Source organism: Perognathus longimembris, chromosome 12 (assembly GCF_023159225.1).
Source record: "Perognathus longimembris pacificus isolate PPM17 chromosome 12, ASM2315922v1, whole genome shotgun sequence".
Lineage (NCBI taxonomy): Eukaryota > Metazoa > Chordata > Mammalia > Rodentia > Heteromyidae > Perognathus > Perognathus longimembris.
Genome location: NC_063172.1, coordinates 39,398,727 through 39,542,905, shown reverse-complemented (window position 1 = coordinate 39,542,905; position 144,179 = coordinate 39,398,727). Strand labels below are relative to the sequence as shown.

Here is a 144,179-nt window from a genome sequence, read left to right as displayed (position 1 = left end):
GATCAAATTAATTCTCTTAAAGAGCTGAATGACTACACTCATGTCCTTGCCATACCAAATATCCTTCTAACAGGCTACAAAAGATCTGTTGGTGTGTGGCATTTTTCTCTATGCTTTTTTCTCTTTGATAACCTCATTTTGGTAGCCACTTCAGCTTTAATTTCCTCTTCAAGAGAAATTTATAGTATGACAGGATCTTTTCCAGATGATCTTTCCAGATTTTGGTAAGACACTTACTTGAAAGAGACCCCTGAGTAGCTCTGGATGTGCTAAGCATAGAGTGCAGCTTTCCCTGTGACATCCTGGATCTTTCTCAACCCACATAACTGCAAAAGGAGAAGAGTTTCAAAACAGAAATTGAACAGGTTTCTTTTCCTTCTGTCACACTTACATTCCTATCTTGAATCCAGCTGGACTCAGTGTTTTCTGTTCAGTAAATCATACAGTGCCATCTCCCTAAGATTTGACCTTACTCTTAGTCCAAGCATCTTGGAAGTATGTAGCCTACTTCTTGTCTAACAGCACTACAGCCACAGAAAAATATACTATATAATTTTATCTAGAAACAAGGAGATTTCCTTCTTACTAGAGAATGAGATGACTCCCAAGAAGGAACTGCAATGTAGTTAGGACATCTGTAAAGAGTGGAAAGATTTAGACAGAATTAAGTGAAGGAAATCGGGCCCAGGGACACAAATGATGCACATTTTCCATTGTATGTGGAAGCTAGGTTTAGCTTATTAACTTATAAGCAAACATGTTGGGTAGTATGCCAGTGTACACAGTGTATACAAGTATAACTGAAATAGGGTTGATTCATGGGAGATCGCAAGTAATGTAATTCCTTAGAAAGGCAAAGTTTAGCAAAATGAAACACCAAAAAGTGGGTGCTTAAGTAGCATGCCATGGAGTCAACGGGAAAGGTGTGGATAAATGAAGAGAAGGGTGGGAGAATGAAGCCAAGAGTGCAGTGTATATCATGCAAAATTAAGGAAAAGAGAGATGAGATGGGTAGGAGAGGGATGGGTGACAGCGTTGAAGGGAGTGACATTGATAAAGATATATTATATTCATAACTGCTTTATGAAATGGCATCTCCTTTGTATAACTACTTTGAGAAAATTTTTAAAAACTAAAAAGAAAATTGTCCTGTGTGGATAAGGGACATATTTAACAGGTTCAAGCTGCAACTTTTTACTTATTGAATAAAAATTTAAAAACAATCAAAAAAGAAATGGAAGATGCTAAAAGGAAATTAGCTATTAAGCATTTGCTGCCATTACTAATGAGCAGCCTCAACATTTTTATACCATGATATTCCTTTCACCAAGTATTAGATACCTCAATATTATTACCATTTTCCAAAGAAATTGGTTTTCATGACTCACAACTTTCTCAACACATTTAAATTAGACAGACATCAGTATTCCATCTCATAATATACTGATGTGAAACTAGAATTGCGTAATCACATGAGGTAACTACAGGATATCTCAAGGTAAAAGAATAGAAATAGCTAGCATTTGGCTTTGAACAAAGATTTCCTTAATACAAGTTGAAATATAATGAAAATATAGGTAAAGAATTGGGGATAACGCTCAGTGGTAGAGTACCTGTGTGGCATGTGGGAGGCCTTGGATTGAATCTCTAGCACATGTAAATCAGGCATAAGTGCTAGCTATTTGAAAACTGAAAATTTCTCCCCACTTCCTTTTTTTTAATAGCCTCATCTACCTTCCTACCATTAAAGTATTTGGTAACTCTGAATTATACTGAATTCCAAATCCAGAATAGCAGATTTAAAAACTTAGCAAAATGAAAGGAGAGATATTGCCAGTTATTTCTTAATTTCTGTTCCTAGCTCTCACAGTGTCTCTGGGATGTGAGAGCCCAATCAATTAGCAGAAGATTTGACAAATGTAACTCTCCATCCTACAAAATGACTTTGGTCTACCTCACAAAGATAAAATTTGAGAATTTGCTTTCAATTTTTCAATCACTTTATACCATTTCTAAAATACTTGGTGCAACTTCAAATATTTTCCTCATGAAGCAAAGCAATTTTCTCACTTGCCAACTAATGTGTTAACATATTTGAGTGATAATAATAAGATTTAAGTTGAAATTGCCTCCAACTATTGTCTTACTGAGTCCTAAATGTCCTTCTCTTCTTTCTGGCGTCTCTCTCCTATCAATACCACCTCAGTATCTGCCAGTCATTTCTTCAGGCTCTAACAGTTGGGCTTCTCCATGTGCCCCCCCCCCCAGTCACCAGGTGCCCATTCACCCACATTATCTCCCAGGGGACACACCTGTGGTTCGATTTAAATAATATGTTTCTATTTTTAATTGACACACAATAATTACACAAACATATGGGCTACTGTGTGTGTATGTGTATATATATGTTATACATAATCAGATCAGCTTAATTGGCATGTGTATCACTTCAAATGTTTGGCATTTCTTAGAATTTGGAGTATTCTAGATCCTCTCTACATTTTTAAGTAAAAATTTATTGTAAAGGTGATGTACAAAGGGGATATAGTTATGTAAGTCAAGTAATGAGTACATTTTCCTTTTAAATTATATTGTCAAGGTGATGTACAGAGTGGTTACAGTTATATACATAAGGTAGTGAGTACATTTCTTGTCAAACTTCCCTCATTTTTCCCACCTTCCCTCTCCCCCAAAACCCTCCCCGCCCCACGTTGTACAGTAGATTTCCACCATATTGTCTTGTGAGTACATTTCTTTTTGAACAGTGTCACCTCCTCCCTTGTTCTCTCCCAGTCTTTCCCCTTCTCGATTCCCCACCCCACAAGTTGTATAATTCATTTCCAACATAGTGTCTAGTGAGTATAGTGGCTGAATTGGTTCACCCTTGGTCCCACCATTTCTGTGCTTCCTCTTCCTTTCCCCAAATCAGATAAACGTATATACAAGACAAAGGGTACAGAAATTTAAAAAGCAGTGACAAAAGGGAATAAACTATTTCCATTTTTTAGCATTCATTTTGATAAGCATCATTGTATATGGTCATATGCACATAGCAATTGAGCATTTGTGATCCTCTCCTAAGCCTCTCTACTTTTATTTTGGAATATGCTCTTAATTGCTGTTGACCATGGTCATCTTGTTTCTATGCTGTAGAACATTAGTTGCTATTCTTCTTATCCAACCATTCACCTTGGAGATCTTAAGTAAAGCAAAGCTGAACAGGAGAACTAGAGTCTTGGGCCATCATGGCTGCCACATGAAAATATTCCCAATGACCCTGGGTCATGTGATGAAGGAGGGGGGGTATCTCTCACCTCTATCATTTGGGTTCATTGATGGTCATCTCAAGACACCAAATCTGCAATCCAGTCCCAGGTTATTATTACTATTATTATTATTGTTATTATTATTACTTCACACTCATAGATCCAACACAGTAATCAAAGCTGGCCAATGGTGTGATCAGAAAGATTCCCAGATGTGGCTATAGGCTTTGCATACAATTCAAGTCTTTCAGGACCAGGACTGCTCAATCCTACTTCACTGGTGCCTTGTGAACAACCGTGCCTTCTTAATCATCCTCTAAAGAGACTTTCATTTTTTTTGTTTGTTTGGTTTTTTGGGTTTTTTTGGCCAGTCCTGGGGCCTGGACTCAGGGCCTGAGCACTGTCCCTGGCTTCTTTTTTGCTCAAGGCTAGCACTCTGCCACTTGAGCCACAGCGCCACTTCTGGCCATTTTCTGTATATGTGGTGCTGGGGAATCGAACCCAGGGTCTCATGTATATGAGGCAGGCACTCTTGCCACTAGGCCATATCCCTAGCCCCCGAGACTTTCATTTTTTAAAATTTATTTTTATTGTCAAGGTGATGTACGGAGGGGTCACAGTTGCATACATAAGGTAGTGAGTACATTTCTTGTCAAACATGTTACCCCCTCCCTCATTTTTCTCCTACCTTTCCTCTGCCCATACTCCCTTGAGTTGTATAGTTAATTTCCAACATATTGTCTTGAGAGTATTGCTGTTGCATTGGTTCACTCTTTATAAATAGGCCTTCATTATTTAAGAGAGTTGTTTTAAAAGACACTAAAATACCTGAACAATGCCTTCTTCAGACTTCTCCTTGGAGAATAAAAATTGCCTTGACTATATCAACCACAGACTTCCCTTGGAGACTTCTGTGATTATGTGACCACCAATATGTGCCTCATCATGAGAACCCACTGTGAATAGATAAAGAATAGAGAGATGTAGAATACATATAGAATAGTAATAAATCTCCTGATGTTATCATTATATACCAAGAAAAATATCCTTTGTGATTCACACAAACAGCACACTCAAGTTAGAGATGATAGCAATTTTCCCTGTGACAAAATATTCATCCAAAATCAGAACTGGAAGGTACAAATAGATGAGGTAACTTCAGAATATCTCCAGAGCTTGGGACAGAAATGTAACATATGCATTTTAATAAGGTGTTTCTCAACCTAAAATATATCACAGGTGTGATATCACTTGCTGTTGACAACTTTTTGAATGCTCTACTCACTGATATTTTCTCAAAATTCCAATGCTTACATCATCACCATAGTACCAATTTAATCTCTTGAAATTACACATTTCATCAGATTCTAAATATGGCTTGACTGGGGAGGAAAAAATGGAGAAAAGAGTCTTCTACTTTTCTGCACATTAGCATTGCTAATATGTACCATATAAATTAATAGTTTATAGGTCTTACTTGGCTTTTTTTTCACAATTTTGAAATCCAGCACCCCACCTCCACCCCCCACCTGCCACCATAATTCTAGAATTGAGATCAGGTAGCCCTTCTAACCAGAACAGGTACAAAGCCTGAGGGGTAGCAATACATTTATGGACAGTGAGGGAAACTGAGATAGAAACAGTTTGGTTCCCACTTAAAGGCTCACCATATTTAACCTCATTTGAACTGCAATTTCTCTGTTGCAATAATGTGTTTCTTTTTTTATTATTGTGTATGTTAGGTTTAAAACACACATATTGATACATATTGATCAGTCAATTATCCACAATAAGGAATTTTCATTTCCACTGAACTAATTTTGTCTATTCCCCTAAATACACCAAATGACTATTGCTTAACATATTTAAGTTAACTGCTTACTATGTTTTGAAAATAATCATAAATCTGTGTATTTCACTTATTGATATGTAGATCCGTCTGATTTCTCTAGAGAAACAAAATATATGGGTGTAAAAGGACCACATCAGATTCTGGCCATTCAACCAACAAAACCTACTAGACTTCAATGAAAAGATGTATTAGAATGGGCTTGGAATATGGCCTAGTGGCAAGAGTGCTTGCCTCCTACACATGAAGCTCTCGGTTCGATTCCCCAGCACCACATATATGGAAAATGGCCAGAGGGGGCGCTGTGGCTCAGGTGGCAGAGTGCTAGCCTTGAGCGGGAAGAAGCCAGGGACAGTGCTCAGGCCCTGAGTCCAAGGCCCAGGAATGGCCAAAAAAAAAAAAAAGAAAGAAAGATGTCTTAGAATGATATAGTGGAAGAAATGGCACTGTGGCGCTACTGGTAGAGTGCTAGCCTTGAGCTAAAGAGCTCAGAGACAGGGCCCAGCCCAGAGTTCAAGCCCCATGACCAACAGCAACAACAACAAAAAATTAAGAGTGATATTAGTGGAGTAAAAATCTTGGGAAAAGGAAGAATAGGTCAGGGGCAAAACAGCATTACACACACACACACACACACACACACACACACACACACACACAGTATAAACCAGAGTTACTGTCCTGAGGCAGAATTCCCTCTTGTCCCTCAAATCTACATTTTCTGTTGTGGTCTTCAGCTGATTGGCAGAATCAACAACCACATTAGTGAGAGGAATTAATTACCTTTGGTTAAAGTCCATGCATTGCAAATGTTAACCACACCTACAAATTACCTTTGCAGAAGTACTTAAATATGTCTAATCAAAATTGAAGCACCATAGTCTAGCTTTGACAGTGAGGTTATGTAACAAATTTCTGTGTTTCTTGACCCATACTTCTTAGCAAGGCAGGGTTTTCTTCTGAAGGATATTCTCACAAGGCCTTTTTAATCCAAGTGATAACATTTAATGTAACTAATTCAGAAAGGAGGAGTAATTGTGTCCTCAATGTTGTTCCTCCTGGAAGACTATCTCATTATCATACCTCTTTCTTCCTGAAGCTTTACTCCCACTTTCCTAAAAAATGGCTAGGGATCCTATGATAAATAAAAAAGTTCTCCTATTGCACAGCTCTTCTAGAGTAGTGTGTGTGTGTGTGTGTGTGTGTGTGTGTGTTTATACATTTATTTATTTTTATTTGTTTTATTTATATTTATAACTAAGTCAAGGAAATCTGTCCACAGCAAAGCTAATCTGTCCCAAAGTGATACTGACTCCTGCACTAGGCCAAGCAGTCACAGGGAGCATCTATTTGGCATCTTTCTCAGAAAATAATATTAAAAATGTGTTCTGCTCCTGAGCATTCCAGTCCTAGTGTGATTTTCAGAACTCTCTGTATTACTGTGCATATTAAACTGAGTTGGGTTAATTCCCTGTCTTGTCTTTATCTAGAATGGGAATCTATGTGTATTTTTTCTTTCCAATCTCCTTTCCTTTCCTTGTATCTTCACAGATCCTTGAATCAAGTATGGTGCCCTGTCTATCTTAGCTAAGTTTTTCATTGGCAATGCATGTGCTGGATACTTAAATGCTGAGAACGGGGATGGTGCCACAGTAGGGTGCAGAATTACTATCATTAACCAAAAGCAATGATCTCATGGATGTTCATCTTTTCAAATAAAGAACACAAACTAATATCTGCTCAAGATCATACCTCTTTTTGCATTTACTTCTGATAAATAAACTAAATTAAAGTCAGATAAAAATAAGACCAAGTTTTAAAAAAATACTGCCAGTAAATGATGGCATCTAAACTTCTGGTAGATGAGGAAACTCAGAGAAAGCTAACAACCCTGTCTATAACCTCAGGTCTCTGCCTCACAACAGAACCAAGCAATACAGAGCTAAGCACATATTTCTATTTTCTTTTCAAGATTTATCAGAGCCATCAAAAATTCCACTATAAATATTTAACATCATAGTAAAATTATTATGAGTATATTCTTTTCAGTGACCAGAAATATGCTTCAATTAATTCAACTTCCATTTTCTAATAATTTATAAAAGTTATTATTACCAGACATTATTAAAAAAGAAAACATGGCATAAAAAAGAAAACAGGGCAATTAACAAGAAGAAAATTACTACATTTTTGCTTCCAAGAATTTATCTTGACAATAAATGCTAGCCACTGGAAAATTATGTGTTGGACAATATAATTTAGTAGCACACAAAAAGTAGAAAATTAAATCATCTACACCAAATAAGCTTTACAATTTTAAGACAAGACCTACTTCATAAGCTCTTCATTTGAAATTGTATCTCTGATTAGTGTGAGTGGTTGATTACATTGCCAATTTGGCACTAGAAAAAGGAGATTTGCTTCTGTGACGTGTGATTAAAAACTTTATACAGTCCAAACTGCACATCAGAACTCCAGCATAACTAAATGACATAACTTTTGTGGCTGAAAAACATATTTGTAGAGCTGAATGTGTACTCATTTTGTTCTTATTGATTCTCTCTTGATCCTACTCTGTGAAGAAATAGATGCTAACCTCACGATGTCATTAACTAACTGCTATTCATTGAACATTTATTGTATATGCATACTCACCATCCTTGAGTGTTTCTTACTATGCGTGTTTTAATTAGCAGTGTTCTATAATGTGTGAAGCTTTTGTTTTTCTGTTTTTGTTTATTAAAGTATAAAGTCATCATGATATCATGAACAAAGTTCATTTTTTTATGAAGACGTTTAACAAAACTATAATAAATAACTTCAGTAACAGCTAAAAGCCTGTGGTGACTTATGTCAGGCATTGTCTAAATTCTGTACATTCCACTGACTTAATTTTTTACAAGAACCAACTGTGTGCATGATGATTATCCCCAGTTTGACAGATGTCAAATAGCTGTTAAGTAGCTAAGCTGGGATGTGGAGACAAATATTCTGACTCAACGCTTATAATCTGACCCACGGTCTGTCAAGCCTTTGGAAAACAAATTTGGAAAAAGATGAGATAGGTCAGAAGAGGATTTTCTGTCCAGCTCAGAAAAGAATGATTCCCTAATGGGAATTAAGTCTTCTAGCTTCCCTACGTACAACGCTGGCAGGAATTTGGGAGGCAGGGGCAACAAAGCAGAGAAGATAATGATTGTGGTTCTTTTCTTCCTAAAAGCCAAATGTTGCCTGAGGAATGTAGACTGTCCAGCTACCACTGAGAGTTGTTACACATTCTGCAGAAACTTGAGAAGAGGAGCCCAAATCTCCAAAGTTCACATGCCAGATAGGAAAATAACACTAGATGTCTTCCAAGAATTGGTTCGTATTTGGACCTTTGAGTAGTAAAAAATCTAAGAGCTGCAGTCTTTATATGGCATAGGGCCTGTTACATAGAAAGCATTATGATATAACAAATAATATAGTAAGCAATATTTGCTTACTGTATTCAGTGGACTGGATCGATGTCTCCAGTTCTTCATACTTTCTCCATCCTATACTCATTTTCTTATATAACTTCATATTTCTCACATTGCATCACTGAAGCAGCTACTTCTGTCTGATTCTTAACTCCATGAGCTAGCTTGGGATGGAGCGGGGAAGGGGAAGTAAGGGAACCCTACATTACAGAGAGAGAAAATGCATTTCTATAATCAATAACAGTTCAAAAAGCAAATCCTAACTATAAGTAAATGTCACAAATAATAGCCACTCTTGGAGGAAATTGAGGGCTTTGTTGGGCAAAGCTCTGATGAATTGATAAAGGAAGGAAGAAAGGATTGAATGAGGCCTGTTAAGGATATTAGGGAGACATCTTGGAGACCATAAACTCTGCCTGAGAAGACTTAGAAGCTGAAGACACACAAAGAGTTAAAAAAATCTGTGTCCTCAAGTTTTTCTGCTTCATAAAATTGCTGTCTGTTGCACTGGTGGCTTAGAATAATGTGTCAATGACTTAAGTCTTTTTACTTCCTATTGGCTGACATTTCTCATGGACTTAAACTGAGCCCTTCAATCTCTCACTAAAGTTAATTTCACTCTCCTATCAGAAACACTATCTCAATTTCTTAGTCTCCATTTTGAATTTTTTAATATGAATAGTTCTCCTTTTAGCCTCTAATTTCTTTGTAGAATTTCTGTTCTGTATTTGAGATTATTTTACAGACAAGGAATTTATTTACTACTTAAGGGTATTTTGTTTGTTTTACAGTTTCTCTTTCAGAAGGAATAAAAACTGCCATTCTTTATTCTGAAAACATAGGTTTTCTTTTCTGCAGATTTCATGGTGGGCATCTAATCTTCCCTTGGTTTTCTGCAGATGCAGTAAAAGAAATACCTTAAATTCTCTGAGCTGCTACCATTTAAGCAAAGCTATCACAGACACTATTATGTCCCACCAAAGGCTTTAAACATTCTCTGAATTGCTTTTGCAATTTATACAAAGGACAGTAGAGCATGGAAATGCTCACACCTTCCACCATAAATAATAAACTACCTTGGAGAGTTTTCTGTATGCTTCATTCCAGATCCTAAGTCATTCAACATAAATGCCACTCCCGAAATGGACTGGCACTGGCTCATTTGGTTTCTCTTGTTCCTTCCTGGTGCTTTAAATTGTTCTGTTTTCTTACTACAATTGTCTGTTTACACTTCAGAATTTTAACACTTTAAAAATTCATATGTTCTTCATAAAAACTAGCAACTGCTCTTCCCCTCTTTCCACATCAGCAATCTTTACGGCTTGGTGTTAGGTTTCAATCCATCAGATGAAGAGTTAAGGGGCCCTGTGTAATTCTTTGTCTTGGCCAGGTGGCTCCACACCGGACTTGGAAATTGAAGAAGGGCAGAGGATCCTCCTTGTTCTCAGTCCTTCTTTGTGCTTCTCCATTCTTACCTTCAAATAATGAAGAATTGCTTACCATGCCAACTTTAGCTTTGTGTTATGACAACTCTTGGTGTTGTTTTGAATGTTTCTCTCCTTAAAAAAAACTAAATTTAAACATTGTATTTACATTATCTCTTTCCTCTTAGGAAGTTCTGATAGGACTATTTCTATAGTCTGAGGAAACATGGGCTCTTCAATCAGTTCCTCTCCAGGCTGAAGGTGAGTTGCTGACTGTAGTCCTCACCAAACCTGACTTTCCATTCCCAAAATTAAATATTGTACTCAAGAAAAACAAATCAAAGTAGTAATACTATGTTGGCTTCACTAGGTTAACAGGAAAGTATATTCCTTACTCTTTGTGTTAAATGGACACCTGCATGACTGAGATGCAACTTCTACCTTCCACACAAACCCGTGCCCTAAGAGATGGAGAATATGGTGGAAATCGCCTGCATGAAAACCTCGAAGAGGGTGCCATGACTTCAGAGAGATGGTTGTAGGAGAGCCTAGGAAGCTTCATTCTGTCACCAGCCACTGTGTATTGGATGCTTGGAACCTTTTCATTTCATTGTTTAGTCTTTTTCTATTACTTAGATTTTTTTCCCATTTCTTCCCATTTTTTTCCAACAAGGGATAGTAAATGCCCTATGAATGTGGGGCCTTAGAGAGCATCTATACAATCACTCCACATACAATCTATTTAATCAGTGTTTAATGAACTCCTGCTTGGTACAGCACTACTATACACTGACATTATGTAGGAAGTGATAACAGTCTTGCTGAGAACTCAAAAGGATGCTGTGGTGAATATGGTCCAAACTCTAAATAAGAAAGAATATGCCAGACAAGAAACAGGTAGGAAAGTTCTTGTTGAGCATAATAGTACACACCAATAATCCTAGAACTCAAAAGGCTGAAACAGGTGGGCATTGTGTTCAAGGTCAGCCTAAGCTGCAAAGGGAGACCTGGTTAAATGGTAGGAAGGGAGGAAGAAAAAGGGAGGGAGAGAGGAGGGAGGGGGAAAAATGGAAGGGAGGGGGGAGGAAGAACAGTACAGCCAGAAACATGACATCTCTGCCATCATCCCCACCACCTTTCCATCTATCTTTTATATTCTTAAACTAATAGTCAAATATAATTCATGATTGTTGTCATCAGCTAATTTCGGGAGAATTTTGAACCCTTCGAAGCTCTTTTGAGGTAAAGTTCTAACATAGAGCCAGCCTGCTTTTAGGAACCACTGTGATACAAGTTAAAATTGATTTCTTTGTTCCAGGAATTAAGTAATAATGAATTTTAAATTTGTTCTATTTCTAAATGATGTAATTCCTGAATTTTAAATAACAATATCTGCTAAAAATGATCTGGAATTATGTGTATTGTCATACTTTCTCCATTAAAATATAAGTTTGCTCAAAGCAGGAACTTTTTGCTCTTCACTGCTGTGTTCCAAGTGTCTAGAAAACTGTTGTACATATAATTGAAACTCAGGATATATGTGTTGAGTGAATGAATGAATAAACAAATGAACAATGAACAAGTGAATTAGTATTTTAGAACAAAGGCATCAGTGTCCCAAGTTCTTTCTTCCCTTCAGAAAATGCTTTACATTGACACAAAAGACTTTGGAGTCTGATACATTCTTTGATATCACCCTAGGGGAAAATGAAGGCAGGCAAGTTTTTTGTAGGTCTTTCCTTCAGTGTTCCTCTCTTGCCAGTCTCCCAGGGCTGTGCCTCTGCTGTCAAGAGAAAACTGCCTCACAAAGGAATATGGTATTAGCTATCAACATCAAACAAGCATCAAGTACCTGCAATGTGTTCCAGACACTATCCTAGGTTTTTAAAGTCACAATGACATTAACAACATAGAGACTAGGCTCCTCATCTAGTGTTAAGTGCTGGGAAGTACAGAAAAAAGAACAATGACAAATCAGAACAGCCATCACATCATGGGAACACCAAAGCCTTATACCTTACACAGCTCATGGGACAAAAACACAGAGGCCATCTGCCAACAGCCATGTGGTAGACACATCAAGGAAGTAGACCCTTCATCTTCCCTCAAACTAAAAGCCCACCAATTTCTTCACTGCAACCTCAGGAGACACCCTTACTGAGAATCATTCAACTTAGCTCTTCCCCAAATATGACCCACAGACACTCTGAGGAATATATTTGTGGCATTAAGCCACTGAATTGGGGGGTCATTCGAAATAGGTAGCTAATACTTCAGTGAAAACTAATTTTCAAGTTATACTAAACATTTCTGATGGTAGAAAAGATTTTCATCCAAGATGGACTTTTGTTGAAAGATGCCTGAGGATGTGCAGAATAGCTTATTTCCCCAAGGACAATTTGTCATGTCTTGAGAAAGTGAGCTCCAAGTTCCTCCTTGGTAACTGATCAAAACTCCAGCCTAACATACTGAACTTCACAAAAGTCAAGCAATCTAATGAAATATGAAATTAAGAATGAACTAATTTGCTTAGTAACAAACATTCAGGAGAAATTGGACTGACTTTGTGAAAGACCATGTAAAAATGTGTACATCCCAAGAGCAGATTAAATCCCAGATAACTATGGTTTATTGTAAAACTAAAAACAAATAAGTTTCCCTAACCCTTTCGATTGTAATGCAAAATAAATAAAATAGAATGCAAAAAAATCCAAGAAATAAAGTATCAAGACTTACAACTATTTCGACTAAGAAAATCAACCCTTTGACCATGTCTATTGCTTTGTAGTACCTTTAAGGTTTTCCTTCCTTTCTCCTATTTCTATTAGAAATAATGCCACTAAGACTTTAAAAATGAAGCATTAATACTTTCATCAGGATGTATTCTCAACTATGTCTCATGATTATCTTCTAAAAAACATGCCAAGGTCCTACATTTCTTGCTTTCCCCTTGATGGGGTTTATTTCAATTCTAAAATCAGTCTGACTCTTTAAGATTTTCTTTATGAATTCTGTATATACCACATCTAAGTTTATATACTGGCCTTTTGCTTCCTGATATCTAGTCTGAGATCCTGGCATACGGTTAATGCTAAATAAATGTTAGTTGCTCTGTGATTTCCATCATTTCTATCACCATTGCCATCATTACCATCACCATCATCATTATCACTATCATTACCATCTCCATTGCTAACACTAATGATAATCAGCAGCATTGCTATCACTGTCACCATCATTATCACCATCCTTGCCATCATTCATGACCATCAGCATCACTACCAGCACCATCACTGTCAATACCATCACTATTACCAGTCCCTATCACTACCACCACCAGCAGTAGCAGCATCTGTGAATGTCCTGATTCCTTGCTTGGTTTCTGACCCTTTGTTCTCTTGCTGTGTAGGTTTGGCGAAGCAGTTTTGTCTGATTAGTGGTAAGGACTCTTCATATTGCTCAGAAATAATCTACTTGAAATTTTTCAATCTAAGCTGACTTCCCTGGCCTTCATGTCCATGCTTTCCTGAATGTCCCCCATATCTTTATTTCCTTGTTCCATGGACTTAAAGCTTGCTAGAGCCCTTAAAGATCATCTTGAGATATATGTGTGTGTGTGTGTGTGTATACACACACATATATACACATAGATGTATATATAAATACATATATATGTATTTTATCAAGAAAGTGTAGCAGACAATTTCATTAACTATGCTTTGATGTTTGTACTTGTTGGACTCAATGATAAGCATTCATGTGTTCTGTCCAATCAAAGCCTTATGCTCTGATAATGATTGCAAGTATACTTTTATCATTTTCCTCTTATATGTCCTCTCTACACACAGCCACCTAAATTTGAAAAGGCATAATAGTGTTCAAGTGAAATCACATTGCCTCAGTGAAATGAGGTTGATGATTTGACTTCAGTCTTTAAAAATCACTGGAGTTTTCTGAGCCCTGCAATGCTCAGGAAGAATGTGGCTTTCGTGTAATAGCACAATAATTACCATAAATAATAATCTAAGAAATTACAGCTCCAGTATTGCTTCCTCTTTACCTGGCATTCTTTCTCATTTAGTAACACTATCATTTTATTGCTAATTTGTTTACCTGATTGATTCTTCTAGAAGCTTATGTTCTAAGAAACATGACTCATTTTTCTTCCTATCCCTGGGGTGTAGGCTAGTACCACCTGGCACAAATGAGCAAGGTGCTTATTAAATGTTGGTAACATTATCTAATGAATAGGTAAATATTGATTTATTTAATGAATGAAATAACAAGCTATGACCACTGGTTTCCTCACTAGTTATCTGCCTTACATAAGTCTCCATGACACCAGAAAGTTTTCTCCAGGAGACAAAACTGAACTGCTACTGAACTGTGAGAAAAACAAAGCAAAGTATCAGATTTCTAAGGCTGTATGCACGATACAGTAGTTAACTTGAGTATTAGGTTACTAAGATGTATACACTTGCCACCTCAAAATCACAACAGAAACTCAAAGGGTTGCTCTTGTTCAAGAATAATGAGTTGTGTCTTCTGCCTCCCAAAGGTTAAATACTTGTACAATGGTGGCAAAGATCTGGATGGAAACTACCCTCCCTCCATGCCACAGCATCCTGTCACAACCAAGGCCAATGAGGAGAGTGCTCAGAAGACACAAGCCTAAAATAATCATCCAGTCGGGGCCACCAAGAAGGATTTGACACTAGGCTGAGTGAAGCAAATTAAACTTGGAACCATGAACTTGGGCACAGGAGCATAACAACTGGACCCTTCTTTACCTCACTGTGAACAGGGAGAGGGAACATTTTACAACATGGAGGATAAGAAGCCATGCTAAGCTATAGCTAGATCACCCCCAGCAACCTAATTCCTCCAACCAGGCCTCACATTTTACAACATTACCACCTCTCGATAATATGAAAGAAAATTAATCCATGAATGGATTAAACCATTTATTGTGTCAGAGCTCTCTGATCTAATTATCTTAACATATGCCCTCACAAATACATCAACAGGTGTACTTTACTTTCCTAATCTCCTAGATATTTCTTTTCTGGTTAAGTTGATGAGCAAGATTACCATCACCAATAGAGAAGAGAAGAAACTGTGAGATAGTCTCACAGATGAGCTTTTCCACCTGAATAGAAGCTGAGATTCTCCTTAAGGGTAAGGGGAAGAAAGGAAAGAGTTTAGATAATCAATAGGAAGACTATACAGGGCTGTTGTTGGAGAAGGGATGGATCCATCTCAGGGACAGAGAATAAGCTTTCCTTAATCTTTACCTAGTCACACTCCAGTCTGTATCAGAAGCAGGGGAATTTTATGAGGGTAATGTATTATATTGGGAGGGTAATGAGTCATAAGATGACTAGTACATTGACAAGGAGTTTTGCCAGGGTTCTTCCTACATCTGGTTTTGAACCCATAGCAGGAAGTTTGGATGTCTATGTGGCTAGTCAAGCAAATATTTTTATCTGAAATGGAATGCAAGTTAACAGAAAAGATTGCTTTTCTCAGAGTTTGAAAGTACATTTGACATGAAATTTGGGTAAGACTTAGAAATGTCATCAGACCCTAACTTAACTATGACAAGGCCAGACATAAATTCTTTAAATTATCATTTGTCTTAAGAATAATTGGATGAATTATTTGGTCAATCATAACAAAATATTTGTTAATGAAATTTTGGAGCTACTCTTCCCATCTCCCTATTGTCCCACCCTCAGCCTGAGTTCTTCTTACCAACCCCTCCTCAGAATAGGCTGGTATCAGAACATCTCCCAGTCGACTGTCCAATCAAATCATTCCTTTTCATCACACTTCCCATACCTGGTTCTCTCTTCCTTGTTTATTCCTTCTGCAAACAACAACAAAAAAACACTTTGATCTTGCAGATCTCATATTCAGAGAGCATTCTCCCTATCCCAGTGGTTTCTTCTTCTCTGTCCCCTTCCAACTAGTGCCTACTCTATAATAATCACTTTGAATAAATTCTACCCTTAATAAGTCTGACCTTGTGTTTAGTTTGACAACAGATCGAACATGATGAAGACTGGAGACCACATGGGTTCATTGCTAGTATCTAGTCTAGAGTTGATAAGTGTTTGAACTGACACCCAAAAGTAATATGGAGCAGCATGAAATGTTTATGAAGTAAATATGGTGGGGAGGGCTGATGCTAGTGCATCAGGATCTGAACCTTACAGGCTTTTTGATTGTGTGTTTGAGCTCTCCATAGAAACCCTAGCCTGATGAACTGATTATAACAGTAAATTCACAACCTACATCAATTTCATCTGCCAAGTATTCTTGATTTTACTTGGTGCTCAAGGCCACTAGCAGTGACAAGGTCTTAATTACATTAAATTGCACATCACACATTACACTTCACCCACTAATATTTTCATCACAAAGGAAAGGTTAAGTTGGCTAGGAGCAAAGGAAAATGCCATAAAATGGTCTTATTGAAGGTAGAGAGCTGACACAGAGGCAAAGAGAAATCACATCAGGAAGCTAGATAAGATATTAAAGTCATAATCCAGTCACAAAGCTATGGAGGCACTAGAGGCAGCTCAGCCTAAAAAGCTACATTTAAATGTAGAATGAAGTAACTCAGAGCAGGTCACAGCCTGATCTCCACAAGTTTTTAGCTATGTTTGCTTAACTGTCTGCTCTGTTGGAACTTCTTAACCACAAGGATCGTGATTACTCACCTCTACACTCTTGTAACAGGTGCTGAATAGCTGGGTTTTTTTTTTTCTGAAAAGTACTGACTGTATGGGCTCCCCCAAATTAACTAAAAGCAGAAGAAAAGCTTGGCATCCTAGCCTCCAATTTGTATGTGTCCTAGTGCTTGGTAATTCTCTCTGCTGTCACTTTTCAATCACTTTGTCTTCTCCTAAAGATGGGACTTATAGGCCATACTTCCATGATAAAGAACAGAAATGACCTCTAAGGAAGGTGAAAGCCTCCTGAGGACAGACCACATGATAGGCTATGATGACAGGTTTATTCTGACCAGTAATGACAACAATAACTTCTCTGGAACCTTTTCCAAAACAAAGGCTGAAATAATGATCATCTAGACCATACTTTGACCAAGACTGTTTAATAATTATACATGCCTGCCCCACCTCCTTGCTTCAACTTCTTCATCTATTTAAACTAATAGCTCATGTCTGTACCCCAAAGACAGCTAACGGCAAACTAAAATTCTGTCTTCCCATAACTGCCTGTGCCAGCTAATGAGTCTTTTTCTGTCCTTCATGATTACCATCTCTCTATTTGCCATATAGGGACAAGTGGGAGGACCTGTGAAGTGCCAGACTTTGAAGTCAGGCCCCATTTTACCACACGAACCCCACTTTACCACGTGAACCTGAGATAAGCAGGCCCTATGAGCAGACCCAGGACAAGCTTATTAGGGCCCAGTGGTCAAGAACTCTAACCGCTGGGAATGCTTAACTCTAACCACCCCTAGAATGCCTCGAGCCCTTTGCCTTGAGCCCTGAGCCAATCAGATTTGTACTTGTGTCCAGGTCTTGCTTGCTTGAACACCTGATCGCTGTAACTTTGTTTTTTTTTTTGTCTTGCTTGAACACCTGATGGCTGTAACTTTGTTTTTTGCCTTTATAAGCCCTGTGTAATCGCAGCTCGAGGCTTCCTCCTAACCTCCGCTGTGTCGGTGGGGAGAAGGAGGCCCGAGTCGCAGCTCGCTTGAATAAAGTCTTGCCTTGCTTTTGCATTTCGGAACGTCTGAGTCTCGGTAGCCTTCTTTGGCGACTTGGCACAACACGTGACATTGGGTAGTTTGGGCCTAAAGCCTGTAACTCTGGTTTTCATTCCCACCACCAAGTAGAGTACACAGGATCCTAGAAACAATCACTCCATTTTCATAGAATTAAATTCGATATTAACTCATGAAACTGATTTGTGATTTATTAAATATCCTTATGTGTAAGAGTTCCCAGCCAATAGTTTTGTTAAAAAAAAAACACACACACACATTTAAAACACAAGCCTGAATTTGCATAAATAACTGTAAGATACTATCTACTATTAGACTTCCTAGGTGCCTAAGCACCTTGAATACCTCTCCTCTAGTGATACAGTGGTGGAATAAGACATATTTATTTTGAATGTAGTCCCTTTCCTAACAGAAGTTTCCTAAAGTTCTTGAAATCACTGAATTGGTAAGCACCGTTATGTGTGCAGATGTGATGACTGGGGGCTGAGGGTACATGGGGGGAGGGGTTGCCTGAGGAACAGCCCTGTGATTAGAATGCAATCTTCATTCCCACAGAAAATAGACAGAGGTTGAATGTTCAGTTGATCACCAAGAGCCAATGATTTAATCCTTTTATATTAATTTTTTTTAAGGAGAGAATTAAAAGGAAAACCAGGTTGTAGGAGGGTAACACACCTCGAGAAGTCATGGCAGTTCTGTGGCCCTCCCGATACCTTGTGCTGTGTATCTTCCATTTGACTGTTCCTGATGTCTATCTTTTACAGGTAAAAGAACAGTATTTCTCTGACTTCTATGGGCCACTCTCTCAAATAATTGAACCCTGGAAGAAGCTTATGAAAACCTGTTTGTAACTAAGTATATCAGAAGTTGTAGGCAACCTAAGGACCCACTACATACAATTTAAGTAGGGACATTCATGTGAGACAGAACCCTAAACCTGTGGCATTTGCGCTAACTCCTGTGAGAATTAGAGTCCCTGGAGAATTGGAAAAATGGCCTTCTGGGAGAAAAATCCTCTCCTGCTCTGGTGGCTCGTGTTATGAAAGAGAAGAGGAGAAAGCTCTCCACCCACCCCACCTCCCACATACCCTCTCTCTAGTCTTCACTAAAACCCTAGGAAACAGATGCCATTCCTGCACTCCTTATTTTACTATTAGGTGAGCTACGATTAAGATGAGATGCACTATTTTCAACAAGGAAGCAGAATTATGATTCAGACCTCTGTCAGATTCTAGGTCTCTTTCGTGAATTCCTGCAGGCTGCCATCTTCTCATCCTGTCAGAAATGGCTATGAGCAGCTCATCATGGGAGGAGTAGCTTATTTTCTAGATAAAAGAAAGGCTGAATAATTATATGTCAAAGAAAGATGGATGATTAAAATGAGCAATGGAACTTTTTTCAATCAACTGCCAGAAAGACAAAAAACAACAGCTCAGGAATTTGAATGCAGCATTTAAAATTCAATAGAAATGCTGACTGCTTACCATGAGATCATGAGTGCTAACAAATCATTCAGTGTAATAATCACCTTCCAAAAATCTGCAGCAGCAAACAACACACAGAAAATCAAAAAGCCTTGCATTGGTGCTTGCTTTTCAGAAACACACTGTAATACTTCTTCAGAAGAGATTTGTGTTTATATAACTAGAAATACAGGTGTCCACAGCAGTGGGCAATGTCGATTGGGACCTGATCATCTGCAAATGCGAGACATGGCCACAGGAATAGCCACACAGCACTCTGAGACCACTCTGCAATGAAAATGAGCTATAATCACACCAGAGACATGCTTTATTATTCTGGCTAAGACACATGCCTCCAGTACGCAAGAAAGCATGATCAACAAGCTATAGGGCTACTCAGCTTCCAGAAGAGAATAGAAACACTGAAAACCCATCATAAGATCACTCCAGACTGAATGGCTGCCTTATGAAAGAACTCACATAAGTGTCCTTCTCTCAGAGTGTGTTGTCTAGTCACATACCCATAGAGAAAGGTCTGTTCTTGGAACAAAGATGGAAGGCAGAAAGGGTGATTTCTCCTCAAATATAACTTTTTGACAACCTTGCCTTTCATAGCATGTTTGGTCATGAACTAGCACTTGGTGGCAATATATAAACAGTTAATAAACATAAAATAAAATAGCGTCAAGAGTTGAACTGAGTTCCCCAGAAGGTAACTCTGAATGTGACTTAATTTGCAGTACAGCCATTGGTGATGGCACCAGTCTCCTAAATTGTTTTGTTCAAGGCTAGCACAATAACACTTGAATCAAAACTCCACTTCTGGTTTCTTGGTAATTAAACAGAGATGAGTCTCATGGACTTTCCTACCTGGGCTGGCTTTGAACTGTAATCCTTAATCTCAGCCCCCTGAGGAGCTACGATTACAGACATGAGCCACTAGCCCCATGCGCCTTTTGTTTTATTGTTTTGTCTTAGACAGGATCTTGACATATTTTATAGTCTATCCTCAAATATAGGGTCTGCTTGTCCCAACTTCCCAAATGCTGGGATTACAGGTCTACATTACCACATCTGACTATTAGCTATATTTTATTCCTAATAAAAATCATGGCATGGACACCAAATGCAACTCATTTGATGTCATATAGCTAGTAAATTTGGGGCGAGGCGGGGGGATGGTATTGTGAGGATAGTATAATGCTTCTCATCCTTAAGGACTTTAAAATCAAGGAATAGCTAAAATATAATCACAGGACCATAGTCACCCATCTGTTTGGGTTTTAGTATTGATTTCACCATCAATTAGTTAACAGGGGACTGAGAGTGTGAGAGACACAGAGAGAGAGCGAGAATGTGTGAGAGACAAGATGATTCAATCTTCAGCAGACCCAGGAAATGAATGTACAAACCTCCCAAGTTCCTTATATAATCATTATCTGTGAGAATTCATTTTCATAATCGCTACATTACAAAATCACTGCATGGTTCTGACTTAAGGTGATTTTCTGAGTTAATATCATTCTTCTTTTGAAATTTTTCAATCTTCTACCTACATTTTCTGCTTACCAGGAAGGGGTTGTTTTGTGAGTTGTTGGTCAGACAAATTGAGAAGTATAATTTCCCCTTCATGATAAAATGTAGACTTTCCCTTCATAACTTTCATTAAAATAATGGCATGGGGCTGGGGATATAGCCTAGTGGCAAGAGTGCCTGCCTCGGATACACGAGGCCCTAGGTTCGATTCCCCAGCACCACATATACAGAAAACGGCCAGAAGCGGCGCTGTGGCTCAAGTGGCAGAGTGCTAGCCTTGAGCGGGAAGAAGCCAGGGACAGTGCTCAGGCCCGGAGTCCAAGGCCCAGGACTGGCCAAAAAAAAAAATAATAATAATAATGGCATGGCTTGTGTGATTTGTTTTATTTTTTCTTCAAGAAAAATTGAGTATATGTGGGGGATTTTTTCCTAGAAGTTATCATTTGACTGACTAGACTAAGCCAGACACATCAGCCATTGCTTCCACTCTACTCAACCTTTAGAAACAGGACAGGAAGAGCAATCTGTTCTTACAATCTCCTTTACTATATGCTATCACCTCCCTTTCCCATGCCTTTTATGCCTAACTACAGCTTTTCTTTGAAATGTCTAAACCACATAGTATAAGAACTTATGCATGATTCTCCATTACTTTCTTGTATGTTTCCTTATTGCGTCTTTTTTTTTCATGATGACAAAAGTAATGCCTACATCACACTATCTCTAATTCTCTTGCTTCATGACAACCAAAAATCTGATTTCCAAATCACTTTACTTTTTTTAAAGTAAGGAAAAAGAACTTGTACTCAGATTCTTTTAATGAGTTCAAGATTCCTGGTAGAGTGGTTGTTGCTCATAAGCCATTAGCATTTTTGTATAGATCATAAGATGGAATATTTAATACAGCCCCAGAAAAACAAGACTAATTTTGGATACCAGTGAATTCCCAGCAAGGTGGCTTTCAGGTTGAACAATGACTGATTGAGACATCAATTATGATGACTGATTCTGATGTATATGTGTACTGGGCACATGGTAGTTCCATACTCTGAGGGCATTCAACTACTAATTTTATAACTCTTATCTCAAACTTTTCACAACTCAATGAAGTAAGTAATGTTATTTTCCTACCCATTTCACAGATAAGTAATCCAAACCTTAAAAGCATTAAGTAGTTTACTTAAAGTATCACTATGGGGGCTGGATTGTGGCTTAGTAATAGAATGCTTACCTAGCATACATGAGGCCCTGGGTTCAATTCTGTAGTACCACACAAACAAAACAAAACAAAAAGTATCACTAATACTCAAACCTCCACAGTTTGAAGCTATATGTTTTGCTTTTAGCTACATTGTGCTTCTACTTGTCTGTTATAATTTGGATATAACATGCTCCCCAAAATAAAGATTCATGTACTGAAAACTTGTTCCCTAGTACAAATGGTGTTCAGAGATAGAGCTTTAAGAAGTGATTGAATCATGAGGGCTCTACCTATGGATAATTTATATTTTGATGGAATTAATGGAATTTGATGGAAATAGGAGACAGGATCTGGTAAGAGAAGTGTGTCACTGGGGTGGGAGGGAGGGTCACTGAAGGATGTACTTTATCACTGCCCCTTCATCTTTGTTTCTCCTCTCTCTTCTTCCTGTCTGCTATGAAATTAACAGCTCCCCCCACACCCACACCCACAAGATAGTCTCCCCAAGTACATGGGATAATGAAAGTAATTAATATATATATTTTGTTTGACACATACACATGGTTACTTTAAAAAAGACTGAATTTCCAAAGACACTGGAAATTAATTTTTTTCAAGGTATTGGAAAAAGTACTGGGAATTGAACTCAGAATCTCATACTTGCCAAACAAGCACACTAAACAAATGAATCAAGCTCTCAGGCCTTTTGCTTTTTTTTTTTTGGCCAGTCCTGGGCCTTGGACTCCGGGCCTGAGCACCGTCCCTGGCTTCTTCCCGCTCAAGGCTAGCACTCCGCCACTTGAGCCACAGCGCCGCTTCTGGCCGTTTTCTGTAAATGTGGTGCTGGGGAATCGAACCTAGGGCCTCGTGTATCCGAGGCAGGCACTCTTGCTACTAGGCTATATCCCCAGCGCAGGCCTTTTGCTTTTGATTGTTTATTTTTTTTAACAACAATCTCATGCTTTTGTCTGGGCCAACCTTAGACCACAATCTTCCCATCTTGTCTTCCCAAATAGCTAGAATCATACACACGTACCATTTTATCAGTTTGCCACTGGGATAAGATCTCACTAATTTTGTTTTTCCTAGCTGTCTTCTAACCATGATTTTCCTATTTCTGCCTCTCAAGTAGATGGGATCACAGTATGTGTCACCATGCACAGTCTCTTAACCATATATTGAAAGAAAAATGTTCACTACATTTAATTACTCTTTGATTATCATTCAAGGTAAGTGGCCATGCTGGGTAGGAAAGGAAAAGAAAATGGGAAAAGGCCAGATATGCTGCTCATGTCCCAGTACAATCAAGTCAGTAAGAATGTTAGCTGCTGAATAACAAAGAGCAAAAGTAGAGAAAGAAGTCCTAAGCAGAGGAAAAAGTGAACAGAGGAAACAGCAAAGGGAGAACGTGAGAGAGAGGGAGAATGGCCCCTCATAGACCCTTCAACACTCCTAGAATCCTAACATGTATGCTAGATGTACTTGCCTTCTCTCTTCCCTAGCTTCACTGCGTAGTGAGTTTGAACTGATGTTCAGCTCTGATCTGTTTTCTTCTCATTTGTACATCCTGGAGGTGTTGTTTCTAACAGTCCTTCTCCCACCCCAACCTATGTATTGCAGCTAAGATGAGATAAACCATATCCCTGAGCACTGTTTACTTCCCTGGAATAAAGGGGAAGTCAGACCCTCAGGACTGATCATGGGCAAGAGGCACACCCAAGCTGCTCTTTGATTATGGAGGGCCTTGTGATCTCCTGCAAGGAAATTTAGCCTGGAGCCCATTGCAATGGGCAGCCATTTGGGCAGAGGCAGGTTTTGACCAAATCTGTGCTTTAGAAAACTACTTCAAACCAGATTTGAAAAATGGTCTTGGTAGAGGCAAGGCAGAAGCCTACCAGACTGGTAAAAAGATAATAAGGAACACAGAAGCTGGGTGTTGGGTTACTTATCCTACTATAATTTTAAATACTTTGGAGACTGAGATTTGAGGATAGAGGTTCACAGTCAGTCCAGGGAGGAAAGTTCCTGATACTACTATCTCCAATTAACCACCAAAATGCCAGAAGTAGAGCTGTGGCTCAAAGTGGCCTTTGAGCAAAACAAGTTCAGGGACAGTGCCCAGGCTCTGAGTTCGATCTTTAGGAACCACACAAACAGACCAACAAAGCCTGAGTCAAACAAAAGGCAATATAATACAGGAATGGGAAGATTTAAGTGGTATTCTAGAATGAGATTTGCCATCCAGTTCCAGAGATAAGACTAGAAACTGACTCACCCACCCTTTGGGCCCAGGACACTGAGTGAAAGGCCCTCGGGTAGACGAAGAAAGAGTCACTCCTAGGAAATCAGAACACAAAGTCCCCACCTGCAAGATGAGTGTGAGCTAGAATGACCCTGTTCACAGAAGGCACCACCCAGGCTCAGAAGCTATTATTAAAGCTGATCGAGACCTGCAAAAGCAATTGTGAACCATCTCTGTAAGGATGCCTTCACAGCCAGGACACTGCATGACTGTTTTCATAGAAAACAATCTTTACTTGGATAAGTTCACAGTTAAAAATCACAAACTTCCTCAAGAAACTAACAGCCATAGAGAAAGCTAGAAAATACAGGAAAAGTTGGCAAATTCAGTAAGCAACAGAGATTAACTTCTCCAGAACTTCTGACCAGAGCAATCAGAGACAGGAGAAGATATAGTAATAAAGGTGGTATTTATTGAGCCCTTGTTATACACAAAGCACTGTGCTGATTGTCTCCAAAATGTGAGGATAGCCCTATGAGTAGGTATCACTCTATATTATAATCAATTGGGAGACTAAGGCACAGAGAAACCATGTAACTTACCCAAGATCCCATCACTGGTAACCAATGGTATCATGATGAGACTCAGGTTCTCATTCCAGAATCTCACCTTTATTTAAGCCCCATGTGGAATTCTTACTCCAGTAGCACTTCTAAGACTAGATCTAATGACAGTGAACAGCAAATAAAATAGAAATTGAGGGGGAGGGGGGAATGAGGGAAGAGGTAACAAACAGTACAAGAAATGTATCAAATGCCTAATGTATGAAACTGTAACCTCTCTGTACATCAGTTTGACAATAAAAATTTTAAAAAAAAGATTGATAAAACAATTAAGCAACACTGTAAGGCCCTAGATTCAATCCTGTCCCACATACAAAAAAGAAAAAGAAAGAAAGAAAGAGCAAGAAGGAACGTGGGAATGAAGAAGGAGTTATAAAGAGGGAAGAAAGGGGGCTGGGAATATGGCCTAGTGGCAAAAGTGCTTGCCTCACATACATGAAGCCCTGGGTTCAATTCCCCAGCACCACATATATAGAAAATGGCCAGAAGTGGTGCTGTGGCTCAAGTGGCAGAGTGCTAGCCTTGAGCCTTGAGCCAGGGACAGTGCTCAGGCCCTGAGTCCAAAGCCCAGGACTGGCAAAAAAAAAAAAGAGGGAAGAAAGGGAGGAGGAAGGGAGGAGGGAGGGAGGGAGGGAGGGAGGGAGGGAGGGAGGGAGGGAGGGATGAGGGATTGACAGAATTAGCTCCATTAAAAGACTACAAAATCAGAAAGTAGATTGGAAGAAAGTAATCAAAATATGGCACAGAGGGATAAGTAAATAAAAAGCAAAATATTTAGAAAGTAAATGAAAGAGATCTAATATTTATTTAGTAGAAGTAGTAGGAAGAATGAATACAGATGATCCATAAGAGATAGTTTCAGTGCAAATAAAGAAATTTTGGGATTGACTATAAAACATTCTTTAAAAGTATTCATTCATCCCTCACAATACAATATTGTGCCAGGTGCTGGTACGCAGATACTCAGGAGGCTAAGATCTTATGATTAATTCGAAGCCAGCCAGGGCAGGAAGTCTGTGAGACTTTTATTTCCAAATAACCAGCTGTGGCTCAAAGTGGTAGAGAAATAGCCTTCAGCAAAAGAGCTCAGGGACAGCACCCAGGCCACAAGTTCAAGCACATTTATTAGCATATTACTAACTTCTTCAAGAAGTTAGTTTCCTACACCAGAGAGAAACTTCATAAGTACTTCCTTTTGAAAACTAAATGATATTTATGTTTAGAAAGCATTTAGCCCACGTTCCAATCACAGGAGTACTTGGTAATTATTTATTCACTAGACGGGAATTGCTTAGTCAAATATTTTCATATCATAATCCTATTATGAAGTGTTTTCTCTTCAGTACTGTCTGTTTTCTTGGCAATGTTTCATGAACATAAAAGGGCTGGAAAGTAACTTCTTCATTTCTTCATTGCTACAAATACTATTTTCATTTACATCTTGACACAGAAGACAGTAACTATTTAAAGAGATCGGCATAATTACATACTACATGCCAAAACAATATATAATTTTAAAATAAAATACCTATTTTGTAACCATCTAAAATGTATATGTGTAATCTTTAGCTTTTGAAAAAGATATGAAGAAAAATGACTTTCTAAGGATTGTTTAATTTCCCTAATTTTCCTAAAAATTTTCTGGCCTTAAGCTTCAGTTTGAACTAGTCTCCCTGCAGAACAAAATGCTAACCTATGTATGTCTTATGGCACCATCTAGTGGCAAGTAGTTGACAATATAACCAGTTTAGTAGAAAGAAGTTCTATCAGAAGTCATAAATGCCTGCAACAATTGGACATCCTTAAAACCATGCTGTGTGTGTACACACAATATATGTGTGCAATATATCAATATATACACACATATGCACATACATATATACTTCATGTATTTGTGTTTTACATCATATTTATGTATATACACATACATGTGTGTATGTATTTTTTATATTTATATGTAATCATATAAAATCATTAGCCAGAAAAAAAAATCACTAGCTAGGCACTTGTGGCTCATGCCTGTAATCCTAGCTGCTCAGGGGGCATGATTTGAGGCCAGCCCCAAAAATAAAGTCAGTGAGACTACATCTCCAAAATAAGAAGAACAAAGCTGGCATGGTTCAAGTGGTAGAGCGCCAACCTGGCAAGCAAGCCAAACAAGCATAAAGCCCAGAGTTCAAAGCCCAGTACTAGTCCCACCACCCAACATAATCACTGTGGAGCCAGCGTCCTTTTCTTATCTGTAAAGGCCTACTTCCATTGTTCTGCACAGGTAAGAACCAGTTTCATTCACCTCTGTAACCTCCCTACTATACAGTGCCTGAAATAGGATGAGCCCCAAAGTAAATCTAAATGGATGAGAGTAGACAAACCAACAAATTGCTAGAAATCACATTTCCATTTAAAAGGAAAACATTAGGGGTTCAAACCATTGTTTTACCAGAAAAAAAATTCTTTCCAAAGAATAAACTGTCTCACAGTAAATCAATATTATTTCTTCTGTATGTTGATTTCATTGAGGCTGTCTGCATTTTGATCTTTTTTTTTTTTTTTTTTTTTTTTTTTTGGCCAGTCCTGGGCCTTGGACTCAGGGCCTGAGCACTGTCCCTGGCTTCTTCCCTCTCAAGGCTAGCACTCTGCCACTTGAGCCACAGCACCGCTTCTGGCCGTTTTTTCTGTATATGTGGTGCTAGGGAATCGAACCTAGGGCCTCATGTATCTGAGGCAGGCACTCTTGCCACTAGGCTATATCCCCAGCCCCATGCATTTTGATCTTGATGGTCTGATTGTGTTGCTGTCAGGAGTCTTTATTCATAGAAAATGCCTTGCAATTTTATGTCACTCTGGAGGGAGAAACTGAGTTAAAAATATGTAATGGTAGTGTTCACATAATTAGAGGCACATTCAGCCTCCTCTTTCTTGGTGAGAAGCCTCTGGAATGGCAGATCCAATTTCCAGGAGGAATAATTCACTCTATTTTGTTTTTTCTTTCCTGCTTGTTTGTTTTGCAGGGGGGAGGAAATGGTTTCTTGATAGTAAGTTGAACGGTCTCAGATAACTTCAACAACACAGAATAAAAGTGTTGATGTTTTCATTGCTAATGAGACATTTTTTAGCAATGGGGCAGGGCCTTTACACCTTTTGTACATCTTTGAAAAAATAGTTTATGTTCAATCTATCCACCAAGACACAGTGGCTCTTCAGACTCTTCCCAGACTTCACTTTTCCCTATGGTCTTGAGAGACCAGGCCTGATTTGAGCCATTTCTGCTTTGTTTTCTACAGCAACCACAAAAGCTTCTTAAGAAGGATGCTTTGTTTTTGTTGGTTGTTGTTTTTTTTTTTGGGGGGGGGGGTCACCCACACTCGACTAGAGAAAACATCTCTTCCAGAACACTGCTCTTTGTGGCTCATAGTCCCCACCGGGACCATGGTCTTCTTCCCATCAAGGAAACTCCTTCCAGCAAAGTCTCCAAATTGTCACCTCCCTCCTTTCCTCCCCCAGAGAACAGTGGCACGATTTCCTTAACCCCCCCCCACCCCCATTCCCACTCTATCCCCTCCCCACCATTAGCACCTCCTCTTTGTTTGTAAAAAACACTGTGGGTGGACTGCATGTCTGGATTCATAAAACTCTCAAGCCCAAGCTGGGACCCACAGTCCCTCGGGTGTCCTCTTCGCTTTAGGGGGCAGGCGCTTTTCGAGTTAACCCTGGCTGGAGTAAATGAGTCCCATGGTTGTGCAACCATGTCTAGTGTTTAATGAGAAGGGGCTGCGTCCTGCCTCCCTTTCCTTCCATATCCTCTTATCCTCTTTCTCTGTAATGCATGCACGGGTCTCTTCCGCAGAACCACGGTCTGTTGTGCTTCAAGCCAGCACCACCTGCTGGCCCTTCTGCGTGTCCCGAGCCACACTGTTCTCACTGTGCAAGCATGCCAGAACATCTCGCTGTGCCGTTCCGGAATCACTAAAACTGAAGCTACCCCTGGCATGGACGGAAGCAAGGGCTTTTCTGAACTTGCTCTAAACAGGAGCCAAAGCCTTCACACCAGGCTGGTAGCGGGAGCACCGCCTGGGGCAAGAATCTAACTTTTAGACGGTTTACGGGAAAAAGCAGAACTCTACCTCTCTCTACCTCTCAGAAGCTGCCCAACACAACCCACAAACGAATCCCCTGGCTGGCTCCCCAGTCACAGAGCGGCCTCCACCTCCCTGCTATCCATTCCCTGGCCCGCTTTTGCAGCGCTGCTGATGTGGAAGGAGAGAGGAAAAGTCACCAGTCCTCCCACTATCCCGACCTTGGCAGTCACGGGAGAATCCAGAGCAACTGGCTTTTGTCTGGACCTGCTGAGGCACAGAGGCCCAAGGAACAGCCTCTTGCTCTTACTGAGACAGGATTCCCTGGCCAACAGAGGAGACTGTTCTCTCGGGGGCTATTTTACTCATTTGTATCAAGAAAATGTGTTCGTAATAAAGAATCCCACGCAAAATAAAGTCACACGAAGTAAGGGTTTAAAATCTACACTGGGCCAGGTGCTGGTGGCTCACACCTATAATCCTAGCTACTCAGGATGCTGAGCTCAGAGGATTTCGGTCCAAAGCCAGCCCAGACAGGAAAGTCCATGAGATTCTTATCACCACTTAAATGCCTAAAAACCAGAGATGGAACTGTGGCTCAAAGTGGTAGAGTGCTAACACTGGGAAGAAAAAAATAAGTCAGGGACAGCACCCAGGCCCTGAGTTCAAGCCCGATGACCAAGAGCAAACTTTAAAAATTAAATAAATAAAAACGATATGTACATTGAGAAGAGGCTCTTTTTCACAGGCTTGATTGTGTGTATGTGTGTGTGTGTGTGTGTGTGTGTGTGTATGTATGTGTGTGCTGGAAATTGAAATTTAATTTAGTTCTTTGTTATGAGCATTCTATCACTGAGCTCCCTTTCTTCCCTTCTCCTCCCTCCCACCTTATTTCCCTCCCTCTCTCCCTCTCTTGCTCCCTCTCTTCCTTCCTTCTTTCCTTCCTTCCCTTTTTTTCTTCCCTCCCTCTCTCCCTTGCCCCCTTTCTCATTTGGCTTGCTTTTGTTGGTTTGGTTTTTTGATTTTGATAGAAGGTCTCACTATGTACACCCCCCACCCCCGTCTGAAACTAGATCTCCTGCTTCAGACTCCCAAGTGCTGAGATTACAGTGTGCACTACCACACTAAGCTAGGCATACCTCACATAAAGATATTAATTCTATAAGACGTGTGAACTGATTCCATGTTCCTAAAAATAGGTGTTAATGCTCATTTGTGTTAGAAGAAGTTATACTAACAAGGAATGTAGAGTAACAGTTCTGCATGATTTTATTGAACTTCATCTACTTTGCTACTACTCTAGCAAAGACACTTGAAGACTTTTCAAATGTAAATGATCCGTGAACGTGGCTGTGGAGTTGAGTGCCCTTGTTTGCCCTTCCTTCTGGGCACAGTAGCAGGCTCCAGTTTCTGGAGCAAATCCTCCAGTAGGATGGTAGGACAGTAGGACTGTGTGCCCTCCTGGTCCTTCCCTTGGAGAAAACCAGCATCTGCTCAGCATATGAGGAACAGGGCTGTCAGCCAGCCCCAGGTGCCAATACAACATGTGACTGTGCCCCCTGCTGGCACTGAACCTGATTGGCAGCTTTCCACCACATCCTGGTACTTGTAGCTCTTTCCTAACCCTTCTCCTTTCATCTCTATTTCACACACTCATTTTGTTTTTATTTGTACTGCTATAAAATACCATAGGATCTTTAGAATAGGAAAATAAATAATCAAGACTAAAATATTTCAATCTTGACTTAACTATTTTTAAATTCTCAAATAAATCAATGCTCAAAATAAATTCTCTTTTCCTCAATTGACAAAGCAAGAAATGCAATACATAAATTAATAGAATTGGGACAATCTACCAGTTGGTGATAAAAGCATCAGTTCCTGAAATATTGTAAGTACATACCCAAACAAAGACCAGAGGTAATGGAACAAGAAAGAGAATCTAAGGAAGTTGTCCCAATGGAAGAAGCCAAATCTGTTCTCCAAAGCTGCAAATCAGAGGTGACCACTGCCAACCCTACTAGGCTGCATTGTACTCCTTAAAGCACAGGCCCAGGCACAACTTGGGCCCTGATTGGTGTTAAGGACTATTTTTTAAGCATAATTAAAGATCTAGAAATGAAATCTTCATGAACTAGAATGGGTCCTAAATCCAATAACATGTGTCGAAGGAAGAGAAAGATAGGAATGTAGCTCAGTGATAGAGCAGTCACCGAACATATGCAAGGCACAAAGTTTGATTGCCAGATTAAAAAAGAGAGAGAGAGAGAATGAGTAATGGTGAAAGAGAGAGATAAAGGAGGAGAGAAGGGAGAGAGGAAGGAAAGGAGGGGAAGGGAAAGAAGGAATGGAAAAAGGGAGGGAGAGAATGCAGATGCACAGAAGTGAAGGCCAAATGAAGACTGGGGGAGGAATTAGAAGGCAGCCACATGGGGCTGGGGATATAGCCTAGTGGCAAGAGTGCCTGCCTCGGATACACGAGGCCCTAGGTTCGATTCCCCAGCACCACATATACAGAAAACAGCCAGAAGCGGCGCTGTGGCTCAAGTGGCAGAGTGCTAGCCTTGAGCGGGAAGAAGCCAGGGACAGTGCTCAGGCCCTGAGTCCAAGGCCCAGGACTGGCCAAAAAAAAAAAAAAAAAAAAGAAGGCAGCCACATGCTGAAGAATGCCAGAAATTTCTGGCTACCACTAGAGGTGAGGAGAGTGGCCTAGAGTGAGTGTCCCTTAGCCTCCTGAAGGAACCAACCAGAAGAGACATCCACAACAGTGAGAGAATAAATATCTGCTCTTTTCATCCTTTCAGATTAGGGTAACGTTACGGCAGCTCCAAAAATTAATCTGACATGTTAGGTCACAGGATTCTAATTCACATTGATCTATGTCTTATGTTTTAAAACCATTCTCTGTGAATTTAACTTAAAGTGTGTTGTTTGAGAGAATATTTTCTTGTTGTTGTTGTTGTTGTTGTTGTTGTTGTTGTTGTTGAACTTCTGATAGGCTTTGAAAAATTATCTCAAGGACTGAGCAGTGACCTTATCATTAAATTGAAAGAGTTTGTGCTTTAGCATAAACATTCTAATTCTCCAGAATTTTACACACTTACAAATCATTTCACCATCACATACTTACATGTGGTTTATAAACAATGGAATGGTTTGTGTAAGTATCAAAAGATAACTAAAGAGCTGGGAATGTCGCTTAGTGGTAGAATGCTTGCCTAGCATGCACAAAGCCCTGAGTTCTATTCCTCAGCACTACATAAACAGAAAAAGCCAGAAGTGGTGCTGTGGCTCAAGAGGTAGAGTGCTAGCCTTGAGCAAAATAAGCCAGGGACAGTGCTACAGCCCTGAGTCCAAGCCCCAGGTCTGGCAAAAAAAATTAAAAGATTAAAAAAAAATACAATTAATGAGAGTATGATTGTTGTTATTCAGATTCTGTTATTCTACTATGGAATCACATTTGTTTTTGGAAGGAACAAACAAAGAAAGAAAAGGAAAGAAAGAGCAAACGAAAGAAAGAAAAGAAAGAAAGAGAAAAGAAAAAAGGAAGGAAAGAAGGAGAGAGGGGGAGGGAGGGGGAGGGAGAGGAGAGGAAGGAAAGAAGGAAGAAAGGAAGAAAGAAAGAGAAAATACTAATGTAATAGAACTCACTACAAATAACAATATAAGACAAAAATAAATTATTAGTGATGAACATTAACCTCACGTTCCTATCCAAAAGAAAGTGGTTTGGTGAGAAATTAAAAGAAATGTTTCATAAAATCATTTTAAAGAAACATAACAAAGTAAATGTTTATTCTAAAATAACCTTGGTGTTCTGTTCACTCTACAAATAATGGCTGATGGTGTAAAGTTATCATATTTAGAAATTTGGTTGCAATACCTGATTTTACCAGAGGATGGCAGGATAGGGTCAAAGCATATGAAAAAGGGCTAGTTTACATTTTCTCCCAGGAGTTTACAATAGTACTAAAATGCTATGTCTAATTAGTAGCATTGCCAAAACCTGTTTATTTACAAAAAAAAAAAAAAAATTATGTATTTGCTTGATTGATTTCCTTGTTAATTTCTTTGGGATTAAAAAAAAAGGAAAAGAAGAACTCTACCCTGGGGCATAAATTATGACATACAACTTCCTTATCATATCAAATTGATGGAACTAAAAATTAAACTTGTGAAAGATTTATGATCTTATTGCAGGAACTGCCAATAATGAATCAAGTTGATTTGTAAGAACTTTACAAAGATGAAAAGAGAACTAGCTAATCCATCAAATCCTTCCATTGAAGAACCTTAAACATTAGGGGGCACTAAGCTAGTACCCTGGGAGTACTCAGTAGGAATGAAAATTCCCAATATAAACCTAGCTAGCATCTTATGCCCTTCCCTCATTAATGCTCTCTCTATGCTGGCTTTCCCTTCTATTTTCACAAGAATAGATGTAGAACAAATTTCTAGAAATGCCACTATTGGTTGAGTCAACTTATTTTTGAGATAGTGTGCCAAACTGTCCATCTGCTCCATGAGGTGACACTCTTTGAGTTCTAGCTTCCCCGAAACTCTACATTCCCACATTTGTACTGTCAAAGGCAAAACAGGTGCAATCTGATAGGTGAAAAAATACAATCACTTTGTTGTTTGCATTTTGTAAATTTTGCATGAAACTGAGCATTTTTCACATACTTATTAGCCATCTGTATTTTTATGAACCACCTGTCAAAATATTTGCCCATTTTGCCTTTATTTCCCTAAAATTTCTAAGCGTTCTTTCCATATTAAAGGAATTAACCTAGTCTGTCATATGTGATGCAGCATTACAATTTTAAAAGATAATATTTGTAGTACTAATTACACACACACATATATATCACATATACAGTTATTTCATCTAGAGAGCCTGAAACAGAAAACTATAATAAAATAATGAAGACTGATTTTTATTGTTAGAATAAACTCAAAATCTTATTGTTCAGAAACCTGGTTTTCAGAATCCAGTTGTAAATCAGGAATTCCATTTTAGGTCCAGCCACTCATGCCATATGCAAAATAAAGACACATAGTGAAGGGCAGAGAAAGGAGATTTATTAGGTGGCTGCTGTGGGAAGACAGGACTTTAGTACATTTCCATCATCCTCAGAGATACAAATGCTGGCCTCTGGTTTAATAGGAAAATTTAAGGAGAAAAAAATATGCATAGTTAAAACATTTCTAAGTCACAAGAGTGGCCTTGTTGACCTTTGCTCAGTCTTTGTCTTTGACAGCCTGGCAAGTGGTCTATAGCATTTGGCTGTTTTCTTCCAGGGCGATAAGAAGTTGGCATTTCCTGTCAGAGGGGCAGTTTGACTTTTGTTTAGTTTGTGTATGTATTTGTAATGTGTCCTTGAATTAAGGGCCTGGGCACTATCTCAGAGCTTTTATAATTTGCTCAAAGTTAGCATTCTACCATGTGAGCCACAGTTCCACTTCTGGATTTTTGCTGCCCCTGCTGGCTTTGAAACATGGTCCTCAGATCTCAGCCTCCTGAAGAGTTTTACAGGTACCAGAACCTAGCAGTTTGCCTTTTGTCACAAAATGCTAATTGGTGAATCCTGTCTTTTCTGGAGCATAAGGTGGTGGTAAACTGACAGTAGGAACGAACAATTCAAAGAGAACAGATGCAAAGTAAGGCAGAGGTAGGCTAGATGTTCAGCTTTTATCCTGCCTTTAGTTCATTTATGGGCCCAGATAAATCTTTTATGTTGTTTCTTGCAGTTCTACTTAATGAAATAAATTAAACGATATCAACCAATCAATCACTGGCTTACAATACTTACTTATCTACTCATACTGGTGATCCACTGATACATTATAGTATTTCAGTTCTTATGTCATTTTATGGAAATGTACTGTGCTAGGCATTGTGTCCGACCCTAAAGAATTGAGTTTTGCCCTATTATAAAGCCATAGTTATGAAAACATCTTAGTACTGGCACAGCACAGGCCTCAGGACCAATGGAATAGAATTAAAGGCCCAGAAATGATCCCACAGACTTCTGGTCACCTAATCTTTGGTAAGGGAATCAGTTATTGTTTTGTTTTGTTTTGTTTTGTTTTTTATTTCTGTATTCTTTGTCTTCTATTTAAGATTGTCTGATTTGAGGAAGGGAAGGGTAATTATAGAAACAGTAGGACAATGCAACAGTGATACTTACTAGGCACTATGTTGGAAATGAATTTTATACCTGGGAGCAGGGAGAGAAGCTGGTGGTAAGTGGGAGGGAGAAAAGGAAGGAGGAGGTAACACTGCTCAAAAAGAAATGTACTCGTTACCTTACTTATTTTACCGTAACCCTTCTGTATATTGCCTTTACAATAAAATTAATAATAATAATAGTAATAATAGAGTTTGGAGCCAAGCACCTCATGCCTGTAATCCTACCTACTCAAGAGGCTGATTTCTGAGGACGGCAGTTCAAAGCCAGCCCAAGCAGAAAAGTCCCTGTGAGACTCTTCTCTCCAATTAACCTCTCAAAAATAGGAAGTGGAGCTATGGCTCAAATTAGTAGAGCATTATCCTTGAACAAAAGAGCTCAGGCAAAGTGTCCAGGTCCCGAGTTTAAGCCCCATGACTGACAAAAAAAAAAAAAAAAAAGAATTTCATTTTGGAATCTGTCACTTTAAATGAGCTACATATAATTGTGTCATGGTGGGTATGCAGAGTCAGGATGATGTCTGATTAAATAATTTTTTAAGAAACCATTTCTGGGGCTGGGGATATGGCCTAGTGGCAAAAGAGCTTGCCTCCCATACATGTAGCCCTAGGTTCGATTCCCCAGCACCACGTATACAGAAAACGGCCAGAAGGGGCGCTGTGGCTCAAGTGGTAGAGTGCTAGCCTTGAGCAAAAAGAAGCCAGGGACAGTGCTCAGTCCCTGAGTCCAAGGCCCAGGACTGCCAAAAAAAAAAAAAAGAAAGAAAGAAAGAAACCATTGCTAATCCAAAAGTTGACAGTAGCAATAGAAGATGACCCCATATCTTTTGTAGACTGGTAGGTGATGAATGTTAATACTAGAAAGGAATCACTACTGTCTGTGTAAAAATCCTTATTTTTCTAGTGAATAATACTCCAAACTGAGTGTCAGTTTCTGATGGGCAGAAACTATATCATAAAGTTTATAAAGCTTGAGAATTAGCAATTTTCCATAATTGTTCGCACACTAAATATAAAATTAGCATCAATTGTCACTAACTTGTTACATAGTTAACACCATACAGTGGGCCTTAAATATAAATCAGTATTTTCAAGGATAAATACATTTATTCCCTATATCTAATTGAGTCTGTGTCTTTAATTCATTATTCTTCCACATAATTATCCTTTATCCCCATAATATCATGTTTCATTTAAACCATTCAACACTAAAATAATTATCATCATTTGCCTTTTTCAGTTATACAAATGCACCTACCACTTACTATCATGCAATAATACATATTCAGGGGGGTGAAATATGCATAGGAAAAATTATACAGCAAAAGATGATAAAAGTAAAAATCAACATCTGACAGTAACTCCATGTTCCCATGTCTTTTGAGCTCTAGGGTCCCATAGTCATGATAAAATGGTCCCTCTTTAACTAACAGTATGAATTAATTCATTGGATCTGGCTTAAAATTGGGGGGGAAATGATTTCAGAGGTCACTTGCTTACGAAAGTGCAGGGAGGGGAGATCCTGCTGTTCTTAACTTTCTCCTGCTCCATGGCTGCTTTGACTTGGAAGACTGTGCTGACCCAGGGCTCTGAGAGTGGGGAGACGCCCTCCTCATGAGGTTCCGGGAAATAGCTCTCTGAAGATTCTTCATGGAACTCCCCTCTCCCATGTTGACGACCCAGGGATGGTCCAAGGCCTGGCCAGCTGACATTCGGTGACTGGCTTCCAAAATCAGTAGCTTGTCTATGAAGTCCTTCGCCAAATGGGAGATGCTTGGCCAAGGCTGGGATAGATAAGTAAGTAAATACATTTAAAACATATACACCAAGATTCATATTCTTAAATAGACCCATGGCTATGAAATCCACAGTACTTTTTCAGATAAGAATTGTGACTGATGTGTCATTACAATAAAAATCCACTTGTTACAATAGATTTGGGTTGAAGTACATTAATATTAGGGTAGTTTCCACCTCACTTCCGTCTTCTCTCAAATTTCCTGCAACTCTGACAGGAGCTAGTGTGGAGAGCAGAATAGACTGAGGAAGTACAACTTTCTCTCCTTTTGAAATCTTTCCAAGCATGCAAGATGCCTCCAGGGCTGCAACCTGGGGAAAGAAGGGGGCCAGGAGTAAGGATGGTTCGGCAGAAGAGGCTCCTTAGCGCATTTCTTCAGCCACACAGGGCCTCTTTGTTCCCAATCAGTGGAGTACAGTGGGATTCAGCACGTAGCAAAGCTGGGACACAGGACAGCTGGCACAACTAGCTGTTTGATGCTCATGGACTCATTCTGTCAGTATTTACAGCATTTGCACATACTCTAAATACAAGGAGCAATTCACACAGGCCTGTGTAAAAATGGTGACAAATGGGCTGCTGCTTTATGCTTCAGCTTCTTTTTTGTCATACCTGCCAACATATAACACCTACCTATCCCCCAAAACAAATGTGTACATTTGTGTCCATTACCAAAGAGAAACTGAGAAAATTCCATCTACTATCTCTGAATCACAAGTTCTAAGTGATAAGTGTTTTTAAAAACATAAATCTCCCAGGAAAAATAAGAGTCTTCACAATTGACTGTCTCTGCCCTTGTATAAAACTCAGACTCTCTATATAGAAATCACACCCATCTCTTAGCATCTATTAATCTAGAATTTGAGTAGCAAGAAACCAGCAGATTATGCTTCTCTTTTTTTCTTAGAGTTGATTTAAGTACATGAGATATGAAAAATATGTGCCACTGTTAATAAGTCATAACATACATGAACAGATTTGTTAAATTCAAATATGGAAGAAATACAATGCATATCCTCCAAGTCTAGACAAAGCACGTGTGAGCTGGGCTAGACTACTTGTTCCTAGATCCAGACACATTTATCTGGGCTCAAGGTTGTTTAAATGAACATTACTAGATGTCTCCAATGGAATATTTTAAGACAAGTAGCTGAATCTTTCTGAAAAAGATTATAAAATACGTGTAGTAAGGCTGAGGGAGAGCTCATTAAAATGACCTCAAATGATACACATTAAAAATGCAAGTTCAGAAAATAAGGTAACTGGTGTGCTGGGGGGAAAAATCTTTCAGGCAAAGCTTATTATTCAAACATGAGTTATAAATTGCAGAATTCCTGAGTCATCAAGAGCAATCAGAAAGTATCTATGAATTAATTTCATATTACCAGGATACATATGGGAAGAAACTGGTCTTCTATTTTATTTTTACCTTCTTAGTTAAAAATTTATGCTTTGCCTATCTAAAAATGAACTAGTAAGTATGCACACAACATATTTTATAAATGAAAACAATTGCATATGCTCAGAATATTTTGCCTAATCGTGTTATAAGGCCAAAAACAATGAAGAGACCTCGTATTGAGTAGTTCCCTTGTGGATCATTACTCTCCTGCTGACATTATTCAGCACCAGCTTCCACCTCACTCTGTCCAATGAACATGTCCTCACAGCTTCTCCTCTCAACATCAGCCATGCATGCTAACTCTGTCTTGAAAATCGGAGTACGTGCAGAGGGCTGATGGCTCATGCCTGTAATCCTAGCTACTCAGGAGGTTGAGATCTGAGGATCTCCTGCCAGCCCAGGCAGGAAAGTCTCTGAGACACTTATTTCCAGTTAACCACCCCCAAATCTGAAAGTAGAGCTGTAGCTCAAAGTAGTAGTGTGCTAGTTAGCCTCAAGTACAAAAGCTCAGGAACAGTGCCCAGGTCCTGAGTTCCCCCACGACTGACAAAAAAAAAAAAAAAAATCAGAGGATATTAATCCATCTCAATGTGGAAAAAGCCTGAAATCAGCATACCTGTCTAGACCCACCCAGTCTCTAATTCCTCATCTGAAGAAGAGGGATCCTCAGGTTATTGTAAGGGACAAATCAAGTCACTTATCAGTCTTGAAGCTCTGAGTTCAATTTTTCTACCTTGAAAAGAAAGAAGGAAGATGGGAGGTAAGAGAAAAGAGGAAGGAGAGGGAGATAGAGAAAGGAAAGGAAAGAATAGAAGGAAGAAAGGTAAGAATATAACATAATATTAAATCTAGATACTTCTAAATATCTAAAAACACTTTTTGTGGACACTTCTTTTGTCCTTAACTCTACCAATTCCATTGGTGATTTCAAGGACAAGAAGGGCAACTTACCCAAGGAAATAGATAATATAGCCTCTTTCCTAGTCTGGCCATCATCAACCCTTATGCCTAAAAATAACATGTACACAGTCATAACCAAATGTGCCACACAGGGTCAACCTCCACAGAATTCATGTGCCTGGATTTTAGGGAAGATTTGTGCATTCCATTCAAGAAAAACTGAAAAGAGATGAGGATGATAAAGCAAAAAAATGAAGTACATTTTTGTGAGACTTTTAGAACCATCAAAACTCTTTTAAAATAAAATTCTCACTAAAAACTGCTATCACTTTGTATGTATTTAAGAACTAAGCCAGAAGATTGGGAACCAAATTACAGGCAGATCTAATGGAATAATGCTACAATATATGTTGCTAGAATTCTGTTTATGATGGAAAATAGAAGCAAAATGAATTAAAGTTCTGAATCTTCTACTCCTCTCTCCTTTCTTCCTCCATAAAATGAATTAGGAATAAATACAGCAAAGGTAGAATGAGAGAACTTAGCAGAAATAAGAAACAGAAGGAAATTGGTTCATAGCTGGTAAAAATGAACATCATCTATCAACTACATTCTGGGAATATAGCAAAAGCTATTTTCTTAATAGTATAAAAATCCTAAGTGACACTGTACAAAAAGAAATGTAAGCCAGGTGCCAGGGGCTCACGCCTGTAATCCTTGCTACTCAGGAGGCTGAGAACTGATGATCTCCGTTCAAAACCAGCCTGGGCAGAACTTATCTTATCACCAATAAACCTCACAAAAACAGGAACTGGCACTGTGGCTCAAGTGGTAGAATGCTAGCCTTGAGCTGAGGAGCTTAGGGACAGCACCCAAGCCCAGAGTTCAAGCCTCATGACGACAAATTAAAAGAAAAGAAATATACTGATTGCCTGACTTACATAAGTGTAACCCCTCTTTCCATCACCTTTACAATAAAAAAAATTAAATCATTAGTGAATTTAAGCTAATGGGGGCCATTTTTCTAACAATATCCATATGAATATCCTTTTTTCCCAATATGTATGAGGATATTTGCATTTTGGCTTTCTTATTTTGTTTCATTTTGTTTGAAGCAAGGTCTTATACTGTGTTGTCCAAAGGGCATTTAGCTTACTTTCAATCCTTCTAATTCAGCCTCTGAATCCTGTAACTATAGATATGGTCCATCAGACTCTTTCATGGCTCTTGTGTTTTTGGTTTCGTTTTGTTTGTTTGCTTTTTGGCTAGTCCTGGGTAGGCCTCACACTCGGCCCTTGGATGCTTCACTTGAGCTTCTTTTTGCTTACAACTGAAGCTCTACCAGTTAAGCCACAGTGGCACTTCCAGCTTTTTCTGTAATTAAGGAAACAGAGTCTCAAGAACTTTCCTGCTTAGGCTGGCTTTGAGCCATGATCCTCAGATCTCAGCCTCCTGAGTAGCTAGGTTTAAAGGCATAAGCTACTGGCATCTGGTTACATGTATCTTTAATACCAGTGTTTATCCTAGTATCTCACAAATATAGTTATGACTCATTTTATTACCAATTTACTTCACACTAGAAGAATTACTGTAATATGGTAGAATATAGTTAGACAATAGTATGAGATTCCTAGCTCATTAACTAGAATGCTTGCAATTACTCATTTATATTAAAATTCTAAAAAGAAAATATTTTCATGATATTCCATTTAAAAGATAACATGGTATGCCAGGTACCAGTGGCTCACATCTATAATCCTAGCTACTCAGGAGACTAAGATCTGAGGATAGTGGTTTGAAGCCAGCTGGGGCAGAAAAGTCCCCATGAGACTATTATCTCCAATTAACCACTCAAAAACTGGAAATGGCACTGTGGCTGAAGTAAGTGCTAGCCTTGAGCACACAGAGACAGTGCCCAGGCTCTGAGTTCAAGTCCCACAGCTGACAAAAAAATAAAATAATATGGTATGATTGAAAAATGAAATTTTTACAAAAACTTCATAAAACAAATAACTAAAACATAAAACAAACAGTATCAAACTTTCAACCAGAGTTTCCCATGTTAATGGTAATTATAACAGAGATAACTAATACCTGGATCAATATATGGAACTATTTTAAGCACTTAAATTTATTAGCACTTCTGTTCTTTACAATTACCCTCTGTAGGGTAGATACAATCATTCTTACCATTTTTTCCAACACAAAAATAGAGAAGTCAAATCATGACCAAACTTGTGCAGTTAGTACACAGCAGATCTGCTGGTATTATCCAGCCTGGATTGTTCCAGATTGCATTACTTTTATACTACATTATATATGTTCATATCAACACGCAGGCATGTCTGCGTCTACATATAGCACACATGCTCAGAAACTCTTTCACATCACTAGTCAACTGATTTCTTTTTACTGTGATCACATTTCTTTTTATGATTTGCATATGTTGTTCTATTGGAATGCATGGATTCCTTCCCTTTAAAAAACTTCTACCTTTCCTCCAAGACAGCACGATATCACCTTCTGCATGGAATCTGACCTGAGCCTCCTACATAGTGATTAGCTACTATGCACTTTTAGCTTTTTGTTCTTCTTGTATTAAAGCAATAATATTTAGAAAGGAGAGCTACTTAGTAAAAATGCCTTCAAATGGTCTCCAGGATGAGTCCTTTTCTGACATTTCCAGCAGAGGCTCTACTACCCATTGCCCTCATGATTACCCTAGCAAGGCTTCCTTCACAAAGTGAGGAGAAAGTCCTTGTCCTCTTCCATCCCTTTCCTACTACCTGCTGCTGAATCTTTCTACCATGATTGCATGTTGAGGAAGAAGCAATGTAAAGGGGAGCCTCCAACTCCATCTAAGGAAAACAGTGAGTAAAATAAATGTTACCTTCCCAGCTTCCTTCCTGTGCCAGAAGAACTCTAATAAACTCAGCAACTAAAGATAATAATTACTGTATAGTCTCCCAAACTATAAACTAGTTTGGACTAGTTATACTAATCGTTCTACTTATTCATATACTAATATAAATATGAATCTTCAATGTTTGTTTCAAAATAATTTTTATTAAATTCATTTTCCATCTCTTTTTTTTTTTTTAATCTCATTGGAGGTGAGGAAAATACAGTACAGCCCAACCTCTAAGGAGTTTATCTCTTTATGGTAGCATACTGCAACAAGAATAAATGTCAGAACAAATGAAATTAAATATAATCCTAATTTTTTTCAGAAAAAGGAAAGAATGGCATGAAAAAAATCACAAAAGGCTAATGCCATTGTGGAAAAGCATGTATTTTATGCCAAAATCACAAGTTGAAATGCTCATATTTTAGCTAACTTTTTACTTATGAGTGAGTTGTGCTACAGCATGGATCTGTCAGCTATCTAGCAAATATTCCCCATATATATTAAATGTATCACTCCTCTTCACCATACAATATACAGGATACAGCTTCTCTCTGCTTTTAACCTATTTAATTCACATTTCCACTTGAATTCCAGAGAAAAGGTATGATTCACATAAAACTTACAACTAAAATGATTTTTAGGCATCTATTAATGGATTGATTGACTCCATTTTTTTAATACAAGGTTCTGCTATGTATCTAGACTGGCTTCAAATTCAAGACCTTTCTTCCTAAGTGCTGAGACTGCAACACCACCTGTAATGGTGTTGGGGGGCGGGGAGGAATCCCCCACCCCTCCAAGAGTCCACCACTCAGAGACAGTCACAAGTAAAAAGATGAATTTATTGGGGGAAGTTCCAGATGGACCAGTCCCAGGTTTCAGAAAAACATATAACACAAAACAGGACAGTGGCACAGAGACTTACTTCCAAAGGAGGATTTCCAAGTACAAACAAACCAATTCAACTCCAATGGAGAGCTGAATTGGGACATTGGGACGCCATGGGGACAAGACAAAAGACTCGAACATGTGGCATGGCATAATGGTGCCTGAGCTTGCCTGCCACTAAATAGGGTCAGGTCAGAGGGCCGGGTCACAGGAAGCTCCCAGTTCCAAGCACTTGACAGGTTCAGTAACCTATAGGCCATGTGCCCACCCCTGTCTTTTTTTTTTTTTTTTCAGGTCTCAATGAACAGCATTTACTTAATATCCTATGTGATATTTTGCTCAAACTGCAGTGCACGTGGCGGATTTTGTCAGAAAAAAAGGGATTTTTACATTATTTTTACCCATTAAATTGATTCTTTGGATTGTGATCTTGAGGGGATTATCATTTTTAATTATTTTCATTATCCTGATTCAGGAACTCCCATTACCTGGGGATAGGGTTTCCCTTCCTGTAGGAATCCAGGCACGCCCATCAAGAATTGATGTGTGGATTCAGGCAGGGGGTGGGGGAGCACTGTTGTTTACCCGGAGAGGGAATCTTGGAATGTTATCTTCCCGGGTTTCTGAGCAGATGGGGCTGGGGAGATAGTGGAGATGGAGTCAGCTTCTGCTCTCTTTCACTGGCCAGATTTGACCTCCATATTATGCCATTCTTTTTAAAAATGAAAATTAATTACTGTTCAGTCCCATAGATCCAAAGTCCAAAATGAGTCTTAGAGACTCAGCAGAACCTTAATCTTTCTGTAGTAGAGAATTACAGAGCTTATCACCTCTCCCAGCTTCTGGAGGATGCCTTTAATCATTAGCTTATAACCCTCCTCCATTTTCAAAGCATATAAGTCCAACCTGTTTCCACAGTCTCCTTCTCACTCTGGCCTAGCTTTCTTGCCTCCTTACCATGAAGACCACAAGAGTGAGGCCATAATGGGCTCATTTATACAATTCCAGATAATATCCACACCTCAAGATCCTTAGTCACACCTACATATTCCCTTGTGCCATGAAGGGTAACAGTCACAGTTCTTGAGTAGGGTTTGGATCTCTTCACTGGGCAATTATTCTATCTACTGATCCTATGCTTCCAGTGTTAACGGTTATCCTAACTCATAAATAAATGTGCACATCTAAAAACTACTAAGCTAGCCAATAAGGACTAATTTAACAAAAGTATGATGACATAAAAAAACATGATGTTATATTCTTTTCTGAGTCTATCACTCTAGGATGTTATAAACCAAATGCCCTTTGTCTCTCCAGAGAAATTATTATACTGAAACTCAACACTCCCGTGTGGTGGAATTTATAAACAGTGCTCCATGTTACTTTTCTCATCACTATGACAAAATATCTGACGGAGCCACTTACTTAAGAGAGATAAGATTTATTTTGTCTCATGGTTTCAGAAGATTCAGTCTTGGCCTACTTCATGCTTTTGGGCATCGCATCATGGTAACAAGAGTGTGTGGAGAGCAGGGTTGCTCATTTTATGGTCAATAAGAAAAGATGGGCAAAGAGTTGCCCAGGACAAGATACAACCCAAAGACACACTCCTAGTGACCCACTTCCTCCAGGTTTGCCCACCTCACAAGATTTCCTCCAAAAATAGAGCCAAGCAGCTGGGGGGTTATAGGGAGAGCATCATTCAACACATGAGCTTGTGGAGAACATAACACATTGAAATCATGGCGGGCTTATAAGGAAGTAGATAAGTAGTTAATTTAATAGCTAAATTAAACATGAGGCTCTAATCTCATAAGATTAGTGTCCTTATCAGAAGGGACAGCTGAAAGCATGTTCTCTGTCTCTCTCCTCTTTTGCTCTCTGTCTCCCTCTCTCTCTCTGCACAAAGAAGAGGTCAGGAGAGCACACCACACCTGACAGCCATTTGCAAGCCATGAATAAAATCTAACCTACCAACACCTTGATGATGAGCTTCCCAGCCTTTGAAACTGTGAGAGTAAATTTTTATTGTTATGGCACCCAGTCAGTGTTATTCTGTTATAAAGCCTGTGCTAAAGAAGACACTGGGAGATATTAAAATAAAATATTAATATGATAAGCATGCCTGACAAACACAGGAAAGAGAATTGAGGGAATGTAAGAGTACCAAAGTTTTGTCAGAGTACAGAAAAATTTTCAATTTTGCATTTGAGTTGTGACATTTAAATTTTAAATAGGTATAATCAAACTACTGACATTTTTTTATGAGAAGTCAAAAGCAAAATAAAATTCACATGAAAAGAATTTCCTACTTGGTTGGGCTTCCCACACACTAGAATTGGCAATTTTCCTTCCCTACTGAAAACAACTAAAAGTTAACAGGTTCACAAACACATAAGAGTTCCAAGTTTAAATACTGGGTAAATACTTCACACAAGCTGTGAGGTTAAACATTTTACTGAGAAAACTGTGCTATAGAAAGGGCTGGAGACTTCTAGATTTAAGGCAGAAAATCTGTTGCCAAACACCCAAGCATGGTGCTGAGCTTCTGAGTAAACATTCCTAGGCCCACTCAGATTCTGCATACCAAAGGCAAAAGCTGCAGCCTAACCCACTTATCTACAAGATTATCACTGTCAAGTGCTAACCACAAGGTGGCTTGGTAATCAACACCCTTGAGAACTAAAGACTCTTTTCAAGGGCCAATTTTGCCCACCCAAGCACATTTAACAAGGAGACATTTGGGTATTCTTGAATCTAGTGAAGAGAGGCCAGGGATGCTGGCAAGCCAACATCCTGCAAATGCACAGGATGTCCACGATTCTGAACAGGCCACCCGCCATACCAAATCATCTAGTCCTAAATGTCCGCAGTGCCATAGCTGTGAAGAAGAAAAAGAAAAAAAAAAAACACTCATTCTGGGTCAACACTATACAATAAATTACTGATCGCTTACCTCTCCTATATAATGATATTTGCCTTTAAGAATCTTCTTGTAAAGCTTTGAATGGCTTTCATCATCAAAAGGCAGGGATCCACTAAGTAAAACATATGTGATAACACCCAAAGCCCACATGTCCACAGCACTGGTATAAGGCTTCCGTAACAACACCTCAGGGGCTATGTACTCTGGGGTCCCACAGAGTGTCCTCATCATCCAGTCACCCCTGTTATTCCCAGAGTGAGCCAAACCAAAATCTGTGATTAAAATTTTTGACTCCGCACCCGGATGATAATACAAGAGATTTTCAGGTTTTAGGTCCCTATGAGTTATTCGCAAACCGTGCAAATAGCGAATCCCATCGGCCACCATCTGGAGGATCCGGACAGCATCCTGTTCTGTAAAAGATCCCTGAGCAAGGAGTCGATCAAACAGCTCCCCTCCCGTAGCCAGTTCCATCACCATGTACACTCGATCCTGGACCTCAAAAATCTCCATGAGCTGCACAATGTAATGGTGGTTCACCCGCCTCAGGACGCTCAGCTCAGCTTCACATGCTTCTCGGCCTTCTCGCTCTCTGGTTTCCATCACTTTTATTGCAAAAGGTTTCTTGGTAGTCTTCTGCTCCACCCTGACAATCTTGCTGAATCTGCCTGTTCCAATGAGAGCTTTGATATCATATCTGTGGGAAGAAAACCAAGCCATATCCTCTGAAGAGATGATGCTCAAAATCATTTGAAATTCCTACTTTATATCATCAGTTCTATCCTCATATCTCCCCTACCATATACTCTTGCTTAGTACTGCTTGTGCTTTTCAAAGCCACCCCAGATTCTCTGTTGAAATAAAAGTAGATGATAGATAGTCTTAACTACCCTCCATCATGTGTCAATAGTTGTGCTTCAAAAAATTATAGTGATATAATAATATATATCTTTTACAGATAAGAAACTTAAAGAAATAGATAGATGAGAGAGAGAGGGGAGGGGGGCAGTGATTCATGCCTGTAGTCCTAGCTTACTCAGGAGACTAAGATTTGAAGATCATGGTTCAAAGCTAGCCCAGGCAGGAAAGTCTATGGGACTCTTATTTCTAATTAACCACCAAAAAAGCTGGAGGTGGAGCTATGGCTCAAATGGTAGAGCACTAACTTTGAGCAAAAAAAAAAAAAAAAAAGCTCAAGGACAGCACTCAAGCTCTGAGTTCAAGCCCTAGAACCTGCAATTTTTTTTTTTTAAAAAAAGGAGTCTTTTCCTAGGTCTCACACACTGTAGCTAGATTGGATCAAATTCAAATCTAAGTCTTTCAAATGTGTTTCACCAAAATTTTCTTAGACCTTTTAGGACCTCCATCAATGTTCCTCAATATGTGCTTTTTAATTCTTTCTCAAGCACATCACATACAAGGAATAAAAAAGAAGCTTTACCTGTTTATAACCTTGGGATTAACACACACACACACACACACACACACACACACACACACACACATTATTAGATTAGGAGACAGGATATGACTAGTTCGTCTCTTTAGATTACCTCACTGAGAGCCCACAGCAGTCCTTAGCATAGAAACAGCAACTGTGGTTGTGTGATTGTTATTCCTACATTGGTGAGAGAAGATGTGACCACCATGCAGCAGTTTCTACCACCTCCTGCATTTGCAATTTCTAAGCAGTAAAGAGGATCCTAGCAGGATAATATACATCAATAAGACCTCAGGAAGTAAATATGGATAATATCTCACAGAAAGACCAGGTAGCCAGTTGAGATTTCAAAGGCTAATGTTCTTAAGACTGGATTTTCTGTGTAAACTAATACTTAAATTTAGGACTCCTGTGGGATTTAGTCCTCTATCTTTATTAAGGAAATGTTGAGAAAAAGGAAGACTTAAAATTCTTCTTTCACATCTGGAAACAATATTAAAGCAGGATTTAGCCCCATCTCTCATTGTACAGATGGAAAAAAACTAAGAACAGGTTAACTTGTTTGTTATTTTAACTCCAGTCAGGATTAGAACCCAGATTTATTTTCTTATACTATAATTGAATATTCTTCACACTTTATTAAAATCTCTCCCAGGAAAGATGACAAAGGAAGAAATGTGCCCAGGCAGTGTCCACAAGGAAGGTTAACTTTTGATGATATGTACTCTATACCAAAGTTTCAAGTGCAAATACCCATGTGCTCTTCACAGCCTTAGTTCTTTTTGCCAATCTTATTCTTCCTGTAATTTTTGCTTTTGCCTACTCCTTCCTTATAGTCTCATGCTTAGTACACAAAAATGACATTCTGCTGGACCAACTTTCTCCTACATTGTGAATTTAATTTTCTGGACAATTATCTTATCAAGCCAGATAACAATTTAATAATCTTAAATAGACCCTTTCTCTCTTCCCTGTCCAACTCTGCTTTTTCATTCATGTAAGCTCCCAGTATGACTCTGAAGATAATCACAAGAATTTCAAGGTTTATAGCTTTTCAGAATAACCAAAATTGGGGGGACAGAAGCACTTGGCAAGTACTTAGCATTATGCTGTCAAAACTACCAGCAAACTGCTCAGGAATTAATCATTGGCTGTCAGTCAAGCTACCCTTTTTGAGGATCTATTTTCTTTTGTCCAAATCAAAGGAGATTTATTCAATATTCTTAAGGGGGGGTGCACAGGGAGACTTCATGTACCAAATAATTGAAGAAAATGCTGGTAAGGAAAGAGTGAGCTTCAAACCAATATTTTGAATAGTGGAAATAAATGACCTCACATTGTTTATAATCTGCAGTCACATCTTATAACAAATTCTTCTAACTGTAGTCTTACTTGGGGGGGGGATCTCTGCCATCCGTGGATATTGACCACCTGTCACTATAACCTTGAACAGCACATGGCAATGAAGATGAAGCACTAAATGATGAATAATGCATATTGTTTCTGAATCATCATATCTTCAAAATATTAAAACATTAAGTGAGATGGAATCAAACAGAAGAGAATGCCTTACAATATCTTGCCATTCTCTCTGTCTCTCCTCTTCTATCCCCACCTCCCACAGAGCAACCTCAAGTTCATTTTGTGGGTGGTATAATTTCACATCATCCCTGAGAGTGGGTAGATTGGAAATACCACTTCAACCCCAGCTGCTGTGAGCAGGGAAATTTTTTACTATGGATTAACAAAATAGAAACATGGAAATAATTATATTGTCTGAGAGAAAAAATCATCATAAACTCTCTAGAAGGGAATATAGTCAGATTTAAATTCTATCATTTCTATTATGCTTAGCTTTAGAATCCTATGAAATACATGACTATAACGGAATCATAATGGAGAAGAAAGACATCTGCATTCTAAGGCGCAATTGTGTATTAATTTCAACAAATCATTTAACCTTCTTGGGCTCAATTCCTCATCAGTTAAAGATGAGCTTTTGAAGGCTGGGAGTTTCACTCAAGCTGTAGACACTAAAATGTCAAACACACACACACACACACACACACACACACACACACACTAAATTAGTCTTAGAATATAGAGATGAATGTCAGGACCATGGTTGCTTAAGTCCCTCAAAATCATTTTGTCCATGATGAGACAGACACGTATGCTTTTGCTGTCCTTCTTGTTGGCTGTCTGTGGCCATCTTCCTTTGTATGTCCTTCAAATGATATTATGAGTGCACAAATAGTCTTTGGCAGAACAAAGGTTCCCCATTCCTACATGGATCTACCTCGTGCATAGGAGTTAAAGGGATGTATAAAAACCAAAGCCATGTAGCCAATTTGGTCTCATCAAGACTTCAAATCCACTCAGATTCTAATTCACCCACAGCATCTACCTTGGTTCTTGTCTAAGCTTAGCAGCTGGTAGACTTACTACCTTGGTCATCATTGTACTTGAAGTTCTCTAGCAAAGTGGGAAATGGCTCTTTCTAGGCTCTGGGCACAGCACTGTGAAGAAGCAAGCAGACCACACTAGAAAATGCCTGGGCGATTCACGATTGTGTCCCACCAAATACTGATGGGGGAAGAAGAACCCTCTAAGGAATTTTCCTTTTATTTTGTGGGTTTTCTGTTTTCTTTTTTTGAGATAGGGTCTTACTACGTATCCTACTTTGTCCTCAAACTTGAGATCTTTTTGTCTTTGTCTCCCAAGGGCCGGTGTGACAGGTGTGCATCAGCAAGCACAGCTTAGATAAATTTACCTCTTGAGACAACCAGTCTGCAGTCATTGCTCGTTCCATATTCTGGGCCAGCAAGGTTTTACTTTTATTTTGTGATGAAAAGCATAATCATCCCACTAACAACTAAATGAGGGTTGTGCAACACAATATAAGCACATTGCTTTAGTTATCTGTACATGAATTAGATATTACCATCTATTCCCATGTTACAGAAGCAGAAACAGGAAGATGAAAGGAGTATTCTAAATGGCACAGCATGAGAAGTCAAATAGTGGCATTCTTTAGAAAGGCGAAGTTAAGAGTGCTAGCCTTGAGCAAAAAGAAGCCAGGGACAGTGCTCAGGCCCTGAGTTTAAGGCCCAGGACTGGCCAAAAAAAAAAAAAAGCAACTTTGCAAAAGAAAGGTATTTGGGCTGGGAATATGGCCTAATGGCAAGGGTGCTTGCCTTGCATATATGAAGCCCTGAGTTCGATTCCCCAGCAACACATATATAAAAAACGGCCAGAAGTGGCACTGTGGCTCAAGGGGCAGAGTGCTAGCCTTGAGCAAAAAGAAGCCAGGAACAGTGCTCAGGCCCTGAGTCCAAGCCCAGGACTGGCAAAAAAAAAAAAAAAAAAAAAGGCAAAGTTAAAATTCAGTAAAAAAAAAAAAACAGACATCAGGAAGGAGGTACTTGAAAGGAGTGGGGTGGGGTCAAGGGGAAAAGGATGGAAAAATGAAGTCGAAAAGATGGAGAAAATCCAGTCATGAAGCTTACAAAATTAAGAAGAGTGAGGGAAGAGGTGGGTAAGGGAGAGATGGGTGAGAATGTTGAAAAGGGTAGCCTTGATTGAGATATTCATAAACTGCCTTGTTAGATGGCAATTCCTTTGTACAGCTAATTAAAGATAATTTTTGAAATCCAAAAAAAGTAAAAAGAAATAAGATAATGAAGGAATATTGTCAACAATTTTATACTCCCATATTTAATAATCTAGCTGAAATGAACCAATCCTTTCAAACACACATAAAGCCATAGATGATAAAACTAATAGCAGATGGGAATGAATCTCAAGTCTATTTGTCTCAAAAGCCCCTTTCTAGTTCACTAGCTACCATTCCACTTTCTAGAAATCTGTTGAGCACCCCTTCCAAGCCATACCTAGTTGAGCTCAGACTCAGTAAAAGCTCCCCTCTCCATGTGGAGTTAAGGAGGGTTTGGGAAGCCTTGCCTTCCAGTTCCAAGAACAGTAATTCCTTTCTCTTCTTGCTCTGCTCTTCCTCTCCTTTAACTACCCATGCTTTCCTTATTTAGAGCTGGTAAAGAGAAATTGCACTGGACACCTACTAAAAAATGCAAGTAAGCCTGTATTCCAGACTATTGCTGTGGAACACAAAGATACAACCCTCTTGAAACTAAAATAAAGGAATGTTGCTGACACTAAAGTGGGGTGGTACTGAAGTGCTGAAGGTGATTGTGAAAGGATTTCCACACAATTGACCACCAGCATTTCCTAGTCAATTTTTCTAGAAGTTAGGCTTCTACCCTCCCACAGAGACAGAGAGAGGGTAATACTTGATGAAAATTAAAAGGGATGAGTCCATGTCTTTGAAAAAGACATCCAGGGTTGTAAAAGATAAGCATCTGAACAGGCAAAGAAAGAATTTCGAGCAATTTAAGGCCTAAATTACATTTTGTTATTATAATATAGAATAAACCCCTCTCGAGTTTAGGCAAGCTGCCATAAACTTGCGGGTGGTCTTGCACCCTGGTTTGTCTTTTCTGAACCCAGTCCCAGGCCACTCCTTCCTTCATGCTTCGCGAAGGTCTTTACCTGGCAAGGACTCGGGAATCAAACTTGGCTCGGAAGAGAGCCACCTGCATCCTCTGAGCTGCCTGAGCCGCAGTCCCCTCCGGCCAGGGCCCCGCACTACCAGTGCTGCCTTGGCGTTGGCCTTGGTGCTTGACGCTGGCCAGGGTGGGCGGCTCTGAGACCACCTTCCTGCTGGTCCCACAACCCATCCCCTGCCACGAGCGCTCCACTGGGCTCCAGCAGCTGAGGGACTCTGGAAACAGGGCTCCGCAGACTCCTCATTTATGGGCAGAGCAACTGGGAGGAGGCGGACAGAGCCACCTGCTGCCAAATCAGATGGAAAGAACCCCCTGGTGGGCCCTTTGTTAGCAAGATAACACCCAGAAGAGACAGCTCCAAGATCAAACACCACTAGCAGGTTAGCTGTAGAATTTAACAAGGCAAGAGCAAAGGGGACCATAAGGCAGAAGCCTGACTTGATTCTCTGGACCTGGCTTTTCTATTCTCCAGAGAGCAAGTGAACATACAAAATCCCAAGATTGTATACAGAAGACTGTACCTTTTAGAAGACCTTAATGTCTCCATGTCTGATTCCTATCCAGATAACAAGAACATAAAATACATGTACACATACAGACACATATGTGTTTGTGACTAGGTATTTAAATTCTAAGAAGCTGTATTATTCAAAAGTATAACATGTCAAATACTCCATTGTATTATATAAACAGTGGATGCTGGTCTGTGACACCACTCCACTAATCCATCTTGGATAGGAAAACAACCGATGTCTAGAACTCAGGCAAATACCCTAGACAAATACAATCACAGGAAAGGAATACAAGAGAAACAAAACTGATGGGGCTAGGAATATGGCCTAGTGGCAAGAGTGCTTACCTCATATACATGAAGCCCTGGGTTCAGTTCCTTAGCACCACATATATAGAAAAGGCCAGAAGAGCCACTGAGCAAAAAGAAGCCAGGGACAGTGCTCAGGCCCTGAGTCCAAGCACCAGGACTAGCATCAAAAAGAGAGAGAGAGAGAGAGAGAGAGAGAGAGAGAGAGAGAGAGAGAGAGAGAGAGAGACAGAAACAAAACAATCAAACAGACAAGAATATATATATATTTATTTATCTATTTATAAATATATATTTATATAAATGCAAATGGTACGGTTTCACATGGGATGATGATAATAGTTGCAACAGTGGTATAACTCTTGTCTCTGTAATGTGGAGTTCATTTCACTTGGCATCATGTTATGTGATCATATGGGTGCAGTTATTGGGGTAATATGATCTTCTACCATGACTGGCCTAATCCGGTACTAGCTATTCCCTATGAGGGACACCATAGGGTTTATGTTTCTTCGGGTCTTGGTCACTTCACTTAATATGATTTTTTCCAAGTCCTTCCATTTCCTTATGAATGGGGCAGTGTCATTCCTTCTGATGGAGGCATAGAATTGCACTGCGTATATGTACCACATTTTCCTGATCTAATCATCTACTGAGGGGCATCTAGGTTGGTTCCATGTTTTAGCAATGACAAATTGTCCTGCGATGAACATAGTTGTGCTGGTGGCTTTAGTGTGGTTTTGCTTGTAATCTTTTGGGTAGATGCCCAAAACTGGAGCTGCTGAGTCATAGGGGAGCTCTATGTTTAGCCTTCTTAGGAACCTCCACACTGCTTTCCAGAGGGGTTGAACAAGCTTGCTGGTTAATTGAAGATGAAGTTTTGAGGACTTTTCTATGCAGGTTTACTTTGAGCAGAATCTCTCAGATCTCAACCTCCTGTGTAGCTACGAATACCAGTGGGATCCACCAACTTGACTTACGATCTTATCTTTAACTTAGTCCATACGTCCATTTATACATACCTTTAGAATATATGTGAATGTGTATATATAAAATAGAAACAATATGTTTATAAATACCACTTTACTATGTTTTTATATATCACTATATTGATTCACTAATTTATAGTATCTATATATTATATAATTTTTATTCATTAATCGATAGTCATAAATTATATATGTATGGGTATGGGGATGCAAGAAATGAAATTCATTTGAGGCCAAATAGGTAAAGATCAGATGCCTAGCAAACTGTAAAACCCTGTATGTGTCCCAAGCCTCCCAATTTCTAGTGCTTTTTTGATTGCATCTTTCCTGTGTAATTATATTTAGTCAGTAGTGTGATTTTACAGGAAATGCCTATCATGAGTAAATTAATCATGAATTCTCCCAAGAAATGTATTTTGAAGGAAAATTCAAAATACGGCTTGAGTAATGTTAGGAGAAAATGAATCCATCCTGCAAAGGGAAAGTAACACAAAATGAAGGACTTTCTGTGCAAAGAACTCTCAGAGTTCCCATCTACCAGGAGACAAAGAAGGTTAGCTCTAAGAAGGTGAACACATAGTGTTTTTCTATCTTGGCTTTTGAGATTCACAGAATAGGCTACACAAGGAAAAAGAAATGGAGAAGGAAAGGGAACAAAGAAGTCTAGGTGATACTCAAGGGTGCTACCTGTTCCTCAAGGAGCCTGGGGCAAAGATTGCTATGGTTAGTGTGGTCTGGCAAATAGAAAGAAACCCTGTATCTAAATTCTAAACCTACGCCACAGTGAAGGCACCAGGTAATAGCACAGGCCCGCTCTGCATGTCTGGTTTCTCTAGTAGCATGCTGCGATGAGTGGGTGCAGAAACCTCTAATGTGGGTATATCCTACACTCACTGGGGAAAGCTTTGTCAAGGTTCTCCCCCAAAGGCCAAACCACATGTTTTTATGAAAATTGGCTTATACAGTTAGTGATTTTAAACCGTTAAAAACAAACAAACAAAAAAAAACCAAACCATATAAAGCATAACTAATTGGTTCTCTCAGGGGAAGCCTATAAACTGGAAGTGTTGATGTTAGTGACTATTTGCCTGGAGATTAAAGTCCAAGTCTACTGCATTTAAAATTTGCACTTTCAAAGAACTTCAGAAAGACTTTTCAGTGTCCAGATTCCATGGCTGCCAAGTTGTAGAATGCAAGACATCCCCCTTCATCATTTGGGGAAGAAGGGGTATGCCGTCCTTGGTAATAGAGTTAGGTAAGCACTATGCCACATAACTACAGCCCCAACCAGCCCTCACCAGGTATCCAAAATTAAAAGAATCCTATGTAATTGTTTTAGCCCAGCTAATCTCTGAGAAAAACTATTTCCTAAATTCATACGTACAATATTATTCTCATACATTATGTCTCTTACATGGGTTTATTGTCTCTAATTGTCTCATTATAGGAGAGACTTTTTGAGCACTGAGACCACATTCTTTCACTTCTTAACTACTTATAGTAATTTAATAAAACTATCACAAACAGCTTTAGACTTCAGGTGAGTCAGTTTTAAATGAACATACATACATATATATATACATACATACATACATATATACATATATATGTATGTATGTATGCCTAATGTGTGGAAGCAGCTTCCTATAAAATTTTCATTAGCTAAATAAATAAACGAAAATGGTATCTGGCACTTACTTCAGTAAACTTTATTCCAGTGATGTTGATGAAGAGAAAGTACATGCATTGATCCAAACAACAACAACAACAACAAAACCTCCCCTCTTCTGTCTCTCATTTCAAGTTATAGATGCCTAGTACTCAAGACATTTAATAATAATTTTGTATAAATTCCTCTAAGTGTCCAGTCAAGGTTCCATCCTGCATCCAAATTTTTTAAACCGATGTTAGAAGGGTGCAGAGAATAAAATCCTAGTGATGAGAATCTGCATTGTTCTCATAACCCCAAACTATCTTCATGGACCACTACATACACACACACACACACACACACACACACACACACACACACACACACACCCTCCCCAGGCCTTCTTGGAAGTCCCTAACTTGAAGCAATTTTCAGGGAAACTTCACATGTCCCCGGTGGACATGTTGACTGCCTGAGTTGGCTGCTTTGTTTGACTTGTACTTAAACCCTGGACTCCCCGTACTATGCACCCCTTTAATATCTTGCTTTGTTCAGTGGTGGTGGTTCTTGGCCCTCTCCTCTGTGATGAATAAAATCTATTCTGTTGAAGTCTCTGTGTTGTTTCCTCATACCTACAATGTTTCTGAGGCATTAAAGATCCTGTAAAAACTTCCTAGAGGGCTGGGAATGTGGCTAGGTGATAGAGTGCTTGTCTAGTACTACATAAACAGAAAAGGTGGTAGAGTGTTAGCCTTGAGAAAAGGAAGCCAGGGACAGTGCCCAGGCCCTGGGTTCAAGTCCCAGGACTGGAAAAGAAAAACAAAACCAACAAACAGTACAAGAAATGTATCCACCCTGGGCACAAGCCAGAAAAGTTCCATTTGGAACATAAACCCAATTGTGGCCCATTACAAGGAAGGAGAAATAACTGGACTGGGGCCAGGAAGGAAGTGTTTAGGGATAGTGGACTGGTTGGGAGTAACCAGTCAGAGGCTAAAATATACATATATATACATATATACATGTGTATATATATGTATACATATATATGTACATGTACATATGCACATGTATACGTATATGTATATATACATATACGTATATACATATGTATATACGTATATGTATAAATAACAAGTAACAAAGGCAAGAATGCAAGTTTCTGTCCAGATGGAAAATGGACAGGTATGGACATTAGGTGGGTAAACAACTATGCCTCTTGATCTCCCGGCTCTGATTAACTTTGGAAGGGCAAGTTTAAATTGACTCCATTTAAGATAAGACTTCATCTCCTCTTACTCCTCTCCATAGTTCCTCGTTGTCAGGATTGACCTCGTCCTGAAGGTCTAGGTGCTCATTGCTTGGATAGCCCAGTTGGCATTCACAGGATTTGAACTCAAGGCCTGGGCACTGTCCCTGAGCACTCCTGCTCAAGGCTAGTGCTCTACAACTTGAACCACAGTGCTGCTTTCATCACTTGGCTGGTTCTCTTGAGCCAAGCTTCTGGCTCTTTACTGGTTAGTTGGGAGATGGAGTTTTAGAGGGATTTTTTTCTCTGTCCAGGCTGGCTTCGAACTGCAATCCAAGGAGTCTTAGCCATAAAAGCCCTTTTTATTTCCAAACAAAGCAAAGGAGAACACTAGGAATAGAGCTTACCTGTAACTTGTTGAGAATTGACCAAATACTTGCCAGAGTTCTGCTATAACACTTAGAGAACAGCAGACTGAATGAGATCCATGTGCCATCAAATCAAATCATCATTTAACCTTACTGGCAGGTGGAAGAGAACACAAATAAATTAACAGTCAAGATGGCAAAGGGTCAGGACAATGTAAAAGTCTCAGCTTCAGTGGATCCAAAGTGGCTGTGTCTTACATCCTGAATCAGCAGGCTTCATTAGTCATGTGTGATGAGAGATGGGTTGGATCTGGGCAAGGCTGTAGTGGCATCTCTCAGAGTCCCCTGGATAGATTGTCACACCTCCTGCTGGGTTGCCTGCAAAATTCTACACAGACTGGTTAAAGACATTTGAAATCTCCCAGTATTCCCTGGTTGCTTACTCTGAGTACTCTGGCTTTGTAGGCTGGTGCCCTACTGGTTTAAGCAGGGTGACAACTTTAAACAGATGTTAGAAGGCTTGGGCCTTTAACCATCTTCCTAGTCACAAAATCCACACGGACCAAAGGCCAACCAAGTCTGCTCTCTGCAGCAGCCACAACAGTTTCTGAGACTTAGAGGGGAAGACACCAATGCTACCCCAATGCAACCCTGTGGCCACCAAACACAACTCTGATGCTTTTAACCTTGGAGTAAGTCTCGGTTGCAACTCTTGTCATGATAGGCCTGCTATAAGCCCAACTCTAATCTGGGGGCGGGGGGGGGGGGGGTGAGGGCAAATTTGTAGATAGTTGTGGTGGATGCAAGTAGAGCACTCGGTCAGGAGAAGTTACCTTGTTACCTTGGTGGTCATCTGGGTGGGCTTAGGACAGCAGAATAGGTCCCGGGGGCAGTTTGGACCCCCCAAAAATGGGGGAGCAAATCCACCGGGGAGCCTATCCTGGGTTCCGGCACCAATGAAAGCATAGGTCCTGGCCATCCCAGAGGACCATGCGGAGATAATCACAGGCAGGAGAAGAAGGTTCATAAGGAGGTTTATTAGTAGGGCTATAGTTCCCACGGGAGAGGGAGCTACATGTTGTCTGCACCTTATCTAGGTGGCAGCTTCTCTCTCTGGGGGTAAAGGGGAAGTAGGTAGGTAGTGAGTAGGAGTGGCTCATTAGGTATGGGTGGGTCTGGGGTCTAGTGGGAGGAGCTGAGGACCTGAGGCTAGGGAAATGCTAACACCCCTAAAGAGTATTATACTTAAAAGGATTCAAGGCATTATGCTAAATTAAAACTTTGTGAAAGACTTTGACTATCATTTTAAGAAAATTCCGATTTTTCCCCTCTGGTGTAATATTTATACAGTATTCCATTCTTTCGTCAGTCCTTAGATTTCTTCAGTGAAACAAAGAGAGCCAAACAAATAATTAAGTGTATCCCAGGAGATGCTGTGCTTGGAAGCCCTAAAATGCAATGTCCTCTTATATCCAGAATCCAAAAAGATGTAACACAAAGACATTTTTTTAAACAAGTAACATAAAGAAGTCACTTCATTAGGAATTAGTTATTCCTCCAAAAGCTACAAGTTTATCATTGTTTTACAAGTTTTTAGCTCTCTTTAAGATCCCCTTGCTGGGATGAATCTTCTCTAAAGTGATCTCCTGCCTTAAATATCAATTTGAAGGTGTTCATCTTAGCCACTTCCTGACACCCTAAAGGCAGGAAGATTTGTTTTTGTAATGACAACCAGCATGGGGGCTGTTTTTAAGTCAATTTTTCATTGCATGGAGAGAGCTAAGCTATTTACTTTCAGAGCTCTCTTTCCATAAACAAATAATATGGTGCCACTAAGCAGGGGGCCTTTGTGTGAACTTGCAGAAGTAGGAACTTTCTTAACTGCCCTGCCACAGCATCTCACAATTAAAACACCTTCTGCAAAACAGAACAAAGTGATTCAGAGAAATCTCAAATATATTTTCAATTACTGATTGAAAGTATTCTTCATTCTATGACTACTGAATAACTCAGGTACATTTGTCCATTTTTATACTTAGTACTAAAGCATTAGGGTCTGGGATATAGTTCAGTGAGAGAAGTGCTGGCTTAGCATGAATTCACAAAATACTGCTGGGTGAAATGAAGAAAAAATCTAAATAGCAAGATCTCATCTTTCAACCTGCTAAACAAAGTAGATGCCTATGGCAAAGAATGGAGATCTCTAGTTCTCAGGCAGCAAAGAACTGAGGCCAGCTGAGAGTTGTGTGAGTGAACTTGAGAACAGACTCCAAGTCTCCACTGAGCACTGAGCACAGCCAGAGAGCAGCTTCGTGCGGCCTTAGCTCTGAAAGCAGCTTCAGAGTTCAAGTTCAGCCCTCAAGCCTGGTGAAAGTTATTTAGCCTCTCTCTGTGTCTTCCAATTTTGTTATCTCTAAGACTGAAATAATAATCACACAAATATTTTATCTATACCTTTGTGATCAAACTCTTTCATTTGGACTATATTTTGAACTTCTTTAGGGACTTCCACATCATTTTATAACCTATTGAAAGATATCTATATCTCTATCTATCTATCTATACACACACAAACACACACACACATGTGTATATATATATGTGTATATATATATATATATTTACTAACATTGAAAGAACATGTCCCGGCCCTCCCAGAGGACCATGTGGAGATAATCACAGGCAGGAGAAGAAGGTTCATAAGGAGGTTTATTAGTGGGGCCATAGTTTCCACGGGAGAGGGAGCTACATGTTGTCTGCACCTTATCCAGGTGGCAGCTTCTCTCTCTGTGGGTAAAGGGGAAGTAGGTAGGTAGTGAGTAGGAGTGGCTCATTAGGTATGGGTGGATCTGGGGGCTAGTGGGACTAGCTGAGGGAAATGCTAACAAACATGTTCTTTCCTCTTGCAAGGAAAAATTATAGACTTGAGTAGGAGAAAAGGCAAATACAAATGAAAAAAAAGAAGGATCAATTTATCCAAGATATTCAAGAGTAGAATTGAAGTACTATTGTTATTATTTACATGATATACTATTAATAGAATAATATTTATATAATGTGTACAATGATCATATATCATGTATTATTTATATTATGACTTTTAGTATTGTTGCTGTCAGTACTATTATTGTAAGAAACATATACAGATTCTTTTAGGTAATGGAAGTAGAGCTGTGGCTCAAAGTAGTAGATCACTAGCCTTGAGTGAAAAAGCTCAGGGACAGTGCTCAGGCCCTAAGTTCAAGCCCCACAACCGAAAAAAAAAATTACATATATATATATGTATATACACACATATATATATATATATATATATGCATACTAGTTAGGTGAAGTGCTATTGCCAAACAGCAACACTAGTACACTAATGGAAAAGTAATGGAAAAGATTAGCAGAGTCTTTAAGGAGAGCTGGACCAAATGTCCGGGAGACGCATACAGAAGCTCCCCTGGGAGCTCTTGGCCTGCTGCTAAGAAAAGAGTCCCTGTCTCAGAAGCAGGTCGCATTCAATCACATGGTGAGCAGCAGTTTATGGGGATGATGCAGGCTCAAAGACAGAGTCCAAAGACCTAAGACCTCCAATCAGCTGCCTTCCCCATTGTGGAAGAATGGCAGGACACAACTCTCCAGGCTGCCATATCCTAAGGATTCCATGCAATTAGTATCATATATATACATATGTATGTATGATAATTATATATAATATATGTGCATGTATGTGTGTATTAATTGAAAGAAAAATTGTCCCAGAGGAACCACAGACCATAGACAAAGTCACTTAGAGCAAAGAGTTTATTGCCAGTAGGACCAGTAAGGCCAAGTTCCCACAGAGGAGAGGAAAATGGCACCTGAACTCTCTTTTGGGGGGTCTTTGTACCCTCATGCAACTAAGGTGGGAGGTGCTCCGCCTGCCCCTCAGGTAGCTAGGGGCGGAGTCGCATTGCCAAGGGCAGAGCATATGGGCTGGGTGACATCTATAAGCTTACAGGTACAACCAGAGGAAGGGGACACAAGAGGATCATCAACAATAGAAGCTACAGTTTCACATGGCATGTTGAAAGTAATTACAACAGTGATATCAAAATCTAGAGATACAGGGGCGGAGTCGCATTGCCAAGGGCAGAGCTTATGGGCCGGGGGACATCTATAAGCTTACATTAATGGAGTGATGCTTGAATATTTACACAAACTATTTTCAGGTAAGAATTCTCTAAAGTGAAAGAAAATCAACTCTTGTATTTTTAGGATGTTTACACAGCTTTCATAAACATCTGAAAACTAATTTCTAACTTGTCAACATTTCTTAGCTACTGATACCTGAGCATGGTGGGTTCTTGTTCTCTGACGGTGTAAACATAAAGCCAGGAACGGTGAGTGCAGTTATAGTAAGGTAACAAAGAGTTTATTTACCAAAGAGAAAGAAAAAGCCATTCCCCAGGAGTGCACGGGGGAACTCAGAAGCAGGTGTCAACCACATGGCTCTTGACCGCAGCTTTTAGTGCCCCCCACTTCCTTCCCTCCCTCCTCTAAGTGATCTGTCAGATTGTGATTGGTTAATTTGAAACAGGAAAGAAAGACCCTCTTCTGGGTGGTAGCCACAAGATGGCCGGCTGACCTGAGTTGGCAATATCTTAGATGTCCCCCCAGTTGGGAAAGGGGAATGCGCCTGCCTGAACTGGAATGCTAATGTTTTCCTTCACTATTTACTGAAAGATGCCTGGAATTCTCTGTTATGGTGCAGAACGAAACACTTTGAAACATTAACAGGAGCCAGACACTAGCAGCTTACATTTGTAATCCTCAGTTCTTGGGAGGCTGGAAATTAAAGGATCATGATTTGAGGCTGGCCCAGAAAGAAAGATTTACAAAATTCCATCTCAACCAATAGTTTGAAGAAGAGCTTGTCCCTGCCACTCTCAACTATCTAGTAGGTTGAGATTGAGATGAGCAAATTCAGGGCAGAAAAGTCAAAAGACTTTATCTTAAACAGAAGATGCTAGTTATGGGTGTGCACACCTGTCATACCAGGTAGTGTGGGAAGATGAATGGCACAGACTCAGAGAAGGAAGTAAGATACTAAATCAGAAATAGCCTTTACCAAAAAGAAGGAGGAGGAGGAGGAGAAGGAGGAGGAGGAGGAGGAGGAGGAGGAGGAGGAGGAGGAGGGGGGGGGAGGAGGAGGAGGAGGAGGAGGAGGGGGGGGGAGGAGGAGGAGGAGGAGGGGGGGGAGGAGGAGGAGGAGGAGGAGGAGGAGGAGGAGGAGGAGGAGGAGGAGAGGAGGAGGAGGAGGAGACAGAAGAAGGAAGAAGAAGAAAAAAAACAACAACAACAACTAGGAGGAGGAGGCAGGAAGAAAGAGGAGAACCAAGTGTAAGAATTCAATCCTAAGTACTGCCTAAATATAATTGCTAATGGGGAGGAGGAGGAAGGAGTTGGGGATGTGGCCTATCATGTTTAGGCTCTGAGTTCTATCCCAGGCACAGTAGAGAAAAGTCAGCCAAAAGAGAAAAATCAGACAGAAGAGAATCTTGAATCATTTTGAGTTGCTCTCATGTATTGACACAACCTATGCAAGACACTGCTCAGAGGGTCATCACTGCCACACAAATCTTTCTCCTTAGGGAATGGCTTTCTCTTCCATTAATTGAACCCTTGCTAGTTCTTTCCTTTCCAACAGCTAATCTATGACCAAGTTTTCTCCCCACAACACTTTAGACAACCCTGCCAGGGATTGAAATTGGATGTCATAGTTCCTTTCAAACAATCTCAGAATACAGAACACAGTCCCACAGCCCAAAAGAAAATTATGGTCCAGTAAGACCTGTTAGCATTTCCCTAGCCTCAGGTCCTCAGCTCCTCCCACTAGCCCCCAGATGCACCCATACCTAAAGAGTCACTCCTATTCACTACCTAACTACTTCCCCTTTACCCCCAGAGAGAGAAGTTGCCACCGGATAAGGTGCAGAGGCCATGTAGCTCCCTCTCCCATGGGAACTATGGCCCCACTAATAAACCTCCTTATGAACCTTCTCCTGCCTGTGATTATCTCTGCATGGTCCTCTGGGATGGCCGGTACATATGCTTTCAAGACCCAGTGTGAACATGTTCATTGCTCATTTTCTACACCTGATTATCAGCTCCTCTGGTGTCCCAGTTGTCAAGGGTCATCTAACCTCAGAAATACTAGAGAATGTTTTCATCTCAATTTTTCTTCTCCATCAGGTGGAGTATTTGTTCTGAAATAATTTTTCCCCCAGAAAAATACTATTTCTTCGGTGGTTTACTTCAATTTTCAAATACATGCTGGGTACTTGAATGAAGTTATAAATTTCTGGGAGGAAAATTAACTCTCAGTTTATTAAAATTGCATCCATGATTTGTCTCTATGTGTTTGCAACCTTAAAAATGTCAATTTTATAATCACCTACCAAGAAAATAGCTAAGATAAGGAGTCAAATAAATAAAATCCAGAGTTTAAAAGCAAGTTCAATATTTGTCTTTCCTAGATTTCTTACCCTTGATTTCTGTCTTGCTTTGATCTCAGTTCTCAATCTTAATGCTTAAAACTATCCAGGCTCTGTGGCTCACACCTGTATTCCTAACTACTCAGGAGGCTTAGCTCTGAGGACTGAGGTTCAGATCCAGTCTGGACAGGAAAGTCTATAAAACTCTTATCTCCAATTAATCACCCAAAAGCTGGAAGGGGAGCTATGACTCACATGGAAGAGTGCTAGCCTTGAGCACAAAAACTTCCATAGAAACAAAATATGTTTCAGTATGAAACATATTGGAGGTATCTGAAAATTAATGAACAGCCTCCAAAATCATGTATTTCTGCTGTGGCTATGACATTTATATCAAAGGACCTCTGGGCCTCTTTCCTACCAAAGATAGCAAGGGCTGTTAGTATAAAGTTTTGGCCTATTTCAAATTTTTCTTAGTGACATTTTCTTAGCCTTACAATGTAAAATAACAACCTTTCTGCCTATCATAGCTCATTTTTTAGTATCCTCTTCGAAATAATATTCTCTTGCATAACAATGCCATTTGTTATTTCCAATAGTGAGTTTTCCATTATTAATGCCTGTAATTACCACAAATTACTGTTGTAGCAAGGCAGGCCTTTGGATCACTGCCACTAAAATGGAAAGAAAAAAGAAAAGAAAACTGTTCAAAGAGAGGAAGAAAACATTATTAGACTAGCAAGTTTTAAAATACATTTGAATTTAAAAACACAAGTTTCTCAACTTAAAACTGAATATTTATGAGATAACATGATGTAAGAGTTTTCTAATGCTTTAAAAAAAAGTTACACATTAGAATCTTCAAAAAAATTTTCAGAAGAATTCTGATTTGTTTTTTTCTTTTTTGTTGGTTTTAGGGATTGAACTCTGGGCATGGGCCCCATCCCTGAGTCCCTCTGTGCTCAAGGCTAGCACTCTACCACTTGAGCCATAGTGCCATTTCCAGTTTTTGAGTGGTTAATTGGGGATAAGAATCTCAAGGGGACTTTTCTGTGTAGGTTGGCTTTGTACTGCAATCATCAGATTTCAGTCTCCTGAGTAACTAGGATTACAGGTGTGAGCCATCAGCACCTGGCAAGAGTTATGACCATTTATTTATTTATTTATTTATTTATTTATTTTTGCAAGTCCCAGGCCTTGAACTCAGGGCCTGAGCACTGTCCCTGGCTTCTTTTGCTCAAGGCTAGCACTCTACCACTTGAGCCACAGCACCTTTTCTGCCTTTTTCTGTATATGTGGTGCTGAGGAAGCGAACTACATTGTCTTCATGTATGCTAGGCAAGTACCCTACCACTAGGCAAGAGTTCTGATTTTTAAAGGTTCTGAATTACCTAACCAAAGTTGATTATCCAGTCAACTGTATGGGAAATGCTGGATTCAAATTAAACAATTTGAAGTACTGGAAGATTTCTCAGAAACATTGTCATTATGCATATTAACCATGGTTCCAGTACTTGTTGCATTTTCCAAACTATTCACAGAGCAATCCTCTCCCACAGAGCTTTCATCAAGGATCCTGAAAACAGCGCAGGTATAGAGAAACTAAATGAAGGCAGCTTATAAATAACAGGGGAAAAGGCTGGTGAGAAAGAAGAACAAGATTTAGCATAGCAATAGCATTGTGGTGAAACTAATGATGGCTGAAGGAAAGAAAGAATAGGTAGGGGATAGCAGAATTCCTTGACACCTGGTGAGATGTCTAAAGAATCTATCAAGATATTAAACACCTGAAAGCTACTTGTAAAAAAAATACATATAGCATAAAACTTTGATGTGACACTTTTCAAATTAAATTTGTACTAGATAGATGAATTACATGAATACTATTTGCTAAAAAGTTATGGTGACCTCTTGTGGTTCAAGACCAAAATGACCCATTGAAAACAATTCTAATGTCCTGAGTAGATTTATTTTGATGTTCTGTTAGTTTCATTCAAGTGCTCATGAAAACTGGTTCCATCTCATACGTTCCTATAGTGATTGAAAAGTATAGGTTGCTGTTGTATCAGTTCACTTTTAAAATAAAGACAAGGTTTCCTAATTACTATGTATTGATAGTTGTTGTATGCAAATCTTTGTTTGGTATCTTTCACTGTAAAACATTTGTCATTGAGGGCTCCTTGGCACAAAATGAAACTTCCTTAACAAAGGCCCAGAAATGCAACAAATCAAGAAAGGTTGGACAAATGGTACTGCATCAAACTACAGACCTTCTGCAGGGCAAAGGACATAGCTTGCAAGATTAAAAGAAAGCACACAGATTGGGAAAAGATCTTTACTGGCCATACAACTAGCAAAGGCCTCATATCTAAAATATATCCAGAACTAAAAAAATTAAATTCCTCCAAAACAAAACCACGAAGAACCAACAGCCCCATCATCAAGTGGGCTAAAGATTTAAAAAGAGACTTCTCTGAAGAGGAAATGATAATAGCCAAGAGACATATGAAAAATTGCTCTACACCACATGCCATAAAAGAAATGCAAATCAAAACAACATTGAGATTCCATCTCACCCCAGGAAGGATGTACTTTATCAAGAAAACTAACAATAACAAATGTCGCAGGGGATGTGGCCAAAAGGGAACCCTACTTCATTGTTGGTGGGAATGTAAACTGGTTCAGCCACTCTGGAAAGTGGTATGGAGATTCCTCAGAAGGCTAAACATAGAGCTCTCCTATGACCCAGCAGCCCCACTTTGGGACATCTACCCAAAAGACCACAAACAAGAACACACTAAAGCCACCAGCATAACAATGTTCATCGCAGCACAATTTGTCATTACTAAAATATGGAACCAACCCAATTGCCCCTCAGTAGATGAATGGATCAGGAAAATGTACATATACATAATGGAATTTTATGCCTCTATCAGAAAGAATGACATCTCCCCATTCATAAGGAAATGGAAGGACTTGGAAAAAATTATACTAAGTGAAGTGAGCCAGACCCAAAGAAACATGGACTCTATGGTCTCCCTCATAGGGAATAATTAGCACAGGTTTAGGCTAGTCACAGCAGAGGATCACAAGAGCCCAATAGCTATGCCCTTATGAACAAATAAGATGATGCTAGGTGAAATGAACTCCATGTTATGGAAATGAGTGTTATATCACTGTTGTAATTACTTTCAACATGCCATGTGAAACTGTAGCTTCTTTTGTTGATGATCCTCTTGTATCCCCTTCCTGAGGTTGTCCCTGCACTAACACTGTATCTCATCTGAGTATCCTGGATACTGTATATACTGGTATTAGAACTAGGGAAGTGAAAGGGAATATCAAAATCAAGAGACAAAGGATAAAAAGACAAATGACTCCAAAAGCAATACTTGCAAAACCATTTGGTGGAAACCAATTGAACAACTCATGGGAGGAGAGGGAAAGAGGAAAGGGGAAGGGGGGGAAATGAGGGAGGAGGTAACAAATTGTACAAGAAATGTAACTATTGCCTTATGTAGGAAACTGTAACCCCTCTGTACATCACTATGACAATAAATAATTCTTTAAAAAAATTGTCAGCGAAAGACTGAACACTGTGAATGAATTTTATTATACCATTGTCAAAATACCCAGACATCAAAATTTCTTATTTTTAATCACTACTGTAAACCTCAGAGCCAGAGGGCAGAGTTTTTTTGTTTTGTTTTGTTTTTTGCCAGTCAAGGGCCTTGGACTCAGGGCCTGAGCACTGTCCCTGGCTTCTTTTTGCTCAAGGCTGGCACTCTGCCACTTGAGTCACAGCACCACTTGTGGCCATTTTCTGTATATGTGGTGCAGGGGAATTGAACCCAGGGCTTCATGTATACGGAGCAAGCACTCTTGCCACTAGGCTATATTCCCAGCCCGGAGGGCAGAGTTTTAATTTGGGTGTCTTACTAATGAAAAGAAAAAAGTAATTGTTTTGCCAGGATATAATAATAAGCAATAAAATCAGCCAACCTGAAAAATAAAGTATATGTTGCTGAAAAGATAAGAAGAATTGGCATGTGGTGAGGGGATGGAGAACAACATTGAAAGTTCTAAACCAGCCAGGGCCACATGGAAAGACCTTGTGTCAAAATAGCAAAGAAAAGCCTGGTGAGATTGTACCTATTGTAATCCTAACTACTTGGGAGGCAAAGTTAGGAGGACTGTGATTTGCAACCAGATCAAAAGTAAGTCAAATCCTAAACACACACACACACACACACACACACACACACACACACACACACACACACACACACGGGAGGGTGGGGAGGGAGAGAGAAAAAACAAGTAAGGTGTGGTGATTTACATCTGTAATTCCAGCTACTTGGAAGACTGAGGTAAGAAGATTGAAGCCTGAGACCAGTCTAGAATGAGAGACACAATTTGAAAAGCAAACTAAGAGCAAAAAGAAGAGGAATGTAGTTTAAGTGGTAGAGTATTTTGCCTAGTTGGCAAGATTCAAAGCCCGGAGTTCAAACTTTATCACACACGCGCGCACGCGCACACACACACACACACACACACACACACACACACAGGGCAAGATAAAGTATGTTTTAAAAAGTACTTCTTCATTTCTCTGTAAAACAGAGAACATTTAGTTCTCATTGAAGTACTAAGGAACGCTCTCAAGCATTTCAAATAAGCAGTCATTCCATACCTTTCAATCTTTTAGCTCACTTCTTTGTAGTCAAGCCAATGTAAACAGCTTCTCTCAGTGTTAATGAGTACTGATTGACTTTTCTCCTCTTCTCCTCAGTTTAAAATTCTTGCCATAGAACAAATTTTGTAATAAGAAATTAAAGTCATTGAAGAACAATGAAATATTGTGAAGGCACATACAAATCCAGGTCCAAGGTTAATTATTACAAAAAAGCAAAAAACATCATTGTATTAAAGTATAGAAGGTGAAACAGCAGGGCAAATTGTACATCTGGAATCACAGAGGCCACAGTAATAGCTCGCCACACCTGAAATTCCATTAGTCTTTTCCTCAAGAAGAAGAAAATGTGTAAGCACTCTTAAGTCATTCCAACTCAGTCAAGTGTAAATATTCTCACCTCTAACCTCAAACCTAAGGAGATGTTTATGGCTGGAGCAGATTGGAAAGTTAATGGCTCTGATGATAGATGGTTCACAAACACCCAGGTGTAAAAGAAGCAAGTTTATCCAGAACTGTGCTATGCCTAAGTGTGGTGGTAGCTCTTCTGAATCTAGAAGGGTCTTCACTGGCTTGTTGGGTTGTGGTGCTGAAGACATTAGCAAGTTTCCTGGGTTTTCTCCATGAAATCCACTTGAATCCATCTGGGATTCTTGAAGAAATATACACAGGCACTAAGATCATGGGGCCTAAAACTCTTTTTATTCAGGATTCCATTTTTCTTAGACTGATATGGGAGGTTTGTTTTGTTTTGTCAATCAAAACTCAAGTGATACAAGAAAAGAGAAGGGAAAGTTAACCACATAGTCATGTACAAAATCCCTGGAGGTTCTTGAGCAACCCTGTTCCTGGAAATCTGAACTCAGCTTGCAAGAAGGAAGGTGGGCCATCACACTACCCGTTATTCACTACTACATTTCAGGGACTTTGCCTGGTTCTCTTCAGAGATCTGAGGTTCTTGGTTTAAAGCTAGGCTGGGAAGAAAAGTCCTTGAGATTCTCCTCTCCAAATTAACCAGAAAAAGCCAAAAGTATGTTTATAGCTCAAGAGCAAGGCCCTGAGTTTAAACCCCAGTAATAGCATACACACACAGAAAATAAAAACAAAACAGTAGTACAGTCCTCTGTGGTTCATCTGCATTGTTGCAAGTGCTAGGATTTCCTTATTCTTTTCCTTTCTTTTTTTGTGTATGGTACTGGGGATTGAATAATTTCCTTATATTTTATGACTGAATAATATTACATATCATATAAAAATTTCTTTCTTCATTCATCTGTCAAAATAGCTACTTGAGTTATTTATACATCTTGGTTCTTGTGACTATGCTACAATGAACATGGGAGTGCAGAAACTCTTTGAGACACTGATTTCATAATATATATGAATATACTACATATATACATACATATATGTATGAATTCGGATGATAAATACCATTTAATCTCACTTATATGTGGAATCTGAAAAAGTTGACCTCACAGAAAGAGAGAATAGAATTTCCATGGTGGTTGTCAGAGACAGGAGAAGAGGAACTAGAGGGGACTGTAGTCCTTGGGGCATATCCTTTCAGTTGTGAGATGAATAAGTTTTCAGGCTCTAATGTGCAGCATGGTGAATACATTATTCATTAACAATAATATATTCTGTGCTTGAATTTTTTGAGACTTGATCTTAAATGTTCTCTCCACACATACAAAATAACTATGTCAGGTAATGATAAGTTCATTAGCTGATTTGTGGTACACATTTCATATTGTATTCATATATCAAAAAATCATATTCTACAGGATATATTTATTTAAATTTTGCCAGTTATGCCCCAGTAGAACAGGCAAAGTGAAGCAGAACCAAAAAGTTAAACCAGAGCTCCTGAGAAAAATAGCTGATTCCAAGTTTGGGCAAAAATTGTACAAACTGAGCATGGAGCATCCTGTCATTGGAGAAAACCAAGAAGCTATCAAAGAGTACCATGGTTAGATCAGTGGAATATGCTGGCTATGTTCAACTACATAATTTGATAGTATAGCTTTAACAAAGAAGGTATGGCACACAGTGCTTAAAATGTTTTATATCTGACAACACAGAGATGAACCTTGTTTATGTCTGATATCGCTGAACCAAGGTTGGCCTGTACAGTAGATAGATAATTATAGAAACTGAGTGATAGAGACAGGGGAGCTAATTACAATAATGTTTCCTTTCAATATGTTTGAAATTTTATAATGTTAATAATACCTCTAAGGTGACATTAGTAAAATCCTTAACTTGGCCTGGACTTTTCATTACAAATGATACCCTGGGTCTGATCTAAGGAACATCCTTCAAAATGCTGCCTCTGAGGATATTCACAAAGCCTGTTTGAGGGGAAAAGGGCCAAACACTTTCCCAACAGTCAAGTTTAGCAAGGCCTTGGTCTACCTTTTCATACTCACAGCCACCTACAGGAAGAAGCTCAGCCAGCAGCCTGGGTCTCCAATGCTTGCTTCCTCACTATGCATTAACAAGCTGACTATATCCAGAAAGAAGCTTGTCTTGCCTGGCATAACAAAAATGATCTCTCTCTAAAGAACATCTCTATTTCTTAAATGCATAAATGTATTTCCTACTGCAATAAAGATTATGGTTCTTGGGAGATCTTAAAATATATGGAAAGTCATTGTAAATGCAATAGATAATATAGTTATATGCATATCCACAATTACAGACATATGTATGTGATACATATATATTTCCTATAAGCATGGAATTAAGGGTTCTACAAGAGCAATTTCAAGTCATCCTATAGATCTTACTCGGGCTGATCCAGTAAACAGGCATTGAATATCCATTTTACAGCTGCCATGCTGTACTGCTAAGCACTTGGGAGAAAATGGGTAAGAGTTTTAAAAGCCTAGTGTTAAAGATTAGGATTCTGGTATGTGTCAGTGAATGAAGGAAGAGGAGACGCTACTGAAGATGCTTCCTTTGAAGGAAAAGTTAGTTAAGCATTTGAGGCATTTTGTCACATTTCATCTTTACAGCCACCTAAGAAGTAAGTTATTGTTGCCATTTGACTCACAGAAATACTAAATTTAGAAAGATATGGTTTTTCTTTTGGTTATGTTTTTATTTTCCCCCTTTTGTTGCTTTTTTATTTCTGTACTTTTATGTAAGTTTTTCTTTATCTACGGAAGGATAAGAGGAAGCACAGAAATAGTGGGAAAAAGGATGAACTAACTCTGCAGTGATACTTCCTAGACACTATGTTGAAAATGAACTATAAAACTTGATGGGGGAGGGGATTTGAGAGGGGAAAAATTGGGAGAAAACAAGGGAAGAAGTGACACTGTTCAAAAAGAAATGCACTTATCACCTGACCTATATAACAGTAACACCTCTGTACATCACCTTTACAATAAAAATAAATAGGAAGGAAGGAAGGAAGGAAGGAAGGAAGGAAGGAAGGAAGGAAGGAAGGAAGGAAGGAAGGAAGGGAAGAAAGAAAGAAAGAAAGAAAGAAAGAAAGAAAGAAAGAAAGAAAGAAAGAAAGAAAGAAAAGAAAGAAAGAGAGAGAGGAAGGAAGGAAGGAAGGAAGGAAGGAAGGAAGGAAGGAAGGAAGGAAGGAAAGAAAGAAGGAAGGAAGGAAGGAGAATGAGAGAAAGAAAGAGAGAGAAAAGGAGGGAGGGACGGAAGGGAGGAAGGAGAGAGGGAGGAAAGAAGTAGGCAAGTAAACTCATGAAGTAAATCCAAGCTTGTCCTTCCACACAGTCCATTCTTCTACGTGTCATTGATAACCACGGGAATGTTTTGTTTCTACCCTAAGGAGAGCATATGTATAAAGCTGCAGCAGATCTGGTAACTGTACTGGGTTTCCTCTCATCTTTCCTCAGCTTGAGTCCCTATCTGAGGAGTGCCTCCAGGAGCAGTGAGATGTGGTTGCTTCTGCAAGGTTAGAGGTATAACAGGAAGGAAGGGAGGATGCTGTCTGGCTTGTTTAGCCAGAGAAAATCGCTGTCTCAATTGAGAAAACCCTGTGGCTAGACTCTATTTACAATGTAAAAGGGCAATAGACAGAGATGAGAAATTGTCGGGCTTCGCTCTACCTCCCATCTGCGTGGGGGTCCTGGGCTTCTCTGCCTCTTCCATGTGTGGTCCTCTGTCGCTCTCAACGCATTCCCCTGGCCAGTAGGAATTAACTGCGGGAGCAGAGGCCACATGCAGCCACAGGACGCCCTGCCCCCTTCCCATCCCAAGGAAGACACAGAAGCGTGGGTGTCCCGGAGAACTCTCAAAGGATGTTCTGGTTTAATAAAGGAGGGGCTAACAGTTATACCAGCAGAGGCCCGTGAAGGAGAGGGGCTAACTGGGTATTAACGATTGGCCAATGGACTGTCCATCACAGTGATGTCACAGATCTTCCTCTATGGCGGAGACCACAGCCCCCCCAAGGACGGGCCTCTGGGGTCTCCAGCCACCATGGTGACACATGTGCTCGCCCCCAGGGGCGGGGGCTTCTCTTCTGGTTGAAGGCGGAAGGAGGAGGGACGAGCTAACTGGGCCGTCCCCTCTTAAAGGCATAGCTGTCCCCGACAAGAAATGGTTAATGTATTAAGCTTATATTACAGTAGACTAGTAAAAAAAAAAGCTTATATATTAACAACACATGTGGCTATTGACATGAAAATTAAGAAACTGTTGTTAAATTTTAGATGTCAGAGTTGATACTGATTTTTGAAAAATAAAGTCCATCTTTTAAAGATACATATTAATATTTACAGGTAGAATTACATAGTATCTGGTATTTGCATCAAAATAATCCATTGTGAGGTTGAATATGATACATGTATAGTCACAAATGTATCATTCTGAATGTAAATAATGAACATTTATTACACTAGTTTCTCTATTTTCAAAACTCACAGAAACTTTGCCTAAAATTTTATAAAAATGGAAAACAAGCTGGTTTGCTAAGGGCCAGTGGCTTATGCCTCAGCACATACTCAGGGTGCTGAGATCCTGAGGATTATGGTTCGAAGCCAGGCTGGACAAAAATGTCCCTTGGATTCTATCTCCAATTAACCAACAAAAACTAGTGCTGGAAGTGTTGCTCAAGTGGTAGAATATCACCCAAGAAAGCAAATGGATCCAGCACAAGGCTCTCATTCAAACCTCAGTACCAACCAGTAGCTACCTCCTCCAAAGAAATTCCATTGATCTTTGAGCATGTTCACCTGCAGAAATACACTGCCAAATATCTGTCTCTAGGCAAAAATAGAAGTTCTCACGGTGTGTCTGTTTAACAATTAGCTCTCCAAGGTACACATTCTATATCTGCTATAAACCTTACTGATATTTAAGCCTCTTTCATCAAGCAATTTACAAACAACAATCAAAAAACTCTAGTGTAGATTTTACATTATCAGTTGATTTTCAAAATGGGCTTTCATTGGTTTTGTTATTGTCTTGGATCAATAGCCAGCTTGTTGCTGCATTTGATGAGTGAGTATACTTCCCATGTAAATGCTGCCTATTTTCTTCATTAACATTCATCAATAGCACAAAAGTGCATCTTTGAACTTAGTGAAGACCTATATTGGAACTCCACTTGTTCCACATAATGGTAGCAGCTGCTTTGCAACTCAGATATTGAAAGATTTCTTCAAAAATTGTACAGCTCAAGAAGTAATTGTCATAGACACCAGTTTTCCCTCCCTTCTTCCCTCCTTTCTTCCTTCCTTTCTTTCTTCCTTCCTTCCTTCCTTCCTTCCTTTTCCTTCCTTCCTTTCTTTCTTTCTTTCTTTCTTTTCTTTCTTTCTTTCTTTCTTTTGGTTCTGGGCCTTGAACTCAGGGCCTGGGCATTGTGTTAGCACTCCCTCTATATCATGTCCTTAGCCCCTCCTATTTCATTCCCTGGAACAGCTTGTATCTGCCCCCACCTGCATCAGCAGATGCCCTCCACACAAACTCGTCCCTGCCCTACAGCTGTCCCAGGATAGGTGAGCATTCCCACTCTGCCTAGACCCACGAGTGCATAAGAGTACCTCCCACTTCTAGCCCTGGGGTCACAAGGATCCACCTGGATGGGGACAGGTGCCATATTGCTCCCTCTCCTGTAGGGAAGATGGCCCCTCTAATAAACCTCCTTCTCCTGTACATGACTGTCTCCATGTGGTCTTCTGGGATGGCTGGGATGGATGCTTTCAGTGGTGCCAAAACTCAGGACAAAGCTTTTTTGATCAAGGCTAGCCCACTACCACTTGAGCCACTGTTATGCCTTGATTTCCGGTCCCCAAAGACCACCAAAGAGCCGATTCCAATGCAAGTGCACAAGAGTTTTTATTGCAAGCTCGAGCCTTGACTCTCAACCATCACTAACTCAGCTACCATGTTTTCCCATTACCACTAAGCAAGCTTGAGTGGGCTAAAAAAATCCAGTACTCAATCATAAGTAAACCAACCCAACAGTTACCATGGCATTTCTAATACTATTATGGTTATTTCTATAGTCTATGACTATGATCATTTTTTACTGTCCGTTACTATGGTTGCTACCTAGGTACAGAGGGGAACAAGGCTCCCTATATTTTTAAATGTGAAACTACAAGAAACTAGTCTCATGCGTGGGGGTGCAGTCTTCTAGCATGGAGTCATCACCAGAGTTTAGAAGCTGTTATCATTTTAACACTAAAATGTATATTTAGTCACTCAGGTTCTCAGGTTAGCCCTTACACCACATCTTCACTTCCAGCTTTTTGGTAGTTGACTAGAGATAAGAGTCTCATGGACTTTCCTGCCAGGCAGGCTTCAAACCACAATCCTCGTATCTCAGGCTCCTGAGTGTCTAGATTAAAAGTGTGAGCCACTGGTGCCTGGCAACATCACACACTTATTTTGACATTTCATTTCATTTATTTGTTATTTATTTATTATATAATTTTATTGTTACTATTAAGGCTTTGTACAAAGGAGTCACCATTTGACACCACACATTTCTAAATTTAAAAAATTCTATTAATGTTTTATCCAGAATGTTCTTAAAACTAAATAATTAAACAATACACCAAGCCCTCTTTCTTTTCCCATGTCCCTATTTTCATGGTACAAATGACCCTGCAATTGTTAGCGAAGAAGAGATGCATGACAGAACACTGTCACATGGAATATCTACAATACTTGGCAAATGATGTAGCTTAGGGGTACAGTATTTGCCTAGCCAAATGGGAAACCTTGAGCTCAATACCCAGTTTGGCAAAAAAAAGGAAGGCAGGAAGGCAGGAAGGCAGAAGGGAAGAAAGGAAGGGAGGGAGGGAGGGATGGAGGAATGGAGGGAAGGAGGAAGAAGAGAAAGAGGGAAGGAGGGTAAGAAGGAAACAAAGCACTCAGGATCTTTGAGGATAATGGAATTGTGGGAGGGGACATAAATAATAATGAATGTCTGTTATTTATTGGATGCTTTCAAATTTGGGCACTACTTAAATTTAAGTTTGAGTCGATGGGATTTAAAAAAAAATTTAAGCAGAATTTACATTAATTCTCTCTTTTTGCTTCTCCCAGTTTGAAAATACTGAGACAGAACCCAGAGAGTTTCTGGCACTTTAACTCCAATTAAGGATTTGACACATTACAAATGAAATACAGCACATGCAAATAGTGTTCAGGATACTTGACACAGTTTTGGGGCTAAATATATTGGGAGAAAAAATGCTCCTTTTTTGGAGCATGAAACTCAGCAATTAAGTCCCTGCTTCATTAAATACCTACTGTATTAACAGCTGTGCAATTTGACTGCTTAGAAGCTTCTGGGAGTTAATGTCCTATCTGTGATTTGAACAGAAATACTATTTGTGCAGCTACTTCCCTGATTAATCATGGGATTCAAATGGGAGAAAAAAGCTAAGCATACATTACAATCAGATTTTGCAAAACTGGGAGTGTTCCTGGAAAGTTAGCACAACTAATCAACCTTGATCCTTGCATTCTGCTAGAGAAGTCAGTGAAAGTGATGGACAAGTTTGTTAGGAAAGAAATATGGCAGATAAAGGAGATTACGTGCCATCCGCATTCCATCAATAGGCAATATTTTATTCCCTCAAAAGGCAATATTTTAGTTCATCTTCAACCATCTCCAGGGTACAGATGTGAGTATTAGGTTTAAATAGAGAAATAATTAGCGACAGGGAACAAAGGTAAGATCATATGGCCTCCCTGGTTGTTACATCAGTTCTGGTTCTCCCAAGTTCCAGAGCAGTTGATATGGATGTCATCACTTAAAGAGAACAATCTAGCTCTCCTGAGATGATGCCTTCAATGCTAGGGTGCACCCCGATCATTATTGGTAATTATTGATCTGTCCTGCAAGACTCTGCTGTTCCTCAGTAGTTTCGGTCCTTGAAGACACTACTGATCTGTCCTGCCTTCCCTGGAATCCAAGGTGGCTGCAAAATGACTGGGGAAAACTTTGCAAAATGACTGGAGAAGCTTTAAACAGTGGCAAATGCAGGATGCCGGTCAGGCTTTTCTTCTGTGTTTAGTTAATTCATCGCAGCAAAAACAGGTTAAGAACTCATAAGAAATGCACTTTCAGTAGACTGACAGTGGGTTTTCTCTCTGGTGAGAATAACAGCATTAGCTTTAGGAGATGGAGTTCTTTCTGAGATTAACAGTGGAATTTCCTGTCCCTAGATATATCCTACAGGATTGAGGTAACCTTGAGGAAAGTTTAATTGCTGTATTTTCCCTGAAACCTTGTGATCTCATTCTCCATTTAAATTCCTTTCATTTCCCCATTGCTCATGGCTAGTTGCTTCCTTCCTATCCATGACTTTATTAATATGGCTCTGTCCCTAGACTGTGAAGAAAGCATCTAGCAGTGTTTGACAACTTTAGTACTGTACATTATCTGTTCTATGAATGTAGTGTGTCGGAGAATTAACATTTCAGTATTCTTCCAACTATTCACATGTAATCTACTCATATAAGTTAATGTGTTGTGAAAAAAGCTTACTTTGTTTATATTACAAATACTCAAAAAAATAGAAGCAAATCTAATTTACAATTTCAAGGTTGGGTGAGGGTAGGGATGTTGACACAACATGCAAATGTGCAGCATGAGAATAACAAAGCCAGTTTGGGCTGGGCAATAAGGCAGGAAATATTTGAGCCCCAGCCTTCCCCTCACCTTCCTCTCCCATTTCTTCCACGCTCCTCCCAACTGTGGTTGGGTCCCTGGGTTTACGTAGGACATCTGACTGATTCACTGTTGCTGTAAAAACAGGACTGAGTTTACAGTGTGGGAAGCCACTGAAACTGGAGGAAACTAGTCACCAAAGCTCTGCTGATCAGCTGAGAGACTGTGCCACCACCCCTTGTCCCTCACTGGTATAAGTCCTTCAGGACTGAGCAGGACATTAGAATTGTTGCAGCTAGAGCTGGCCAAGATCTTTCCCCATGCTTGAGAGTGCAGAGCTATACTTCAACGTGGACCATGGCTACTTGGAGGGCCTGGTTCGAGGCTGCAAAGCCAGCCTCCTGACCCAGCAGGACTACATCAACCTGGTGCAGTGTGAGACCCTAGAAGGTGAGTGGAGCTCTCTTTACCCTTGTAAAAGAAAGGAAATAATGATGGCTCTCTGGAAGAGAGAGGAAGGGACTAGGACCCACCCACTAAAAGACTTTAAACAGATTCTTCTCTCTCTCTCTCTCTCTCTCTCTCTCTCTCTCTCTCTCTCTCTCTCTCTCTCTGTTTTTGTTTTTATTTGCCAGTCTTGGGGCTTGAATTCAGAGCCTGGGCACTGTCCCTGAATCCTTTTGCTCAAGGCTAGCACTTTACCACTTGAGCCACAGCTCCACTTTCAGCATTTTCTGTTTACATGGTACTGAGGAATCGAACCTAGGGCTTCATGCATGCTAGACAAGCACTCTACCATTAAGCCACATTTCCAGCCCCTTAAGCAGATACTTAGTCTAGAATCTAGACTTCTGGTGACCATGACTTAGATGGGGGAAAACATTAGATCTCTTTTTAATATCTTCGAAGTGAATTACATATGATCTTTCCTTAAGGTTATAGGATCCCAGTAGTTAGTAGAAGCTGTATTTATTTTTAAAGTTCTTGCAGATACTTTGAAATATCATGGTGAGTTTTTTTTCCATTTTTAATGTCTGAATAAGGAAATACCAATATTTATCACAGTTTACAACTTTCTGAGGCAGGTATGGCGGTGACCCCAGCACTCAGGCAAGGGCAGCAGGAGGATCGTTAGTTCCTGGCCAGCTTGATATAGCAAGACTCCATTTCAAAACACCAAAGCAAAACATTTCATGACTTTTAAATGATTTAATTCCCTTTGCATTTTCATTCTATTATATTTATGAATAGGAATTGGAAAAGAGCTTCACCAAATTGCCAAGGGATCTCTGGCAAAAAAAAAAAAAAAAAAGAAAAATTTGGGTTGCCTTTAACTGAAGCCTAAAGAGAGAGAGAGAAAAAAAGTCTGGACTCTGAGGGTTCCTGGCATGGATTCAAAAACCCTGCCTTTAACCTCTGCCACTTCTAGGTAGGTGACCTCAGGTCTCCAAGCCTCTGAGCTTTAAAGTCCTCACTTGTGAAGATGTTGGCTTGGGCAAGAGACAGTGAGAAATAAAAGAGACGAATTCTCAGTAGAAGGAAATTACCTTTAAACTACATTGTGTCCCCCCAAATTTACCAAAGATAGCACATGTATAGTAGTACTTCTATTATTAACAACAGCTCTACTGGCTCATTTTGACTTAAATAATCAAAGAGGATACTATAAAGCTTTTAGGTTAATTTAGAAGAAGCAAGTAAGCCCCACAGAGAAAGCCTCCTAGGAAGGGTATTATTAGCAGGTAAACCAGAAAAAAACATGTGAAGGTGACTTTGCAAGCTTTCAGTGTAGAGCTGAAGGTTATCTGGCTACTTGTTTATGTTTGTGGCCAGTTAAAGCCAGAGTTCAGGCCTCATTGTCCAAGCCAAGAAAAACTGTCTTATTGTTAGGATTAGAAATAGCTATACCCTTCTAGATGAGAATTCTGCTGGCTATAAATTATCATCCATAAGCATTGGCAGTTTGATGTTAATCAGATATAGAAAATCTGCATAAAGTAGAAAAAATGAAAGAACACAGAGAAGAATATATGCTTTTGAGAGAAGCCATTTGAAAAAGTTCTATTTAGTTTTCAGTCAAGTTAATAAATGAGATGAAATACAAATTTATACATAAGAAACACAAAATATACATGTGATACCAAAAACAGGGTTTAGACTACTCACAAAACATTCAGAGAGAAACCAAAGGAAGTCATAGGTAAGGCCATAGAAAGAATCTTAGGTAATGAAATGGTAACAAGGATAAAAAAAAAATTAAAAGTTGTTCCCGATATTTTCTGTCATAGGCCCTTTGACTAAAAGACTATTCAGAAAGGGAGAAGAAAGAGGAGCATTTTGGTTAACATATGTCATCTAAATAGGCATTTGGGCCTAATATATGAAACTGTAACCTCTCTGTAATTCAGTTTGATAATAAAAAATATATATAAAAAAATAAATAGGCATTTGGCTGAATTTGGCCCCTTTATTTTCAGTTTGAGAGAGAAGAAAAGGATTCAGACTTTTTAAAATGACCACTATTGGAAACTTATAAATAAGTCCACACCTGCAGAATCCTACATGTGTCAGGGACCACCAGAAGCCATCTCGGCTCCCTGCTTAAGAATACCTGCCATACATCATTGCCTTCATGCTTCTACCGTTCTCAAGAATAAGCTTTCTCATTTCCCAACTATACTTGAATACATGCATAATCTACTATTTGAAGAACTCCAAGAAGTATCAAAGTGAGCCATCAAACCATGTTGTGGCTACCGTGGCAATTGGAAAATAAACCTAAATACAATTTCCTGTCTCCAAGTGAGGACACTGAGTGTTAGAATGGTAGTGATGAAGCTACAGGCTGCCATCAATGGAGGTTCCAGAGATGTCTATCTCTTTTTCTACTAAAATGCCATTGCTTCCTGAGTATAAATTTAAGATGCATAAGAGGGGGCTGGAGATATGGCCTAGTGGCAAGAGTGCTTGCCTTGTATACATGAGGCCCTGGGTTCAATTCCCCAGCACCACATATACAGAAAATGGCCAGAAGGGGCGCTGTGGCTCAAGTGGCAGAGTGCTAGCCTTGAGCAAAAAAGAAGCCAGGGACAGTGCTCAGGCCCTGAGTCCAAGCCCCAAAACTGGCAAAAAAAAAAAAAAAAGATGCATAAGAGGTCAGCTTATTGATGTAATGTCTGCTCCTTTTGCTAATAGAAATAAAAAGAAGTGCTTGTTGATTATTTTCTGGAATGTGGGGAGAGGGAGACTGTTGGCAACTTGTGAAAAGCAAAGTGTTCATTGTTTTTGTCAATGTGCTTGGAGAGACCCAACCACTTTCTAAGCTAGATCCACAATTAAGAATCAGTCGATGACATGTGTTGTGATAGAAATAAAAAACGTTAGGATTTGTGTTTACTTTTGCAAAGAGTGTATCCAGATATGGATAAAGAAGAGAAGGGGAAACTGTGTCCATTAGACTACTCCATGCTGAGGCAGAAGCATTCTGGAAAAGAAAAAGTGACTTGGCAATAATTGAATTACTTTACTATTTTAAAGTCCTCTAGTCTTTCTTGACAAATATTCTGGCAGGACTGTTTTTTGAAGCACTTCTAGGAAAACATTAGTGTTTCAGATAGATTGAGAAAAAAAAAAAAAAAAAAAAAGAAAGAAAGAAAGATGGTCCAGAAAAGCATTGGGAAGTCTTAGTAAGCACAGTTGAGCTGGGTTGAATTCCTAACTGGGCACTGTGGTCAGAAATACTCATCTTCTCCATGGCCTGACCTTGACTAAAGGGTGGCACCACTGTGATTCATGCATTCTTTTAACTCTGTCTATCATCTGTCTGTCTGTCTCTCTTTCTCTCTCTATCTCTCTACCTACCTACCTACCTATCTGGTTGTGGGGCTTGAACTCAGGGCCTGGGTGCTATCCCTGAGCTCTTTTGCTCAAAGATAGAGCTTTAACACATTGAGCTCTTTTGCTCAAGAGTAGTATTCTAAAGACTTTGAGCTACAGCTCCACTTCCAATTTTTAAGAGGTTAATCGGAGATAAGAGTCTCATAGGGACTTTCTGCCCAGGGTGGCTTTGAAAAATGATCTTTGGATCTTAGCCTCTTGAGTAGCTAGGAGTATAGGCATGAGCCACAAATGCATGACTTTTAAAAAAATATGAGCACTGCTATTTTCATCACAATTGGAAATACAAATAAAATCATATGTAAATATTGTCTTCTGTTTGGCAAAGAAAAGATGGTGAAAGTAATGCTTCAAGATTATCAATAAATAGTCTTTTCTGAAACATACAAGGTCAAAGTTTGCATTGACTGTCAGGATTCTATGGGAGCTCTGCAGTCTGGATTCAGTTTTTTTTTCAAATTTTTATTATCAAACTTATGTACAGAGAGGTTACAGTTTCATATGTTCGGCACTGGATACATTTCTTATACTGTTTGTTACCTTGTCCCTCATACCCCCCTCCCTCCTCCCCCTTTCCCTTTCCCCCCATGAGGTGTTCAGTTCACTTACACCAAACAGTTATGCAAGTATTGCTTTTGTAGTTGCTTGTCTTTTTTTACCCTGTCTCTCTCGATTTGGGTATTCCCTTTCAATTTCCTAGTTCTAATACCAGTATACACGGTTTCCAATATACTCAGATAAGATTACAGAGATAGTGTAGGTACAACCACAGGAAGGTGATACAAGAACATCATCAATAATAGAAGCTACCGATACACATGGGACATTGAAAGCAGTTACAACTGTGATATAACAATCGTTTCCATAACATGTAGTTCATTTCACTTAGCATCATCTTATGCGTATCTTTAGGTATAGCTATTGGGCTCTTGTGATGCTCTGCTATGACTTGCCTAAACCTGTACTAATTATTCCCAATAAGGGAGACCATAGAGTCCATGTTTCTTTGGGTCTGGCTCACTTCACTTAGCATAATTTTTTGGATTCAGTTTTCACTATCATCCTCGCCACAGATTTTTGGAAGGGACTGAGGTATGCTCATGCATCTCATTAATGATTATCTCCCTTAGCAAGGAATTTAACCTTCTCTAATTCTACTTCTTGGTAGGAATTAATTCAACAAGTATATATATACTAAGCACTTTATACCAAGGGCCAAAGAAGTAAAGATGAGTTAAGATATAGTTCCGGGCTGGGCACTGGTGGCTCAGGGACAGTGCCTAGGCCCAGAATTCAAGCACCACCACCAACCAAAAAAAAAAGAAAAAAGAAAAGAAAAAGAAAGAGAGATAGTTCCTGCTTCAAAGTAACTTCCACCCTGGAGAATAAAAATATTAGAAAAATAAGAGACTTAAAGGAAGTCATTGGGCACTAACTACAGAAATTTGGGCATTCACCACAGAAAGTCCAAATGCCTATCCACTCAGTTTTGAAATTCCAAGTCTCTCAAAAAGAGTTCCACACATGAGATGGCAGAGCTCTTCATGCAGCTTTGTCAGGAGTACCGAAAGATGGAAATAAATCAAATGATGATTTTCATTCCTCATTGCATTTACACATGAGTAAGAGGAAGATCCTTATTTCAGAAGGAAGACTCTTATTTCAAAGAATTTTCTTCATACTTAGATGTTGTTTGAACCTCTAATTATAGCACTTATTTTTTTTTTAACTTAAGATGAAAAACCAACATGGTCACGGTTTAAAAATACACCTCCTGGTTTCCATCAGGGAAGACATACTTCCTTGTTGGAGTAAAACCAAACAAACAAACAAACAAAACAGCATTCTGACTGATCTCTGCCTTCTTTCAAGCATTTCTCCTGAAATATGAAGTGGTTCAAGTTTATACTGGAAAACAAGACAAATGTTAAATAACAATGGCTGAGAAAAAGCCATTGCTATGGTTATCTGGGGAGGAGTTGTAAGGGGCAAGATACTCAAGATGGACAGGAAAACCAATGGATCACAGAGAAAAGGGAAAAACTTGTTAGATGTGGAGTCATGAGCTGGGAGGCAACATTGGAATGCTTAAAGATTAGGCTCGAGTCTACACTGAAAAAACAAATGAACAAATATTGCAGTGTCTTGAAGGTCTGATTATAAAGTTTCGAGGCAGTACTGAAACTAACACAGAATGAGGATCAGAGTCCTTTGAGTTTTTAGCCAAATAGCTGCAGCAAGAAAACATGTAAACATTCCTTCACTGAGTCTCAACTTCTTCATCTGTAAAATGGGGTTTGTTTGTGCCAGTTAAGAGGTAATACATGGTACAACCATTCTGACTGTGGTTAAGCACACAAATCCCATGAAAGCTGATTTTGGTTTACCTAAAGCTTCCAGTGGCTCCAAGCTACTTGTAGCATCATGTAAGAACAAAACAGTTCTTTGAAAAGATTAAATTGGAAAGGAGCTTTTGAGGAAAAAAAAAAAAAAAGAAAGGACGAACCTGAGCAAACCAATTAAGAGACTGACACAGTAATTCAGGTGTCAGATTGTCATTCTAAAACAAAGAGGTGGACAATAGTAATAAAAGGAAATGGAGGGGTGCCTGTCATCTCAGCATTCAGAAGGTGGAGACTGAATTGTGACTCCAAGGCCAGACAAGGCTACCCAGGGAGATTCAATCTCAAACAAGCAAATTAACAAATGCACAAAGAGAACTTTGGAATTTCAATGCCATAGGACTAGCAAGAAATTACTAAACATAAAGGAAGAAGTGTAGGTGCGATTTATTAAAAGTGTAATTATTAAGCTGGTGGCTCACACCTGTAATCATAGCTACTGAGGAGCCTGAAATCTGAGCATCACCATTCAAAGACAACCAAAGCAGGAAAATCAGTGAGACCCTTGTCCCCAATAAACTACACATAAAAAGCTGGAAGCAATGCTATGGTTCAAGTGGTAGAGTGCTAACCTTGAGCAGAAAGAAGTTCAGGGATGGATGGCACCCGGGCCCTGTGTTCAAGACCCAGGACTAACAAAAAAACAAAAACAAAGTTTAATTACTAGATCTAATTTTAGGATTCAATATATCTGCTGGAAGATTTTAATTTAGAGAAAAAATTTGAAATTAACAGACAATTGAATCAAACTATTTTGGAAGCTAACATGGAAAGAAAGAATGACTGCTTTGTAGTAGATTCTGTATGCTACCACTTTACCTACTTGCATTATCTTTACTTTTTCTTAAACTGAGGATGAAAGCAGGCTATCTTACTTCTTTTATCCCTGCTGTAAAAATAAAGTACAAATACTGGTCTATCTCTACGTGTGTGTTGTGTGTGTGTGTGTGTGTTGTGTGTGTGTGTGTGTGTGTGTGTGTGTAAGAGAGAGGTCTTGGGATTTGAATTCAGGGCCTGCATGCTGTCCCTGAGCTTTTTGGCTCAAGACTAGCACTCTACCAGTTCAGGTACAGTTCTTTTGGGGGTCTAATTGGTGATAAGAGTCTCATAGGCCTCCTTCCCATGCTGGCTTTAAACTATGGTTCTCAGATCTCAGTCTCTTGAGTAGCTAGGACTATAGGAGTGAGTGCCTAGCTGGCACATTTTTTTTTTTTTTTTTTTTTTTTTTGTAGACAGGTCCAAGCAGAAAACTACAGGGGAAAAAAGAATAACTTTCTAAAAATGATCTGCCAACAAATTAATAGAAGAGGATCATGAAGTCCCAGTTCCTGTACTGACTCACCCGCTAGCCACATGAGCTTAAGTCAGCCCCTACACTCAGTGACTCAACTCTTGGATAATGCTGGATTACACAAACTAAACACACACACACACACACACACACACACACACACACACACACAGATGTGCTGTGGGATATACTCTGATATGTGCTAGAGTAGCATTGTAGGTTCTTTTTATTTTATTGCTGTTGACAATCTACTTAACTGCTTTATTATCAGGTTCTCAGAATTTTGGAGAACATTCTACCTTTTTTTTTTTTTTTTTTTTTTTTTGGTGCTAGTGCTGGGGCTTGGGTGCTATCCTTGAGCGTTTTGGTTGAAGGTTAGCTCTCTTACCACTTGAGCCACAGCTCCAATTTTGGCTCTCTGTGTGTGTGTGTGTGTGTGTGTGTGTGTGTGTGTGTGTGTGTGTGTGAATCTGATTTATTGAAGACAAGAGTCTCGCAGATTTTCCTGTTCTGGCTGACTTTGAACAGTGATCCTCAGATCTCAGCCTCCTGAGTAGCTAGGCATAAGCTACCAGAACCTGGCTTTCTTCCTCATTGAAGAAAAGAAAACACACACACACACACACACACACACACACACACACACACGAAAAGAAAAGAATACACACCATTTGCCACATTACTTTTCCAAATAAAAAATTAAATTTAAAAAATCAGTTTAATTTTCCCAAGTACTTGATGTGAACCACCATGACTAGAGAGGTTCTGACTTTGCTCTGTTCAAACAAATCGCCAACATTAATGTTTTTATTTACAGCAAAGAAATCGACTTCTTCCAAACTTATTTGATCTCAAAATCTTATTACTGACATAGCTATTTGGATAACCACTTAGGGAAATGTAGGAGAAAAAAATTAAAGAGACCCCATTATGAAAACTTAAGAACTATAAGCCCTGTTGTTATTATAAGCAGTCTATGCTCCTGTCACAGCAAACTTTCAGACCCTAAGATTTTCCTACATTCTTTACACAAGTGTTCCTGGGATCTTTTGGAGCTGGGGAAGGATAGGTAGGGAGATTCTGTTCCATTTGCTTGTTGAGTAACACCATGGATCCAAGCTCCTCCTGGGTGTGAATGTGTCAGATGTTTAATTTCAGGATACTACTGGCAGCTGAAAGGGTTGAAAGTTATTTAACTTAAAGGAAACTTATGTCATAGAGCAAAATATCATCATTTTGGTGGGAAAAAAACAGCATTTGTGTCACTTCTGTTGGCAAATATCCATCCTTGCTAAAAATGCAAACTGTAAAATGACATTAAAAAAAAACAAACAGAACTGCCAAAATAAAAGCCAAAACAAGGGGCTAGGAATATGGCCTAGTGGTAAAGTGTTCCCCTCGTATACATGATGGCCCAGGTTCGATTCCTCAGCACCACACACATAGAAAAAGCTGGAAGTGGTGCTGTTGCTCAAGTGGTAGAGTGCTAGCCTTGAGCAAAAAGAAGCCAGGGACACTGCTCAGGCTCTGAATACAAGCCCAAGGACTGGCCAAAAAATAAAAGCCCAAACGAGGCATAATGTTTTAAACCAAGTGAATTAAATAAGACTTTGAGCAAATAAGCTGCGTGATCAAGTAAAGAGCAGTTTTCAATGCAAAATGCACTCCAGATGCTGAGGAAGAATGCCTGTCTTCTGCACGGTCCTCAGCCACCTGGGAACCACATTGAGTTCAACTCCAGCAGACATCGGGAGCTACAGCAACCCAGCCACAAAAGCAGTTCTTAGACCCCAGTGCCTCTCAGTAGTCTTCAATAGAAAGATACTATGCCCTCTTGATGACAACACATGCTATTTCTTTAGTTTCACTTCTTCTTCTTTTAATTGCTTGTTTGTGTTTTGGCACTTCCAGGATTTGAAATAAAGGCTTTGCACTCATCCAGCTCTCTGTCCCTTGTCACTTGAGCCATGCTTTCAGCCCAGTATTTTACTGGTTAATTGGACATGGAATCTCATGGATTTTTCTGCCTGGCTGGTTTAGAACCAAGATCTTCTGATCTCAGCCTCCTAAGTAGCCGGATTACAGGCGTAAGCCACCATCACCCAGCATGAAACACCATCCTCCCACTCTCACAGAGTACTTTAAGGCTCATCTATGGCTTAACCTCCCTCAAGGGACATTCCTAGGCCTCTTACTTCCATCTTTCTGTGTGGAGTGTAATTTTCTCTGGTCCCATATAATCAAACTTCTTACCACTGACGTTAACACATGGTTGGATTGGCCAGTTAGTGGCTGCCTTCTCCCCAACAGATTGTGAATTTCCTTCAGGGTGAAGAGTTCATGTCTAGTCTATTGTTGAGTTTCCTTTAGTAGCATGTCGGGCCTGGGTAACTGCAGCCGTAATCAGGACATGGGGGATGCAAGGCGAGTGAACCAATGCATATTTTATTTCAAGAGGGCCAGGGTTTAAGTAGGGTTAGAAATCAACTTATAATTTCAAGGGTAAAAGGTTAAAATAGCATGTGATCCATTATGATAATAAAAATTGAGGAATGCCATTACTGGGAGGAATGAAGCCAATACAGAAGTTTATCCACTACAAAAGTTTGCTGCTTCAAAGAGAGTTTACATATCTAAGGCTGAGATATTTCCTAGCTATTATTTGCTCAGGACTTTGACCAGGACTCCATTCATCTAGAAGATACTTCCCTGTTTACTATGAAAAGACTGCTTGGTTACTTGGGAGGAAACTTTGCTACTTACTAAGGAGAGGCTATCTTATTCATATTGAGAATCTACCACATGAAGGCAGCTGATCAAACTAGTCTCCTCAAGGAGAGTTTGTATGGGGAAAGGGGAGATTCTCCTGACAAGGTATGGAGTCCTTTGGCCTGCAGACACAAAGAAACTCCTTACTGGGAATATGTTCCCAAGGGCCTATTAGTATGCTAATAAGGCATCGAAGTAACTGTGCCGAGGCTAAGTCTTCCGCTTGGTCAAAGAAATTAATTCTCCCACAGTAGCATATACATAACAAGTACTTAATAAATGTTTAGATGAAACCCCAGGATGTTATATTGGCCCCATTGGTGTGCTAGATAGAAAGACATTTTAGATATTCTAAATTTTCAATTTTATTTTTAGGCATATTTTTATGTTAAGGACAGTGCAAGGAGCTACAGATATAACTAAGATGATGTACCATTTGAATTAATACGCTCGTCTATATAATATCCTATAATAGGTGATATATGGGAGGCATTATTATTAAAGTACTTGCAAATTCTGATGAGTGAAACTGAATAATTCTGCATGGAAAAATTAAAGGCTTACCAAACAAATGATAAACTGATACTTACTAGATGGCAATAAAATGCCGGTTTTAAGTGACTTTGAAGTCAAATAAATCTAGCTTTGAATCCTAGGCTTATGTGATCTTTATGAAGTTCTTAACCTCTCTGACCTCCAATGTCTTATATATAAAAAGCCATAAGAGTTATTTCTACTTCATGGGGTGGCCATTAGTATTGATTAAATAAGAGGATGTGAGTTTACACAGTTTATAGTAGGAACTCAGTTACTAGAAACTATTATTTTGATGTCATACTCAGTCTTGTATGAATGAATACATTATAATGGGCCTATGTTAAAGGTGGTAAGTAGAGAAAGACAAGGTAGGAGTGTGGATTAACAGGAGTATGAATTTTAGAAAGTGGGTTTATTTAGGAATTGAACTCAAACCATTAACATTTTTTCTAAATTACTTTATTGCTGCTTTAAGGGTGATATACAGTGGGGTTACCCGTATGTACATCAGGTAATTAGTACATGTTTTTCTATTGCATAGTGTCATCTGTTCCCTCACTCTCACCTATTCCCTCCCTCCCCTCTCCACCCACAGATCATGTAGTTCACTTTCCTCAATGGAGCCAGTGCGCTCCACTGCTGCACCTTTTCACCCATTTTCCTCTGATTCTGTGCCCTCCTCCCACTCTCCCCCGGATATGCATGTGAATATACCCTTGCATTGAAAGGACATTAAATCTAGCCATGACTGTTTCTTAGATCTTCAAGCATATTTTCCATGTTAGCTGTTTCTAGTAAAATTTCTCTTTCACATCAAGTTGGGACCTGCAACCAATACTTTCCTGAGCAGCTCTTCCCAAGTGACTGAAATTGTCTCAGGAAAAACCATCTCTGGAGTAGGTGTTTATTTATTGATTTTTAGCTGTGAAGTAACAGTATGCTGTTATTAGATAATCAGGAACTTTGTAAATTTGTAAATTTGCATTTTCATCGACTTCTCATTGCGTTAGAGAGCAAATATTAAGTCTAAATAATGTATAGACCTTATGCTATAAGTCTAACAAGGTAATATGTATTTTCTTTAAAGTTACCACAAATGTACAAAATTTAACCTGATTGGGGGATTCTTGTCATTTTAGACCTGAAAATTCATCTCCAGACCACTGATTATGGCAACTTCTTGGCTAATCAAACAAACCCTCTTACTGTTTCCAAAATTGACACTGAGATGAGGAAAAAACTGTGCCAGGAGTTCAACTACTTCCGGAATCACTCCCTGGAGCCCCTCAGCTCCTTTTTGACCTACATGACGTAAGTAGGGGCAGGAAAGGAAACTCGGGAAGTGATTGGGCCAGTGACCCCTATATTACCCTTGGTGTAAGGCCTGACAGGGCTTAAGACCTTTCATGGGTTATAGGTTTGAATACCTTCAAATTTAGTTGATAAGCTCAGAGCCATATTTTCACATTAGTATAAAGACATCCAGCTGGTTGACCGTGGCTCGGGCCTGTGATCCTTGCTACTCAGGATCTTGCTTCAGGATCTGAAGATTGCAGTTCGAAGCCAATGTGGGCAGAAAAGTCTGTGAGATCCTTATCTCCAATTAATCACAAAAAGCTGGAAGTGGAGCTGTGGCTCCAGTGGTAAAGCACTGGGCCTTCAACATAAAAGTTTAGAGACAGCACCCAGGCCCAGAGTTCAAGGTAGCAGGGGAAGGAAAAAAGATTTCAGGAATTTATAAAGATGTTATCGTAGATAATATAAAACTGCCAGTGAGGATTTGCAATCAGTAACGTCCCCTGCAAGAAAGTGTGGCATGGATAATTAATGAGGCCATTAAAGGTTCCTGAGCTGAAGGACAAAAGGGCCCTATGTGTGTGGAAGTAGAAATGTTCATCAAAATGACGAACAGGACTTTGGAATATTGCTAATTCTGGGAGTTTTGCTAAGTGTGTTAACAACATCATCTCCTTTAACCTTCCTGACACATCTTTCAAAATTGTTGCAAACAGCCTAAGAGTGAGAAAGCCAAAAGTTAAGTATTATAACAGCTCTAATGAGTGAGAGAGTTGTGATTTAAAATAATATCAATAGAAAATTTAAAAAATGATTTGGCTCTGATTTTGGCTCCATTCAGCTAGAGCTGAAATTGGAGATGATAAACAGACTACAGCTCAGTGTTAAGAAATCAAAAAGTTGTGGGGTTCTCTTTTGGTAGACTGGAAGACAGATTTCATGTAAAGGAAAAAATTGCTGGGAAAGATTTTAGCTCTAAGAATGATAGGGAGCTGGGTACCAGTGGCTTGAGCCTGTAATCCTAGCAACTCAGAAGGCTAAGAACTGAGGATCAAGGTTCAAAGCCAGCCCAGGCAGGAAAGTCTGTGAGACTCTTATCTCCAATTAAACACCAGAAAACTGGAAGTAGAGCTGTGATTCAAGTGGTAGAGTACTATCCTTGAGCTGAAGAGCTCAGGGACAAAGCCCAAGCCCAGAGTTCAAGCCCCATGACAGACCAATAAATAAATAAATAAATAAATAAATGAACGATAACAAGTCACACAGTCAACTACTCCCTTAATGTGACCAGTTCAATGCCTTAGTTTCCAAATCATAAAATCTCAGGCCAGAAAAGAACCTCAGCATTAATTAAGCAAGATCTTACTTAATCACAAGTTACAGTAGAATATATTCTATTTCTTAAATTATTTTAAAGTCCACATAGTTCTAGTTATTAACAGTATTTGAAAAATATACATAAAAATAAAGATAGTGCTGATTGCAGTTGGTTCATGCCTATAATCCTAGCTACTCAAGAGGAGGCTGAGATCTGAGGATCATGGTTTGAAGCCAGCCTGGGCAGAAAAGTCCCCATGAGACTCTTCAATAAACCACTCAAAAATTGGAAGTGGAACTCTACCTCAAGTGGTAGAGTGCCAGCTTTGAACACTAAGAGGCTCAGGGACAGCACCCCGGCCATTAATTCAAGCTCCACAACCAACAAAGGAAAAGGAAAAATAATAGTTGCTGAAAATGAACTATGGATAGGGTTGGGAAGGAGAAACTGGGAGAGAGCAAGGGAAGAGGTGACAGTATCCAAAAAAGAAATGTGTAATCATAAAAAATTAAAACAATAAAACTTTCAAAAAGAATATCGGTAGTCACAACCCCATGGGTAGAACCTGAGTACACAATTAGAATTGGAAAGGTGATTTTTGTAGTGTGGTTAACAATGGACATAGTTTCCTTAGCTTTCCTTACTGGGTACATATTCCCAATAAACATTTTGCAGCTTCTCTTTCTGTACATACTAGGATAATGGAAACTGGGCATTTGTTGAGTTAATACAGAACCTTGTTTAAAAAACCTTATATAGAACTATAAAAATATGGTTCTGCAGAATTTAGCACTTGAAAATTAAATCGAGGACCTGGAGTTCTACTGCTCTACCAATTGGGCCATTCACAAACCCTTTTTGTTTTGATGTTCTTTTGAGATAAACTTTCCCTAATTTTTCAATGGTAGGCTTGCAACATTTTATTGCCTCAACTTTCTAAGTAGTCGAGATTATAGATAGGAGCCACCATTCCCAACTTAACTGCTCAATGTTTAAGAAACTATTTTCTTTTAAAGTACATTTAGTCAGGGGCTGGGGATATGGCCTAGTGGCAAGAGTGCTTGCCTCGTATACATGAGGCCCTAGGTTCGATTCCCCAGCACCACATATACAGAAAATGGCCAGAACTGGCGCTGTGGCTCAAGTGGCAGAGTGCTAGCCTTGAGCAAGAAGAAGCCAGGGACAGTGCTCAGGCCCTGAGTCCAAGCCCCAGGACTGGCCAAAAAAAAAAAAGTACATTTAGTCAGTGTTTGCATTCTCCAATTAGCCACAGTCTCTAACACTCCCTGTTGTCTTTCAAGCTTCCTATTACTAGGTATATAACAAACACCTAGAGATACTTACTCTACTTAAATTTTCAACATGTATGTATACATAAGAATACTACAAAGAAGGTCTTATCTCCATTCTTAAATTAGGGAAAATGAGACTCAATGAATTAATGAAATTCTGAAATCACAAAAACAAGACTATTGAAAAGGATTCTATTCATTGAGAAAGCTTATGATCTTGCCACTGACCTGGAAGTCCATAAGAAGTCCAAATGTTTGTGGGTCTTCTCCTTAAGGAGTGTGCTTTTCAGGAAGTGCTCGGTTTATTCTGATGTGCAGCTGATTTAAAAGTCTCACCACATGGAACTCACTTGTGTACACCCCTGAGCTCTGTACCAATGGCTCAGGGCTACAATCCTGACAACTCAGGAGGCCGGTATCCGAGGATTGTGGTTTGAAACCAGTGAAAGCAGGAAATTCTGTATGAATCTTATCTCTACCTAACCTCTAAAAAACTGGAAGTGGGGCTATGGCTCAAGTGATAGAGCACTAGCCTTGAGTATGAAAACAGGGATAAGTGCACAGGCCTTGAGTTCAAGCCCTAGGACCAGCATATACACAAAAACCATCAAATACACCCCTGACAGTTATCCATGTGGTCAGAGTATTCCTCTACCAGAGATTGGGTAGCTCCATTGCACTAAAGCCCTACCTCTGCTGAATCTGTCCCTGAATGATTTTTTTGCTCTTGTTTCTGGGTTTTTTGTTTTTGTTTGTTTTATTCATTAGAGTGCTAATGACTCAACCTAGAGCCTTTTGCTGGCTAAGCAAGTTTATACCACTGAGCTATAACTCCAACATCTAATTGATTCATTGACTGCATAATTTTGAGGTAGGGCCAAGCTATATAGTACAGGACTGACTCAAACTCAAAACTTACACTTCTCTCTGCCTCCTGGACACTGTGGTTATAGGCAATATCCCAATTTATGTTTTGTTCTACTATATTGTCTTACAGTGACTTGTCGCCCATGGAAACAGCCAAATGTTCTCTGCTTTACTAATTAAAGCAGAAAAACTTAGAGATTTATGTCACAACAAAGGGTGTACAGGTGGGAGAAAGGTGTCCACAATTCTGAAACCATTTAAAAAATTTCTTTTCAGACTTTTTTTTAGCAAAGTATATTGTCTATCTAGAACTCAAAAATGTCTATCAAGTAGAATTAATTCCTGTCCTATTTGAAAAAACCCATAGCAATATTACAGCAATGACTAAGTCAACCCTAAGAGAGGCAGTCTAAATTTAAATGGATGTAATAAATATAATCTTCAGCATGACACATTTTATATGATATAATTACTATGCATGAGAAACTTATTTTGGAAATCTGGAACAGATATTTTTAAATACCTAATGGTAGGAAGATCTGAAAGTTTTGTATACTATAATTACACACAGTGGTAGGAAACAAAGGAACAAATCCAACAACAGCATTTTAATGAAGACTTTAATATAGTCCTGGATTATTTCTCTCTCTTTCCTACTTACCCCATTCTTTTCAGAAGCATTTTAACTGATACCTCTTTTGAAATTAGCCTTCTCTCATGCTTTCAAATTATCCCACTTCTTAAGCTATAAAATTTCTGAATGTGACTAAAGAATATAATCTGACATACTTGACCTATCTGTAGCTTTAGCATTTGCTGATTAAAATGCTCATGCTTAAGAATATTTGGACAGTAAGCTAGGCATGGTGTTTCACACCTGTCATCTTGGCTACTCAGGAGGCTGAGAGATCTGAGGATTGTAGTTGAAAACCAGCCCAGGCAGGAAAGTTTGTGAGATTCTTGTCTCCACTAAACTACCCACCCCCCCCCCCCAAAAAAAAAAACAAAATAGAAATGGAGCAGTAGTTCAAATGCTAGTCTGCTAGCCTAGGGGCAAAAATAAGCTCAGGGACAGCACACTCGGGCCCTGAGCTTAAGCCCCAGGACAGCACCAAAAGAATAAGGCAAATAACAGTGTTTCGAATATAATACATCTGCACTGATTTTGAACAGACATTTTTTTTATTGTCATGACTCCCTAAGTTACATGTCAGAACATTTACATAGAGCTTCATTATACTGATGTGTTTTAAAGCATATGGGAGGAGGCATTATCTGTAAAAAAATAAACTTGAACATCTGGTGACTGGGGTTTCGGTAGGGGCTTCTGGATGCAATTCCCTGTGTGGATTACTACAATGAGATGTCTTAGGTTAAGGACCCAAGATGATTTGGAAGCAGAAGTTAAGGGCCAAACACTGAAGAAATATTGAAAGATTCACTTACAAAGGCCAATAAAAGTTATTCATAAACAGCATCTACGGCCAGACTGCACAGGCTATTCAGGTGCCATCAACTCCAGATTCTCAGTGCTAAAACCACGGAAGGCCTTGGCACTCTGAACTTCTTCATCCCACCTGTAAATCAAGAGATAATATGAATTTTTGCTGGCTATGTGTTCTCACTTCCACAAAGCAGGCACATATGTTCACAAGGTGAAACACTGAGACAAGATCAAGCAATGGTTCTCATTGAAGCCTGGGTGTTTGACCAGAGGTGCTTTGACCACTTGGACAAATGGTTCTGACCTTGACAGAGAGGCAGAAACAATGAAATAGTTACAATGTAATATTTAAATGGCTTATGCTGAGGAAATGACTGATGCAGGAAAGGATTTTATGTTTGGAGCTAATAACTCATCTCAGATGTGGTTGGCACAGAGGCTGGGATGAGAGTAGAGCTTTCCTAGATAGCTGTACAGTCTGAATGCTGAGTACAAGATAAGGAAAAAATACCCAGTAAGGGACCACTGCTTCTTAGATTTCTCTCTTTTTTTCCATTTTATTTGAAAATGCCCAAAACAGAGGGCTTACAGTTGCATAAGTCAGGCAAAGAGTGCATTTCCTTTTATACAATGTCACTCCTTCCCTCTCTCACTCCATTTCCCTCAAAAATTGTATAGTCCCCATGAGCTGCATAGTTCATTTTCAAGTGTCCAGTAAGAACCACGGCTGTGTTTGTTTACTCTTTGTCCCTCCATTTCTGTGCCTCCTTTTTCACTACCAAAGACATCTAGACAAACAAATAAGGCAGGTTCCTGTGCACAGAAATGGTCACTAATTTTCTTTGTGTGTTCCATTGTAAACTTTTTCCTGTGAGCGAGCGCAAAGGATGCAGAAAGTTAGTGAGGCCTCAGCTCAGGCTTGTGGAAACACCTTAGGTTTCTATGTGAATGTGTCTGCATCCAGGCAAAGCAAGCAGAAAAAAAGAGAAAAAAAACAAAACACTGGCTTCATTAGTACGCTGCTGGGTTACTGATTGCCAAATAAAGTCAACAAATGAAGTCAGCCTGAGAGTTATGGCTATTAAGATGATGAATGCAGAAGACTGGGATTGAAGCAAGGCCAAGATGAGCATGTTCTTGTCAACTGTCTGGCTAGCCATCAATATCCACCAGGGGGAGCAATTGATCTCAGTAACCTGTAGTAGCCCTTCGCCAACAATTGCTTAGTCTAAAGATTTCAGCTTGTTGGAATAGGATGGAGACTAAAGTCTACCCTGGTACAGATCCAGATATCTATTGCCCATTTTTAATTTTGCCTTACTTTTCTTTCATTGAAACACTTTTGTAAAGAAGTATTTTTAAAGATTTTTAAATTTATTTGATACTCACTATAAGCCAGTATTTTTGTGGGTACTTTATGTTTTATTTAACTCTCACAGCAATTCTATTGGATGCTAAAATATTATTGTGGAAATAATATTAGAAGTAAGGAAGTAGAGTAAAGACTTATGTGTCAAAGCCCAGTGGTAACATAATTTTAATATATTTATATTGTCCCAATTTCTTTCTACATGAAAAAGTTCCAAATGCATGTGTGTCTATTTATTTGTACACGCTCACATTTATATGTAAGCACAAATAGGAATATATAGTTGGCTTTATTGCTACTTTTAGAATAGAGTCGTGTGCCAGGTGCTGGTATCTCAAGCTTGCAATCCTAGCTACTCAGGAGACTGAGGTCTGAGGATCATGGTTTGAGGCCTGAATGGGCCGGAAAGTTCATGAGACTCTTATCCCCAATTAAGAAGACCAGAAGTGGCACTGTGGCCCAAAGTGGTAAAGTGTTATCTTTGTGTGGAAAAAGCTCAGGGACAGTGCCCACGTCCTGAGTTCAAGCCCCTTTGACCAACCAAAACAATCAAACAAACTAGGATCATGCTACATGGATTAATATACCTATTGTAAGTTTTCCAAATAAGTGCATAGAACTCTGTCTTATATAATATAATATGTGCCATCATGTTATTGTGCTGAATGCGTCATAATTTATTTAATCATTCCCTTTTATCCATTGAATTTTTTGTTGTTGTTTTTTTATTGGTTTTGTTGTTGTTTTGTTTTCCCTTGCTAGGAACTGGTCTTAAACTCAAGGTCTCACACTCTTGCTTGGTTCTTTCTTACTCATACTGGCACTCTACCACTGGAACTATTCTCCAGATTGGTCTTTTGCTGATTATTTTGGAGACAAAGTCTCTAAGATTTTTCTGCCCCAGCTGGCTTTGAACCACTACCTTCTAGGACTCAGCCTCCTGAGTAGCTAGGATTACAGTTGTAAGCCATTTGGTATGTAGCTTTTATTTTTTCTTTATCGTTTTCTCTCTTTTCCTGTGTGTGTGTGTGTGTGTGTGTGTGTGTGTGTGTGTGTGTGTGTGTGTGTACTAGGGCTTGAACTCAGGGTCTGGAAACTGTCCCTAAACTCTTTTGCTCAAAGGTAGTACTCTACCACTTTGGTTAGTTGGAGAGATAAAGAGTCTCACATACTTTTTTTTCGGGCTGCCTTCAAACTTTAATATGCAGCACTCAGCCTCCTATGTAGCTAGGCTTTGTTTTTGAAACAAGTTTTCAAATTGACCTTGAACTCTTGGTCCTCCACCTCAGACCCCTGCATGCTGGGATTATAGGTGAGTATCACAACACCCAATTTAAGTTGCTCCAAGTTTGTGATGACATAATAAAAATGAGATACTAGCTGAGTATAAGTGGCTCCCACATATAATCCTAGCTACTCAGGAGACTAAGATCTAAGGATCCTGGCTCAAAGCCACCCCAGGCAAGAAGGTCTGAGACTCTTATCTCTAAATAATTACCAAAACAACAAAAATGTCAGAAGTGGAGCTGTGGAGCAAGTGGTAGAGCATTAGCTTTGAATACAAAAGCTCATGGACAGCTCCCAGGCCTTGAGTTCAAGCTTCAAGACTGGCACAAAAAGAAAGAAAGAAAAAGAGAGAGAGAGAGAGAGAGAGAGAGAGAGAGAGAGAGAGAGAAAGAAAGAAAGAAAGAAAGAAAGAAAGAAAGAAAGAAAGAAAGAAAGAAAGAAAGAAAGAAAGAAAGGAAGGAAGGAAGGAAGAGAGAGAGAGCAAAGGGAGGGAGGGAAGGAAGGCAGGAAAGAAAGAGATACCATTACTCCTGACTATATGGAGAACAGCCTATGATAGATAGGCATGCTTAATAACAAGAACCATCACCTACCTGGTGTTTTTCTCTGGGTTACTAGAATATTCCATACCCAGTTAGAAGATGGACCAATTTATTTAATACTATTGTAATTATCTTAGATGGAAAAAAACTGCAGATAATGTAAGAAATAAGGAGCTAGAAATCCTAGAAAGAGAAATCAGGTAAGATTACAGGTAACCAGTTATTTCCTTTCCTTCTATTTACCCAGTGAGCTAATGTACTTGCGTAAACATAGAGAAAGGTTTATCAAGCAAAAATAAATAAATAAATACTGTCCAGGCTTGGTATGAGATAGAATCCAGGCCTCCATGAGTTTTTAAAATGCATTCAGTAAAGCCTCTGTCTTCCCAATCAACAAAGATGATAAAACTATAAATAATTTTATTTGAAATGAACATGTAAAATGACTAATCCAAACACACACATCGTTGAATGTGGCAGAATTGAAAGTTCAGAATCCAGGTTTTATATCCTTATCTTATCTCCAATAACTACCACAAAAAGCTGGAAATAGAATGGTGGCTCAAGTGGTAGAGTTCTAGCCTTGAGCAAAATAGCTCAAGGACAGCATGTAGGCCCTGAGTTCAAGCCCTAGGGCTTGAACACGTGTGCATGCACACAAACACACACAGAGAATACACTAAGTATTTAAATATGTGTGAATGATTGTTAACTATTCTTTATATTTGCCCCTGCCACTAGCCAATGTTGAAAATGAATTTTGCCCCAGGATAAATAATATAAATACAGAAAGTTCGATAGTGATACTGCTTGTCATTGGTGTCATTAATGAAGATTAAGGAAAAATATGTGTTTGGATCAAGCCTTAAGAGAAGGAAAGGATTTCAACTCTTAGCATATTTGATATCTGAGGAAGGATAGTAACAAAGACACCAATGTAGAAAACAAATGGAGACACCAGTGCTGAAAAGCACAAAAAAGTTTGAGGAATGTCCAGTGCTAACAGATGGCAAACCTTAAACACTAAAGCGTTTGAAGACTGCAGGCTACCAAGGGCTTGAAAAATGCCCAGTCATCAACTAAAATGTATTCCTAAGGGCAATGCTGACTACTGAATAGTGTGTGTGTGTGTGTGTGTGTGTGTGTGTGTGTGTGTGTGTACTATTAGAAAAATGAACAGGATAGCAAGCAAAATTGTTTTATAAAATAAAATTTCACTTCCTCTACCAAAAAAAAATAAAAACAACAACAAAAGAAGAGAAGCTTCAGAGAAATAAGAAATGTCATGCAAAAAAATGTTCGAGGAAGCCGGATGTATATGGACACATTTTGAATCTCGGCAGATGATTCAGCAAATCATGCAGAACAGCAGGGCTTCCCCATGTGAACACGTGCAGATAGTGCTGAATTGAACAAATCCTTCCTATTCTGAAATATGAAGCAATATAATTAAGGAAAACTCGTATTTGAAAAGGAAGCCACTGGACTGGGTGCTGGTAGCTCACACCTATAATCCTAGCTACTCAGGAGGCTGAGAACTGAGGATCACAGTTCAAAGCCAGCCTGGGCAAGAAAGTCTATGAGACTCTTATCTACAATTAATAACCAGAAAACTGGAAGTGGTGCTGTGGCTCAAATGGTAGAGCATACCCTTAAGCTGAAGAGCTGAAGTGCCCAGGCCAAGTGTTCAAACCCCATTACCAACAAAAGAAGAAAGAAAGAAAGACAGGAAAGAAGGAAGGATGGGAGGAAGGAGGGAGGGAAAGAAAAAGAAAGAAAGAAGAAAAGAAAAGAAAGTCATTGAGAAGTACTTCTAACATGGCCCTTTCTGGATATGTCACAGTAAATCATTGGTTGGGCTTGGATTATGGATGAACAGTGTCTTTCATGAGAAGCTGCATTGAGGAATGAAGTAATCTATAAAAAGTGGACCAAATGCATTTCACACACTTCCCAATGAACCATCACTCCAGAATATACATCTTATGGCCCTATGTCTGGTTTCTCCATATTTACAAATGTCACCCAGTACAGCCTATCAATGAGTTCCACTCACTTAAAGCAGAGGGGAATCATGGTCATAGAGACTGCAGTGAAGTAGATTGCAGATAGAGGGCTGCTAATGGGACCTGAGAGGTAAAGAGGAACCTATAGCAATCAGTGTCTGATTGGAGGGAGACTATCATGAGGAAGCCAAATTTTAGTCAGGATGCTTTTAGACAATGAATCTGTCATAATTACCAAGAGATTGGCTATTCATCTGAAACCAAATGAAGAAGAGTGAGTCATGAAGTGCTTCTCACAACATATTAAATGCAAAAGCAACTGTCATTTGAAATTATTTAGCAAGCACTGTTTTGCATTGCTTTTTTGGTTTTGTTTTGTTTTTTATTAGTGCACATTTATTATACAAAATAATGTGTTTCCTTTTATACACACATGTATACAATGTGCTTTGGTCCTATTGTTTTGAAATGAGTAATTCTCAACGAGTTACATAATACTGAACTTTATGAAGTTAAGGTTTCTTAAAGAAAGCATCATATAGAGTAGTGGCCACAGAAGGACACACCCAGCTCCAACATGCAGAACAGGTGCATGACTGTAATTCCAGCATTCAAGAGGCTGAGGCCAAAGGATCACAAGCTTGAGGCTAGCTTCACCTCAAAACAAGAAGATGCAGAATGGCAATAGGCTTTCAAAATATGCATATACCAAACCTCCAAATGAAGCTTCTAGTAGATAATGTGATTAACAAACCAGAATGTTCCAGTATTCCACATGACTGCCCTACACAGCTTCTCATCTCCACACCACCCCCCTATTTGAAAGGTTTGTTTTTGCTATAACTAGATGTAAAACCCAGGAGAACCTATAACAGATTATTAAACACATTTTCACATTAAAGATCATGCAGTTTGTAACATCTTCTCCAAATACAGACTCTCCTTCACCATGCCAGCTGCCGGCTGTACTTTCTCGAGGGTTTCTAGTCATAATGCCAACTTTTTGAAACAGAATACATATTTCTCTCTTTCAACAGAGGAGATGAAGTGCTCATTAAACTCGTCTTGAAGTGGTAAAAATGGGGATTAGCATCAGGTTTATCTCCTCTAACATCCAGGCTCCCTCTACTGTGACAGCTTTGTGTTGATTTTACAAACTGTCTTTGTACGCATGATTTGGTTGAATTTGCACAGTGACCCTGTAAAGTCTGCCCATCTCAGCCCATGCTACTATCTATGCTGTATTGTTCCATTACCTTCTATTTGCTCATTTCTTTATGTTCAATTCTACTCCATCCTGCCACCAAAACCCTGATGATTCCTTAAGCCAATGGATAGTTTGCTAGTCCCTTTCTTAACTCTGCATGGCTGTTACAGTTGCCAACATTCTTTTCTCATTTATTTTGATGCCACTTTTTCTTTTCACCATTGCAACTAATTCTCACCTGACCTAGATTCTTACCTACCCCTATGAACTTCTCAGAGGTCTATCCCATTCCTTTTTCTAAAGTGAACATTTTATTTTTTCCATGCTGGAGGTTGAACCTGGAGCTTTGTGCATACAAGCACTCAATCACTGAGCTACAATCCCCAGCCCATAAAAATTTTAAGGGCTTTTCAATGATTTTATCTACACCATATCGGGACAAGTAATCAGACAACAATTAATAAAGGACAGTGTGTATGGGTTGAGAATGTCTTGTTTTACATTAAAGGCAGAAGGAAGTCACTGATATATTTTTAGGAAGGAAGACAGAGATGTGGCCTACAAAAACAGATTACACAGAAAGGGAAATAGATTAGGACCATCCAGGCTTTGATACTGTGTGACAGAAGTGCCTGTGGGGAAATCAGGCACTCACTTCCACCAAAAGGAAATAGAAAAATATGGATCAGGGTTGGGGATGTAGCTATGGGTGGAGTACTTGCCTGCAATAAATAAATAAACAAGAATGCAATCTAAGGCTCCTGAAACAAACGTTGCCTAGAACTGAGGATCTGCTAGTAGTCTGCTTCTAAAGAGGGAAGATTGCCCTGGCATTGACATTGAAGTGCTCAAAATTTTATCCCTATAAGAAAGTTCTTCTAATGTAGCAGATTATAGTGTGATGTGATTTTCCCTTTAGAAAGTGTTTATGAGCTCCAAATTTGATAGTTATCATATGGAAAATGTACTTTAGCTCATTCCAATATCCCGAAACAAGTTTCAAAAAATGAAGAGAAAGAACAACTCTTAAGACCAGAGGGAAATGCTAAAAATATATATATATATTGTCTAATTTAACATGTTGCCTGAACCTTGCAAGGGAGCCCAAGTTAGTATGGCTTTGGAAAAAATGATTGTGTATTGACTAGTTTCAGTGCTATCTAGGCATTTGAAACACTGAGGAAGTCGTGGGTACTTCTACAAGGGACCTCAGAGTTATAGAGTAAAACATTTAAAGAGAATTAAATATAAGGGTTTGTGTAGATCATGGATAGGTGAAAAATTGCCCTAAGTAGGCACTAAGCCTTGCTCTGTCCCTACCTATGAATAAAATGATTTAAAACTTGAGGGGTTTGAACTAGATCAATAATCTGGTTCCTTGGAACTCAAAACATTCCTCAACACCATAGGCAGGCCCTGGAGATCTATAAAGATTATAACTGGAGAAAATCAGTGTAAGTATATTGTCTCAGTGCAAAGGTGCCAAGGTGCGTGATTAGATTAAGGGGTTGGAGAGAAGGAAAAATACATTCATTCACCTCCAGCATGAACCACACCCATGGTTTTCACTGCTGCCATTTCTCATTTTAGAAACAAAAGACAACTCAAAGAATGAGTTGCAATAAATAAGATCTAATCTACGTAGCTTTTATTCTTTGACATATAGGACCTACCCATTCTATTACTTAAAATAAGCATGTTCCATCCACACTGGAGCCATAGATTGTGTGTTACATATGGGCACAGTCCTTATAGCCTTGACATTGTTTTTTCATCAATGTGTTCAACTAGCCATTTGTAAACTGTGATGTTAGCAGCTCCTACACTGTTACATTGCAGAGATGCTAGGGAACAATTATATGCATAGAGTCTATTAAGGATTAATAAATGCTAGCAATTTCCCTCCCAGGTAGTCGTTTCTGAGCCATAAAGGGATAGTTAAATAAGTGTTTTTATGTTTATGTTAAAATCGTTTGCAAGAGATAAAAAAGAAGATTCTAAAATTGCTTAATGTCTAAATTGGTACTATTGGGGAGATGAAGAAACTTTGCAGTCATGTGCTTTTTAATAAAGAATGACTGTCTGCTCCAATAACTTCTCAAGTTAGAATTTTTACAGTTCCACAGTGAAGGTGACTCACTTTTTGGAAATGCGCTCTTGCTCATGAAGTCTGTAACATAGGTGTCTGGGCTCCACTGATGTTGGTTCTAAATGTGGAGGTTAATTCATCTAGAGCAATGTGACATCTTTCCACATCTGGCTTGTGGCAGTGGTTCAGCCTCCCAGCATGGTCAAACCTCTGTTCACCAATAGACTTCTCCATCTCTCACCTTCTCCACTGCCTCCCATGGCCTCTACCACCTTTATGCTCTTACCTTATCATGAATACTAAAACTCAAAATCTTAGCCTCGCCTACCTAGAGAATAGGGATTGACCTATGTTAAGATGAACTTACAAACTCTCTCCCTTACTTCCCATTTATCTTATAGACAGCAGTGAGGCTTCTGCCTTCCTCTTTTTCTTCCTCCTTCAAACACACTCCATGGATTTATGTATTCTATAAATATCTATTTCAATATCTACTTTGACAGACTTTTGACACTCTACCACTTCTTTCCAGAATCCTCTAGAGCTTTTATAATTCATACCATTTTGAATATAGGGTATATAATCTAGCACAGTACATAGTTTCAAGTGAGGAAAGAAATACAGAACGTTTTATCCACACATTTAGAATAATCAGTTCTGAGGCTCTATTGCAGATTCAACCACTCAGTGTTTAGTTCAGTGAGATACTTCTGGTTTGTGTTTCTCAACTCTTCAAGACCATAGTGGATTCTGATAAGATAATTTGATACTCTCATTCCACTACATAAGGACCACTATACCAGCCAAAGTAAATTTAACTTAAGTTAGTTGATTCCCCCCACCCTCCTCAAAAGATAACAACTTCTGGGGTATTTTCCCCACCCACAGAATTTAAAATAAAAAGCATCAGCTAGGCACTGGTGGCTCATGCTTGTAACTCTAGCTACTCAGGAGGTTAATATCTAAGGACCACAGTTCAAAACCAGTCTAGGCAGGAAAGTTATCTCCAAGTCCCTTGGAGACTCTTATTTCCAATTAATCACCAAAAATCCAGAAGTAGAGCTGTGGTTCAAGTGGTAGAGCACTATCCTTGAGTGTAAAAGCTCAGGGACAGTGCCCAGGTCCTGAAACCCAACCCCATGACCATCGCAAAAAGGAAGAAAGAAAGTAAGCAAGCAAGAAAGCAAGAGAGAAAGAGAGAGGAAGGAAGGAAGGAAGGAAGGAAGGAAGGAAGGAAGGAAGGAAGGAAGGAAGGAAGGAAGGAAGGAAGGAAGGAAGGAAGGAAGGAAGGAAGGAAGGAAGGAAAGGAGGGAGGGAGGGAGGAAGGAAGGAAGGAAAGAAGGAACGAAGGAACGAAGGACGAGCTTCAGAGACTAAAATAAAAAGATAGCCATATTTTTTCAGTAAAATAGTAGTTATATTTTTTTAAAGGAGAGAGAATGTACCTGGTCTCTGTTTTGCATCACTGAAATGTTTCTTATCTTCATTCTGTTTCCCTCATAATCGAGTCTCCTTCTTAACCAGGTGCAGTTACATGATAGACAATGTGATTCTACTGATGAATGGGGCACTGCAAAAAAAATCGGTGAAAGAAATTCTTCCCAAGTGCAACCCGCTGGGCCGTTTCACAGAAATGGAGGCAGTGAACATAGCAGACACCACCTCAGACCTCTTCAATGCTGTGCTGGTTGAAACACCATTAGGTATGAATATATATATGTATATATACATATATATATGCATCGAATGGCTGTCTATGAGGTTATAGTCATTGGGAAATGCACTTGAGTTCATGATTTTTTTCAGTGAATGCAGTTTCCTACTATGAAGACTCCTGGCTGGGAAAGAGACATTAGGAAGCATCCAATTTTATTTTCTCCCTTTTCAGATGAACACAGGTGAAACCACCTGCTCAGGGTTGCATATGAACCATTTGTAGCAGAGATGAGCTTGGGCTTACCTCCCAACCTCTAAAGCCTCATACGTAATCGGGGCCAACAAATGACAGAACTTATCATCTGTTAAAATATTAATTTTCTAGGTTGGTTTTTTTCTACTTAAGTTCTTACCTTTCCATTTTAAACTTCTGTGTGAATAATGTCTCATCCAGGAATCATTTTGTTTTAGGAGTAGTGTCATTTTTTTCTGAGATGCTCAGGAGTGCCTATCAAACTAATGGAGGCAATAACATGAATGTTAATTATAATTTATCATGGACAATAATTGTATTATTCAAAGTGCTAAAGGGATGTCTGGCATTATATATCTGTCCTTGTTAGGACATCTGAAGTAACAGTTTTCCATTGAGCGATCTGTTTACATTATCCACATAAACAAACTGACTAATATATGGTATACATCTAATGGTGTCACTACTAGGAAAAACTAACTTAGCGATTACCAAATGAATACTAGGAAGGTGAAACGTGTTGTCAGAGGATGATGAGAACAAAAGGAGGGAGGCAGGTCTGGGAATGTGGTTTAGTAGTAGAGTGCTTGTTCAGGGACACTGCCATAAACCTCTATACAACTACATAATAATAACAACAATAAACAATAACCACTTAAGGAAGATATGCTAGGGTTTTGGTGGTGCCTACATCCCCAGGTAAGATACTGGCCTTTAAAATAGACATTTTTTAAAGGTGAAAAAAAAAGGTTGTGTCACCTCGAGTGTGGATGGCTGTGGCAGCTCAGCCATGTGGACATAGGGGATATGAATTGAAGCCAGGTTCTTCTTGGTCCCAGCAAGGTGACATGGGGAAATTCTAGTCACCTAGGGTTTCTCATTTCAGAAATAATTCTACCTTACAATAATAGAGTTTTAAAAACTAAATGAAAACATAGTCTTTGTGCAAGTCAATACCTGATATAAGTTTGATGGCAGAGAGTAGCCAGTGCTATTAGATAATCTGGGGTATGAAGGAAGGGTTTCACAAAGTAAACTTACATGAACACATCCAAGGCATCATGAGAATTAAATAAGTTAAAGTGTACTCAATGCCTGACGTAGCAAGCAGTGTCTAAGGCTCTCACAAGAGTAAGGCATAATGAATAATAACTCCCATCACCATGATCATAACTCTACAATATTGTCATTAGCACTGAGCAGAGAGGGTTGTGTTCAGGAAACCCTTTCCACAGTTTGTAGTCTTGTTTCTGATTCATATATCTTATGTTTTAATTTTGGCTTCCAGCTCCATTTTTTCAAGACTGTATGTCTGAAAATACTTTAGATGAACTGAATATTGAATTACTGCGCAATAAACTATACAAGGTAATGGTTTTGCCACACATTATTTTTTTTTTAGTACACAGTCGATTGTAGCTTGAGTTCTTTATTAATAAGGTTACTTTGCCCATTAACCAACTTCTGCCATTAAGAAGCTGTGAAGATTTGGAATCTGTCTTTTCTTGTTTTGGCCTGTCAACTTCCTTCAGCCAGCAAATTTTGGGGAAGAAATAGCAAATCCCACACTTCTATATTCCTCACTCCTTGAGCAATGCCCTATGTGTTTAAAAGGGAGTGAATAGATGATGGTGAGAAGGATAAATAAGTGAGGAGAACCCTGTCAATTTACTTAAGGCAACCAGCATATAGTAAATTTTCTGTTATACAGTGTCCACCTTTATTGTTGTTGATCTTGTTATAGGTAGAGTCTTTGTACCCAACAGTCTGCCCATGCAGCATTAAACGCAATATACCAGAATGTGTAACTGGTAGACAGGATGTCATATGCACCACTGCATAATTTCACTGTCTGCCTGGTTCATTGGAGAAACCCTGTAGATTATAAGATGAGCAAACTCGGGCTGGGGATATAGCCTAGTGGCAAGAGTGCCTGCCTCGGATACACGAGGCCCTAGGTTCGATTCCCCAGCACCACATATACAGAAAACGGCCAGAAGCGGCGCTGTGGCTCAAGTGGCAGAGTGCTAGCCTTGAGCGGGAAGAAGCCAGGGACAGTGCTCAGGCCCTGAGTCCAAGGCCCAGGACTGGCCAAAAAAAAAAAAAAAAAGATGAGCAAACTCTGTCCATGTGCACTCACACCATGAAGTACCTTGGGGCATTCTCGTGAGTAAATGAACATGTAATGCCTTGCTTTATGAATATAGTATATTATGATCAAATACATGTTTCTTCAAGACCATTGCATTACAAGAAATTTTTCTTTTCACAAAGACACATCTCTCTTATCAGAAGCATGGTCTCATGGGCAATTTTTTTAAGGACATTCAGGCCTTGGGGAACATTTCTAAGCATCAACTAACATTAAACACTTATCTGAATAATTTAGAAGCTTCAACTCAATCTAACAACACAACTATGACCTCAGTACTGCACCCATTCCTCTGAGACTAAACTGAGGCACAGAGAGGTCCGCTGTCCTTGGCATTAGCCAGTTAGCCAATGTGTATCAGAGTTGGAATTCAAACACAGGCAGCCTCACCCTGAAGCCCAGACCCTGCCTTTCTAATATGTCCCCACATGTGTTCTAAGAGATGAAAGGTCAGGGCCATGAAATTTACTTGCTAAGCTCAGAAAAGAACTTAACAGTCTTGTAAGAATTAACATTCTTGTTCAAATTCTAGCCAGAATTAACCATGTGAAAGAACTCAAGAACCATGGGAAAAATGCTGTGAAGTAATTATGAGTTATGATAAGTTTACTTTTGTTTTTTATGGAGCGCTGTGTTAGGCTATGTCACATGCTTCAATGGGAAAGCTTCTACTAAACTTACTAGAAAATATATCCCTGTGGGAGAAATAATTCAATTGCCAGTAAAGCATTTAACAAACCATGAAAAGCTGATCTAGAAATTTTCAAGAGGAAAACTATTCATTTTATTATTTTATAATTTTTCTTTTTTCTAAGTCTTACCTTGAGGCATTCTATAAGTTCTGCAAGGATCATGGTGATGTCACAGCAGAGATTATGTGCCCCATTCTTCAGGTAGGAAAACTCTTTGAACTTTTCAAGGCCACATTATTGTTAGTGTATCCGACTTTTACTTCTCTGACTCTTCTTAGGTTGTTTTCTTATCTTTAGAAATGAAATAAACTACATTTTATTATATGTATTTCAATGGTAGAGCACTTCCCCAGCATACACGAGGCACTGGATTCAACCTCTAACAATGCAAAAACAGAAAAACATACAAAAAGTTAGTTGTTGACAAGATCTGGGTATGGTGAACCATACCTGCAACTCCAGCTATGTGAGAAGCAGAAATGGGAAAGTAGAGGCTCAAGGCCAACCCTAGAAAAAGTTAGGGAAACTTTATCTAGAAAACAAAGCCAGGCATGGTGGTACATATCTTTAATCTTAGCTGCTATAAAAGAAGGAGGAGGATTGTTGTCCACAACAGGCAAAAGTGCAGGACCCTATTTGAAAAAAATAAACTAAGGAACAAAAAAAACACTCTGTGAATGTGGCTCAAGTGCTAGAGCATTTGCCTAGCCAAGTTCAAAGCCCACTACCACTTCCAAAAGAAAAAGAAAAATCTGGACAAAAATTCCATCATGATTCATTTTGGTGGACTATGAAGCAAGTAGATTATAATTAATTTAACATGTTATATAGGGCTAGGAATATGGGCTAGTGGTAGAGTGCTTGCCTCGTATACATGAAGCCCTGGGTTAGATTCCTCAGTACCACATGTATAGAAAAAGCCAGAAGTGGTGCTGTGGCTCACATGGTAGAGTGCTAGCCTTGAGCAAAAGGAAGCCAGGGACAGTGCTCAGATCTGAGTCCAAGCCCTAAGATTGGCAAAAAGAAAAAAAAAAAGGAATAAAAAAATGTTATATAGTATAAGCCACTGATGAACTATAGGTATTCAAAAAGTTCACCCCAAAAAGGAGATATTGGCAGCTGGGAACCCTCACAATTTAACAACCTAATCTCATCCATAGTGACTTCATAAGTTCTAAAATACAGGTTGCTCCAGGCAGTTCTGGAACATTCTAATTGCTAGCATGAACATACCAGTCAGACAAGTTACAGTGGGCAAACTCATTTAATTCTGAGTTAGATGCCACTACCATGTCTGCCTCTGCAGTAGGTATTTACACTCTCTTTAATTCCTCTTTCTCACCAGAAACTGCATCAATTTTCAGAGTGGTTTTTGGGAGAAGGTTGACAGGAACATACATGCAAGACAGTGGAAGGATCGGGAGGCTCTAGGGCATGGATGGCATTGACTATTGTGTTTTCAACTCTCTCTGGCCCCTAGATATTCTCTTTTTCTTTTTGGCCAGTCCTGGGCCTTGGGACTCAGGGCCTGAGCACTGTCCCTGGCTTCTTCCCGCTCAAGGCTAGCACTCTGCCACCTGAGCCATAGCGCCCCTTCTGGCCATTTTCCATATATGTGGTGCTGGGAAATCGAACCGAGAGCTTCATGTGTAGGAGGCACTCTTGCCACTAGGCCATATTCCCAGGCCCCCTAGATATTCTTGAATAATAAAAGAAATAGGTACTCTTTGACTAAGGAATTTTTTTTTTGTTTTTTGTTTTTTTGGCCAGTCCTGGGGCTTGGACTCAGGGCCTGAGCACTGTCCCTGGGTTATTTTTGCTCAAGGCTAGCACTCTGCCACTTGAGCCACAGTGCCACTTCTGGCCATTTTCTGTATATGTGGTGCTGGGGAATTGAACCCAGGGCCTCATGTATATGAGGTAAGCACTCTTGCCACTAGGCCATATCCCCAGCCCTAAGGAATGTTTTTAATCACTAGATAATCAGTGTCAGTGATTTTAATGTTGGGTAGACATTCAAATAGCTCAAACACTTCTTATTTCAAGAAAAATCTGATAGATGATATTGTTAGGAAAAACACAAAACATATAAATGTCATTTGTATATGGTTTAACTGAATGTTCTGCAATTGCATATGCGAAAATTAGTTCTTAAACCACGTAATCATTATTATTATTATTTGTGCCAGTCCTAGAGCTTGAACTCAGGGCCTGAGCAATGTTGCTGAGCTTATGTGCTCAAGGCTAACACTTTATGAGCCACAGCTCCACTTCTGGCTTCTTGGTGGTTAATTTGAGATTAGAGTCTCATAGACTTTCCTGCACAGGCTGGCCTTGAACCATGATCCTCCAATCTTAGCCTCCTCAGTAGCTAGAAGTACAGGCCTGAGCATTAGCACCTGGCCTAATCACTAAAATTCTTCAGTTAAAAAGTATTTTGTTGGGCTGGGAATATGGCCTAGTGGCAAGAGTGCTTGTCTCCTACACATGAAACTCTCGGTTCAATTCCCCAGCACCACATATATGGAAAACGGCCAGAGGGGGCGCTGTGGCTCAGGTGGCAGAGTGCTAGCCTTGAGTGGGAAGAAGCCAGGACGGGTGCTCAGGCCCTGAGTCCAAGGCCCAGGACTGGCAAAAAAAAAGTATTTTGTTAACCCCTGTTGATTTTTATATTTTTTTAATTTTGGTGCTAGGGCTTGGACTCAGGGTCTGGGCACTGTCCCTGAGTTCCTCTCACTCAAGCTAGTGCTCTACCACTTGAGCCACAGATCCACTTCTGGCTTTATTTTGGTAGTTTATTGGAGAGCAAAAATGCTCAAGAGTAGTGCCTAGGCCCTGAGTTCAAGCCCCAGGACAAGCAAAAAAAAAGTAAGATAGGTATGCATACAGTTGTAATGTATGGAAAAAAATGAGACCAAAAGAAATAATATCATAAAAGAGAAAAAATAGGCTTTGTTATGGAAAAAGATGCACTGGATGAAGCATTTCACTGCAGGTAGATTTCAACCTGCAAAGTTAGAGAAAGGAGTGCATGAACTGCAGGCTAAGGGATAAAGTGCTACCAAGGACAGGAAGTTGGAAAGAGCATACAGTGTTCAGATGTCCTGTCCTATGGGTCAAAATCTGTTCTTGAAATGCAATACGAAGCCCTTCAAGTTCTCCCCTAGCTTCTGTCCATCCACTTCTATAGTTGCTTCCCAAGCATTTGAGTTATGACCAGCTTTCCAAAATGTCATCTTCTCCTTCATGCAGATCATCCTCTAGCATGGCCTTTGATGGACATATCTTCCAAGAATCATGTTTCTCTTGTTCGTTGTTCGGTTCTGAATAGCCAGAGCCTACCACAGAGACGTTGTTTTAATCAAGTCGAACAGAGGAATCTATAATGTCAGAACTTTTGAAACTTCAATATTCCCTATAATGTTCTTCTCAAAGTTATAGCTTAATAGTTTTTCTTTTTGCCAGTATCGGGGCTTGAAATCAAGGTCTCATGCTCTCACTGAGCAATCTTGCTCATGGCTGGTGCCCTCGCTTCTTTTTCTCACGTCTAACTCTCTACCACTTCAGCCACAGTGCCACTTCTGACTTTTTCTATATATGTGGTGCTGAGAAATCAAACCCAGGGCTTCATGTATACAAAGCAAGCACTCTACCACTAGGCCATATTCCCAGCCCCCAAACCCTAATGTCTTAGAACTACAAAGTACATGAAAGTACATCTAGGACAATTACCTCCATGGTTACTCCTGCCTCCCTCATGTTTATTTAATGTTTCTTATTGCCATGGAATGTCCCTCTTCCATTTCTTCTCTTATTCCTGGAAGATCTAAAATTACTGACAGGAATGCTTGTATGCAGTAACCAGAAGTAGTTGCCTTTGTTTCCAAATAAGGCCACTTCCTGCTTTTGACCTACGAGTCATTTCCATGACTGGGGTCCAAAGGGTCAGAGGGAGCTCATTCTTGCTTTCCCTCTGATAGGAAACACCTGCTCTAACAAAAGAGGTCCAGTAAAATCTGTTGCAAGCCTGGTGTTTTCACTAGTTGACAGTCACAGGAAAGAAAGATAGCCTAGAGAAATTATTTTTCAGCTTTCATGCACATAAGAATTACCTTGGAGTTTTGTGAAACTCAAGATTCCTCTTTAGTGGATTTGGATTGTGATCTAAGACTCTGCATTTCCAATGAGCTTTCTGGAGGTGCCAAATACTGGCTATTCAGAACCAGAAAAGGATCTTCAATACTCCATCTCCAAATAACCAGAAAAAATCCAGACTGGAGGCATGGCTCAAGTGGTAGAACATCAACAATGAGAGAACATCAACAATGAGCAAGAAAGCTGACAGAGAGCATGAGGCCCGGGGTTCAAGCCCCAATGTCACCAAAAAGAAAACTACTAAGCCATGACTTAGTAGGGAATACTGGGGAATTTCACAAGTCGTGAAACTGTCAACTGTTCTGTTAGATGCAACAAACAACTACAATAGTCCTGTGACAGACAGTTGCTGTTCAAAACTGAACAAAGAACAGGGAAACATGATCTTTCAAAGACTGGAGCATGTAGTGAGTACAAAAGTACAGATGTAGATTTCAAAACAATGAGGGAAGCACAGAATAATCCAAGGATCTGGATAAGAATGTTTGAGGGCAGAAATTCTACACACACCTAGCATTGGAAACTACATACACCCAGAGTATGTAGAGAAGGAACCCCTGAAATTAGCCACCAACAACAGAATTGTCAGAAGGGGCTGGACAACCAAGAGAATAAAATTATGAGAAGAAGGAAATAGAAAACAAACCTAACAAAGATGTGGTTCAGAGGAAATAGAGAGGTGTGACTTGGTATGGAAGTATAGCCCTACCTAGGGTTCAGCACAGAGAAGATGGGACTTGAATATCTTGACAATCATGACCATCATATAGCCAAATTCCCTCACATTAGAAGCAAGGAAACAGGTCCCACAAGGAATATGACCCATCCTAAGCCATTGTTAGCCTCAGAGCTTGACTGATAGATTGATGACTGATTTTTGCAGGATTGATATTTGAACTCAGGTGCTCATGCTTACTTTGGTTTGCTTGCTCAACTGGTACTCTACTACCTCAGCCACACCGCCAGACTGCTTTTTGCTGGTTACTTTGAGAATGAAGTCACTTATACTTTTTCTGTCTGAGCTGGCTTCAAATGGTGATCCTCCTGATTCCAGCTCTTGAGTATCTAGGATTGTAGGCATAAGCCACCAGTGCTCAGCTAGAACAAATTTATTTTGATATGTAACCTAGGACATTCAGAAAGAAAGACAATCATGAAAGCACAAACAAAGGATAAATAACATAATATTTTATCACATAAAAAATGATAGGCTGGAAAGTAAGGCACTGGTTGCTCAGGGCTGTAATCCTAGCTACATAGGAGGCTGAGCTCTCAGGATCAAGGTTCAAAACCCGCCTAGGCAGGAAAGTCTTATCTCTAATTAACCACTTGAAAACTGAAAGTAGAGCTGTGGCTCAAAGTGGTAAAGCACTAGCCTTGAGCAAAAGAGCCTCGGGACAGTGCCTAAGCCCTGAGTTCAAGCCCTACAACCAAAAATATATACAAAATAGACCAAATACCAAAATAACCTGGGGTATAGTTCAATGGTAAGGTAATTGTCTATCCTACATGAGACCATGGATTGATGCCAAGAATTACAAATAACAATAATAACAACAATTAAAAATAAGCATTAACATGTATGACATGTACTTTCTTTTAATCTAAATACCCTGATAGGCACTTCCACTTACCTGATCTTATTCTATCCCTGGTTGGACTGTAGTAAATATTATTGCCATTTTTATAGAAGATGCATTTGTGATGCTAACATTCTATGTGGTCCTTGCAGGTTGCTTGGAAAATAAGTTTGGTGGGGATTCAAGAGTCACAGGCCACCTCTTCTGGCAGGGAGTTACTCCCTTCTAAAAGAACATTAAAAGAACACATGTCTGCACTATAATTCGACATAGGTTGGGAAGGAAAGCCAAATACTTCAGAAATGAATTTATCTACTTCAGGTTGTTTGCAGCATTTAGCAAATAATTCAACTGCACTGATTTTATGTCTTGCATATTCAGTTTGAGGCAGACAGACGAGCTTTTATCATCACTCTTAACTCCTTTGGCACGGAATTAAGCAAAGAAGACCGGGAGGCCCTCTTCCCAACCTGTGGCCAGCTCTACCCTGAGGGGCTGCGCCTGCTGGCTCAAGCAGAAGACTTTGACCACATGAAGAGAGTGGCTGATCTTTATGGAGTATGTGATTCCACCTGGTGATCCCAAAAAATAATGCTGTTTCATATCCTGGGCTTCTTTCAAAAGCTATCACATCAAACTTGTATTTCTCAGTCAAAGAAGTTGTCATGTCTGTAAACATAGCAAGCAGTCTCTCTTGTAGATTTCTCTCTTAAAAGAAATATTTCAAGCTTCTAGTCTAAGCTAGTTTTTTTCCCCCTTAAATCTCCAAGGAATGGTCATCTGAAAGAGCCTTTGAAGTGCTTGATAAAGCAAGTGCTCCCTAGATTCTAGGGTGGTGTTCTGGAAATGTGAGCTCATGTCAACATTATGTAAAGTAGCCTGACCTTCTGGTCCTTTCTAGTACCCAAAAGGGAAACAGAGTTAGAGCAGAATATTTATGTGGGGAGATTAAGGGTCCATGTATGGATTTTTCCATTCCCTTTGCTGAGTGTCAGGAGTTGGAAGAGGAGAGTTGCTTATGTCCTTCTTCAAGCATTTATTTGATCTTAGACAGCCATGAGCTTCTCAGATCAGTTTCACAGCTTACCCTAGATCCTGTTCCCTCTGGCTTACACAAAGTTATATCTAGATCCTCTGGGTGACTTTTCCTGGACTAGAATGACCCTCATTTCTTCCTATGGATTTCAGACAAACCGTTGTAACATCTCATCTATAATTGCATGACACTCTTCAGCATAATATTAAAATTTGGGCTTTCTCCAGATTTCCACACTTGGAATTTTAGGGGAGTCTTAGCAGCTACCATCTCAAAGGACCTGTGAACCCACATGGAACAAACTACAAGTATTCATAGAACCCCAGGAACTTAAGGGGGAAAGCATCTCACAAAGTGTATAATCAGAATAGAACTCATTTTGCATCTCCCTTGGTATTTCTGAATAAGACAATAGGTTAAAATTTCCACCGACTCTTGAATTATCTTGATTTTTTTAACCAGGAAGAAAAAAATGTATATATTCCAATATAAAATTTTTAATGGTCCATCTGTGCATTTCTAAACAATAGATACATATACATTTATATGACTATTTCTGTGACATTGATCATTTGTCTTTGCTTTTAAGGTATATAAGCCCTTGTTTGAAGCTGTAGGTGGCAATGGGGGAAAGACATTGGAAGATGTGTTCTATGAGCATGAGGTATGACGTGAGTTTCTATGCTTTTCTATTGTTGTGGGATTTAAGTATTTTCTTCAAGATTTCCTTTTACCATTGATTAATTGGCCAACTGATGCTTGTGAGTCAACAGTGTATTTGTAACTGCTGTAGAGTAACAGGCACTGTGGCCCACAGATGGTAGACAACATCACAGGGAAATGTCCTGTGCATCCAGACGGGCACACAGTGAAACTGGATGGAATGTAGCATTTTCACAGTTAACTAGACAAGCACAGCTAGGATAGCGTAACAAATGAATATTGACTCTCTTCACTGTTTGGTGCATCTTACTCTAATGCAACTCCCCTGCAAGAAGGATGCATCCATGTTTTTAACACATGGTGCATAATTATGACCCTTAAAATTATTCTCATGGAAATCCATCCACAGACAGTCTGAATCATATCCTTTCCCTAAAAAGGCAGAAGACAATTGAATCCATTCATAGGCAGTTCCTGGACTACTATACTATTAAATAAACAGATGGTTATTTTTCTAAACAGGTAAGTTTCCACAAATCCCGAGAATTTTTCTAAGTGCATTTATTTCTCTGAATTTGTTACTCTGTCCATCTCAATCTGACTGAAATTAATAAAGAATCAAAGTTCAAGGTTAGACTGGTCCCAGAAAGCAGTTTAGGAACCTTCCTGTACCTGGACTGTAGACATTTTCCAACAGCTCCCAAGTGTCTGTTATAGAAAGAATTAAAATAAGGCAAACTCCTCATTGCATTTAGGATTACTCAAAGTTCCTTGCTGCTACCCCTCTCTGGAGAAGGAGCCTTTTGGGAAGCTACACTTGGCAGAGAAATGAGTGTCTGTTCCTGAGAACAGAGACAGCCAGGGCTTCCTGATAAATTTTCTTGAAATTTTCAGAGCTGGGTAAAGGCCTGTACCCCTCCTGCCTTTTATTTCTGCCCTAAATGGACAACTGGAAAGGACTATAGGAACTGCTTAATTTCTGATTTTACCCCAGATAACAAATTCTTTTAAAAAATTATTTTGCAGAATAGAAATAATTGAACAGAATGGAAAGTCAATGCAGACTTTTCTAAAACAGCTTTGACTATCATTCAGTCAAAATTCCAGAACCCCGTGCCATTACCCTGGAGTGAAATCAAACAGCCTGAATACCTTTTAAAAATTTATAAAGTTGCAACCCAAAAGAAATACTTGAACTAAATGAGGTGATCCCACTAGCTGGAAACCAGATAAATATGACCACAAAGTTAGACACAGAGTCCAAAAATACAGCTGGAGAGCTTTGTATCAAGGGAGCTGCTAAGATTTGAAGCCCATCCTGTGAGTCCACAAACATATATACAATGAACCACTGTGATCTATATCTGTCAAAGTTTCATGCTAGGCACTGGTGTTTCACATCTGTAATCCTAGCATCTCGGGAGGCTGAGATCTGAGGATCATGGTTCAAAGTCAGTCGAGACAGGAAAGTCCATGAGACTCTCATCTCGATCAACCACCAGAAAACTGAAACTGGCCCTGTGGATGAAAGTGGTAGAGCACTAACCTTGAGCAAAAGAGTTCAGGGACGGGGCAGGGAATGTGACTTAAGTGGTAGAGTGTTAGCCTTGAGCCAAAGAAACTCAGGGACAGTGCCCAGGCCCTGAGTTCAAGTCCCAGAATTGGTAAAAAAATAAAAATAAAAAGAGTAGTTCAGGGACAGCAACCAGGCCCTGAGTTCAAGCCCTACTCACCCCTCATCCCCACCCCCGAAAATAGAAAAGTATCACTCTCCCTTTAGAACTTTCCAAGTCGCCTCTGTATCCCTCCATTTAACTCAGCTTGGACACTGTCTATTGGTAAAGATTGTTGTTTATTTTTCTTCCTCAGGTGCAAATGAATGTTCTGGCATTCAACAGGCAATTCCACTATGGAGTATTTTATGCGTATGTAAAGCTGAAGGAACAAGAAATGAGAAATATTGTGTGGATAGCGGAGTGCATTTCACAGAGACATCGAACTAAAATCAACAGTTACATTCCAATTTTATAAATTATCAGAGAGGTCTCACCATAAATGGTAATAGAAGGCTATTAAGGAAAGTAAAAAACTGTGTCACATTATCAATGTCATAGAAAATAAGACACACTGCACCTTCGTGATTTGTATATCCACTGGAGATCCAGTTATCTCAACTTGAACCAAAGTATTTAGTTTTTTTAATGAAGCAGCTTTAAATCTTGATTCCACATTTTGTCTCAATCTTTACTAGGCCTTATACATTAATACCCAATTAACTCTATTGTACTTCTTTTCTTCTCATCTTGTGTTAATACCAGATTCAATAAAACTTGTGTTTTTCTTTCTCATATTCCTCTACAGACCCAAATATTGAGTATCTGCCTTATTTTTTAACTGTTGGTTCCTTTCCTACATCCACAAAACTACAGAGCTGCGTAAAGCAAACATGGACCACATTTGACAGGAAATGTTGCATTACTTTTTAGAACATTTTGATGTGAAAGGCTGGAGAGAGCACATCCTGTTGATTTTGCAAATTATTTCCTCACAATATTCTTTAAATTAATATCTATATTTCATATATTTATTTGTGTATACATATGTGGATATATATATATATATCTACATATATCCTTCACACTTTACCAAGAAGAAATTAACCCCATTGTCTTTTATTCATTTAGAAGCAAAATTTGCACATTCTGCTGGTAGAGATGAACCCTCCACATACTTCAGTGAAACTAGTATATAGAGCCACTCAGGAAAAGTAAGAAAGCAACAGAATACTTCTCCTTTAACAATATACTTAAATATAAAATCTGTATTTGTTATGCTTTAAGAATTAAACATGAGTAGCCCAGAGCTGGCGGTTCATGCTTGTAAATCTTAGCTAGTCAGAGGGCTGAGATCTGTGGATCATGGTAAGAAGCCAACTTGGGTTGGAAAGACCATGAGACTCCTATTTCTAATTAATTTCACTACCAAAAAGTTGAAAGTGGAACGCCACAGTTCCACTGTGGTAGAACACTAGCCTGAGCAAAACAGCTCAGACAGTGTCTAAGTTCTTAGGACCAACACCCTCCCCCCACCCCCAAAAAGAGCAATGTAGCTAATTGGACAGTTCTTTCAGTGAAATAAGTATACTTAAAAGTATGCACACATATATTCATTCTTCTGAAATTAGTATGTTTCTAAAAATACAGATATCTAAAGTAAGTATATATCCAAAGTCAGTGTATGTAGATATATGTATATATAGATAGATAGATCACATGTCTAAAATGCATAAACAAAGGGGTAAATTAATTTTTAAACAACCCAACATTTTTAGTGAGCCATTTTAGAAATTCTAGTGATAGGCATTTTTAAGCATAAAGAAAAATTAGACCCACAGAACCAAAAAGGAAGGTGTTAGGGAAATGGAGGAGAACAAAAAAGGAATAGGCGGAACTCAATCCTCAGCAGGTGAGGACTGTTTACTGAGGAACAGCCACGGGCACAGACCCTCCTGTGGGCTTGGAGGTTCTGCTCCCAACTGGGTTTTGGGGTGGGCTTATATAGGGCTTAACAAGAAATAGAAAACAGAAAATGGGTTATGGTCCCTGGGTGATGTCCTTGACCCGTCCCACAGTGGAATGCTCCACCTAAGGTGAGGGGCTATTGTCCCTTGGGGATCAAGGGTGGTGTCCTTGGCTCAGCCTAGATTGGAGCTGCCTGAGGACAGACATGTGATCAAGCCTGTTGTCTTGCTTCACCTTGGGAATGAGGCAGGAATCAATCCTTCCAAAGGTAAGTGCCCAGTATTGTATGCATGTTAATGGAAATTTCCACATGTTCTGCTAGAATCGGAGAGTGACCCCTGGACTAGACAGCATCCTCCCTGCCTTTGTCACACTTATCCTTATCACTAGGACTTGGAATAGTAGACACTGACATTTGATATTTTTACCTACATTGTCTACAAGATAAGATTTCTTGCTTCAAGGTTCTTTAAAAGTTGGGAGCATAGATCCTGATAGGAAAGGGGTGTAAGGAAATGGAAATGCTTCTCAGACTATCCCCTTCACACTCCACCACTGCATGGTAGAAGTAGTGGCCTCCTTGTCCCATAAGCTGTAATGGAGTCGCCCCCCCACCCCCCATCCCAAGGGAGGGGATTCCTGGTTCCTCCAAGAATCCACCACTCAGTCTCCAGCAACAAGATGATAAAAGGATAGATTTATTGGGGAAGTAAAAAGCGAGCCGACCAGCCAGGGTCACAGCCCAGACTTGGCAGCTGAAACTGCGACCTGCTGCCTGCTGCCACTACGTTCCCTGCATATCCCATTTGGGTTAAGATCAAGGACAGCCTGACAGTCATCTGGAAGAATCTAGATCTTCACCCTGAGCACCCCTACCGTGGCAAAAGCAGATGGGTCTTCATCACATGAAGCTGATTCCTGCTGGAAAACCACCTTGGATCTGTTGAAACTAAGATTTGAGGGACACATTCTTTCTGTGGTAACCTTCCCACTTCTCTGAGTTGACAAGCTCTATTAAGAAAATTGTAAACTATGCATGGCAGGCTAGAGAGTCACTCCCAGGCAATGCCTGGGGTGGGCTGTGTGTCCAGGTGTATTAGAGTGTGTCCAGATGGATTAGGATATGATCTCAGAGAAAGGAGGGACGTAATGCCTCCTGGTGTGCCAGTTACATAGGTAACTGGATGGAGATTTAAATAGGTGAGAACACCTGCAGCTGTCCTGGGGGTGGACCTCACATATAACCAGGTTCTTTCTGGGTGCAAGCTTAAGAGCAGCAGTCCCATTGGACTGGCACTTATCTCTGTAATATGGAGGTCAGATCTGGCCAGTGCCATCATTGGCTGTTGAGGGGTGTCAGATTGACTCCATCTCAGATTAGTTAGAGAGCAGAAGCTGACTCCATCTTCACTGAGTTCCCTTTCGCTGTGATAAGATTGTGTAAACTGCTTGACCACCTGAGGTGTGGAAGGTTCAAGGAACATTCAAGGTTAAACCTGTGCCCTCCCTTGAGTAGACGTATCCACCTGCATCATGTGAGCCCCACCAAATCCATGCACCAATTGTAACTACTATGATAAGTTGGTTCAAACAGATACTGTGAGACAGACTAACTCCATTGACCACCTGTGTGTGACCTAGCATGTTCTGTAAGTGTTGTAACCCCATTGGCCACCTGCATGTGGCAGGTTTGACTATGTGATGTTTGCCTGAAAGGCCGCATGTGGTCGCAATTTCAGCTCCCGTGTCTGGGCTTCGACCCTGGCTGGTCAGTTTGCTTTTTACTTCCCCAATAATCCATCCTTTTATCATCTTTTTGCTGGAGACTGAGTGGTGGACTCTAGGAGGAACCAGGAATCCACTCCCTTGGGGTGGGGGGGTGACTCCATTACAGTCTCATCCTTGCTCTCCCCAGCAGCCTGTGGGTAGAGTCACTTTACAGTCCAGAGAAGATTAAGCTCTCCAAAAGAGAAATCAATGATTCGATTTTTATGAACAAGAAGAAAAAAAAGGGGGGGGGGATGTAATATGGTGGTCAGATCTGGCCAGCGCCATCATTGGCTGTTGAGGGGTATCAGATTGACTCCATCTCAGTTAAAGAGAGCAGAAGCTGACTCCATCTTCACTAAGCTCTCCCCTGCCCCTGAGCCTCAGGGTTGGGAGTGTGCCTTGTCTGCTCAGAATCCAGGGAAGTTCCCCTTCACTATGATAAGATTGTGTAAACTGTTTGACCACCTGAGTTGTGGAACGTTCAAGGAATGTTCAAGGTTAAACCTGTGCCCTCTCATGAGTAGGCATATCTGCCTGCATCATGTGAGCCCCGCCAAATCCATGCACCAGTTCTAACTAGAATGATATGTTGGTTCAAACAGATACTATGAGACAGACTGTAACTCCATTGGCCACCTGTGTGTGACCTGGTATGCTCTGTAAGTGTTGTAACCTCATTGGCTACCTGTGTGTGGCAGGTTTTGTGAGACCAAAGTGACTCCATTTTGGAAAAGAAGCAGCCATGTTAGAGTTAGAGTTGACTCAGAGAAGTTAAGAATATAGCCATTGGAAAAAAACACAACTTTGTATTCACCCAGTAACTGACCAAACAACAGGTACGGGGCAAGCTGCAAACAACAGATAGGCAAGCTGACCTAGCCAGGAAAAAAAAAACCATTGCTGTTTTGATGTGTGCAGATGGCCCCTAACCAACCAGGTTTGAAAATATCAGGCATTACCTGACCTAGAGAAGAGAAAGAAAAACAGGGCATAAGACATCACAAGAAATGTACACACTGCCCTACTATGTAACTGTACTCTTTTTGCACAACACCTTGTCAAAAAATTTGCATTCAATTAATAAATACATTAAATTTAAAAAAAAAAAGAAGGGCTGGGGAGATAGCCTAGTGGCAAGAGTGCCTGCCTCGGATACACGAGGCCCTAGGTTCGATTCCCCAGCACCACATATACAGAAAAACGGCCAGAAGCGGCGCTGTGGCTCAAGTGGAGGAGTGCTAGCCTTGAGCAGGAAGAAGCCAGGGACAGTGCTCAGGCCCTGAGTCCAAGGCCCAGTGAGGTGCCAGACTTTGAAGTCAGGCCCCACCACGTGACCCCCATTTTAGAATCGAACCCTGAGTCAATCAGATTTGTACCCGTGTTCTAATCTTGCTTGCACAGCTGATTGTTGTAACCTTGTTCTTTGCCTTTATAAGCCCTGTATAATCACAGCTCGGGGCTTCCTCCTAACCTCCGCTGTGTCGGTGGGTAGGACGAGGCCCGAGTTGGCAGCTCGTTAAATAAAGCCTTGCCTTGCTTTTGCATTTCGGAGTGTCTGAATCTCGGTGGTCTTCTTGGGGGTGGTCTTGCAACTTGGCACAACATTTGGGGTTTCGTCCGGGATAGCCCCAGAGACCCTGAGATCCCAGACTCCGAAGGTAAGAAAACAGCGCTGTTCATTTGTCTTGTCCTGTAATTTGTCTGTCTGTTTTGCTTTTGCTTATACTTGTAGGGCGCGAGTCAGTTTGGTTTTTGGCCAGAACTGACCAGGAGGGCCTCCTAAACGAGACTCAACCCGCCCACCTTGTACTTGGGTCTGCTCCTTCTGCTTATCTGGCAGGAGGTTGTGGGCCAACTTGGGTCCACTCCTCCCGTACCCTGGCAGGAGGTTGTGGGCCAACTTGGGAGATCTCCAACTCATAACTCGGGTCCACTCCTTCTGCACCCTTGCAGGAGGTTGTGGGCCAACTCGGGTCCACTCCTTCTGCACCCTTGCAGGAGGTTGTGGGCCAACTCGGGTCCACTCCTTCTTGCAGGAGGTTGTGGGCCAACTCGGGTCCATTCCTTCTGCACCCTTGTAGGAGGTTGTGGGCCAGCTTGGGAGATCTCCAACTCGTAACTTTTCTTAGGCCTGTGTGTTTTCCTCCTTTTGTATTAATTGTTTTGTTTTTGTAGCCTTTTGGAAGAAATTTGGAAGTAAAATTGTCCTAAATAATTATTGCAAAGTGAGAAAAGGAGAATTATGGCTACCAAAATGTTTAATTGCCATTCCAGCTTCTTTGTAGGTTTTTTTGTAACAGTTTCCAGCAGGCCCACAGAGAAGCACAGGTGATTCCTACAAGTTTGTCAAGATCTAATACTGGCCCTTAATAAGTTCCAGGTAAGAGAGCATGCTTAAAAACTACTTCTGTGTGGACCACCTTGTTGCTTCTAATTGGAGTAAAGTGGCCTTTTGTAAGACTCACTGATCTGAAATCTGCGGTTCGAAGCCAGCCCGGGCAAAGAAAGGTCCCTGTGAGAGACTTGTCTCTAATCAGCCAGCAGAGTGCTGGGAACAGAGTTGTGTGGAGCTCAAAGTGGTAGGGTGCTAGTCTTGAGCTGGAGAGCTGAGGGACAGCGCTCAGGCCCTGAGTCTAAGTCCAAGTCGAAAGTCACTCCTCCTGGGACAAAAGTGATGGAGCATCCAGAGGCAGTAAGCCACTGCTTGGATGGCAGAGATGGTGTCAGATCCTAGAGTCACTACTGTTGGCCTTTCAAAAGTTAAAGCCGGGAAGTCCTAGAAGAATAGTTCATAAGCATGCCTTTCCAATGCCCATGTCTGTCTACTGGGCAGGAATTTGCCAGTCATCTGTGATAGTGGTTAGTAAGGGTAAGTTTGTCAAATGAGAGGATAGATTAAAATCTCATCCCCCGCATTTACTCAAAGCCCTGACTGGCAGTGAGAATTTTAAGCTCATACATCTGTTTAGTAAAGAAAGCTTGTAGACCTGAGATTGTGTCCTTATTGAGATCTGTTAAAGGCCTGCAAAGGTATATTGTTAAAAATTGCAAGATCTGTCAGCTTGCCAATGCCCCCAATCAACAGATTACTAAAGGAGCTCGCCTCTGTGGGAATAGGCCAGGCGTGTATTGGGAAGTAGATTTCACAGAAATTACAAATATTTGCTAGTTTTTGTAGACACCTTTTCAGGATGGGTTGAAGTCTATCCAACAAAGCATGAGACTGTGAATGTAGTGGCTAAGAAGATCCTGAAAGAAATCCTACCCAGGAGACTGAACTCCTTAGAACCACGGTGGAAGGGACCCTAGACGGCATAGCCACTTGGGTTCATTGCTTCCACGCCAGGCCAGCTGACCCCTTTGCCCTGGATGACAACTACCGTGATGGAACATGGGAGGTCTCCAAGCACCCAACTCAGCCGCTTTGCCTTCGCCTCAAGAAAAGAAAGTTAGACTGAATATTGTTATAATTTTCTTTTTGCCTTCTTTTCTTACTACCCTGGCTAGTGTTAATGTTATTTTGGCAGCTCACTCCAAAGTGAGGTGACCCCCTTATTTTAGGTAGTTTTGGGCTTGCTCAGGAATATGGGTATAGCCACCCGACCCTTAGAGCACAGTTGAGAAGTTTATGTATTTTGTTGCTTATATTTGGATACTAAACACTATACAGCTAATGGTAAGTCTGTATAGCTGAAAGTTAATTTTCAGTTTGCAGTAATCCTGCAGTCCCTTGGTAAAGTAGACTAAGGTTATAGGTTCCTGGGTAGGTAAGGTCAACGCCCCTGAGTCAGCCTGAAGAAATTACAGAAGATGGATGATCTTCACCCATCAGCCCCCCTTTAAAACCGAGGGACCAGAGTTATTTTCGGATACTACTTTTGGCCCTACTGGCCCATGCCTTACCTCTATATCATCCCCTAGACATGCAAGCCATTGAAATGGACAGAATGGAGCCATGATTGGCTCCCAAGGTACCAAAAAGAAAAAGGGGGAAATGAGGTGCCAGACTTTGAAGTCAGGCCCCACCACGTGAACCCCATTTTAGAATCGAACCCTGAGTCAATCAGATTTGTACCCGTGTTCTAATCTTGCTTGCACAGCTGATTGTTGTAACCTTGTTCTTTGCCTTTATAAGCCCTGTATAATCACAGCTCGGGGCTTCCTCCTAACCTCCGCTGTGTCGGTGGGTAGGACGAGGCCCGAGTTGGCAGCTCGTTAAATAAAGCCTTGCCTTGCTTTTGCATTTCGGAGTGTCTGAATCTCGGTGGTCTTCTTGGGGGTGGTCTTGCAACTTGGCACAACACCAGGACTGGCCAAAAAAAAAAAAAAAGAAAATATCAGGCATTACTCAAGGTCAACCAATAGGATGGCTGTCAACATGGAAAGTTCCCAAAGTTGTTTGTTTACCTGTATAAATAGGATGTAATCCCCTTCCTCAGGGCCTCATCTCTCAGCTGCATCTGGAGAGTAGTTGACCCTAATGCGCATTTGATAATAAACGGCACCTTTGCTTTTGCATCTATCCTGGTCTCGGTGGTCTTTGGGGTATCTGGATTCTGGCACTACAGTTTGACTATGTGATGTTTGCCTTTATAACCAGGCCTGGAAGGCCGAGTCTGGGCTGCAACCCTGGCCAGTTGGTTTGCTTTTTACTTCCCCAATAAATCCATCCTTTTATCATCTTTTTACTGGAGACTGAGTGGTGGACTCTTGGAGGAGCCAGGAATCCCCTCCCTTGGGGAGGGGGTGGGACTCCATTACAGTAGATACACAAGGAAGATTTCAGGTGCAGTTTGTGCCCAGTTTCCCAAAAGCCCAACTACTATGAGAAATTAGAAGAGGAACTTCCTTGAGGCAAATTGATGTACACCTAGGAATTTGAAAAACTTGTGTTGGAATTTCCTAATTTTTAAATGACTGGCTTGGGATCTCAGTTCACTATGCCTCAGGGCCATGATTTACAATAGATAACCTAGATCTTCATGTACATTTTTACAGATGAGATCTAGAAGTCAAATACATAGAACCACAAAAAAAAAAAGTCAGAAGTTTATTTCTCATTCTATGAGAATTATTATTTTTTTTATTTTTTTATTTTTTTTTGGCCAGTCCTGGGGCTTGCACTCAGGGCCTGAGCACTGTCCCTGGCTTCTTTTTTTTGCTCAAGGCTAGCACTCTGCCACTTGAGCCACAGTGCCACCTCTGGCCGTTTTCTGTATATGTGGTGCTGGGGAATTGAACCCAGGGCCTCATGTATACGAGGCAAGCACTCTTGCCACTAGGCCATATCCCCAGCCCCTATGAGAATTATTTTGTTCATTCTGTGTTTTATTATCACAGGACAGGCTAGACTTATTCAAGATGCTCTTGCCTCAACTTCCATTTGCTGGAATTACAAATATGCTCTACCATATATGTTTAGTTCATTGTGCTTTGCACCTTAATCCCAACATCTCATCAGTTTCTCAAACTTCTTCTTCTGCCTTTATCATCTGCTACATCTACTCGGAGAACAGGATATTTTTGTCAATTCCATAGTTAGAATTTTTTTTTAGTTTGGAGCAGTTCTACCAGTACATTCATCCAGTCTACCAGAGAATTCCCATCTTTACTGTTTCTTGCATTGTTCTCACGAGCTGGCAGCCCTTGTTCAACCTCTTTGGGAAGGACCTCCCGGGGGAAAACTGGTTTCATATGGATCCAGATGTAGCATTTGCAATTCTCCAGACAGTTGGAGAACATCAGAGAAGAAATTCAAACATTCCATTTGTTCTGGTGCTTTAGAAATGAGGACCATTGAGCCAGGGCAGATGGGGGTGAATCTGGATTAGTTTGGCCCAGGGCTAAGTCAATGTTTTTTGACAGTGAAGTGCCCAATCTAAATTGCCCCTCTTTCCTCGCAGGCATAGAAAAATGTAATATGACATTGAGGAAATTGAAAATACACAGTGCTGATTTCTATTTGAAGCCTTCACTAATAGTAACTCTCACCACTTAAAATACTACTAATAATGTATTAGAGTCATAAATAACATATGGGCCACTTACAACTACAGTTTCACTCTGTTGTGTCTTACTTATTTTTAAGATAAGGCAAAATTTCCAATTGTATGACTCATTTTGAATCATTTTTGCTCTACTTTAGTGAATGAAAGTATTAATGCATTAATCACTAATGAATAAAATCATTAATGAATAAAAGTATTAATTAATGAAAGTAAGAATCATTAGAAAAAAATAGGTATTATCGAAGGACATCATTCTTAAGAACTACATCATTTATGTACCATAGCTGAGCCCCTAAGTTTGGATGTCATTTGGGATGACTGCATAGCCATAAAATGTGTTCTTATATACATAAAAATAAAATCTAGACACTATCATCTGGTAAGTCATTCCTCTACCCCTACCCCCCCTCCATCATTATTCCACCTGGCTGTCCATCAGTGACTTTCCTCTTGATCCTCTTTCTCCTCAGCTACCTTGGGCTGTAGTTTTCAGTCTCCATCATTGACCGAAGGCTTGGTGACTAGTTGAAATTCAGCATGCCAAACTTTGCAACCTGGATGACACCTGGCTGCCAAATTTTGTTTTGCTGTATTTGGCTTATGTAGTGCTGAAGATTATTCCCGGGGCCTTATCCTATCCCAGCACTCTTTCCACACCTCAGAGCTAAGACTTTAAAAATAGTTTTCATAGTTAGATATGTTAAAAATTCAATAGTACAGTTTTGGGGAAAGGATGAACTCATGTTCTTGAACTTGTTAAACAGGGACTCTACCTACCTCTTGAGCCATGTTCCTTGTTCTCAACAGTGTATTTCTTAAGATTTACAGAGGCAGAGATGAGTGAGCATGGATCCCAGACCCCAGTGCTCAAAACACATAACTATACACAAGGATTCACCCTAAAATGCAATAGGCCTCAAAAAGTTTCTAGTAGAAATATGAGGCTAGATGGACAAGATCCATACATAAATAAACAGATTATATTACAGGAAACCTAGTACTTCATAATTCATACCCTGTGATGGATGTAGTTCATGAAGTATCAGGTCTATTTTACCCATGGAATTTGACATGAATCCTTAGAGTGACTTCAATCATTTGAGTTCGCACAAGCTCTGGGAATCTATTCAGCCCCCAATGATACATTCTCACAGCCACATGAGCAACCAGAAATCTATAGATACCTGGTTAGAAACTTCCATTGCAAAAGATAAGGAAGGGAAGAAAATCACAGTGTAGAAAGTAATGAGTGGGAAAAGATTTCAATTTGAAAAATAAAGCATAAGTGCTCCATTGAATATCCTATCATCCTGTTGAGTTGTTCCTCCAGAAAAAGAAACTTGTTTAATGGGGAAGGCCTCCCTACCCGACCATTAATTAAGCATGGAGCTCATGGGTAGATGGAGGGGCTACCGTCACAACCACTTGAAATGGTAACTCAAAGAAAGCATCCATATGATACTTCTTAAAATTATTGACATCCCAATCCATCCAATGCATTAGCCCTGCTTCAGGGCTCTGTCAAAAGAGTGGTTAAAAACTTTGCAAGGGGCTGGGGATATGGCCTAGTGGCAAGAGTGCCTGCCTCATATACATGAGGCCCTGGGTTCGATTCCCCAGCACCACATATACAGAAAATGGCCAGAAGTGGTGCTGTGGCTCAAGAGGCAGAGTGCTAGCCTTGAGCAAAAAGAAGCCAGGGACAGTGCTCAGGCCCTGATTCCAAGGCCCAGGACTGGCAAAAAAACAAAAACAAAAACAAAAAAAAACAACTTTGCGAGATAGCTCAGAAATAAAGGTTTTTCTGAAGCCTATCTCCAGAATTGAATGATCAAGCAAGAAAATTATTTTTAAGTCTTCATCTTCAGTGACATAGAAGGACATTGTGTTCTCTCACTCCCAGGGGCACCTGCAAATGAATCTTTCCTATTATTTTAGTCATCATTCATTGTTAATGCCACATAAAAGTAAATCAAGTGGAAGAGTAGAATGAGCAGGACAAATGGGTGACCTCCTCAGAAAATATTATAAATCCAGGAAGAGCAGGAAGGCAATTGCATCAGTCTATTTCTCAGAAGGAAGCATACATCTTTGAATTCAGGAAGCAATCCATGTTATTCTGCATGAAGACACCATTTCCAAGCAAGACTAGAGAAAGTGAGTGTAAATCAGCAGCATTTGGGCATGTACTCACCCCTCCTGAGCCACATGTAAAGTCTTAACTGGCTAAAGACAGTAGTAACTTGAAAACATAGGAAAGTAGCAACTGGTTTTAAAAAAAAAGATGTGTTCAATAAATACATAAATAAAGCAAGCAGAAATCATCAGTGAGTTCTAAGGAAGCCTCAACATTGGACTTTTTTTTTCTGGAAAATGGGCTCAAGCTTGGAGCTAGGATAATTGTCTACCATCAAAGATAACTTAGGAGAAATAAGTAGAAGCCCATCTCAATGGTGAATGTCAAGATGCTGGGGGTTTTTTGTTTTGTTTTTGTTTTTTTGGTTTTAACAATGGTTGTTAGAAAGTGGTCTCCAACCTCTGTGAATATGGGCACAGGCACAGGACAGCTCACCTTACTAAATACAAATTTGAAGAATCTACTTACTGCTTGAATTGATGTCAGTTGATAGTTTTTTTTTTCAGGCTTATAAAAATAGTAGTATGGCTGGGAGTGTGGCTTAGTGGTAGAGCGTTTGCCTAACATGCATGAAGCCCTGGGTTTGATTCCTTAGTACCACATAAACAGAAAAAGCAGGAAGCTGTGGCTCAAGTGGTAGAGTTCTAGCCTTGAGCAAAGTAAGCTCAGGGACAGTACCCAGTCAGTGAGTTCCAACCTCAGGACTGGCAGAAAAAAATACTAGTAACCTGCTAAATTAAGTTTAGAAACCAAGTGGTATTGCAAGCTCAATGTGAGCATTTAAGAAGAGGAGTTTTGAGGTTTCACTTGAAGAAAAAAGAGAAACAATGGAGATACTCCTATCATGTTTACTAGTGCTGGTCTTGACACTTGAACTCAAGGCCTGGGTGCTATCCCTTGTTTTGCTCAATGCTGCTACTCTACCACTTGAGCCAAAGTTCCATTTGGGGCTTCTTTGCTGGTTAATTGGAGATAAGAGTCTCACAGAATTTCCTTCCCAGAATGAGTTCACACCATGGAACCTCCAGCACACATACTTTTTAAGCCAGAGTTTCTCAGCCAGTATGTCAAAGTTGACAGCTGTGCCACATGTGGATCACAAGAGGGAGCCATGTGGGCTCCATAACTTCAGGATGCCTGTGGTCTCCAGTCTTCTCCAACTTTCATTACTTTATCTTCTTACTTCGGGAGCAATACACACTATGGGGAAAACAGGGAAGTTGAACAGTCACAGTTTCTTCAAGGAAATACACATTAAGGCTCACCAGAGCCTATTTTTATGCTGGTATATTTTTATGGGACCCTTTATGGGATACCTGTTCTCCACAATTTGTTCTGTGCAGAATGCAAGCATCTGTTCCACGTTATTTGGTTTGAATGTTCACAATAGATTAGCATTCTCCACGTTCTTTGTACCTAGGTCTTTGAACTGCCAACATTTCAAACTCAATATCAACAGAATATCACATAAATAAACTTATCTACATAAACAATGTCTTACTTTTCCTACCTATAAATCAATCCAAAAAAGCTAAAAGGAGAAGTGCCAAAATTAGATATCATCTGAGCATAGTGACACACACCTGTAACCCTAGCATGCCAGAAGCAAAGGCAGGGGGATGCAGAGTTTAAGACCCATTTCTCAAAAATAGAAACAAAACAATGTCCTTGGATAGCAAGCATCCAGATTGTTCCATATAAAAATATGACCTTCTAAGTCATATTTATCACTTTTTCTCTCTAACTAGACTGCTAATATCCGTGTGTGTGTGTGCGCGCGCGCGCGTGTGTGTTCCAGCCCAGCACTGGGGCTTGAACTCAGTGCCTTGTGCTCTCAGGTACCTATTTCTCTCAAGGCTGGCACCTTGAACCACACTTTTTCTTCTGGCTCTTTGCTGATTAATTGAAGTTAAAAATCTCTTTGTCTATCCATGCTGACTTTGAATCTCCATCCTCATATCTCAGCCTCCTGAGTAACTAGAATTACAAGTATGTATTACTAGTGGCTGACTTTTAAGATCCTCGATTCTATGAGAAATCACAAACATCCTACTAACCTCGCTTAAAATTTTTTAAAAAATTAAAATTTGTTGTTTTGTATTGTGAAGATACGAAGGGCTTAAGGAACTAGACCCAGATCTTCAAAAAAGCCATTAAGAACTGTCTATCTTTGCCCAGGCAGTGTTAGAGAGATTGGCAGCAGGCCTGCCTGATATTCTACCCAGTACCTATCCCAGCAGAGTTCAATAGCAAGAAACATGCTCTGGGAATGCTGATAACTAGGCTGCCAAAGCATGTCAGGTAAACCTTTCTAATGATAACATTTACTATTTTACTACTACGTGAGAATTTGGGGGGAAACATATTAAAATGACATGCTACTAACTTAACTATTATTTTAATAGTAGAAATGCTATTATATCTAATTATGCACTTAAATATTTACTGAACACCAGATTCTTCTTCTTCTTCCTCTTCTTCTCATCATCATCATTATTATCATCACCATCATCATCATCATCATCATTTTGGTGGATTGTGGAGCTTGAACTCAGGGCTAGGGCACTGTCCCTGAGCTTTGTCACTCAAGGCTAGTGCTGTACCACTTTAAGCCACTGCTCTATTTCTGGTTTTCTGGTGGTTATTAGAGATAAGTGTTTCACAGACTTTCTTATCCTGTCTTCAAACCACAATCCTTAAATATCAGCCTCCTGAGCAGCTAGGATTACAGATGTGAACCATTGGTCCCTGACTCCAGATTATCTTATGCTCTGTAATTATGACTTCTAGTTGAGAGTAATGTTGTCATATTCAACCTTAAGAATATTTAAAATTCTAGCTAAGCAGTAATTTATTAAGATTTTAGGTTTTACCATGAAATCTTATTTTTCTTTAGTCCTATGTATAACTCACCAATGAATTCTCCCAGCTGAGCGCTGGTTGGTGGCTCACACCTGAAATCCTACCTACTCAAGAGGCTGAGATCTGAGGACCACAGTACAAAGCCAGCTAACAGTGTTGTGCCAAGTCGCGAGACGACCAAGAAGGCCACCGAGATTCAGACATTCCGAAATGCAAAAGCAAGGCAAGGCTTTATCAAGCGAGCTGCAACTCAGGCCACGTCCTACCCACCGACACAGTGGAGGTTAGGAGGGAGCCCCGAGCTGTGATTACACAGGGCTTATAAAGGCAAAAAACAAAGTTACAACAATCAGGTGTTCAAGCAAGCAAGATTAGGACACAGGTACAAATCTGATTGGCTCAGGGCTCGAGGCACTCTGGGGGCAGTCAGAGTTAAGCATTCCCAGCGGTTAGAGTTCTAGACCGACTGGGCCCTAATGGGTTTGTCCTGGGTTTGCTCACAGGGCCTGCTTATCTCAGGTTCGCGTGGTAAAGTGGGGCCTAACTTCAAAGTCTGGCACTTCAGCAGGAAAGTCTGTGATACTCTTATCTCCAATTAACTAGTTAATAACCTGAAGTAGATATGTGGCTCAAAGTGGTAGAGCGCTAGTTTTGAGACAGAAGGCTCAGTAACAGCACCCCCACAACTACCAAAAAAAAGTTCTGCCAATTCTATTAACTTTTTTTTAAGTACTTGTATTATCTTTAGGTAATTATGCACAGGAGTTGTCATTCAACAAAGCAATTGATGATTATAATGCATCTTGATCAATGTTACTCCATTCTACATTCTTACCCATCCCTCTCAACTTACCCCTTTCCTCACTTTTCTTAATTTTGTAGAATATGCATTGAATTTTGACTACATTCTCCCTCTCTTCTTTTCATTCCCCTTGACACTATTTCACCCCTTTCAAATAACAAAGTTTGGGGCTATGTACCAGTACTGGACTTGAACTTAGGACCTCTTACTTCTGTGTAGCATTTTCCTCATGGCTGTCTGGTGTCCTACTACGTGAGCCACACCTGTAGTTGTAGCTTTTTGCTAGTTATTGCAGATAAAACTCTCAAAGTTTTATCTTCCGGTGCTGGCTTTGAACCTTACTCCTCAGATCTCATCTTCTTCAGTATCTAGGATTACAGGCATGAGTCACTGCTTCCCAGCTAGCCAAAATATTTAAGCCAGCCCATAAGATTAGACCTAAGTCTTTTGTCTAGATTAAGGCTGTTGAACTCTGAGTGGCATCTATGCTGTCTCTTTTATTTTTTAATGATTTTTTTCCCTTTGGTTGGTCATGGGGCTTGAACTCAGGGCCTGGGTACTGTCCCTGAGCTCTCAGCTCAAGGCTAGTGCTCTTCCACTTGAGCCACAGCAGCACTTCTTGCTGTTTCTTTTCAATGCCTCGTCCTCTGTACAACTGGGAGACTTTATAAATCAGGGAACATTTTATACCTTTACTGAAAACTCTCCCAAGAGGTCTCATTATATATGAAATAAAATCAAGTGTTCATCACAACTGACAAGGACCACAAAGCACAGGTCTTTACTTAATTTGTTTTATTATCTCTCCTTCAGTGAACATCCCCATGTCCACACCCTGTATTCTCTCTGGCCTTCTTTTCTTTTCTCTTTTATTTTGTAGAATGCCAATTCTTGAGCTCTGATCCTCATTTGGGGGCCATATGTGTTCTCTCACCCCATTTGTTCCACTTTTCCTACTGGATACTCATATGGCTGGCTCTTTCATCCTTTTCAGCTTTAATGTCACCATGTTACCATGTTGCCTAACTTCAGGGGGTATCTTTTATACATTCAGAATTGTGCAAACCACCAACACATAGCAATATTTCACCCTACCACTCAAAAAGGTATTCATTTTCTCAAAGCACTCTGTTTTTTATCTTATAGCTTTAACCACAGTTTGTTACTATAAATTTGTTTGTTTTGTAACATTGATCTTCTCTATCCAAGTCGGCTCTAGAATAGGAAGTTTACCTCTTTGGCTACCATAATATATTTAGTATTTGCCATAGAACATAGTATGTACCAATATATATCTTTAAGAAATGAATGAGCAGAAGAAGCAATTCAGAAATTCATATGGGGGCTGGGGATATAGCCTAGTGGCAAGAGTGCCTGCCTCATATACACGAGGCCCTAGGTTCGATTCCCCAGCACCACATATACAGAAAACGGCCAGAAGCGGCGCTGTGGCTCAAGTGGCAGAGTGCTAGCCTTGAGAGGGAAGAAGCCAGGGACAGTGCTCAGGCCCTGAGTCCAAGGCCCAGGACTGGCCAAAAAAAAAAAAAAAATACAACAAGAAATTCATATGGAACAATAAAAAAACCCAAATAGCACAAACAATCCTAAGTGGAAAGAACAGTGCAAGAAGGAATTTCAATACCAAACTTTGTTGTACTACAAAGCTATAGTAATAAAAACAACTTGGTACTGGCACAAGAACAGGCCTGAGGACCAATGAAACAGAACTGAAGACCCAGAAATGAACCTGCAGATCTACGGCTACCTAATGTTTGACAAAGAAGCTAAAAATATAGGTTGAAACAAAGACAGCCTCTTCAACAAATGGTGATGGCAAAACTGGGTCAACATCTGTAACAAACTAAAACTAGACCCCTGTTTATCACCCTGCACCAAAATCAATTCCAAATGGATCAAAGACTTGGGAATAAAATCAGACACCCTGTAAACACAAGAAGGAGAAACTCTAGGACTCATTGGCACTGGAACAAACTTCCTCAGCAAAGGCCCAGAAATCCAACAAATCAAAGAAAGGCTGGACAAGTAGGACTGTACCAAACTTCAGAGCTTCTACAGGGAAAAGGATATAGCTTCCAAGATAAATAGAAAGCTCATAGATTGGGAAAAGATCTTTACCAGCCATACAATGGACAAAGGCCTGATATCTAAAATATGCACAGAAATCAAAAAGTTAAATTCCTCCAAAACAAACAAAGAACCAATAGCCCTCTCAACAAATGGGCTAAAGACCTAAAAAGAGACTTCTCTGAAGAGGAAATGAGAATGGCCAAGACTCAAATGAGAAAGTAGTCTACATCACTGGCCATAAAATAAATGCAAATCAAAATAACATTGAGAGTCCACCTCACCCCAGTAGGAATGTCTATTATCAGGAAGTTCAATAATAACAAATGCTGGAGAGGATGTGGCCAAAAGGGAACCTTACTACATTGTTGGTGGGAATGCAAACTTGTTCACCCCTCTGGTAAGCAGGTTGCTAAGAAAGCTTCCCTATGACCCAGCAGCCCCACTTTTGGGCATCTACCCAAAAGACTACAAGCAAGACCACACTAAAGCCACCAGCACAACTATGTTCATCACAGCACAACTCATCATTGCTAAAACATGGAACCAACTGAGATGCCCCTCAGTAGAGGAGTGGACCAGGAAAATGTGGTACATATACACAATGGAATTCTATCCCTCCATCAGAAGGAACAACACTGCCCCATTCATAAGGAAATGGAAGGACTTAGAAAAAACCATACTAAGTGAAGTGAGCCAGACTCAAAGAAACATAAACCCTATGTTGTCTCTCAGAGGGAATAGCTAGTATATGAATAGGCTAGTCGTGGTAGAAGATCAAAATACCTCAATAGCTGCACCCATATGATCACATAAGAAGATGCCAAGTGAAATAAACTTCATGTTATGGAAACAAGCTATACCACTGTTGTAATTATTTTCAACATGCCATGTGAACTTGTATATATTTTTTTCTCTTTGTCCTTGTCTGTTTGAATTAATGGTTTATTTAGTTTTGTTTCTCTTGTACTCCCTTCCTGTGGCTGTACCCTCACTATCACTGTATCACATCTGAGTACCCTGGATACTGTTTATACTGGGGAAGGGAGAGGGAATACCAAAATCAAGAGACAAACAATAAAAAGACAAACCACTCAAAAAGCAACACTTACAAAACCATTTGGTGTAAACCAACTGCACAACTCTTGGGGGGAGTGGGGAAGGGGGGAGAATGAGGGAGGAAGTAACAAGTAGAACAAGAAATGTAATCATTGCCTTTCATATAAATCTGTAACCCCTTTGTATCACACTTTGACAATAAAGAAAAAAAAGAAATGAATGAGCAAATTCTCCCATATAAAATTTAAGGCATATATATATTTTATTTTTTAATATCAAGTTTGATTTCAGATATAATAATATGTGTGTGTGTGTGTGTGTGTGTGTGTGTGTGTGTGTGTGTGCTTTCTTTTGGTTCTCAGGAATAGGGAAGGCAAGACAACTGAAAGATGGCCAGTGCCTTACTCAGTGAACACACAGACATGTACCCAAAGATATGGAAGCTCTTGCTCCTTCACTTATGAATCTCTGGAGACTACTATTAGGTGCAAACTAGGCACCTGGCATATACTTGCTGGATGAATAAATCTATATCTGTGGAAATTACCACATCAGCTTCCACATGCTACCCTGCTCCAAGCATATTAACTGTGAGTCAGGTCCTGCATGAGGCCCAGCATTCTCTGGGAGAAGGAGAGCAGCCAGCTCACCATTTTCTACCTGCAGTAAGAGTTGGCAGAGAGTCCTACCAATCAGAAGCCACGCCAGTTCCATCTCAGAAATTATGCCTCAGCCAACAGCTACTTCATTAAGCAGATGCTTCTTCCCACAGTCTAAAAACACAGGTGTCCACAATAGACAAACCCAAAGGATAAGAATTCACTGAGATTGTCCCTGGTGCTCCCCAAACTCGAAGACAAACCAAAGCAAGAATTCTCAATTCAATTTTCCTACCTGATCAGACACTTAATATCTACCTTCCCGTTCACAGAAATCTAAACTACACAAAGAACTAATTATTTCCCTCATTTGCAGGAGCATATTAACGTACAAAAATTCAGAGGGAATTGTCAAGTGAGATTCACTCTGCCTTTTTACTGTTTATTTATTCAACTAATTATGTTAGCCCTCTTTCCCAGTGTTCTAGTCATGTAGATCAAAGCAGAAGCACGGAGAATTTTCCATTTCAGTGATGAAAATTAATGAGCATTTTTAGGGAGAAAAAGATAAATGATGTCTAAAAGGGGGGGGGTAATAAATTTGTTAAAAAGCATTTACAAATGGCACTTAAGGCTAATTCCAAATTCCCTGGCATGTCTAAGTCCATTGTCTATGTACCAGCAACAAGCCACCCACTACTCTACAGCAGAACAGCACTCCAGCTACCATTAAGCTGAAAAAAAAAATACATACAGAGATTTTCAGAAATAATTGTTTTGGGAGTCTCACATGTATTATGCACTCATAGTATGCCCTCTTGTTATTAGGTAGTAGTTCGTCATCTACCCCAAATAATCTTCTTTACTTAAATGTAGAACCCTTTGGGAGGGAGAGAGAGACATTCCATTATAGGTTCCTTTAGGCCTAGGTTAAAATTAAGAAGCAATGTTCAAACACAAACCAAAAGTCATGATGAACGGAGAGTCTTATGAAATCTCAGTAGTTGTGCAATTGTCATTTGAGGTAAGGAAAGCTGACATGGACACATCACACATGAATTCTGTGTTCCTCAGTGGCATCTACTTTAGCCAGACACTTAAACAATAAACTAACCTCCTCAAATGCTCCTCAAATGACTCACTCCAAAATAACAGCTCCAAAAGAAACTTTCCAAATAGACCACTTGTATGTCCTAATGCCACACAACTTTTTGGATGACCTGTGAACTATGGGCCTTGACAAAGGAGAACCATGAAAAGTGAAGGCAGTTTGGATATACTCTTCTGACCATGTGTATTTACTAGACCTTACTTCACAGGGATTTACTAGACCTTACGTCACAAACATGGAGAAGTATTTGTCAACAAGGGCTACCTCAAAGACTATTCTTGACTTTGGTAATTCATGGAGATGGAAGTTTGAAAGATAAAAGCTGTGAAGGTCTAAACTCTCTTCTCCATAGTCAACCTGTGGGATAATGGAAAGGTGTGCCATCTCCAAGGTGGTTGTCCCCCTTTCAACCCAGGATTGCTCCAAAATCTATTGCATTCACTCTGCAAGGCACAGCCCAGACAACAAAGGCCCTACAAATAAATAAATAAGTAATAAAAATAAATAAATAATAGCTTTCTGGGTATGACAATAACATTGGAGCCTAAGGAATTAACAGATGAGAGTATAAAAGGAAACAAGTCTGCAAATTAAAGGGATCGAGTCTCTCTTCTCTAATTTCCTGGAGCTTTTACTTGGCTTTTTGTGTTCAAGGCTGCCACTTGACCACTTAAGTCACATTTCTACTTCTGCCTTCTTGGGGTTAACTGAGATGAGTATCTTAAAACTTTTCTGCCCCAGCTATCTGCTACTTCGAACCTTGATCCTCAGATCTCAGCCTCCTAGGTAGCTAGGATTATAGGTGTAAGCTACTAGTATCTGGCTAGTTACTGAACTTTTACAATTCAGTTTTCCCATCTCTGAAGGGGAATACACCTGGAATGTGAACCGGGAATCTTGTTTATCCTTGTATCCTGGTTAGTTTGAATCACAATGCTTGCTCAAAATAAAACATACTGGCTTTTGAAGTAAAACAAATTATAGTTCTGATATTGGATATTGGTATATATAGATTTAGGCTAAAATCTTTTTTTTTCCCCTTTCTTCTCTTTTTTGTGCTACTCTTGAGGTTTGAACTCAGGGCTTGTGTGCTATCCCTGAGCTTCTTTTGCTCAAGGATAGCATTACCATTTGAACCAAGCTCCACTTCTGGCTTTTTTTTTTTTTTTGAGTTGTTTATTGAAGAGTCTCACAGACTTTCCTGTCCAGGCTGGTTTTGATCCAATATCCTCAGATCTCAGCCTCTTGAGTAGCTAGGATTGCAGTCACCGGTACTGGGCTACAATCTTTTTTATTTTATTTTATTTTTTTTGCCAGCCCTGGGCCCTGAACTCAGGGCCTGAGCACTGTCCCTGGCTTCATTTTGCTCAAGGCTAGCACTCTGCCACTTGAGCCACAGGGCCACTTCTGGCCATCTTCTATATATATGGTGCTGGGGAATCGAACTCAGGGCTTCATGTATACGAGGCAAGCTCTCTTGCCACTAGACTATATTCCCAGCCCTACAATCTTTTTTATTTTATTCTCAAATTAGTGTTGGTTGTAGGTTAGTTCTAATCAAGGGAGACCTTCCACCACCTCTACACACAGAACAAAGCAGGATTTTGATCTCCTGTTTCACCAAAACACAACCTCCTTTCTCCAATCCTTTGGGGCAGTTCCTGAACTTCCCTTGCAAGTCTAGTTACTTCCTCACCCAACTTCCTTCCTTTTTGTTCTCCCAAGTCCTTTATGGTGGTGACTGCTGAAAAACAGCTGAGCTCTTAGTCACATCTGTATCTGCTTTGTTTACAGGAACTCATTGCTTCACTTGTAGGTCCCCCCTCCATGTTGTAATAAATCCTTTTAGAAATTTAAATAAATATCCACCAGCTCTCTTAAATAGAGGCTTCCACACAATATATAAACTCTTCTAAGTGACATGAAATGCTTGACCACCTAAAATAGTAGTCCATGGATGCTTCAAGGGATATTAAACTGAATGTGACTATTTGTCCTTCTTTGAAATAACTCCAGACATGAACTAATATTGTCGTCTTATGCATGTGTTTTTTATTTTTTTTCCTTGTCCTTGTTTTACTTCCAGTGTAACAGAACTATCAGTGTAACTCTTGGAAAAATGGAGAATGGAAAAGGAACAGGATGGACTCAATCCTCAACAGGCAAAGACTGTTTATTGAGAAATAGCAAGGGGCACAGGCCTTCCCATGGGACTGGAGGTTGTGCCTGGGGACTGAATTTTGGAGTGGGCTTATATAAGCCTTAACAAGGAAGCAGAATATAGAAAATGGATTACGGTCTGTTAGAACCTAGAGCGATGTCCTTGGCCAAGCCCACAATGGAATGCTCCACTTGGGGTGTGAGGCTATTGTCCCCTGTGGACCAAGGGTGATATCCTTGGCCAGGCCCAGATTGGAATAACCTGCCTGTGGACAGGCATGTGGTCAAGCCTGTTCATGTGTACCTGTTGTCTTGCTTGGCCTTGGGGAATGAGGAAGGAATCAATCCTTCAGTAACAGATATAGATATAGATATATACACATATTTGTTATATATGTGTGTATATACACACACACATAACATTGATCATCTGTTTAGATTTGGAAGTAAGCAGAGATTTTTAGCACCTTCATTTTTCTGATGCTGCTTTGAATTCCCAGCAAGGCTCTTGGCTTGAGAGATTCTTCCCTACTTCCTGAGAGGATTGAAATTACTTTGTTAAATAACCTCTGAGTATGCGAAGGATTTTTATAATATTATCATTGTTTACAGGATGTAGGACAGCTGAATCAGCAGACTGATATGTCCTCAAAATAGTACTAAATAATGTCTTGTGATGATACATAGAGACCTTGGGTGCTGGAAACACTGGTTGCCAAACTGCATTACAAAACTAAGCCTTCAATTCCCTCTGATTACTAAGTATTCCAATGAATATGTGTGATAACAAAACAGTAGAAGATATTTTCTTCCCAGTGTCCTGCCAAATCTCAGTTTGAATATAGTACTCTGGCCAAACATATTTCCTCTCTCTGTTTCATCTGGATAAATTCTGTTTTTCTGGCTTCCTGTCATATAAGGTTATGTTTATAAAAAGGCCATAATGTATAACCTCTCAACTTTGAGTAGAAGGAATTTCAGTGTGTACTGTTAAGATAATCAGTAAGTAAAGTCTCTCACTACTAGGTATAATGGAACTATCAGATATGACATACACCAGACTATGTCATTTAATTGGCATTGAGAGGAAGTGAACCCAGAAACAATGAAATATCTAGTAACGTCTTGAGCCAACAGCATTTGCAAAGCTAATATGGCATTTTTAAGTTAAAGTTGAAATTATATGTGTTATTATTATTTATTTGGAGTTGGTTTATTTTAGACAGTCTAATTATACAGTCCAGGCTAATCTCAAATTCTCAATCCTTTTGCTTCAACCTCCCAAGTGTCAAGATTATAGGCATGCACCATAATGGAAAGGTTATCTATAAAGGAAAATGATATATGCTTTTGTGGGGAAATAAAAAAACATTAAAAGGGACTCTTGAAAAGAAAAAAAATGTATTCAAATTGAATTCATGTAGTTTGTGGAAAAAACTACTGTAAATTTGCCTGCCTTTGTTTCTGCTAAATCTAATCTCTTAGCAATCTATAAAATTGGTATTCTCAAAGACTTCACCGTGGGGCTTATGAGAACTTAATCATTAATCTGCAGGACAGAAAACCAGGGACAGTAGTATACTTGGTGATTTTGCTTTGGTTATGATTCTTTTATTTGCAAGCAAAAGATTTGACTCTTACTCATCCAAGTGAAACAAAGGAGCATGTTAAAAGAAAATCAAAAGGAAGAGCAGGGTGTAGAGCTTTTGAAGAGAATGGAAATGGGGACCAAATCCAAGGAAATCATCAGGGTTGGTTGCTCATAAGCCTTCTCTTCAGGACACTAATGTCAGATGACTTGGCACTGAGAACCTTTTATTTCAGCTCATGTCAATTTATTTTTAAATGCTAGGGAGGGAATATCCTTTGAGCCCAGCCAGCCTTAGCATTTTTGCTCTTGGCTTAATAAATAACCAATGCTAAGGATAGGGGACAGAACATAAAAGGAAACTCAACATTAACAGGACCACATAGAAAATAGTTGAGTAGGAAGCAGAAACCTGAATTTGGATTTATTATTGTTGGTGAACTCTAAGCTCTAGATTCATGTAGATATAAGAAGAACTTTGATTTTCTTAGAGTTTTGCTTTTCTAGGTGAAAATTTTCAACACTTTAAGTACCTTCAGTGTGCTCTAAAGATGACAACACTCCAAGTACCAGGAAGTATAAAGTGATTAGCATCTGAGTAGATATAACAAGTCCTGTGCATATTTAAAAGATTATTTGAAGCTTTGAAGAAAAACGTCAATCTATATACACCCAAAAAGTTTTTTAGAGAAAAGTTTTCAGAAACAAGTCTGTTTAGGATAAACCTCAAAGGACAAGTGAAATTTTGCTATGAAGTAGGAGGAAAGGCATGCCCAATAGAAAAAATACATTTCAAAGCATACAATAACTACAAAGAGAAAGCATAGTTCCTTTGTGAGCTGCAATGATTTCACTACTGTTGGAATCTGAAGACAATACTGAAAATGAGACTGGACAGAGACAGACAGGTTCCCTGGACATTATGGACACTAAAGTGAATAGACTTAATGCTTTAGACAATGGACAGGTATTGAATGATTTATTATTTGGGACAGTGACATGATGACAGTTAGTTTGGAATTATCACTTGGGGAGCAATGTGGAGAAGAATTTGAGTAAAAAGCAAAATAAAAAAATGCTGCTTCAGTGGAACAGCAAAGGGATATCCAGGGAAACCCAGACTTCTGTCTCAAGCAGAAGACTGATTAGGTAAGTCATTAACTGAGTTAAAGAGAATGCTGGGAAGATGCTGAAACCATCCAGAGGCCAAGCGCTTGCATGGATGTGCAGTCAGGAAATGAGGTAAAAATAGACTCCTGTATTTCTGAGACACAACACAATGGTTCAAAATGGGGGAATTGAATACATTTTTAGAAATGTAGAAGAGATTAAGCACAGACTGCTGAAAGGATCCCTGAAGACAAAAATTAAGAGACAGATCAAGGAGATAAAAACTGTGTTGGAAAACCAAGAGCAATAGGAAGAAGATTAACAGGGAGATGTCACAGAAAGCAAACGGCACACAAAAGACAGTTTCAAGAAAAGTATGCATCCATTAGGATTAGATTTAATGCAGGTTACAGTTCTTATTTACATAGACTAGATGTAGAGTTAAACCTAGCATGGGGATCAATTATCCTCTGATTCTTTTTCTATTCACTTTGCATCTTTTTCCAGGATAAGGAAAACCTGCTGAAAAAGAGACCATCAATTCATTCAGAGACACTCACCAGTTTACACAGGTCTACTTCCAGCGGATTGCCAGAATTTAGCTTCATTACTACATCTGACATCAACTGAGGCTGGAAAATACAGATTGTATTCTAGTCAGCCGAAAATGAGGCTTCATTTTACTAAGGAAAGAGGGAAAAATAGAAAGCAATTGGAATTATCTTTCATGCAGGAACTGGAGGAAAAAAATGACACTAAAGAGAATTCTTATAAAGTCTGAAAAGTGGTCACTGAATTCATCAGTAGCAGACTTTGCATGTGTAGTTTCTTGCAGTGATAAGACCAACTCTTAGATATAAAGAAAAATGAAGCTGAGTATGAATTTCACTTGCAATGAGCTGGAACTGTGGCAAGTAAGGTGAGAGGTAACACCACAGTGAGCTCAGTACTTTCACAAGAGTGGATCTCAAAGGAGTTACGAATAAGACTTTGATAAGCCATGAACAAACTGAAACAGAGGAAACCAGCTATCAGAAGGAGGAGGACAGAGCTGCCACAGGCTTTTCCTGGAAACTTCCTCTTCTTTCTTCCTGTTAAAGCAGATCTGTCTACCAAGATGGAATGAGGAGAGATAACACACTTCTTATATGACCCATTCTCTAGTGGTAAAGGTTGTTAGAGGTTAAATCTCACCCAAACTTTTCCATAAAACCTAACTTCATGAACTATTAGAAGGAATGAAGAGTCAAGTATTCCAGTCACAAATATCATCTAAAGATTTTTGGATATCATGCTAGCGAAATACTGAGCCAATTTCTCTTCTTTCTTTCTTCTTTTTTAATTTTTTTTTTTTTTTGCCAGTCCTGGGGCTTGAACTCAGGGCCTGAGCACGTCCCTGGCTTCTTTTTGCTCAGGGCCAGCACTCTATCCACTTAAGCCGCAGTGCCATTTCTGGCTTTTTCTATGTACGTGGTGCCAAGGCTTCATGTATACAAGCCAAGCACTCTACCACCAACCCACATTCCCAGCCCCTGAGCCAATTTCATTTCAACAATTATGTTAGTTGAAAGCAAATCTATTGGCTCCTTTTCACCCAGAAAATTGTGCCTACAAGAAGTAAGTGATTCATGTGTTTGTCTAACATTTACATCTTCAATGCCTGACAGTGCTTGGTACATAATTGTTTCTCAGTAAGTACCTGCTCAGGAAGTAACCTGTTCTCACATGGATTTTACATACTTAAGAATAATATTATGCTTGTGCTAATACCTTGAAAATAATCAGAGCAAACACAGGTATTATTATGTATATTAAAACATGTTTCTTGAGCACAAGTTTTTATTTTTTAACTATTTCTATTTACCACTTAAGATGGTGATAGGATTAATGTTTTAAGTAATGGAATGTTCTGTAAGATGATCATAACAGAATCAGGGTATTAATGATTGACTTGAATTGGATAAGAATTTTATTATTATAACAACTTTATTTCCAAACATATGAGGGTGATATTTATAATAGGTGAAATTTCTTTCCTGTTTTGAAAGCTAGCTTTCCCGATACTCATGCTTCCTCTTTACATTTTGTTATGGGTAAAACCTAAACTCTTAAAAAAAAAAAAAAACTCTAAACTCTTTCCTCTCAAAGTAAGATTGTTTATCTTCTCAGAACACTTTTGGAAAACCTTCCAGTAACTTCTAATGAAGTAAAAGTTGTACTGTCAGCACAATTATTAGGCTTATCTCTATTGATGGAATTTTCTATACATATGGAAGAGTATGTTCATGACT

The 144,179-nt window shown here is 39.7% G+C and overlaps 2 protein-coding genes across 4 annotated transcripts; one reads left to right on the top strand and one right to left on the bottom strand.

Moving 5' to 3' along the window:
* Window positions 1–36,140: 36,140 nt before the first annotated feature.
* Window positions 36,141–104,455, bottom strand: Pskh2 (protein serine kinase H2). Of its 2 annotated transcripts, XM_048358390.1 has the most exons (3): window positions 51,920–52,578; window positions 45,943–46,609; window positions 36,141–36,874 (listed from the first exon to the last, which is right to left on the bottom strand). In XM_048358390.1, the coding sequence occupies exons 1-3, from the start codon at window positions 52,105–52,107 to the stop codon at window positions 36,587–36,589; spliced, it is 1,143 nt and encodes a 380-aa protein (XP_048214347.1). In that variant the 5' UTR covers window positions 52,108–52,578; the 3' UTR covers window positions 36,141–36,586. The 2 variants fall into 2 exon arrangements, 1 of the variants encoding a protein (XP_048214347.1); XR_007212742.1 differs by lacking the exons at window positions 36,141–36,874; window positions 51,920–52,578 and adding an exon at window positions 104,335–104,455 and having other exon boundaries at window positions 46,504–46,609.
* Atp6v0d2 (ATPase H+ transporting V0 subunit d2) lies at window positions 77,296–117,223 on the top strand. Of its 2 annotated transcripts, XM_048358388.1 has the most exons (8): window positions 77,298–77,726; window positions 89,312–89,483; window positions 104,414–104,592; window positions 106,087–106,166; window positions 107,766–107,843; window positions 113,759–113,935; window positions 115,003–115,077; window positions 116,946–117,223. In XM_048358388.1, exons 1-8 carry the CDS (start codon window positions 77,597–77,599, stop codon window positions 117,105–117,107), a joined length of 1,053 nt encoding a protein of 350 aa, XP_048214345.1. In that variant the 5' UTR covers window positions 77,298–77,596; the 3' UTR covers window positions 117,108–117,223. The 2 variants fall into 2 exon arrangements, with proteins under 2 accessions (XP_048214346.1, XP_048214345.1); XM_048358389.1 differs by lacking the exon at window positions 113,759–113,935 and having other exon boundaries at window positions 77,296–77,726.
* Window positions 117,224–144,179: the final 26,956 nt, after the last annotated feature.

Bases quoted from the DNA above. Each gene is read 5' to 3' on its own strand.
- Pskh2 (XM_048358390.1), bottom strand. From the start codon at position 52,107: ATGGGTTGTGGGACCAGCAGGAAGGTGGTCTCAGAGCCGCCCACCCTG. The intron at 46,610-51,919 runs GTAAAGACCTTC...TTCTTCCCACAG, and splicing joins GATTCCCGAGTCCTTGCCAG to ATATGATATCAAAGCTCTCA. The intron at 36,875-45,942 runs GTAAGCGATCAG...TATCTATCCCAG, and splicing joins AATATCATTATATAGGAGAG to CCTTGGCCAAGCATCTCCCA.
- Atp6v0d2 (XM_048358388.1), top strand. From the start codon at position 77,597: ATGCTTGAGAGTGCAGAGCTATACTTCAACGTGGACCATGGCTACTTG. The intron at 104,593-106,086 runs GTATGAATATAT...TTTGGCTTCCAG, and splicing joins GCTGGTTGAAACACCATTAG to CTCCATTTTTTCAAGACTGT. The intron at 113,936-115,002 runs GTATGTGATTCC...TTTGCTTTTAAG, and splicing joins GAGTGGCTGATCTTTATGGA to GTATATAAGCCCTTGTTTGA.